Source organism: Gobio gobio (genome assembly GCF_949357685.1).
Source record: "Gobio gobio genome assembly, chromosome: 13".
Classification (NCBI taxonomy): Eukaryota; Metazoa; Chordata; class Actinopteri; order Cypriniformes; family Gobionidae; genus Gobio; species Gobio gobio.
In genome coordinates, this window is record NC_137106.1 from 40,061,906 (window position 1) to 40,206,084 (window position 144,179).

General features: G+C 40.9%; 5 protein-coding genes across 9 annotated transcripts; 4 read left to right on the forward strand and 1 right to left on the reverse strand.

Annotated features, from left to right (window-relative positions):
* Positions 1–6,832: 6,832 nt before the first annotated feature.
* On the forward strand, positions 6,833–26,535 carry gckr (glucokinase (hexokinase 4) regulator; the record flags this gene model as incomplete). The annotated part of the gene is made up of 19 exons (XM_079832774.1): positions 6,833–6,960; positions 7,130–7,309; positions 7,429–7,497; positions 10,830–10,898; positions 11,062–11,135; positions 11,218–11,284; positions 13,829–13,882; positions 16,364–16,458; positions 16,569–16,674; positions 16,814–16,932; positions 17,524–17,622; positions 17,791–17,888; positions 18,004–18,077; positions 18,329–18,425; positions 18,558–18,640; positions 20,392–20,472; positions 20,572–20,715; positions 21,802–21,936; positions 26,392–26,535. Exons 1-19 carry the CDS (start codon positions 6,940–6,942, stop codon positions 26,533–26,535), a joined length of 1,809 nt encoding a protein of 602 aa, XP_079688900.1. The 5' UTR covers positions 6,833–6,939.
* A 1,192-nt stretch (positions 26,536–27,727) lies between these two features.
* Positions 27,728–45,478, forward strand: LOC307136147 (tyrosine-protein kinase Src42A). 2 transcript variants are annotated; one of them, XM_079832932.1, is made up of 9 exons: positions 27,728–28,105; positions 30,820–30,941; positions 31,173–31,339; positions 31,431–31,590; positions 34,605–34,760; positions 34,907–34,962; positions 36,672–36,819; positions 36,902–37,033; positions 44,378–45,478. In XM_079832932.1, exons 1-9 carry the CDS (start codon positions 27,822–27,824, stop codon positions 44,569–44,571), a joined length of 1,419 nt encoding a protein of 472 aa, XP_079689058.1. In that variant the 5' UTR covers positions 27,728–27,821; the 3' UTR covers positions 44,572–45,478. The 2 variants fall into 2 exon arrangements, with proteins under 2 accessions (XP_079689058.1, XP_079689057.1); XM_079832931.1 differs by having other exon boundaries at positions 27,774–28,105; positions 31,125–31,339.
* A 1,682-nt stretch (positions 45,479–47,160) lies between these two features.
* rp1l1a (rp1 like 1a) lies at positions 47,161–67,723 on the reverse strand. 4 transcript variants are annotated; one of them, XM_079832879.1, is made up of 4 exons: positions 67,628–67,723; positions 58,801–59,458; positions 56,820–56,997; positions 47,161–56,531 (listed from the first exon to the last, which is right to left on the reverse strand). In XM_079832879.1, exons 2-4 carry the CDS (start codon positions 59,434–59,436, stop codon positions 49,711–49,713), a joined length of 7,635 nt encoding a protein of 2,544 aa, XP_079689005.1. In that variant the 5' UTR covers positions 59,437–59,458; positions 67,628–67,723; the 3' UTR covers positions 47,161–49,710. The 4 variants fall into 4 exon arrangements, with proteins under 4 accessions (XP_079689005.1, XP_079689003.1, XP_079689006.1 ...); XM_079832877.1 differs by lacking the exon at positions 67,628–67,723 and adding an exon at positions 66,298–66,474; XM_079832880.1 differs by lacking the exon at positions 67,628–67,723 and adding an exon at positions 66,298–66,461 and having other exon boundaries at positions 59,292–59,458.
* Positions 67,421–77,777, forward strand: cUnh8orf74 (chromosome Un C8orf74 homolog). Its single transcript, XM_079832881.1, has 4 exons — positions 67,421–67,517; positions 67,798–67,987; positions 69,067–69,464; positions 77,400–77,777. Exons 1-4 carry the CDS (start codon positions 67,473–67,475, stop codon positions 77,586–77,588), a joined length of 822 nt encoding a protein of 273 aa, XP_079689007.1. The 5' UTR covers positions 67,421–67,472; the 3' UTR covers positions 77,589–77,777.
* A 37,376-nt stretch (positions 77,778–115,153) lies between these two features.
* On the forward strand, positions 115,154–138,992 carry xkr6a (XK, Kell blood group complex subunit-related family, member 6a; the record flags this gene model as incomplete). Its single annotated transcript, XM_079833363.1, has 3 exons — positions 115,154–115,740; positions 135,384–135,580; positions 138,025–138,992. 3 exons carry the CDS (start codon positions 115,154–115,156, stop codon positions 138,990–138,992), a joined length of 1,752 nt encoding a protein of 583 aa, XP_079689489.1.
* Between the last annotated feature and the right edge of the window lie 5,187 nt (positions 138,993–144,179).

Here is a 144,179-nt window from a genome sequence, read left to right on the forward strand (position 1 = left end):
GCAGGGAGGTCAGTCACTGCTGTTTCTGCAAGACCCACTCAGTGTGACTATTGGATAACGCTGGGAAAGCGTGCCCGTCTCGGGAGATGGTACGCTGCGGAGCCACGTCCTTCGTAGAAGGCTAGGTGGCAGAATACACATAAGGACTAACCTGGCAGGGTAGTGCAACATATGGCAGTCTCTGGGGTGGTTCCAGCCTGGTCCCAGGGGGGAAGAACACGCCCAGAGACGACAGAGCGGGCTCTGTCAAGGGAAAGACACGGGGCTAGCCGAGAAGGGCAGCTGGTACCGTGGAAGAATACACATATGGGGTAGCCGTGAGGGGACCGCTACATATGGAACCCAGCCTACACACACGTTTCACAAGCATACGGGTGCAGGCCTGGCGTCAGACGGCCGCAACGTCTGGCACCGCAGGGGTGACGGAGGAGCTCGACAGGGTTAGCCGTTTCCGGGGAACACAACTGGAGAAAATAGACGCACGTATCCGGCCCAGAGGGCGGGAGTGGCGTTGCAAGCCGACACTTAGAACGGGCACTTAGCGCTACTGGCCACTGGGGGCGAGGATGCGGGAAGATACCGGCTCTACACGGAGGCTATAGAATCTAGCGAACGTGTTAGGTGTCGCCCAGCCCGCAGCTCTACATATATCTGTCAGCGAGGCGCCTTGAGCCAGCGCCCAGGAAGAAGCAACACTCCTTGTTGAGTGTGCTCGCAACCCGAACGGGCAAGGCACGTCTTGGGACTGGTAAGCCAAGACGATAGCATCCACTATCCAGTGGGCTAACCTCTGCTTGGAGACAGCCTTTCCCTTCTGCTGGCCTCCGTAACAGACAAAGAGTTGCTCTGAGGTCCGAAAGCTTTGAGTCCGGTCGACGTAAGCGCGAAGAGCGCGGACGGGACATAAAGCCTGGGCTGGGTCTGCCTCCTCCGAGGGCAGCGCTTGCAGGTTCACTACCTGGTCCCGGAAGGGAGTGGTAGGAACCTTGGGCACGTATCCAGGCCGGGGTCTCAGGACAACGTGAGAGTTGGCCGGCCCGAATTCTAGGCACGATTCGTTGACCGAAAGTGCATGCAGGTCCCCTACCCTCTTGATGGAGGCCAATGCCGTCAGAAGCACTGTCTTCATTGACAGGATTTTAAGCTCCACAGACTGCAAAGGCTCAAAGGGAGGGCTCTGAAGTGCTCTGAGCACTAGAGCTAAGTCCCAAGAGGGTAACGAGTTTGGACGAGGAGGATTTAGCCTCCTCGCACCTCTGAGGAACCTGACGATTAAGTCGTGCTTTCCTATGTACTTACCTTCGACTGCGTCGTGATACGCCGCTATTGCTGCGACGTACACTTTGAGGGTGGAGGGAGACAGCCTTCGCTCCAGCCCATCTTGCAGGAAAGAAAGCACGACACTAACCGAACACCTTCGGGGGTCTTCCCGGTGGGAAGAGCACCATTCAACGAACAGGTTCCACTTCAAAGCGTAGAGGCGCCTCGTAGAGGGGGCTCTAGCAGAAGAGATGGTGTCCACCACTGCCTGTGGTAGACCACCTAGAACCTCCGCGTCCCGTCCAGGGACCAGACATGGAGTTTCCAGAGGTCTGGACGCGGGTGCCATAGAGTGCCCCGTCCCTGAGAAAGAAGGTCCCTCCTCAGGGGGATCGGCCAAGGAGGGGCTGTCGCGAGGAGAGTTAGTTCTGGGAACCAGGTCCGGTTGGGCCAGTAGGGCGCAACTAACAAGACCTGCTCCTCGTCCTCCCTGACCTTGCACAGGGTCTGTGCAAGAAGGCTCACTGGGGGAAACGCATATTTGCGCAGGTCCCGGGGCCAGCTGTGCGCCAGTGCATCCGTGCCGAGGGTGCCCCCGGACAGGGAATAGTACCACTGGCAATGGGTCGAGTCCGGAGAGGCAAACAGGTCTACCTGTGCGGCTCCGAAGAGGTCCCATATCAGCTGGACCGCCTGGGGATGGAGTCGCCACTCCCCCGGAGGTGTCGACTGGCGAGAGAGCTCGTCGGCTGTCTGGTTCAGCGCACCTGGGATGTGAATGGCACGAAGCGACCTCAGATGCTTCTGACTCCAAAGGAGGAGGTGGCGGGCGAGTTGGAACATGCAACGGGAGCGTAGACCACCCTGACGGTTGATGTACGCAACGGCCGCAGTGCTGTCCGTACGGACCAGTACATGCTTGCCACGTAGCGGCCCCTTGAGGCGGCGCAGTGCCAAGTGTACCGCTAACAACTCGAGGCAATTGATATGCCAATGCAATTGAGGTCCCGTCCACAGACCTGAAACTGCATGCCCGTTGTACGTGGCCCCCTAGCCCATGGAGGAGGCATCCGTGAAGAGCACAGCATGCCTGGACACTTGTTCTAAGGGCACCCCGGCCCGGAGAAACGAAGCGTCGGACCATGGGCTGAAAGTTTGGCGGCAGTAAGGAGTCACGGGGACCCGGTACTGGCCGCTCTGCCACGCCCACCTCGGGACTCGGCCATGGAGCCAGTGTTGAAGCGGTCTCATATGAAGCAATCCGAGCGGCGTAACCGCGGCTGCAGATGCCATATGCCCCAGGAGCCTCTGAAAAAATTTCAGTGGGACCGCTGTCCTGTTCTTGAACGAATTCAAGCAGTTCAACACCGACCGGACCCGCTCTTCCGTGAGGCGCGCAGTCTGGCTGACCGAATCCAGCTCCATACCGAGATAAGAGATCCTCTGCGTGGGACAGAGTTTGCTCTTCTCTCGGTTGACCCGAAGGCCCAACAGGCTGAGGTGACTGAGCACCATGTCCCTGTGTTCGCACAACTGCTCCCGAGACTGGGCGAGTATGAGCCAGTCGTCGAGATAGTTGAGGATACGAACGCCGCGTTCTCTGAGCGGAACAATGGCTGCCTCTGCGACTTTCGTGAAGACGCGAGGCGACAGGGACAGCCCAAAGGGCAGGACTTTGTACTGATATGCCTTCCCCTCGAACGCAAAACGTAGGAACGTCTGTGTCGAGGAAGGATAGAGACATGAAAGTACGCATCCTTCAGGTCGATCGCTGCGAACCAATCTTGGGGACGGATGCATTCGAAGATGCGTTTCTGCGTTAGCATCCGGAACGGGAGCTTGTGCAGGGCCCGATTCAGGATACGCAGGTCCAAGATTGGCCGTAACCCACCCCCTTTCTTGGGTACAATGAAGTAGGGGCTGTAGAACCCCGCCTTCATATCGGCTGGAGGAACCGGCTCGACCGCGTCCTTCGCCAGTAGGACATCGATCTCTGACCGCAAGACCTGAGCATCGCTGCTTCGCACGGAGGTGAAGAGGATGCCCTTGTACTTGGGAGGCCGGTGAGCGAACTGAATCGCGTAGCCGAGTCTGTTGGTACGGATGAGCCAGCGAGACGGCCTGGGGGCCGAAGCCCAGAGACCGCACAAGCGGGACCAACGGCACCACAGACGTACCCGGGGTGGGGCAGCGAGGCGGAATAGACAGACCCGACTCGGGAGGCCCGGAGGCGGCCCGGAGTGTTGTCTGAGTGTTCCAGGGTGGGGCAGAGTGTGGGTGAGAAGGCCCGGGGGCGTTCTCGGTGCCCACACTGCTGCCCCCTGGCGAAGGGAGGGGAGGAAAGAAGTGACAAGGCCCGGGGGCGTCGCACACTGCCAACCTGGCCCTCTTGGGGCCCAGGGAGAGAGGAAACTGCTCTGAAAATGTGGGTACCGCTGGACTCCGGAGAGCCAGCGGCAGAGTATTGACACCAGTCAGGGCCCCCGGTCCTCCTCCGGGGGGGTGAGGGAGGGGTGCGGACACCAACTCCCTCGGAGCAGCTCCTGTTCTCCCTGGGCTGCCCATCTCAGGGCCGCTTGCCCTTACGCTTGCTTGTAGACTAGCAAGCCCTGAGTGGGTTGGGCGCCTCCCTTACGTCCGACACCCTGCCTCCCAGATGGAGGCTGCTGCCTGGGTTTCGCAGGGGCAGAGGTGGACGCAGGGGGGGCGCCCTCGGCGACAAGCAGGCAGAGGTGCTGCGAATTAGGATTTTTTTTTTTTTTTTTAAACCACCTCTGTCTGCTTCTAGGCCATCGAGAACTGCTGGGCAAAGTACTCGACGGCGTCGCCGAAGAGGCCAGCCTGACAGACAGGGGCGTTAAGGAACCGAACTTAGTCGGACTCACGCATATCTGCCAGGTTTAGCCCCAGGTTCCTGGACCACTAGTGTGGACATCGCCTGACCCAGGGAGCGTGCAGTGACTTCCGTCGCCCAGAGAGCGAGGTCCACCACCGCACGCAGTTCCTGCATAACCCCTGGGTCGGGACTACCCTCGTACATGCAGGACAGAGGGTAGTGAGAGAGGGAAAAATTTATACAGATTTTGGCCCTTTTGGTGTTCCATATTTTGACACCAAATAGTTCCATACTGCTCATTTTTCCAATGCCCATCCGGGAAAAAAGGCACGGGGGTAGGCAAGGCGATTTAAGCGTTGCACTACGCCTCAGCCACCCGGGAAAGCATGGCTGCCAACTCTGAATCTGATTCAGCAAAAGCACACACCATTATAGTGGGAAACTCAGCATCATCATTTCCAGTGCATAACAGCCCTCTCTCCGATGCAGCAATTGACATCTGTCCTCTGCCAGAGCCACAAATGAAACATTAGGTCTCCTTGTTTTAAAAGGACCAGCAATCCCATCTGTAAGCTACCAGCAGGCATGTGAAACAGTGAACGTGGCCGTCAAACTCGACGGCACACGGTGCGCTGAACGCTCAAGCCCTATGAAAAGGCAAGACGAACACCGCACCGACGTGGTCATGTTCTCATGAGAGAACATGAACCACCCACGAACAAAGTCTCGGCATGCTCATGATGCGATAGAGGAGTGGGGGCCCGAAGAGATGTACCCGGCGGGGATGCCCCACTGTAATCCTCAGGTCCACCAAAGCTTATTAACTAAAGTAGTCCTTTTCTGATGCACCAGAAAAGAAACTAGATCAGGGAATAAGGAAAGGGACTCAACCCCATTTGAGGTTTCATAGTCTGGACCGCGCATCTAGAGAGTGCCGAGTGACGCGCTGGGTTGCCGTGGCAACCCCCGCTGTCAGCCGGCGCTCGACGGCACACGGCGCGCTGAACGCTCGAGCCCTTACGAGAAAGGTGAGACGAACAACGCGCCGACGTGACCATGCTCTCCTGAGAGAGCATGGATCACCCACGAACGCAATCACACATGTTTATATGTGAGAGAGATCGTGGCCGTCAAATGAGGACAGGAAACAACCGCATCCAGAAACACACGGTTTGAATGACATCTTGAAAAAGACGCAGGGTCAAACCGTGTTGCTCTTTTAGAAAAGGAAAACCGCTCTTTCAGTGCTGAAGCACTCAGGGAGATGACCGCGGCTCACGCAGTTCAGATAGTGCAAGCCTGCGTGAGCACTCAGAAATGGAAACGCCCAGCCAACCAACAAAACCAGCTCTTTATCTCCTCTGAAGCGGCCACCCGCTGAAAAGCGCCGTCACACCCGCACTGGAACAGCAATCCTTCTCACGAGACTCGAATAACACTCTTCGTAGACACAGCAATGACGCTGTTCGGCTCCGAAAAAAAAGGCAATGATCAAGCATTCCACTTCCTTATTTATACCCGCGCTGCGGGGCGGTGCGTGGAATGCGTGGATCGCATGCCAATCTCCATTGGCTCGTTTTTAATACACTCGAAGTAGATTGGTCTCTGAGATCAGATCCCAATTCGTCGGTCAGTTCCGACGTACGTCGAACGTGACCGACTGAAAGGGAACCACAGTAATTTGTCAAATCTCTGATTTTGTGTTTGACAGAAAAAGGGCACACAGTAGGTTAAAATAATATAAATAATAGAATATAATTATTAGAATATAATATAACAATACAAGTTATTATTTAAGACAATCTGTATATATCTCTATATTTGTGAATTAAATAATAGAATAGTCTAAATATTATATTAAGAATAGCCTACACAACCAAAAATGTGAATAAAATTCTAAGAATAGATAAAAGATGATTCAATAAATTGAATACACAGATCAGGCATAACATTATGACCACTGATTATCTGACAGGTGAAGTGATAACACTGATTATCTCTTCATCACGGCACCTGTTAGTGGGTGGGAAATATTAGGCAGCAAGTGAACATTATGTCCTCAAAGTTGATGTGTTAGAAACAGGAAAAATGGGCAAGCGTAAGAATTTGAGCAAGTTTGACAAGGGCCAAATTGTGATGGCTAGACGACTGGGTCAGAGCATCTCCAAAACTGCAGCTCTTGTGGGGTGTTCCCGGTCTGCAGTGGTCCAAGGAATGAACAGTGGTGAACTGGCGACAGGATCATGGGCAGCCAAGACTAATTGATGCACGTGGGGAGCAAAGGCTGGCCCGTGTGAACCGATCAAACAGACGAGCTACTGTGCTGAACAAACAAGTCTGATCCATGGAGGTCCTAAAGGATCTGCTGCTAACATCTTGGTGCCAGATACCACAGCACACCTTCAGGGGTCTAGTGGAGTCCATGCATCGACAGGTCAGCGCTGTTTTGGCAGCAAAAGGGGGACAAACACAATATTAGGTCATAATGTTATGCCTGATCGATGTATACTAGAATATAATATAATATAACAAAATAGAAAACTGCCTTGACTACATGATCATTATATGCAGTAATCAAATACAGTTGAAATATATATATATATATATATATATATATATATATATATATATATATAAATTATGGTGTGTGTCAATGTCTTTCTTTTAGAGGGGAAGTATTTTTTACAGCTGCTGAGGCAAAGTTCATTTGGTGAACTTTGTTATGCTCACTTTGTTCTTGGTTAGGGCTTTTCCTCTCAAGCACACACTGCATTGAATTTCATGCTTTTTCACTGTGCATTGCACTAATTATAGCTGAAACGCTGGAGTCTTAATACCATCTGATGAACATGGATCACTTGAAGGTGAGTGAAGACTGAACACTTTTAACTGCCTGTGCTTTCATTTCAAATGTCCTTTAGCTAGTATAATAGACCAACAAATCTTCTTCCCTTGTAAACTTAAATGTAATTAAAGGAGCTCTTCTTGAGTGATGCTGGTAATCTTAAGTGCTCAGTTTTCTGTCTAACACAGCAGTCGTGTTACGAGCTCTCTCTACCCGTGACGGAGAAATGCAACCCCATCAGCAGAGATATTGATAGAGCGCACAGCAAACAGATGGTGCAAATACTGAAACGATGCGACGCTGAGATTTTTGAGAAAAAAATAAATCATGATCCATTTGATCAGGTTTGGCCTATTGGAACAGGATATGTGAGGAATAATTTTGTTTTCTTAAGTCTTTCTTTATTAAAAGTATTTCTAAATACTTTCTTTATTACACTCCTAACAAAAGTTTTCCATGCAATGTTGACCTGTGCATTTTGTTATAGAGACTGTATAGTTCATCTATCATCCAAACGATGGTGGATGTTGCAAAGAGGGTTGAAATGATTCTGAGGGTCAGTAATATATACTTTAAGTCCTTTAAGTTTCATTTTAAGTATATTTTAAAATGAAAATAGTATTGATATATTTATATAATATGCCATGCGAAAGTATTCATACCCCTTTTGTTGTGTTGCTGCCTTATGTTAAACTGCTTTACCTACTTTTTTTCTAATCAAACTACACTCTATACACCATAATGAACAGATTTGTGGTACCTTCGATACCTTTTATTAAAAAGTGAAATAATTCTATTGCCTAAGTATTCATACTGGCGGCAGTGGCTCAGTGGTTCGTGTAGGTTGTCTACAAACCGGAAGGTTGGTGGTTTAATCCCCGGTTCCACCTGACCAAGTGTTGAGGTGTCCATGAGCAAGACACCTAACCCCAGCTGCTCTCGACGAGCTGGATGGCGCCATGGCTGACACCACCATCGGTGTATAAATTGGTGAATGTGAGGCAATATGTGAAGCGCTTTGGATGGCCATGGGTCTGTTGAAAGCTCTATATAAAAATACAGTCCATACCCTTTTCGGGGACACTAGATTGCTGGAAGAGGTGTAAGTGAGGCCAGCAGGGGTTGCTCACCTTGTGGTCTGTGTGGGTCCTAACACCCCAGTATAGTGATGGGGACACTGTCAAAGAGCACCATGTTTCGAATGAGATGTTAAACCGAGGTCCTGACTCTCTTTGGTCATTAAAAATCCCAGGGGTCTGGTCATCCCAGGGGCCTGGTCAGGGGCCATCAATGGTGCGTACGCACAGATCTGTGCGTAGTGAATGCATAAGAACAGTTTCACGCAAAGTGTGGGATTTACCAACTTGTACTTATACATAGAAATGTGTGTAAATATAAGCACACCTCTGAGCATGCTTACGAAGATAATCTAGTGGTAGAATAGTGATACACATAAAAAAGCACTTAAGAGTGTTACAGTGCATTAAGCAATCTAAGCAATCTACATATGTCCTGTATTTCCTTTAATTATAAAACACTAAATTTATATATATATATATATATATATATATATATATATATATATATATATATATATATATATATATATATATATATATATATTAATTTTAAACACAATGCGTAATTGGTGTCAACCCCTATAAAAGACAGCTGTGACAAATGTTGGATGCAATTATTTCCTTGGACCCATCCTACATCCAGTTCCCTTACCAAAATCCTCAACAAGCTGAAATAAAATGGGGCTTTCAAGCTATCGCCAGATTCCCAAACATTATTGGAGCCATAGACTGCACCCACATCGCCAGAAAAGCGCCATCAACCAACAAATTCAATGATGTAAATTGAAAAGGGTTTCATTCTGTTAATATGCAAATCATTTGTGATGCAAATTTGTTGTTGTTAAACGTTGTTGCGCGACTCATTCTTTGTTTGTGAAGTTCCTCTTCTTTGCCATAATTGTGGTGAGGAAAAAACACAATCACATGATTTTTTAAAGGGTGGTTCATCGGAGGCGTTTCCGAATGCTAATGACCGTGAACGCGAACGAGCATGGTACTTACGCACACGTGGGATTTATCAACAATGATTGCTTACTCATGTGCGTAAGAACTGTGTGCGCACATTTGATAAATACAGATTTTCTTGTACTTAGGCACATTCTAAATTTCAGTCGTAGGACGAAATATAGAACCTTTTCTACGCACTGTTGATAAATGATGGCCTTGGATGTCCTTCGGAAAAAGAGTAGGGGTGTAACCCCGGCATCCTGGCCAATTTTGCCCATTGGCCTCTGTCCATCAATGCCTCCTAATCGTCCTTATATACTGATTGGCTTCATCACTCTGTCTCCTCTCCACCAATCAGCTTGTGTGGTGGGCGTTCTGGCGCAATATGGCTGCCGTCACATCACCCAGGTGGATGCTGCACATTTGTGGTGGTTGAGGAGATTCCCCCCTTCTAAAATGTAAAGCGCTTTGAGTACCCAGAAAAGCACTATATAAATGTAAGAAATTACTAGTATTAGTAGAAATTTAGCTGTATCATCTTTGAGATGTTACTACACTTCGAGTGGAGTTAACCTGTGGCAAATTCAATCGAATGGGTTTAGTAAGGTATGATTTGGAAAGGCACACACCTCTCAATAAAGGGTCTAACAGCTGAAAATGCATATCAGATCTAAAACCAAGCCATGAGGTCAAAAGAACTGCCTGCAGAGCTCAGAGAGAGGATTGTGTGAAAACACAGACCTGGGGAGAACTACAAAAAAATAAATCTGCTGTAGGTTCACTAGAAGCATGTAGCCTCCTTAATGGAAGAAGTTTGGAACAACCAGAACTCTTCCTAGAGCTGAGCAAATCGATTGATTGCAAACTGAGCAATCGATGGAGAAGGGCCTTGGTGAGTGGTGAGTACAGAAGGACAAACATCATTACAACACTCTACCGATCTGGGCTTTATGGCAGAATGGCCGGACTCAAGCCTCTCATCAGTGAAGACATGAAAACCCACTTTGAATTTGCAAATATGTACCTAAAGGTTTCAAGCTTCATGTATGGAGGAAACCAGGCACTGCTCATTACCTGCACAATACCATCCCAACAGTAAAGCAGCATCATGCTGTGGGGTGTTTTGCAAAAGCAGGGACTGGGGGACTCATCGGGATAGAAGGAAAGCTCAACACAGCAAACTATAGAGATACCCGTAAGGATAACTTGGCCCAGAGCATTCAGAACCTCGGACTGGGTAGAAGGTTAGCCTTCCAACAGGACAATGACCCTAAGTACACAGCTAAGACAATGCAGGAGTGGCTTATGGGCAACTGTGTGAATGTCCTTGAGTGGCCTAGCCAGAGTCTGGGCTTGAACCCAATCGAAAATCTCTGGAGAAACCTGAAAATGTCTGTCGACCGATGGCCCCCATCCAACCTGACAGAGCTTGAGAGGATCTGAGGAGAAGAATGGCAGAAAATAACCAAATGCAGATGTGCAAAGCTTGTCGCATCATACCCAAAAGACTTGAGGCTGGAAAGGTGCTTTAAATAAGTACTGAGTTAAGGGTACTAATACTTGTGCAATGCACTTGTTTCAGTATTTCCTTTTTAATAAATCTGCAAAATTGTCACAAATGTTTTTTAGTTTTTTTGCTTTGTCATTATGCTATATGGAGTGTATTGATGTTAAAAAAAGCATTTTAACATAAGGCAGCAACAACAAAATATGAAAAATGAAGTGGTACGAATACTTTGGCAAGGCACTGTATATAGTTAACATTTTATTGTAATTTTAATTATTTAATTTATTCTTTTAATTAATTTCAGATACGTCCTTTAAAAAATGTTAAAACATCATAACTGATTTGTCTTTGCAGGACCCAGAGGAGAGTTTGATAGTTTTAAGTGGTTGTGGAACATCAGGCCGTATTGCATTTCTTTTGGTGGTATAGAGTTTAAGAAATATTATTGATTTAAAGAATTATAATAAATAAAAACAAAAAATGTAAAAATAAGGAAATAAAATTAGAAACCTATCTGACATTTTCCTCACTGTTAAATTTCTTCTTTATATTTGCCATATTCAGTTTCTATTTTCTATCACCTCAGACGTCCTTTAATGAGATGTTGAACGCCCAAAGACAGAAACAGATCTGTTCGTACATCATAGCTGGAGGTGACAGGTGAATAAACAGTCTGTCTGTTTGATGCATAAGATGAGACTCCATTGTGACACTGCAGTATTTCAGGACTTTGTTTTTAAAGGGCCCTGCTGACATCACAGGAGGCTCCAGAGGACGACCCGGTGCTCGGAGCTCGCATGCTGGACAAGGTGAACACAAGAGCAGAGAGGGAAGACAAACAATGCAATGCAGCTTTACCACAGTAATAAATCAGTTTCCCCAATATAGGCTATTCTTTCACATTTTCAGAAGAACATGTAAGCAGCACCTCATCGCAATGCCAGAGTGTCCTGGGCGGTTGCCAGGCTGTTGTTATGTGATTACCAAGTGTTCAAAATGGTTGTTAATGTCGCTTTGGTGCATTTCTCAGATAAGAAATGAAATTCTCTAAACTACTTGTTCAACCTTCAAATCATTTGTCACTTGTACACATCATAAAAGCAGTTTTTCATTCTTTTGAACAAAGTTGTGATTGCTTTGGTACATTCATGCAATTGATTATGTACAATTGTCTGCAGTTTCCTACATTATCAGTTGCTAATGTCTTGTTGCTCAAAATGTTTTCTGTGCAATAGTCTTACCCCTCAAAACATCTAGTTATTAAATCATCGAATAAGTCATTAAATGCAAAATGGTTGATCGAGTTGTCATAAACAAGCATATTTTCTACACATTTCTATAGACTTTTTGTAAATGTGTTACGAATCGATTAATTGTGCATGTAAATCTTGACTTTCACTAATGGGGCCCTATCTTGCACCCAGCGCAATTGACTTTGTAGACCGACGCATGTGTCATTCCTATTTTGCACCCACGCAAAGCGCGCTTTTCCCTCCACAGAAGCACGTCGCTAAACTAGTGAATGAACTTGCGCTCCCTGGGCGGTTCAGCGCAAAAAAGGAGGCGTGTTCCGGCGCAAACAATCCCTGGTGCTATTTTGCTGTTCCATTAAACAATTGCGCCACTGACCAGAAAAAACCTAGTCTAAAGTCAGTGGCGCGTTGCGCGTTGTTCATTATGCTATTTTAAGGACGCATGCTTGACCATAATGTATAGCGTGCACAACGTGCATACACTTTGCTCATGTAACCTACACAGATGCAACAGTTATTTTTGCAAATCATAAATTGTTACACTAAAAAAATATTAACACATGACATGACGGAAATCATTGTGGTGTGCCACGAAGATGTGAAAAAATAGGCATAAATCTAGCTTACAAATGATTCAGGCTAATTGTAATAATTAAGGATAAGACCTGTTTGCCCAATAGTGGCAAGACATATATGTAGCCTATATAAGGACATCTGACAAATTGGTTTGTCCGTCAAGAACCAGGAAAAAAAATCGACTGAAAAACTGAAAAAACTGAAAGACTGAAAAAAAAAAAGACTGTGAAATCACCTTTACCATAATGTACAACATTACAACTTCACTTCTCTGTCTTTCACTGCTCTTACAAGAACATCAGTCTCCTCGGCTGTGAACCGCTCCTGGCGTGCGCCTGGTAAATACGCCATAATAATAGCAATCCATAATGGAACTTGCGCACCTGCTTTTAAAGGGAATGTTGGATGACGCTCGGATTGGTTTATTCACGTTACGCCCAAACCACACCTATGAATAATGAAGCTACTTCAGACCAACCCATTTTAGATTTGCGCCGGGCGCAAGAGCCATTTATCCCGCCGGGAAAATAGCAACAGCGCCGAGACCCGCCCACAAAGTTACTTGCGCTTCGCGCTTTGAAACTTGCGTTTCAGATCGTTAAAATAGGGCCCATGAAGTTTAATGTATATCAACCAATGAGAAACCAGTTCTCTGAAATAGCTCAAAGCTGCATCTCCTCACCTTCTTAGAGACCCTCTAACAGTACTCTCATCCCTGATGATGAGAGCGGTCCAAAGTTCAAGATGATTTACCAAAGTTTGTGGTAATTTGGGATAATTTCACTCAATGCTATCAGGCAATGGTTTGTGACCCAATATAGGATGCAGATGGAATTCCTCCCACCTTATTCTCCATTCCTTAACTCAATTGAGGAGTTCTTCTCAGAATGGAGGTGGAAGGTCTACGATCGCCAGCCACATGACCCTGCTGGCTGTCATGGATGTAGTCTGTGAGGACATCATAGATGCCTGCAGAGGTTGGATAAGACATTCCAAAATATTTTTTTCCATGTTTTTCTCCTGTAAACTAACAGAGTGCACTGATATATTGACAACATGACTAAGCATTTTGACTATCTTGTTTGTTCATTGACATAAATACTTACTTTTGAGAGATTAACTAAAGATTTTGAGTAAGTTACAGGCTTTTGCAGGTAATCCATTGTGTAGTGCTGTTTGTGCGAACTGTTTTGAAAAATGCACATACTTCATTGCAAATATTAAGGATGATTCGAGAAATGCACCAAAGCGACTGAGAAAAACTGTAACTGTTATACACTGGGTGTTGCTTATAGGCTCAAGTCAAAACTGCTCAACCCAAGTCCCGCCTTCAATATAAGTTTTTATTTTTTGTTCATCATCATCTTTTAGTTGAAAATCAAGTCTAATCGATTAGAAAAGTAAGTGAGGTACATTACTTTTAGATATGAAATAATTTATATTTGAATGATGATATTAATAGTGATCCTTGCCTTTAAAATACTTAACTCTTCTCAATTTCCTGTTTTCTTTTCCCACTAACAGGTTTGTGCAGGAAAGAAGCATGTGCTGTTCATTGGAATATCCTGTGGCATGTCGGTATGATGTCTGCTTTTTCAAATCACATTCCATTTAGTAGTAAAAGACAATAGTCATGACAACACCAAGAGCGATAACTAATGAGAACAATAAGTACACTACAATAATAGAACAATGTGTAATGAGAACAACATAGTTCTAAACGTCCACACCCCAACAAAGATAATAACGGAACAAAGAAACAACATATTTGACATTTTTCATAACGTTTTTTTCCAACTAATGAACAATAAAAACAATGACAGCCAATCAGAATCCATACTGTTTTAAAGAACTCGAGCATTTAAAGCAGAAGACGGCAAAACAGCAGCCTGGAAATATCCCGTTCCCTTTCTGACGGTCACTTTTGACATTGTGTTAAAATACCGACATCAGGGGTCGCCCTTGAGAGCCCCAAACATCTCTGACGTATTCAGAAAAGGGGCCTGTCTATTCTCTAACTGAACAAAATAATTGTATTACTATGAAAATAAAAACAACGGAGGGGGCGGTGCCGCGGTGGGCAAGTGATAACCAGTAGCCGTGGCTTTGGGAGTGGCCTCGTTGAGCAGCGAAGCAAGTGCATTCTGGGAGTTGTTGTCTTTCATCCACGAGACAAACATACATGTTCTGTCTTTTCTCAGTCTAGAAGGCACCAAATTAAAAATTAATTTCACATTTCTACTACATAAATGAATCCAGTTTAAATACACATTCATCTTCCCAGCACTGAAGTAGGCACCCACCCAGGTGCAGTGGAGTGCTTTCCACCTCAGTACGAGGAGAGAATGCTCCTGTCCTTCAGGCACCGTAAAAAAAATGTTTTTTGTGTCTGAAACAGCTTCTTGAACAAGAAAAAATATGGGGACTATTGGTTGATCTCATGTGAGTGACATGTTCCACCCTTGAGCCAATGAACACGTCATTATAAAAGAGAAGAGATTATGCTGCAAGAGGGAGGGACATATATTTTAATTAAAGGGCACTTTAAAGATTAAAGTCTTTGGTCTTAAAGTGACAGCAGCCTAATATTCCTGCTGCTATCTGTGTAATTAAAGTTAATTTAAAGAATTAAATTCACTCGCTGTTCTTGACCGAATAACTTTTGCAACTATATTTGTAATGTATATTTTATTTATAAAGTGCAGTGCTATTTTACATGATACCGTTTATGTACCCTCTTCTATACTAGACCTACCTGAAAATCTTAAAACACTTAATTTCATTTGTATCTTTGTTCATTTGTATTTATTTGTGCTATTGCTAATTTGTTTATTTGCTCTTATTTAATTATGTTAAATACGAGTGTTTTCTTGTCTTTAATAAAATGCTTAAAATTTATATTGGGCTAGTTGTTTTGGTGGAATTTTTGTTTAAAACTATAGGCAAATGCGGGTTGGTTCCTTAGCCTTTTGATTCTTGTTTGACGAAATCTACTTTTTTTTTTTACCTTTATAAAAAAAGGAATTTATAAGAATTTGAATTGATAAGCAGAATCGGAATCGTTAAAATTAAAATGATACCCAACCCTACATACACCGATCAGGCATAACATTATGACCACTGACAGGTGAAGTGAATAACACTGATTATCTCTTCATCACGGCACCTGTTGGGTGGGATATTTTAGGCAGCAAGTGAACATTTTGTCCTGAAAGTTGATGTGTTAGAAACAGGAAAAATGGGCAAGCATAAGGATTTTAGCAAGTTTTACAAGGGCCAAATTGTGATGGCTAGATGACTAGATCAGAGCTACACAGTTCATCGCAGTTTGTTGCGTATGGGACAGCATAGCCGCAGACCAGTCAGGGTGCCCATGCTGGCCCCTGGTGCTGGTCTGATGAATCACATTTTCTTTTACATCACGTGGATGGCCGGGTATGTGTGCGTTGCTTACCTGGAGAACACATGGCACCAGGATGCACAATGGGAAGAAGGCAAGCCGGCGAAGGCAGTGTGATGCTTTGGGCCATGTCTACTGGGAAACCTTGGGTCCTGCCATCCATGTGGATGTTACTTTGACACGTACCACCTACATAAGCATTGTTACAGACCATGTACACCCTTTCATGGAAACGCTATTCCCTGGTGGCTGTGGTCTCTTTCAGCAGGATAATGTGCTCTGCCACAAAGCGAAAATGGTTCGGGAATGGTTTGAGGTGTTGACTTGGCCTCCAAATTCCCCAGATCGCAGTTCAATCGAGCATTTGTGGGATGTGCTGAACAAACAAGTCTGATCCATGGAGGTCCCACCTCGCAACTTACAGGACTTAAATGAGCTGCTGCTAACATCTTGTTGCTGATACCATAGCACACCTTCAGGGGTCTAGTGTAGTCCATGCCTCAATGGGTCAGAGCTGCTTTGGCAGCAAAAGCGGGACCAACAAAATATTAGGAAGGTGATCATAATGTTCTGCCTGATCGGTGTATAATGCATGCTCATATCAAAGCCCCCTGCAAGTAACCTGTGAGCGTGCTTCATGATGTTGTTTTGTTTCAAAGGCACCATTTGTTGCTGGGCAACTGGATTTTTGTCTAAACCGCTTAGACATCTTCACCCCAGTGCTTGTGGGATTCAATCCCATACATATGGCGAGGTAAGGATAATGCAGACAAAACTAAATGCCTTTCTGTTTATTACAAACAAATAATTCACAGTTTTTTATCGATAACAACAACAGATTGCTTACACTTGCCATCCTGACAGGAGTGAGCAAATGCAGGCCTGTTCATTTCATTTTAAAGATGTTGCAGAAAGGATGGATGCAGAGCAGAGACATAAAAAAGCATTCGTGCTAAATCCTGTATTGGGGGTATGAGAAATTGCATTGACATAATTATTGAAATGAACAAATAAACATTAATAAACATCAATGTTTTTACTGCTGTTTAAGGAGCGTCTGCCCGTTATAAGCAGTTGCTGTAGTTGAAGAACCTTTTGTCTCTCCTTAGGCTGAGGCCATCAGTGGATCATCCAGGATGAAAGGAGGCAGTGCAACTAAAATCATTCTGGAAACTGTTCTTCTGGCCGGACATGAAGCTGCCTTTAGAGACAAGATGATGACACCTGAGTATGTTTTCAATTTAAGTTGTTATATATATATATATATATATATATATATATATATATATATATATATATATATATATATATATATATATATATATATATATATATATATATATATATATATATATATATATATATATATATATATATATATATATATATATATTAGGGCTGTCAAAAGATTAATCGCGATTAATCGCATCCAAAATAAAAGTTTGTGTTTACATAATATATGTGTGTGTACTCTGTTAATTATTATTTATATATAAATACACACACAAGCATGTATATATTTAAGAAAAAAATATTATTTTTATATATAAAACATTTATATTTATATATATTAGAGATTATATAAATGTATATACATGCAAATCTTTCTTAAATATATACATGAATGTGTGTGTATTTAGATATAAATAATAATTAACAGAGTATACACACATATATTATGTAAACACAAACTTTTGTTTTGGATGCGATTAATCGCGATTAATCTTTTGACAGCCCTATATATATATATATATATATATCATAAAATATATTAAACTTCTCTCATGAGTAATTTACCATAATGAATTGTGTCATTCAGATGTATGTCTGCCTGGATCACAGCGAGTGAGATGGTTTATGAAACTACTTACTCACACAGTGATGAACTTGCAGCACTTATTCACAGAGCAGGAGAGAGGTACAACCAACATTTCATTGCTTCCTAACGCATAAACCTTGGAGTTTTCCCATTCACATGAATAGGCTGAACTTCAGGTAGTAAAAAGTGGAGAATTTATCTTAATAATGAAGGTTTCATCATAATTAAAGGCTGACTTATGATTGATTTCTGTAAATGTTTCAACAGCCTTCAGTTGAAAGGTCACGTGTACTATCTTGGATGGAAAACTCTTGGCATTATAGGAATAACTGATGCCAGTGAATGTATCCCAACATATGGGGCAGGTGCTGTACAGTCATTTTATTATATGATACGTTAGTTCAATTTGTTAATTTGACAAATGGGTAAATTAATAACAGTGCAAGGATACTTTTGAACCCAGAACATTTTTTTTTTCAGATTTTGGGGACATCAGAGGTTTCATCAGCAATGGTTTCAGCGAAATGAAAAACAAAGGAGATCTGTCATCTTTGGTGAGCTCAAAGCAATTGATTTAACAACTTAAAGGCATAGATTGTACCAAAAATTACATTTTGTTATAATTTACAAATTCTCATGTCGTTTCAAACCTGTATGCATTTTTGTATGTATACGCAAAACTACTGTATCCCTTTAAATGTGAAACAACTGCAGTAATCGAACACTGTGGTAATATACAGTATTTATCTGAATATTCATTCTAATATTTATTCACAACTATTAAAATAAAAACAACTATTTTTAGGGGCCAGAATTCATAATTGGTCACAAGGATTTTGTGAACACCATCTTACCTAGCCTGAGTCCAAATGACATGATCTTATTTCTGTTTACAGTGAATGGTGAGAAAACATAAATCTATTATGATTTAAATGCATTTGACAATATGGTCACATTGGAATATGAGCAGTGCCTTGAATATGCTTTAAATATATTTTTAATCTCTCTCTCTCTCTCTCTCTCTCTTTCTCGAGATGACCTACATGAGGTGACGGCGCTGGCCAATCAACTGAGGCAAAAGACATCTAATTTGCATGTGATTGCTCATGACCTTGAGAAATTCACCCTTCCTGTGAGTAAAATGAGTAATCAGGAGTTTTGCCTGTAGCAAAAACTCTTACTTCTTAATATAATTCCCTTCCATGTCTTACAAATGCATAAGGCTGTTTATGTAATCAGATAATTTTTTTTGCATGGGCATTGCATTTTATTCTTGAGTGCAAATAACTATCCGAAGAACAAAGGTTGGAATAAATATATATAGAATAGTAATATTATGCAAGTGACATATCAGTAGGATTTCAATACAAGCTAATTTTAGTTTATCAAAGAAAGTGTTTGTTTGTTATATTTCTCATATCTTTATAGATAACTGGCATCAATCTCAGACAGTTTGCAAGGTCTACTTGGGTAAATGGAAAAAATATTATTATATAACTAGTATTAATCTCAGACAGAGTTTGTTATGTAGTTTGCCAGGTCTTTTTAAGTAAATGGAAAACTTATTGAAGTGGTTGTTCCATTACATTTACATTTAATCATTAAGCAGACGCTTTTATCCCAAGCGATTTACAAATGAGGAGAAGAGCAATAATCTAGTACAGTAATCTAGTAGAATAGAATAGAATAGAATAGAATAGAATAGAATAGTTAAGTGATAGTCTTTATTGGTCAGGTGCTGCTGGAAATGATGTGTCTTAAGATGTTTTTTTTTAAATGGCTACAGACTCGGCTGCTCGAATTGAGATAAGCAGGTTGTTCCACCTGGTGGGAACGGTCCAGGAAAAAGGTCTGTGAGAGTGATTTCATGCCTTTTTGGGATGGCACCACGAGGCATTGTTCACTTGCAGAATGCAAGCTTCTGGAGAGTGCGTAAGTGCTCTGATAGGAAGGGTCTAATCTTCCTAATGTTGTATAACGCAAATCTGCAGGACCGGGCTGTTGCAGTAATGTAGTCAGTGAAGTTTAACTGATCATCAATCACAACTCCAAGGTTCCGAGCTGTCCTGGACGGAGTTATGGTTGATGAACCTAGCTGAATGGAGAAATTTTGATGAAGTGCTGGGTTGGTTGACACCACAAGCAGTTCTGTCTTTCCAAGATTGAGTTGAAGGTGATGCTCCTTCATCCAGCCAGAAATTTCTGTCAGGCAGGCTGCAATACGAGCACCAACTGTAGGATAATCTGGTTGAAATGAGAAGTAGAGTTGAGTGTCATCAGCATAGCAGTGATAGGAAAAGCCATGTTTCTGAATGACAGATCCTAATAATGACATGTAGATGGAGAAGAGAAGTGGTCCAAGCACTGAGCCCTGTCGTCTGTAATTGTTCCACAATATTAAGCAAGTCACAGTTCTCATGCAATACGAGGAGGAAGAAAGATCTTTCTGGCGATGAAAAGCATGAAATGGTGTTACAATGTTTTTGTAATGAAGTATGTTGATATGGGAAGAAGGAGCTGGGAACCGACGAACATTTAAAAAACTTTAATCAAATAAACAAAAACACACCCTCACGGACGACTGCCACGCACACACATAACAAAACGTAAAGAAAACAACTTAAAGTCCAGGCCTGGTCCTCTCTCGTCCTTCACTGTCGTTGCTCCTCCTTTTATGCGTCCGAGCTCTTCTGTGAGACACGAGACCGGTGCAGTGAGCAGCTGGCTCTCATTATCACTCACCACCAGCCTCGCCCCATTCTCACGGTCCCTCTGCCTCGCTGCTTGCCACAGTCTTGCAAAAGGTATTAAAACAACTAATATTTTGTGAAAACTATATTTATACCTGTCTATACTGTATTGTTTTAGGAAAGAGTTTGCAACATGTTTGAATCAGTCCTGAACATCACATGGCCGGTTTCTTCAAAGAATGAGAACTCAGTTGTAATGGTAAGTAATATTTAGTTGTCATATTTATATTATAATACCAAGATTTACAAGTTTAATAAAGTTAAGAAATTCATGCCTTCTTTTATTCAACAGAGACAGCACTGGGAGCTTTCAACCAAATTGTGTCTTAATGCGATCAGCACAGGAGCTCATGTACTGAAGGGAAAAGTCTACATGAATTACATGATAGATCTCAGAGTAACTAACAGCAAGTTGTACAGGAGAGCCATAAACATCTTACAGGTATTAGTAATGAATTGTCTGTACTGATCTCTTAAAGGATCAGTTCACTTCAAAATGAAAATTTCTTGATATTTTAATCACCCCCATCTAATCCATGATGTTCATGTCTTTCTTTCTTCAGCCGAAAAGAAAATACATTCCAGGATTTTTCTCCACACCATTGACTTCCATGACAACCAAAATGTTGAAGGTCCAAATCAATGCAGTTTCAAAGGGCTTCAGAGGCTCTGTGTGATCCCAGATGAGGAATAGGGTCTTATCTAGCAAAACTAAAAATAAAAAAATATTATAATTTTTAACCTAAATTGCTCATCTTACACTGCTCTGCGGCTCGCCAGTCACGTCAAAAACGTCACACTAGACGTAGGCGGAAGTAACGCCCCAAGCGAACGTGCAAGGACTAATACAAACGCCCTTTACCAAAAAACACTCCATCTTCAACTTCAAAATTGTCTGACATCATTGTTTTACCCTTTTTTTTTGCCAAAGGGCGTTTGTATTAGTCTTCGCATGTGCGCTTTGTAAACACAAGGCAGTACTTCTGCCTACGTCTAGTGTTCGACGTGATTGCGCACGCCGTGACTGGCGAGCCGCAGAGCAGCGCAAGATGAGCAATTTAGGTTAAAAAGTATAATAATTTTAATTTTTTCTTGAAAGTGACCAATCGTTTCGCTAGATAAGACCCTATTCCTCGTCTGGGATCGCGGAGAGCCTCTGAAGCCCTTCGAAGCCCTTTGAAACTGCATGGACCTTCAACATTTTGGTTGTCATGTAAGTCAATGGAGTGGAGAAAAATCCTGGAATGTTTTCCTCCAAAAAAACGTAATTTCTTTTCAACTGAAGAAAGACTTGGATGAGATGGGGGTGAGTGCCATTGAATGCCATGCCCTAGCTAGCAACTATTGAAAGTACTTTGGCAGCACCATGACTTTGTAACAAATAATTTTGCATAGGCAAACACCAATCATATTTTCTTCAGATCTTATATCTGTCTAATTTTAGCTTTCAGTTTTGAAAAGTAATTGAGCTGGAACCCCTGTGTGTGCTTTCTGTATGGTCGATTCAATTTTATGCCATCACTGTCAGTGGTTCACAGGCAGCTCCACAACAGAGTGTGAAAGTGCTCTACTGAGAGCCATCTACAGTACAGATGATCTGACTGAAGACATGACATCAGCAGATGTCCGCGCACACACAGATGCTGCTAACAGACGGGAGCGAGTAAGAACTGGTTTATTTATCTTGAACATCTGTGGAGGCAGACTTAAGTTTTAAAGATTAAAAAAAATGACCAGGTTACATAGCCTAAGAGTTGCTTTTAAAGTGCCCCTATTATGGTTTTTCCAAATATTCCCTTTCATGCAGTGTGTAATACAGCTGTTTAAAATAATAAAGTTGTAAACCACCTAAATGAGGCATCTGTAATTCGTCGGCTCTACGTCACAAGATAAGACATTTTCATAATGCCGCCTATGTTTTACATTATCCACTTGCAAACAACTTGACCCGCTCTCAAAAACGTCAAATCTCGTACTTCAAAGCGGGATTCACAAAACGCTTGCTCTTGAAAGATGGGTCAGTACCCAGTTTATTTGGACCAGCTTGCTCCTCAGAATCACAACCTGTAAGTATGAATAATTATTTATGTATATATATTTTCTCAACTGACCAGAACACAACTCTGACAGTATAAATATAAACATAGAAAGCTGTCACAGGTGTCCGACACTCAAATGATGATTTCTTCAGTCATTTCATTGGCCTTGGAGAAACTACATACAATTTACATTTAGTCATTTTTTACATTTAGTCATTTAGCAGACGCTTTTATCCAAAGCGACTTACAAATGAGAGCCATAGAAGCAACTACAACAGTCAGAGGCTACAGTATGCAAGTGCTGTAACAAGTCTCAGTTAATCTAACACAGAACACACAGGATTTTTTTTTTTTTTTTTTTTTTTTTTTTTTTTTTTTTTTTAAATAAATTAGACAGACAGAAAAATGAATAGAATGTTAAGTGCTATTCTTGATTGGTCAGGTGCTGCTGGAAGAGATGCGTCTTTAGATGTTTTTTGAAAATGGCTACAGACTCGGCTGCTCGAATTGAGATCGGCAGGTCATTCCACCAGGTGGGGGCAGTCCAGGAAAAGGTCCGTGACAGTGATTTCATGCCTCTCTGGTATGGCACCACAAGGCGTCGTTCACTGGTAGAACGCAAACTCCTGGAGGGTGTGTATGTCTGAACAAGCGAGTTAAGGTAAATTGGTGCAGAGCCAGTGGTTGCTTTGAAGGCGAGTACCAGTGCCTTGAATTTGATGCGAGCGGCTATTGGTAGCCAGTGGAGCCTGATGAAGAGAGGCGTGACGTGCGCTCTCTTCGGCTCGTTAAAGATCACCCTCGCCGCTGCATTCTGGATCAGTTGCAAGGGTTTGATAGTGCATGCCGGAAGGCATGAACACAATTGTCACGCTCATAAACAAGAGAAACTGGTGCGAGGACTCAAGTGCAGATAAATTAAGATTTTATGCCGGAAGGCATGAACACAATTGTCACGCTCATAAACAAGAGAAACTGGTGCGAGGACTCAAGTGCAGATAAATTAAGATTTATTAACAAAATAAAACAAACACAAAACAAAACCCACAATGGGGCAAAACACATAATCAGAAAACACATATAAACTCAAAACATACCAATGCGGGGAAAACAGGAATCACGGGGAAACAGGAGACGTAGACAATACAACGTACCGACAAAGACTGTGAACACATGGGAACTATATAAAGGGGAAGAAATCAAGAGGGAACAGGTGGGAGAAATCAAACACTAAACAGATAACAAGGGGGAGGGGACAGACCAGGGAGGGACAGGGGAAACAAAAAGTTCAGGCGGCCAGGGCGAGCCACAGAGTTCAGGCGGCGCGGGCCGAGGCAGGAGCCTGGGTGGCATGTCCGGCACAGCAGCGACCACCAGAACATGATCCACCACCGGAACTGGGACCACCGGAACACGATCCACCACCGGAACTGGGACCACCGGAACACGATCCACCACCGGGACTGGGACCACCGGAACACGATCCACCGGAGCTAGGACCACCGGAACACGATCCCCGGAGCAGGGACAACGATCCCCCGGACCTGGGACCACCAGAACACGATCCACCAGAACCGGGACCACCGGAACATGATCCACCGGAGCTGGGACCACCAGAACACGATCCACCGGAGCTGGGACCACCAGAACACGATCCACCGGAGCTGGGACCACCAGAACACAATCCACCGGAACTGGGACCAGGATCCACCGGAGCTGGGACCACCGGAACACAATCCACCGGAGCTGGGACCACCAGAACACGATCCACCGGAATGGAGTCCAACGGAACTGGGACCACCGGAACACGATCCACCACCGGAACTGGGACCACCGGAACACGATCCACCGCCGGAACTGGGACAACAGGAACAGGGACCACCGGAACGGAGTCCACTGGAACTGGGACCACCGGAACAGGGACCACCGGAACAGGGACCACCGAGACCACCTCCGGAGCTTTGGAGAAAGCCCTGTGCTCCTCCCAAGCATGCAGGACTGCCACCACGAAACATCCCATCACAGCCCTCCAGGCCGTGTCCGGACTCGGGACCGCCGGAGCAGGGACCGCCGGAACAGGGTCCACTGGAACAGGGTCCACCGGAACTGTCGTGGAGGGAACCTTTCACCTCCTCCTCCGTTTCAGAATAGGGATCACCGGAACTGGGTCCATCGGAACAGGGACCACTGGAGCAGGGACCACCGGAACGGGGTCCACCAGAGCGGAGACCATCCGAGCAGGGACCACCAGAGCAGGGAACATCTCCCTGGCAGCTCTCTCCTGCTGACGAGCGATACCCTCCACCATCCTCTCAAAAGTACCTCCATCATAAACACTCATGAGCAGCCAGTCCATGGGCTCATCTAGTGAATAATTAAAAAGGTCTTTGAGAGCCGAGTCACTGAGTTTAAGTCCCTTGGCCGTCTTCAGGAATCTCCCGGCAAACCTCCTGATCTCCATCCCCTCCTGTCGGAGTAGTTGGAGGACTCTGAACCTCAGCATCCTCTCATACTGAGGACATGTGGTAAACGGTTCCGGGATCGAATTCTCTCTCTGCTGAGTCCTTGACATGGTCGGCACGTTCTGTCACGCTCAAACAAGTGAAACTGGTGCGAGGACTGAAGTGCAGATAAATTAAGATTTATTAACAAAATAAAACATAAACACAAAACAAAACCCACAATGGGGCAAAACACATAATCAGAAAACACATATAAACTCAAAACATACCAATGCGAGGAAAATAGGAATCACAGGGAAACAGGAGACATAAGCCGCGTTTCCACCGCAGGAACTTTCCCCAGGAACTAGGAACTTTGGGGTGGTACTCGGTGTGTTTCGACCGCAGGAACCAGGGTATAAATGAAGTTCCGGGTAAATATTTCCCCCTCCAAACGGCCCTGCTCTCGGGGTAGTACTTTTTCAAAGTTCGGGAACTTTCGGGGGTGGGATTTGGGCGCTGAACATGCTGATTGGTTGAACTCACGTCGCATTTTATTTCAACCGGCAGCTTTAAAAGTCTTTTGCGAGGTTCGTTCGTTCTGCGTTCAGTAAATATCAGTCTGCTCTTTCTGTCCGATGGCGCGCGTTCGCTCAGCAATCGCACGGTCAATGTCTGTAATAGCTGATAATAACATACGTTGTCTAATTTTAGATCTAGCTTTACGAGCTTTCAGAATACTCTTTAGTATCAGTGCTCGTTACCGCCGTTTTGTTAATTACCTCTTTATTAAAACCAATACATAACTACCAAAAGCAGCGCTGCTTGCATCTCCTCGTTATTGTTGCAGACAGTATCGCGCAAAAATTATTACTGTCCGTCGGTGACAGGGAGAAGCAGCCGCGCGCAGTCCTACATCACCGGACTAATTTGCCTAATCTTCCCGGTACTTTAGACCGCAGTGGAAACGCAGACAGTAGCAGATCTGGGGGGAAAAAAGTTCCTGTAAAAAAAGTTCCTGGTACAAATTGTTCCGGGTAATTTCGGTGGAAACGCGGCTATAGACAATACAACGTGCCGACAAAGACTGTGAACACATGGGAACTATATAAAGGGGAAGAAATCAGGAGGGAACAGGTGGGAGAAATCAAACACTAAACAGATAACAAGGGGGAGGGATCAGACAGGGACACGAGAATACAAAACACCACATGTGCTACACGAGACAGGACAGGCATGTGACAACAATACAGTAAGGGGGTGATTACAAACAACCAATAATACATAACATATTGACATTGAGTGATTAGTACTGTAAGAAAAATGGAACAGAAGGGTGTAGTTTCTGTGCCACTAGAGTCACCATACAGAATTGCAAAAAATTTGAAAAATTGTTTTCGAACAGGTTTCCCAAATACTGTTCCCAGAGAAACAAATAACCGCACCCCAAATGCAAACCACAGGTTGAGTAGAGCAGTGGTTTGATGGCACCACATTGATTACACTTTTGCTCTGCTTAATTACAGTTGCCTCTGCATATTAAATGATAGGAGAAAGTCAATTATTATAAAGTTTAATGAGGCATTGTTTATCAAAGGCAGATTTAACTGTTAAACCTGATATGTTCTGCCCTGGTAGGTGGTCCCGACTGCACTGGTGATGATCCAGAGTGGCTGCACTCATGCTGAAGCACAGCGTCATTTGGATTGTCATCCTGTGATTCGAGATGCAGTGAGCACCTGCCTCAACTCCTCAAAAACAAGAGCACTGAACACACAATAAAATGATTCATACTTAAATGATGTATATTTTCATTTATACTTTGCAAGTGTACAAATTTAATAATAAATCAAAATAATCAAATAAATAATCAAATAAATTAAGATTACCAATCGAAAAACAAGAGCACTGCAGACTTAACACAGAATAAAATACAATGAAGGGACATTTTTTCAGACCATTTTTGGGGAGCTTCCCATACCCACATACAGTGGTCTAAATACAAAATGTTGGTGTCATTTTACAGGAAACCCATTGAAGTTACATAAACCACTGCTAAAGGTGATAAACATGTAGGTATATGTTTTCTGAGCTATATTAACCCACCCTCCCCTCCCCCCAAAAAAGACAAACAAAGTAGGCGCTTTTTGAATTTTTTGTTATAAATTCATTTTTGAAAGTGTATACCTCAAGCCCTGTGTGCTCTAGCACCCTGCAGACAGTTTTTGGCAGATTCCACTAAATTCCAGAAAAAGGTAATATTCCTCCCTTCCAAAATTCTTTTTTTTCCAATATTTGCTGCAATCTTGTGGAAACAGCCAAAACTAAATGTCTGCACACAGGGCCTGAGTTACACACTTTCAAAAATGAATTTATAACCAAAAAAATCAAAAAGCGCCTCTTTTTTGGGGGGTTTATTACAGCTCAGAAAACATATACTTAAATGTGTATCACGTTTAGCAGTGTTTTATGTAACTTCAAAGGGTTTCCTATAAATCTACACCACAATTTTGTATTTAGACCACTGTATGTGGGTATGGGAAGCTTTTCAATTTGGGTAGGCCAAATCCAGGTGAAAATGGTCCCAGAGTAATTTAGTGTAAATAACAAAGTGATGCATATCTCCAGAAAGTAGACATTCTAAGCTTTCAAATGGTTCCTTGCCTTGTTGGCAAGCTTTCAAAGAGCTCCTCCACAGACATTTAAAATTTAAAGTATATACTTGATGACACTGTCATTCCGGACCCTGATCAGGGTCCATGGAGTTTGATATGTGTTTCAGGTTGCTTGGCGTCTCTGTGTAACTCAAGTATCTACAACACCTTGTTATAAATGAAAAGCTATGCGTGCAAGCTATGGCCTTTTGTTATTGCTTAAGTAAACCCAACTGGATGACATCAGGGAAATTCTGATCATTTTTTCACCAAATAGTTCCTTGCCCTACTAACCGTAACCAATAGGAACTTGTCTGGCTACAGTGTGTTGGTAGTATAGTGAGCTAGTCATGCCATTGTACCATCATTCTGCACAAATGCACACGGCATGAGCAGATATGACTGGTGGTGAACATGGGGAATTCTGCAATCACCTGTAACCGCTGTTGCCCAACAAAGAAGGGACAGCCGTCAATCAACCGTAAAAGGGTCAAGTCAATCCACGACTATCCCTCACGCACAATATGGGATCTAAATCTGAAGAAAGGAGATGTTCTGGAAGTGATGGGAGAGACAGAGTACTGGTTGTACGTGAAGAGACGCACAGCTAAGGAAGACCAATCTAAAGGCTTTGTGGAGGAAAAGGGATATGTGCCTAAAGGCTTCGTCAAACCACTGGATAGCGTCGAGGCAGAGTTGTAAGTCCTTGAGTTATACGTTTGATCATTTGAGCTTGTGTGAATGAATAATATATAGAGTTACGCTTTGTGTTTTGAAACCTTGCCCTAAATGAAACTGGAATCACGTCTTTCCAGTTTCACAAGTTCTGGTGAAATAGTTACAGTGCTGTCACTGTTCAGTTTGTGTTTTTCTCATGAGAATGATCAGATAGGGTTTTGGAAATTACTGATAGAAAGCTAAGATATGGGCTATCAGGATGAATCTCATGAAAACGGTCATGAGAATAAGAAAAAAAAAAAGATTAAAAAAATTAAATAAATGAAAAATCCATTAAAAAATATATTTTTGTAACATTATTTTCATTTCAAATAAACACATCCCTGTGTTTAAAACAAATCTAATTTCCCCAACCTTTACAGACACCATTATTAAAAAAATTAAAAATCAGCATAAATATTACTGTGAACTAAACTTAAAAGTATACTTTGCAGATCTACAAATTTAATAATAAATAAAATGCAATAAATAGTACATTTAAATTGTATTTATGTGTAATTGTATAGACCTATACTTTTGCCTCAAGAAACTCCTAGTTTACTGCTTATTAAAGGGGGGGTGGGGGGAAGGGGGGGGGGTGGTTGACACTCAGTTTCAGTCAATCTCATGTCAATCTTGAGTGCCTATAGAGTAGTATTGCATCCTTCATATCTCCGAAAAGTCTTTAGTTTTATTATATTTATAAAAGAAAGATACGCTGTACCGAGGCCCTGTCCACACGAACACTGGTATTTTCAAAACCGCAGCTTTTTCTACGCGGTTTGGCTGTTCGTCCACACGCAAACGCAGTATCCGGTTACTGAAACCGGACTTTTTTGAAAACTCTGGCCAGGGTGAAGTTTTTTAGAAACTCCGGTTACAGCGTTGTCGTGTAGACGGTGAAACCGGAGATTTCGGCTTGTTAAGTCGAAATGTGCGCCGTTATCGCTTTTGTGTATACATGAGTGGAGTCTATGCAATGGCGGACGTAACTTTTAATAACTCTGCTAACAGCGCTTATTACATATATACAGATACATGCGCAGTTATCTCATTGTATTGCAGTTCAGAGGCGCCAGAATACAATAATACAACATAAGGCAAGTGTGTGAAGCTTCAGTCCACTTGAGCCCTACCCCTGTGTGTACAGTTACCTGTCACTGATTCCAAAGTAAACTTGTAGAAGGGTTTCACTGAGCCCATGGCATCCCTCAGTGCATCGGTGCCGTGGATGGGACCCATGTGGAAATCAAGCAGCCAATCATAGCGCGGTTTTGCGTTTTCATGCGTTAACCAATCAGGAGCTTGCTCTAGTAGTGACAACAATGAGGAGAAAATCTGTATATTAATATCTGGTTCAGACAATATGATTATCACTGTGATAACATTAAATGACATGAAACACAACCCAGTCTCTTTTTGTTAAATGCAAGTTTATGTATGATCAATAATACAAAAGTATAAGTAATGTATAACAAGCTATACATGAAATAAAGCAAACAATGCAGTCAAACATTCAAAGTCAGAGCTAGTTGGCTAACGTTACAACTGCAACGTACAGTTATAGCCTAAAAATATAAAGTAATGAAACTTATCTTTGCCCTCAGCCTAAACGATTTGCCAGGGAACAAATTATAGATCCATGAGACCAAAGATCGGCCGTTACAAGACGAATTATAGCTCGACACACACCACAGAGACATCAGAGCCAGCGGCAGACGGCAGAAGGACTGGCCGAGGAAAGGTTGCCCTCGCCGGCTTTGAAGAGCGCTGAGCGCCGCTGTCCGCTGGAGCTCACAACTCCGAAAACGGCAGATAAAATGTTCAAATAGGCACTCTTTATATAAATAAATAAATTTGCGTCTTTTGTGCAGTGAGCGAATTTCACACGCGATTCGTGCGAGTAAACTCAAAATGTACACGCGTCCACCAGAGTTTTCCAACCAAAAACACACATCTTTGTTGACATTGTTGATTTCGTGACATCCTATGACTGCAGCGCAGCCAGCTTCCCTAAAGTCGAGCACAGCGATATAATGGGCGTGCATTTGCTCTCTCGCTCTAGTCGCGCGCGCGCGCGCCCTACCGGGAGAAGAGCACGTACTTAAGGCCCATAGACATCATGGCCCGTACAAGGACATTCCGCCCCATCTGACGTCACATATACCCATACTCGAAAAAAACTTTCCTAAACTTATGAGAAACCGGAAGTATTTTTGGCACAGAAATACTCAATCAAACGTCCAACTTTTTTTTTTTTTTTTTAACTTTGCCCATGTTTAGCCTGGGAATCCAAGTCTTTAACAGTGTAAAAATCTCAGTATGCCCCCCCCCCCCCCCCCCCCCCCCCCCCTTAATAGTAAGGTAGTTTTTGTAGCATTTCAGTTTAGGTATTGAGTAGGATTAATGGATGTAGAATAAGGTCATGCAGAATAAGTCATCAATACAGTTGTGCTTTATAAGTACTAATAAACAGCAAATATCTTAGTAATATGCATGTTAATGAGCAACTAGTTAATAGCAAGTATTGAACCCTAAAATAAAGTGTTACCGATTTTTTTTTCTTTGAGATTCATCCATTATATTGTTTACTTTATTTTTCAGTTAATCTGTGGTACAATGTTGTTACACCAAATACTACATTGGACACAAATAAAAATGGACATAATAAAAACTAGTATCGATTGATTTTCAGATGGTATTTTGAGAATGTTAAAATGCGTATAGAGGCCAGGAGATGTCTGCTGAGACCCCAGAATTATGAGGGTGCGTTTCTCATCTGGAAGTGTCATGAGAATAATCAATACTACTTATCAGGTACATGTGATTCACACACACGTTACGTCTCAAGCCTACTGATTTCATTTATATACTATTTCTATACATATTTCATTAATATATTATATATTATATATACATATATATATTATGCTCTTTTGCACTCTTAACTAAATTGAAAAGAGATAAATGAATTAAACCAGTATCAATCTTGACTTTCAGAGCAGCTGAATAACATTTTCTATAAAACTGTAATGATTTCTTTTAAAGTGAGGAATGGACCTCATGCACGACATTACAGGATCAAACAGAGAGAAACTGACAAACAGTTTTTCCTTGTTCATCATACAACTTTCCAGACCTTGCGTGAGCTGATACAGTTTTACTCTGAAAATGAAGGCGGACTCTGTGCAAAGCTTTATGAACCCTGTGTGAAGGTCAGTGAAGATTTTGAACCTACAGATTATTGAAAGCAGGGCAGCATCCTGTGATTAATTTGACTTTGCAATCTGTTCATTACTCTTCTAGCTAGACCAGCCAACTCCTCTTACTCTGTCATTTGACACCAAATGGGAGGTAGAGAGAAGTTCACTCACCAAACTAAAGAAGCTCGGCAGTGGGGAGTTTGCAGAGGTGTGGCAGGGGCGCTGGAACCATACAACAGATGTGGCCATCAAAGAGTTCAAAGGTAATCAATAAATAGGTTAATTCAGTGGTTCTCAACTGGTTTTACTTCAGGTCCCATTATTTTACGTTGAATATTGAGTGGTGACCCAACAGTTCTTATCATACAAAAGAAAACTAAGTGCACAACTTGGTTAGACATAAACTTAAAATTCTATTGTGACAAGCAGGGCGAGCTAGAGTCATGTGCGAACGGCACGAGGCCGGTGGCGTGATTGCAAATGAGCGTCACCTGCGCGTCACACCCTCGTATCTCTCACGGATGAGCTCGGATGCATAAAAGGAGGAGCGACGACAGTGAAGGATGAGAAAAGTGCAGGCCTGGCCCTCGCCCACCCTGCTTGTCACATTTATATTTTTTTTACCCTTTCAATAATCTGTGAGATGGTGGTCCAGTGGGTTAAACCATGGAACTGATATGCAGAAGGTTGTGTCCTTGAGCAAGGCACTTTACTCCATGTTGCTCCAGGGGGATTGTCCCTGTAATAAGGGCACTGTAAGTCGCTTTGGATAAACGCGTTTGCCAAATGCATACATATAAATATAATATATAAATATAAATCTGCTTAAAGGGATAGTTCACCCAAAAATGAAAATTAGCCCATAATTTACTCACCCTCAAGTCATCCTAGGTGTATATGACGTTCTTCTTTTAGACGAATAAAATCTGAGTTATATTACAAAAGTCCAGGCTAATCCAAGCTTTAGAATTGGATTAATAGTTGCTCTGTTTTTGAAGTCCATAAAAAGTACATCTGCCCATCAAAAACATGCTCCACGCAGCTCTGGGGTGTCAATAAAGGCCTTCTGAAGCGAATCGATGCGTTTGTGTAAGAAAAATATCAATATTTACGGACAAATTGTTGAAAGTTCCCCTGCCGATCGAAAGACTAATGCGACCAGGTAGGCTCGTCATGACGTCACGTACGCATCTTGAGTTTCACTTTCAACATTCAACACTTTTCCACAGAAGTCGGTCGGCCGAAAGTTTATTTGAAAAAGTTTTAAATATGGATATTTTTCTTACACAAACGCATCGATTCGCTTCAGAAGGCCTTTATTAACACCCCGGAGCCACGTGGAGCACGTTATTTGACAGACAGATGCACTTTTTATGGACTTCAAAAACAGAGCAACTATTAATCCAATTCTAAAGCTTGGATTAACCTGGACTTTTGTAATATAACTTCGTAATATTTTATTCGTCTGAAAGAAGAATGTCATATACACCTAGGATGACTTGAGGGTGAGTAAATTATGGGCTAATTTTCATTATTGGGTGAACTATCCCTTTAAGCATTCATTTTGAGGTTGTGAGCCACCGTTTGAGAACCACTGACTCGTTCAACTCAAGCCAGGTTTGTGCATTTTCAGAAATATATGCACATACACAGATGAGCCAAAACATTGCGTCTACCTGCCTAATATGCTGTTGGTCTTCCGCGTGCTGCCAAAACAGCATCGTCCCACCGGGGCATGGAATCTACAAGAGCCCTGAAGATGTCCTGTGGTATCTGGCACCAAGACGTTAGCAGAAATCCTGTAGGTTGCAAAGTCGAGCTGTCGGGGATCAGACTTGTTGGTCCAGCACATCCTACAGATGCTCAATTGAATTGAGATCTGGTGAATCTGAAGGCCAGGACAACAACTTGAACTCTTCATCAGGTTCCTCAAACCATTCCTGAACAATGTGTGCAGTGTGGCATTATCCTGCTAAAAGAGGCCACTTCCACCAGGGAACACCATGTCATGAAGGGGTGTACCTGGCCTGCAACAATGTTTAGGTAGGTGGCACCACGTGTCAAATTTTTTCCATATGAATGGCCGGACCCATGGTTTCCCAGCAGAACATTGCCCAGAGCATCACACTCCCTCCATCGGCTTGTCATCGTCCCACACTGCATCCTGGTGCCATCACTTCCCCAGGTACATTGTGCACACATACATGGCCCTCCACATGATGTAAAAAAAAAAAAAAAAAGTGACTCATCGGATCAGGCACCCATCTTCCACTGGTCCAAGGTCCAGTTCTGACGCTCAAATATCCATTGTAGGCATTCTCGACAGTGAACTTGGTCATAAGGCACTCTAATTTGTCTGCGGCTACACAGCAGAAGAGTGCGATGCACTGTGTGTTGTGACATTCCCCCCATAACCATCTTTAAAATTGTGTGTGACTTGTGCCACAGTAGACCTTTTGTTGGCTCAGAATGGATGGGATAGCCTTCCTTGCACTCGTGTATCGATGAGGCTCAAGCCCCGTTCACACTGCCAGCGACACGCAGCGACAGAGCGACACGATCCCATTAATTTCAATGGAGCGCTGGTGACTTCTGGTGACACGAGCGAGCAGTGACCGTTGGCGACAGAATGTGGGCGTGTTAAGCGACGCGAGACATGCGACAAAAGTTCAGAAATTTCAACTTCATGCAAATGAGAAGTGATTTTCGCGAGCAACAACCAATAGGAGTGAAGTCAGTGGAGTGCACGTGATCCGTCTGCTGTACTGCTACTGCGGTGTCGTGTAAAGATGGAGGAGGGTGATCTGCTAATGACGTTTACAGGCACCCCGCAGTGGGAACGCCCACTAGCGACATGAATCTCTGGCGCTGGCGACATACAGTGACAAAATCGCTGGCGGTGTGAACGGGGCTTTAGGCGCCCAACACCCTGTAGCCGGTTTGTGGTTGTCCCTCCTTGGACACTGTTGGGAAATTCTCACCACTACTGACAGGGAGAAACCCACTAGACTTGCCGTTTCAGAGATACTCTGACCCAGTCGTCTTGCCATAACAATTTGGCCCTTGTCCAAGTCGCTTAGATCTTTATTCCTGCAACACATTGATTACGAGAACTGTTTGTTTCCCAGATCTACCCAGATCTTAATATGTGGCCTTGTTAGGAGATTATCAACTTCAGCTGTTTTGGCTCATCAGTGTATATAAAAAGCACAGCTCAAATTATTTTAATTGGTTTGTTTTGTGATGCAATTTTTGTCTGTATTTTTTTTACTTGCAGTTGTCAATTATCCATATATCAAAACAGAGATTGACATCATGAAAGAGCTTCACCATGAGCGTTTGCTGAGGCTCTATGCTGTGTGTACCACAAGTGAACCCGTCTGTTTAGTGACAGAGCTCATGAAAAATGGCTCTTTAAAGACATTTCTCATCAGTAAGTGAACTAATATTAACTCGTATGCAGATAATAAACACCACAGATACCTTTATCTTAATCTTTATCTTAACTGTCACATTGCTTTTAAAGAAAAAATCAATACAACTGAAGAGATATAAACATACGCTTTTATCTTTCCCCAGGCCACAAAGAGAAACAAGATATAGAGTTTTCGCTCATGATGGATTTTGCTGTCCAGGTAACTTGATTTCTTTGAGAGTAATTCAGTTGTCTGGACTGTATCAAATATCAAAAATCATTTGGCTTGGCTTAGCTTAATATGAAACTGATTTATTTCTGAATGAAACAGGAGAATCAATGGTGGGAAATGTAGGACAGGATTTTATTGATTTTATCGATTAGAATGGTGAAAAGTAACTTAAGTTACGTAATCAGATTACTTTTTCAAAAAAGTAACACAAGTTACTTTTTCAAATTTATTTGACTGACAGCTCTCTTGTCCACATGTTTAGAGGAATCGTGAGTAAGTGTGTGTGTGTGTGTGTGTGTGTGTGTGTGTGTGTAAACATGAGGGTTATTGTAATTCTATACTAAATGTGAGCATGCATTTACTCATCTCACTTGCACAAAAAATATTCAGTATTCCTCAAAATTGAATAAAATCAGTCAAATGAAAGACCAGAATACTATGCAAACCTCCAATAATTAAATTTTAAATAAAACAAATATTTTTTATGCATTTAACCTGACTTTATTGACCAATGTCTTGTGGCTGACCTTCGATGATTCAGTTAAACCATGAGAAAATATGACTTTTTTGTTTTTATTGGTGAAGAAAGTTTTAAACCTTTTTCTCCAGTGTCCTATTCTTCCATTATCCAGAATGGATGCACAGCTGAAAGGTTTGTTTGAGCTGCGCCCTCTACTGTACACATGTGAATTTGCAATTTTCTTAAAAAGTAACTGAGTAATGCAATATTGTAATGCATTACTTTCCAAAGTAACTTTCCCCAACACTGCATATAACCAATATATATCAATATAGTCTTTCTAAGCAGTTCATGAACTTGTTGCGCCGTTGGTTTATGCGGCTCGACACAGCAACATTGATATTTTTATTAGGGGGAGAGTGTTCATTATTATTTTTGCAATTCCGTTCAGTTCTGCTGTCATGCAGGATCAGCTGCTCCTCATTATTCACAGTGATGTTTCTTCATTTTCTCGCTCCTCTGTCTTCCAACCCATGACCCGAAAATCAATCATCATGAAGGACATGTCTCTAAATGCACTCATGTCAGTGAGAAAAGAGGAAAGAGGAAGCCCTCATACATTAACCCACACATACATTAAACACTCATTCACATCTGGCACAAGGACAGCAGTGCATCTTGCTTTATTAAGGCTGATTTAAGCACATCGAGATAATACAGCAGCGCTGTATTTCATCTTTTTTCCATCAGGGATCTTTTTAGTTGATGCTAAACTAAGGCTGTATCTACAGTATGTCTTGAAGAGCGATTCGAGAGCTTCTCAAACAAGAAAAGGCGTTGGGCAGGACTTGATTTTGTCCATGGAGAATTGGATTGTGGTTTGCTATTGGTCAATCTCATGCTAGTGACAGGTTTCCCCACCCTCGCACCAACACATCACAGAAGAGAAGAGGGAGGGAAAATTATTTTGATTAAAGATTACAAGGGCACGTGAAAGAAAATAATGATGAGCATGAATATTTATTATAAATACTGCAATGCTTTCAATTATTTTGACATTGACAAGCACTGTAAAGCCCCCTAAAAGTTTTACTTTAAGTCAAATATTTGGCAAGTATAAGAATTTAGGGGGAACAGTTCAGCTATTTCTAATTATTGGGGCAGTCTTGTCCCCCTCAATGTCTATGGTGATTAAGGCCCTGTGTAAACCAATTCTTTATTTTGTTGAATCTCTCAGATTACAGAAGGAATGATTTACATTGAGAACAAAATAGTTCACAGGGATCTGAGAGCTGAGAACATTCTGCTTACCGATATGCAAAATTGCAAAATAGCAGATTTTGGACTCGCTCAAGTTAATCTACCAGGAAACAGGATTTCATCAGGTGAGATATTTGATATGTACGTTTCATGCAAACAAATGATAAGACAAACAAAATGTATACGACAGTTCTCATGTACCTGCAGATGCTAGGGTCCCTGTGAAATGGATGGCCCCCGAGATATTTGATAACCAGGAGTACACAAGCAAGAGTGACGTCTGGTCTTTCGGCATCCTTTTAACTGAAATCGTCACGTATGGAGATGACCCATACCCTGGTAAACATGCTTATTTCGTAATATTCTCTGCAAATGGTTAAAGTCCCCCTGTAGTCAATAATTGTATCCCTTAAAACTCATCTTAGATCTCCAAAATGACATAAAAAAAGAATTTCCTGTGAAAAACATTCTTTGTTCCTTAAAATAGCTTAATTGTAAGTCTATATCCTTGGTACATTTATTATACGTAGATTCATGAATATAAAAAATTAGCCCAGCCCACACTCACTCGAGCTCAGAAATAGAGGGTATGCATGTGGTGTCACTTTTGGCCGGAGTCCCTGCGGTTACGCCCACTGAGTGGCAAAAAGTGGCAGCATTGGTTTTCATTGTGAATGCCGTGAAAAACACATCTAAAATGGGAAAGAGCTTTGATTAGATTTGTTAGATTGACTGAATAAATAGATTTGACAAGAAATCTGAGGTATATTTTTGCAGACTGCAGCTACAGAAATGAGAAGCAAATGGATCCAGGCCCGGTTCTATGGGGGTGCTAGAGGGTGCTAAGCACCCTTAAATGCAAGCAAAAGCACCCTCAGTTGATACTGTAATAATATTGGCGAAACAGATTTGGCAGATTTGCTAATTTGTGTCTGAGCTCTGGAGAGCGTCAAATGCATTTATTTACAGCGTGTTCTTGAAGCGGTGAGTAATGTAGCCAATCACAGATAGATGTTGCTCTCTCGAACACGATCAGAATCTCACCGCTCAAAACGGCAGTTTTTATTCAGTGCTGAGTTAATGCAGGCTTGCGAAACCTCTCATTAATAAACAAAGTCAAGACAAGATGTAAGAGACTTATTGTTGATAACTTCATTTTTATAACGGAACTTTGTGAGATCGCGATGAACTGACAAAGCAACAGCATTTTAGTGATCGTAGCGATCTTGGCTCTCTTTCGAGGCTACAGTCTATAACATTCATTGAATAAAACTATTGTTGCTAAGAGGACTGACGGCCAATTGGATGCTGCAAAGTTTCGGAATTGACATCTAAAAATAAATGCCACTCTGCACGAGACAGAAATATCCTCCTGTCCCAGAACAGAGGTTTTGCCTCTGTAGGACAGATTATAATTATATTTGAGCAAATTTCTAACAAAGGTCTGGATATTCTTATGAAATATAAGACATTCTATGTCTATGTGTAAATTATTATTACACGTCTTTTTACATTACATATTGTCCCCAAAAACTTTATTATGCAAATTAGATACAGTGTAAAGATGCATTGCCTAGAATGGGAATGGCATTTGTGGTCATGTTTACACACATATTGCATAAAGTAAAATGGTATATCAAATGATTCTGTATCTTTCATTAAAAAAAAATTATTGGTGAATGAAAAAAAAATCCCATTGTGTGTATATTCATGTATTTAAATTTTCTCAATAAATGGGTTCTGGTGTCCTACAGAGCAGAGGATATAGCGTATAACATAGGAATAAAAAAATAAATTAAAAAAAAACACACATATATATATATATATATATATATATATATATATATATATATATATATATATATATATATATATATATATATATATATATATATATATATATATATATATATATATATATATATATATATATATATTAGATTAGATTAGATTCAACTTTATTGTCATTACACAAGTACAAGTACAAGGCAACGAAATGCAGTTTAGGTCTAACCAGAAGTGCAATAGCAGCAAGTGCAGGATATACAACGTTTGCATAAGTGCAGGACATGGATATGTACTGAATATATATAAATATATCTACAAATAGAGAGATGGTTATTACTATAAACAGAATTTACAGGTGAATATGTACAGTGAATAATATACAGATGGTTACTACTATAAACAGAATTTACAGGTGGATATGTACTATGAATATAATATAATATACAGATGGCTATTACTATAAACAGAATTTTACAGATAGAGGTATACAATGAAATGTTAGGCTAAAATGAGGAATATGGCAGTGGATTAAGGTAGTGCAATAAATGATGGACAGAAGCTATCCGAAAAAAAAGTGTAAAAGTGCAGTGGAAGTGATTGCATATTACAGTTAGAAGTACGGTGCAAAATACAAATGTAAACAGTTGGTACTGTAAATAACAGTCGGCAGTGCAAATTAGCATAATCCAGTTACGGTATGGTAGTGCAAAATGCATAAGTAAACAGTTGTTACTGTAATAAACAGTCGGTAGTGCAAATAACAAAGTGAAGGTGGATGTGAGGTAGGAGAGTTATCAGTATATGAGGGGAGTGGATCAACGGGGGTTTGAGTTCAGTAAGGAGACAGCTCTGGGGAAAAAACTGTTCTTTAGTCTGCTGGTCCTGGTCCGGTGGATCCTGAAACGCCTGCCGGAGGGCAGGAGAGAAAACAGTCTGTGGGCTGGGTGAGAGGAGTCCTTGAGGATGCTGCGAGCTCGATGCAGACAGCGTTTCCTCTGGATGTGCTCGATGGCAGGTAGTGGAGTCCCTGTGATGCGCTGGGCAGTTTTCACCACCCGCTGCAGTGCCTTGCGCTCCGCAACAGAGCAGCTCCCATACCGCACTGCCACACAGTTGGTCAGAATGCTTTCTATTGCGCAGCGATAGAAGTTCACCAGGATAGCTGCGGAGAGCTGATTCTTCCTCAGTGTCCTCAGGAGGAAGAGGCGCTGGTGAGCCTTCTTGACCAGGCTGGAGGTGTTGGTTGTCCACGACATGTCCGCCGAGATGTGGATCCCCAGGAACTTGAAACTGGAGACACGTTCAACAGCCATTCCATTGATGTGGATGGTGTCGTGTGTGCCTCTTGACTCCTTCCTGAAGTCCACGATGAGCTCCTTCGTTTTGGTGGTGTTGAGGAGCAGGTTATTTTCGGTGCACCATGTGGCCAGGTGCTGGATCTCCTCCCTATAGGCAGTCTCATCGTTGTTGCTGATGAGACCAATCACCGTAGTGTCGTCCGCAAACTTGACGATAGAATTAGATCCATACACAGGCTTGCAGTCGGCGGTGAAGAGGGAGTAGAGAAACGGGCTTAGCACACAGCCCTGTGGTACACCAGTGTTAAGAGTGATCGATGTGGAGCAGGTGAATCCTGAACGAACATTCTGGGGTCTGTCAGTTAGGAAGTCCAAAATCCAGTTGCACATCGAGGTATTGATGCCCAGGTCTCCAAGTTTGGCTATTAACTTGGTTGGGATGACAGTGTTGAATGCTGAGCTGAAGTCAACAAACAGCATGCGTGCGTAAGTGTTCTTATTGTCCAGGTGAGTGAGCACAGAGTGCAGTGCCATGGAAACGGCATCCTCTGTGCTCCTATTGCTGCGGTAGGCAAACTGGTGTGAGTCCAATGTGGATGGTAGAGAGTCTTTTAGGTGTTCCAGGACCAGCCGCTCAAAGCACTTCATGACGATGGGTGTGAGTGCTACAGGGCGCTAGTCATTAGGGCACCTCGGGTTAGAGTGTTTTGGCACTGGCACAATGGAAGTGCGTTTAAAGCATGAAGGTACAGCTGCTTGGGCAAGAGGCAGGTTGAAAATGTCTGTAAAAACCTCAGCGAGCTGCTCCGCACATGCCCTGAGAACACGACCAGGGATGTTGTCTGGTCCAGCAGCCTTGTGCGTGCTGATCCGGCTCAGTGACTTGCAGACATCTGTGGTGGAGAGTGTGATTGGTGGGTCAGCTGAGGGTTTGAGCTTGGTGGCAGTTTCTCTGTTGTCTCTTTCAAAGCGAGCATAAAAGTGATTTAGCTCGTTCAGGAAGTTGACATCAGTGGCTGCGGGGGTGGAGTGGGGGGGTTTGTAGTCACTGATGGCCTGGATGCCCTGCCACATGCGTCAAGGGTCAGAGTTGGAAAAGTGACCCTCTATCTTTAGCTTGTAGCAGTGCTTGGCCTTTTTGATGCCCCTCTTCAGGTTTGCTCTGGATGTACTGTAGGCTTGTGCATCTCCTGATCTTAAGGCAGTATTGCATGACTTCAGCAGGAGTCGCACTTCCCTGTTCATCCATGGCTTCTGATTTGGGTATGTGGTGATCTGTTTCTGGGTTGTAACACTGTCAATGGTGGTATTGATATGATCCAATACAGAGGAGGTGTAGAAGTCAATGTCCGTGTGAGCGCCACTGGTGGCTTGAAAAGCAAACACACTCCAGTCTGTGTGTAGAAACCTTTCCTGGAGTGTGGAATCAACCCTCGCAGGCCACACCTTGATGGTCTTCACTGATGGCTTCACACGATTGATGAGGGGTGCATATTTGGGGATGAGGAACAAAGAAAGGTGATCTGACTGTCCCAGGTGGGGGAAGGGTGTCGCAACGTAAGCGCCAGCCATGTTTGTGTAAACATGGTCTAAGGTTTTGTTTCCTCTGGTGTGGCAGGAAACATGCTGGTGAAACTTGGGTAGCACTGACTTTAAGTTTGAATTATTAAAGTCACCTGCAACAATAAAAGCAGCTTCCGGGTGATCAGTCTGTTGTTTACTGATGGCTGCATGAAGTTCTTTCATAGCAAGCTTGGCATCAGCATCCGGGGGAATATAGGCTGCAGTTATAATGGTGGAAGTGAACTCCCGCGGTAGATAAAACGGTCTACATTTAACCATGAGAAACTCGAGGTTAGCTGAACAATGACTCCCAACAATAGCAGAGTTTGTGCACCAGGCTTTGTTAATGTAAATGCACAATCCACCACCTCTAGTCTTACCGGAGCCATCTAATGTTCTATCCGCCCGGACCGTGTGGCATAGCTCAATAGCGGTGTCCGGTATTCCGCCGTTTAGCCAGGTTTCCGTGAAGATTAGGACGTTACAGTTCAAAAGTTTCTTGCTGTGTGTCATGCTGAGTCGAATCTCCTCCATTTTGTTCACTAGCGACCGTACATTGGCAAGGAAAATACTGGGTAAAGAGAGCCGATGTGGGGTTAGCCTTAGCTTAGCTCTCAGACCTCCGCATAGCCTCGGGTGTCCTAGCGATCTCAGGAAGGAGTCGAAGATTGTCCATAAAACTGTCGGAAATTCGCAAACCAATATCCAAAATCTCACCATGGGTGTACGATGTTAAGGCACAACTATTCTGAACGAACAGACCCGAGATGAGCAGGAAAAATACCGCAAAATTGCAGAATCTGGAGAGACCCAGAGCCTCGCGAACTACTCGCGCCGCCATCTTGGATCATATATATATAAATGTGTTTTTTATGCTCCAAACAATGTAATGACCAAAAAAAATTCTAAATTCACAAAACCTTTTTTTCTGGTTTTCAGGAAGATGACATTTTAAAACACTAGTAACGCATTAAATTAATGTAAAGGCAGACTAATAGATTAATAGAATATTTTTGAAATTCCAATTATTGGTAAAAGTGATGACTTGTAAATAAATAATCATACATTTCTCACTGTACACTGCTATGGTGAAGTTGTTGCTTAGCCTATCTGCACTTTACTAGAGCACCCCCAGTAATTTAGCACCCTCAGTGAACTGATTCTGTAACCGGGCCTGAATGGATCACTGAAATTTACAGAAACAACTAGTGATGGAGGTCTACTGTTGCTGTAGTGACAAACAATTGGTTGTTTGTCCTGTGGATATTTTGAAAAAAGGTTTGCTTCACTTCATACATTCAGTTTAACAGCTGTGTCCCTGAACTACACACACATACGCTTAAATAATGTTCTGAAGTATGAATTGCTGGTCAAACGCAATTGCAAAACGTTCTGAATCCACTTGTGATCTCAGCGATTTCTCAGTTGGTAAAACAAACAGACATTATCTAGAGAACAACCAGCACTGTTTTTCAGTTGTTTTCCTCTGAACATGCGCTAAATGGATGTCTGACTGTTTCGTTGCTTTTTGGAATTGTCAGATTTAAAACCTCTAGAGATAGTAGGCTTTACTCGTTCTGCGGCACCGGGTGCTCTCACTGATGGTCGGAAAGGTGCGTAATAGTTACTTTTTAGTGTTAAATAAAAAACCCTTTGTGCGTACCCTCAGATGAAATCCTGTAGGTGTCCATGCTTTCTCCATACATGCAAAAAACTTCTCAGATAATATATTGTTTGACCAATTCAGAGGCAGCCAAAATGAGAATTTGAAATGGACTTAATAAAGTTCTCTCTATGAATATGTTGCACTGACATATTGGCTGTTTTGCCACTCAGTCCCGGCTGAGGGGGCGTGTTCCGGCGGGAAAGTGGCGTTAATGCATACCCTCTATACAGTCGGCCAACTTATAAATGCTAAATGCTGCACAATGGTGCCCTTTACAAAGTTGGACACATAACGGTAATTAATATGATTATCCTTTTGCTGGACTACATTATTAAACAGCTAATAATGTGTTACTAATGTTACACAAACCATGTTCCCTTTTGACATCATCTCAGTCTGCCTTCAGTATCAATCAGTATCCTTAGAAACGCTTTGAACAACTCAGAATGTCAGTGGAGATTTATCATATCAACAGAAAAATATACCTGGTGGCTCTTGAGACTCAGTCCACTGCTTCAGAGAATAGTTAATGATATGCTAAAGTCCACCCTTACGAAAATGAACCATGGTTTTACTCCAAATAAAACCAAAAAAAAACAAAGGTTATTATAGTTAAACCATGGCAACCACAAATTAACCATGGCTTTGCTACTCTAAACATAGTTTAGCCATGTTATTTGTGGTAAAACTGTGCTTATATAAATGGAAATCAATTAGCCAAAAAAACATGGTTACTACACTTTTACCATGGTTAATTTTCGTAAGGGCACATGGTGACGTGGTTGGTTACAAGCTAGTTTGAGACGTCAGAAACACCAGCAATTTCGAACTGCATCTTTGGTTCACTGCAGTTTTAAAGAGAAAATACTCAACAATGGTGTTGACTTATGAATTTGCACATGGTTTGTCTTAAAGCATATTAAAAAAAACCACCTAGACATACTAGGCTATAAACAACATTAAAAACTTGATTTTCACCAAAGGGGGTCTTTAAAAAAAAAGAACAAAAATCTTGGTTAGGTGAACATTAGGGAAAACATTACGGAATTGTTACATTTTATCATTTTGCAAACATTACGGGAACGTAACTTTTGAATGTTCTCTGAAAGTTCTGAAACCAGTAATAACGTCCAACTAAAACATTTCAGAAAAGTTCAATTTGTGATGTATAAATAACATTCTTGTGCTAATGTTCTTCAAACGTTATTAAAGACCAGATAACTTTGAATGAACGTTCTATTAATGTTACTGACCGAACGTTTGTTCCTTAACATTTTGAGAGATTAGCCACATTTCTGAGAACATTCCCTGTTAGCTGGGATTGCATCTCACCCAACTCTGGTATATTTCTTCCTTCTACAATCTCAGGTCAAAACAAAATGACATGCGTTCGAGCCATTCAGAGAGGAGAGCGGATGCAGCGACCGCCTGGCTGTCCCGAAGCGCTCTATGACATTATGCTGCTGTGCTGGAGGTCAAACCCTAAAGAGAGGCCAACATTTACAGAGCTGCAGGAGAAGCTGATGGCTCTCATCCATGAGCCTGTTACTGAACTGGAGTAGACATTGTAGACACGAGAGTTGAGGAATACAGTAGCTTATATGTAATCAACAAGTATACATTCACTTACGTAATAGTTAATCGCACAAAAAAAAAAAAAAATCTACTGAAATGCATTATAAAGCAATTAAGAACATTTTAGTCCCAAATTTATATATGTACTAAAATGTTCTTAATTGTCATAAAAAAGTCACAATATTAATGGATTTTGGGGTGATGTGACATCTCGACAGGTTTCATGAGACTCATCCATATACTATACACTTCACAGGTTGATACATAAATCTCTCATGCACATGATTATGAAAGACTATTACTAGTATTGCAAATTAGTTTTACTAAAGGTGATTATGAAGTTGGTTAGTTTCCGAAAAGCTGTTTTAATATTGCTGACTGACAAATGTAGAAATGGAATGTTAGCTTTCAACATTTGGTGACAGCAGAGCCATTGCAAGTGAATGTTCGATTTTTAAACTCCTACATAAATTGTAAGAGTATGTATCTTCCATGACCTGATAAAGAACATTGTAGTGTAGTAATGTAAATCTTTAAAATGCCTGGGCTGTTGCTACTGTAAGTGCACTTTTTTAAAGACAGGTTTCCTACTTCCTTCTGAGAACATTTCAAAAGACTTTTACATTGCTAAAATGTTTTAACAGCTCTAAACACTTGTGAAATGAAAATGAAAAATGCTCAAATTCTTTGACAGATTCCTAATCATATAAGAATACACTGTGACTATAAAATAAGCTTTACAGTACATATTATTCTTTACAATGAAGTATAGTATATATATTTTTTTAACGTTCAGCATACTAGAATGATTTTTGAAGGATCATGTGACTCTGAAGACTGGAATAATGATGCTGAAAATTCAGCATTACCATCATAGTAATAAATTACATTTTTAAAATATATTAAAGGCTCAGTATGTAATTTTTTAACGCTAGGGGTCACTTATAAAAAAAATTGGTGTAGCTTGATGACGCCTTGATTTCTCGGAATCCCTTCAATAGCTGTTGGAAAAGAATCCGATGGGACTCAGCAGAAATCATATTCATGAATGAGCAACAGTATTAAAGATTTATTAATGTTACTGTAGTATGTAGTATGTAGCAGGGTGGGGCTGGTGGTGCCGGTTCGTGTCCTGGTTAAAATAGTTTGTTTCTGTGGAACATTCTTCTAAACATTTGGGATAATGTAAGAACACAAGTCATTTATTTTTCTTGAAACTGGTAGTTGTGTGGACTGTCAATGGAGTGACAGAAAGCTCTCAGATTTCATCGAAAGTATCTTCATTTGTGTTCCGAAGATGAACAAATGTCTTACAGGTTTGGAACGACATGAGGGTGAGTACTTAATGACAGAATTCAAATTTTTGGGTGAACTATTCCTTTAAACTTTTACTGTATTTTTACTGTATTTTGATCAAATCTGATCTGAAACCGAGGTGTTGGTCTGAAAACAAGGTGTGTTCAGGTGCATTGTTGGCGCATTTTGAGGCAACTGAAAACGACTGTGCCATTGACCAACAAAAACCTGGTCTAAAGTCAATGGTGCAATATTCGTTTTGTTTTTTTAAAGAGCGTGTTAGTAATATGTGCCTATAGGTGGGTGCACAACGTGAGTAGCCCTATACTCTGCTTATTACACACACAGGAAGGCGTAGCAGCACACATTTTTAAATATGAAAAATTAAAGGATTAAAATGTAAAAGATTATTATTGTGTACATAAATATAAAAATGCCTACATGTCATAATGTATAGTCCAGTGGTTCTCAAAGTGTGGTACGCGTACCACTAGTGGTATTCAGGCTCCCTCTAGTGGTACGCAGAGGAATCACTAAATTAAAGTTGCCGTAAAGTCGATTCTAAAAAAGGTTTTCTATTCTAAACACATTATAAATGTTAGAAATGTATTGCTGAAACACGTTACAAAGACTGTGAACTGTGTTGTACTAAAACGGTGGCTCGATGACGCACTGGAGCCACTGAGCCAGGCCCCTCCCCTAACACTATAACAACTAGAGCTTAACCGTTAGAGCACATTCGCATCAGTTCGCCCGTTCAATCGCGCGTTGCTCTCACTACCGTTAGTTACTACAGCCTACAGTTAGCTAGCTAGTTATGCCTTCATCATGTAAATGCATATGACCTGATTGTAAAACGTACAAAAAGCTTATCAAACAAAATCGCTGATATCAAGAAGAGGTGGATTAATTTTGTGAACAGCTACCATGATCACCAACAATACCTGCCTCTGCAGTGATCGTTTTATACCGGATAGTTTTACAAACGTTCATCGATTCGGAGACAACTGGGATACACAGATAATCCATTGCAGAATGGGGCCAAACCGACTCTCACCGACTCTCTATCTCCCACCCCGGCCTTCATCTGCCCATCCGGCCAACATTTGGTGCCATCGTTGCAGTACGTGCCACTGCACAGTTGTCTTGTGTGCTTACTGCAGCCTTCCCGCTAGTGGGCGTGGTTTAAGCGCAGACAGCGGACACGCCCCCAGCGTTTGAGAGCAGATAATGCAGCTTATTTTTTCAAGATTTTGCTTTTTTTTTTTTTTTTATCATTTAAATTTGGCCACATTCAATAACACATTTTTCTGTGGTGTGACAAACTCAGAACAAATATATTAATTTTGACTTTACAGGGACTTTAAACATACATTTATTTTAAAACAATACATTTTAATTTCATCTTTATTTGAGTAAAGTTTTTTACATTTAAGTACAGTACAGTTTTAATTTAACTTTTAGATACAACGCATTTTAATTTAATCATTATTTAATTATTTTTATTTACCTGTATGTAAGCACAGTACAGTGTTAATGTATAAACTATGTATTTACATTGAAAAAAAGTGGCTGACAACAATACATATTCCTATTAGGAATAAACTGCCTCGTTTTTGAACTGCAGAGCTGTAGCTGAATTGTTATGCCTACTACGCAACTATATTTTAATGTAGGTCATTAGGGTGGTACTTGGAGAGCCAAATATTTTCTGAGGTGGTACTTGGTATAAAAAGTTTGAGAACCACTGGTATAGTCATGGCATGTATCAGAATTAGCCTACCTTTTTGCAATAATGACAAGCAAGCAGGCGTCATTAGATGAGCAGATCGGTTTCCACGAGCAGATCGGCTTCCTCGCTAGAGAATCGTTCAGTTTTTCCGCTTGCAAATTTCGCCATGAAAATTGCGAATCCGCAATGGAGTGAGCGCAACTGGCTTTTAAGTTGTTCCAAATATTTATGAATTTCATTGTTCTGCTGAACACAAAGTAAGATATTTGGAAGAATGTTTGTAGCAGATCTTGGCAGCCATCAACTACCATAGTATTTTCCCCTCACTATGGTAGTCAATGGCTGCCGAGATCTGCTTGGTTACAAACATTCTTCCAAATATCTTACTTTGTGTTCATCAGAACAAAGATATTCAAAAAGATTTGGAACAACTTGAGCGTGACTAGATTTTCATTTTTGGGTGAACTATCCTTTTAATGTTAACCCTTCTCTGGCCTGTGGTTTCAAAACACAACACAAGGGGGCATTAAATCAGGAATGAATGGGATCAATAAACACAGTATGTGAGATTAATGGTTTCCTGTAAATTTGGTATGACAGTCTATGCACACTGCTGAATGATATACATGCTATTGACTAATAGCTGTACTAGATTAATGACTGATGCAAGTCAACCTCAATCCTCTCACCCAGCTAATGATACTCCCAATGCAATGGCAATGAGATTAAAATGACGCAAGCAACTCAAGCTGCTGAACTCAAACTCTGCAGCAAGTACTTGTGCTTAAGCGTGTGTACACACCAATATCACTTAATACATGAAGGACAAAACAGAAGAAGCATGTTTGACAATGAAGAACATCATAATAATAATTAATTAAAAAAAAACATGTTCTAGTGGTTCTTACCTGTGCAAAACTTGCCTGTTAATTGTATGCAAGGCAAAAATCTGTAAATCTGTTTTGTGGAATTATGTGTGTTTGGAGCACAAACAGTATAGGATAAATTATATATACAATATGTAGATGCAAACACTTTTAGCTACTTAAATCTGAACAAATATGACACCACCCTTTCAGGTTAAAAAACTGCCATGCGGGAAGAGAATCTTGCTGAGCAAGTCAGTTAGTTAAATTGTTGACAAGAGTGTATAGCCAGATACCTGAAGCAACACGTAATGGTGTTTGGTGACATTGGAAGGTTTGTCACTATTGTTCAAGCATTCTGTAATTGCATACTGAGCATGTTTCTGGCCTTATGGATGGAAATTTTATAATAAACCTCTAAACATGTGCAATAATAAACAATCATCACTAAATATTATACCACTGTTTAGTTTACTATGTCGACATTGCCCTGTTATGAATCCAACAAATTACATTCTCAGAATTGAGCATTTATTAAATGTTACAATACAATAGCAACATACAACAAACCTTGGTCAAGGATGCTTTTGACCACATCTGCCAAGATGTTTTACCATGTAAAATGCTGCATCAAGCACCACTTAGCAGCATAAGGAAATCTTTTGACTTCAGAAATAAATAAGTCCTTTCGAAATATACAGTCATGGTTGCTGCTGAACTGAATGTCCCTTAAATAAATTCAGGTAATAGACCATTCTTACACATCTGCAATTATATAATTTGAATGTGAACTAAATGTAATGCAATGCTAACCTTGATTGAGGTTTGGTTGAACAATGCATGTGAATAATAATACTTTTAACATTCAGCACCCTGAGAATTCAATATTTATCAGTACAATGTACATTCTGTGACTGCATGTAAGACTCCGTATATACAGTATTTCACTGCCTGTGTATATGTATAAGTCAATAAGATTCTGGTCTCTTTAACTTTTTAGCAGTTTCAATAAAATATCTTGACTACATGGAAATATACAGAATTGTCCAATATATAGTTTTGAATTCTCTTCAAAGTTTCTCTTTAGATCTTTAGATGTCTTTGAAGTCAGTGAATTAATTATCTCAAACATTAAAGTCCCATCTAAAGGAACATTAGTAATCAAAAATAAAGTGCTTTATATTAGGTTTAATCAAATTGAATATTAAAATGATTTATTGGTCACCATAACATCATTTTCCATCCTTCGTATTCTTTTGTTTATTGGCCCTGTTGCTTATTTTAGGAGACACTTGCCATTCAGGCAAGCCATTGCGCATGTCCTTTTGGTTTCCTGGTCCATTTGGCTCTTTGTATGGTGGCTGTTTAGTAATCACAACCATGGTATCTCCTTGACTTTCAACACTCTCCATGAAACTCTGAAGATCCTTCAGTTTAGCTTGTGCTGTCTGATTTGTGCAGTTCTCCACAGATCCTGGTAGAGATTCCATTGATGTTCTCGTTACTTGTTTTGCTAGTGTGCTCTCACAGACATCAACAACAGTTTCATCAGATTTATAATTCTCAAAATCTTCCTCAACAGAGCTGCATTTGTCCGTTTCATTTTCTGTGTCTCCTCTGACCTCAACCTCGATCTTTACCTTTGGCACAATGGCTTTTTCCTCAGGCCGGTCCTCGTCCTGTCCTGTGTCTGATGTCCCATCTTCCTCGGCATCGTCCTTCGCAGATCCATCTTGGTTTCCATCTGCATTCTCCTCACTGGCAGACTCTTCATTTGGTGTCTTATCTGACTCTTCACCTTCAGTAGTTTCAGGTGTATTGTCTTTATTTAACTTAGATTCACTACCATCTTCTGCAGACTTGTCTTCTGTACTCTCTTCCCCAGTCTCAGTTTCTGCTCCGTTGTCACCTGATTCGGTTTCCTCACCAGTTTCTGTCATCTCATTCTCTTTTTCTGCCTCCGCAGCTGTATCGCTGTTTTCTGCATCTCCCTCGAGGCTGTCTTTCTCATCACCATCCTCTTCTGTATCTCCCTTTTCACTTTCTTCCTCAACAAACTCTACTTCCTCTTTCCCCTCAGTGTCACCCTTTGCCACTTCTTTTGCATGCTCACCTTCTTTCTCCTCATCTTCCACATCTCCAGACTCTCTTTTGTCATCTGTTTCCTCTTTATTTGGATATCTTTTCTCAGAGTCTAAAGATACATCTTTGATATTGTTTGTGTTTACACCTTCATCTACTGCATTATGAGCACCATATGGCTCTTCTTGATCAACATCATGGCCTCTAGTATCATCATTCATATATTCTACCTCTTCATGAACCACTTCTAAGTTGTTTTCTTCTTTAGCAACTCCACAACTCAAGTTGGCTGTGTGTTGTTCTTCCGGCTTTGATTCTAGAGGTTTGGCTGGATCCTTTTTCATTTGTAAAATTTTCCGCAGATCAAATTCCTTCATAACTGGAGCAAAACTCAAAGCCTGAGCTTGCTTGACCACTCTGGACGCCATTTTCCTTTTCATGCATGCATCGCATGGGCAGTATTCATCGTCACTGCGTTGATCACTGTATTCAGTACCTGATGCAGTGTAATTTTCCTCACTCCTTGACATGGAGATGGACTTGTTCCGCATGACACGAAGACGTTTGCGTCGCTGCTCAGTCTGGACTGTTGACTCTCTCGATAGATTATTTCCCGGAGGTTTCGGACCCCTACCAACCCGACTATGGATTTTTTGCAGTTCTCGGTTAATACTCGATTGAATCCGTTTGTGTACTTCCTCTTTCAGTTCGCTGATCATTGTATCAAGCATCTCGTTGTCATCCAAATCCCACCTCACTTTGAACTCTGCCATGGCATCTGCATAATGTAACATGAATTGCTTTTCTAGCTTTTTTAATAAGCTCAGTACCCAAACGGGATCTGGGTCTTGTGAAACTCTTTTAGTAAGCGGAGCTCTTTGAACAGACGGTGGAGTTCCTGAGCTTGTATTTCCAAGAGATTTAATTGTGCAACTCTCATTCCCAGAGCTCTTATAAGAGGTTGTTAATGGTGTTTGATCTGATTCATTCTTATTCTCACTGCTTTCAACATCTTCTTCGTGTAATATGCCATTTTCTTGGTCATTATCCTGTTGTGTATTTACTGGACTCCCCTGTACTCGGTCTGCAATGTCTGGAGTTAGTGGATCTGAAAGAGCTTTGGATGGATCTAAACAGTCACATGCAGGAGCTGTAGACTTTTCCTCATTTTCTTCTTCATCTTTATCTTGCACTGAGGCCTCTCGTTCTGCAATTGGTGGTATTGTGCCTAGAGCGGTCTCTATTTTTTCTACAACGCCATTCATGCTATCTTTAACAGAGCCGGCGGAGCCGCTGCTTAAATCGACCCCAGATGAAGACCGTGGGTTAAATTCATCCTCAGCTAAGTGATTCTCCTTTGTGTTCTGCTTTTTCTGTTCATCCTCAGAGGGCTTTTGGAGCCAGAGCGACTGTAGGATAATCATGATTTCATTATATTTACGATGCTTTTCGCTTTTAGAGTCAGAGTCAATCAATCGTAAATTTGCAAGGCAATCCAACAGCCCTTGAGCCGACTGGCTTAATTTTCTTCCATAAACAGGGGAGACTTCAGGTAAACTACTGGATCTGTCTAGTTTTGGACCCAGTAAAACCTTCATGACCTGAACCGAAGAATGACACTGCTTTTGTAAACTGTCTTGTTTGGTTAATGCTTCAGGGTCGGGATCCATTTCATGAGTTTCCAATTGTGCTTTTTCACCAAAACTGTCGTTGTTCTCCTGCTGAATATGATACTCAGCTGCTTGATCCTCATAAGGTTCCTCTACCTCATTTATGCTTTCTGGTGCCTCACCTTTGTCCCTTTGAGAAGTGTCCTCAACACCTTGAGCCAGGGTCATATATTCAGTGAGTTCGAAATCCATTTCATAAACATGGCCTTCAATGGGAATGTTCCTAAGCCAGTCATTCACAACTTCATTAGGGGAAGCGTTCGGTAAGCATGACGGCATCAGTTCCTTGTTGTTGCACTCCGATAAGATGGTGACTTCCCCATGTTTGCTCCTGCTGCTTTTTTGGCTTTTATTTTCTACATTGTCAACATTTTTGCTGGAGGCAACTGACTTTGATCCTCTGCTCACTGGTCTTGCATTACCAATAATATCTCTCAACAAATCTGCTGCTGAAAGTGCCTGCGATAAAACACTGTTGCTTGAGGAATCAGGATGCTTGACTGATGTTTTTTTCTTGTTTGGCTTCTCTTGTGGTTGACTTCTACAATTTTGGGAAATATCAGATATTACAGCTGAATTCGGCCTGGATGCATCATTTTTCACAGATCTTCTGCCTGGTGTAGATGTTTTAAGAGACTTAACCATGCCCCCCAAATCGTCTCCGTTATATTTTATATTCAGTTCATTCATTTCCAAACATTGGGAAGAAGATTTAGATCTTTTATCACTCTCTCTAGTACTTTGGCCATTTTTGGACTTCATTGAATGTTCAGAGGCTTTTGATGCATGTAAACAGTCACTTGCTGGTGTATCTTTTCCAGAGGCTGTTTCACTTTGGTCATGTTTCAAGGACGTTTCAGTCATTTCTGCATGGTTGGTGTTGTTGACAGCTTCACAATCTCTCCCTTTCATAATTGTATTTTTAGCACTTCCCTGTGAAACTCTGGAGGGTGCCTTACTTCGTGAAGATGACAGTGACAAAGTGGAGGGCACTCTGATGTAGTTTTCATTTAAGTTGCTCCCCGACTTGTGGCTTTTCTTCAGTTCTGCTGACATGATGCTTTCAGTTGAGACAGGGGAGATGGCTTGAACCGGAGTCTTGCAGTTCTTGTGATGGGACTTTTTGGGTCTGTCAGAAATTGCAGAGTTCACCGACGCTTCTGTCTTTGGCCTTTCCTCAGTATCCACTCCATTTACACTCTCTATCTTATGTCCACCGTCCTCTGTGGTGGCTGACATGCCACTGACTGATTGTTCATCAAAGTCATCATCCTTGTGCTCTTCTCCTAGTCCAAGAGAAACAGATGTTGTTGATGTTGGGCTTAGAGGCTCATCAAACTTGTTGCCTGAAGACTTAATGTTATTTGTAAAAGATTTAGCTGACAGCTTTGATTTTCCTGTCAAGCTGTCTTCAGATTCTTCGTTGGCGTCCTCTTTTTGCTCCTCAGGATTTGTCTCTCTCAAATTACCACTTGCTGTGCTGTGACAATTACATTTACTGGATCTCTGGGATTGCAAGGATACATTGGAGCTTACTGACATCCCACTTGTTGCTCTGCTATCAGTCTTAATTTTATTGTCATGGTTTGATATAGGAGATGGAGACCTCTTTGTCCTATGCAAAGCAGAGGTCACAGTTAAGGCATTCTGTGTCATGTCTTTGCCATTCTCCTTTTCCTGGAATGTAGGGCTCTTTGCACCGGATTTGACGGATCTTTCAGAGCAGGCAGTAGACTTTTCTGAGGTCTGAGACATTGTGCTGGTAGCTCTCTTTGACTCACTTTTTGAAGTTGCACATTCTTCAAGTGTTACATCATATGGTACTGAGGTCACTGTGTTTTCTGAAACATTGTGGTTTGATTTGCAGGACCTACAAGACCCTTTAGACGCATTTGTTTTAACAGACATTGCACTGTGAACTCTTTCATTAGATTTAGACTCTGTAGTTGAATGCTTTGAGGATGCATTTGACTTTACAGAAGTTTTTGAGCACTTGGACAGTGAACTGCATAGTCTTTCCTCTGAGGTTACTTCAGTTTCCGGCTCACACTGAACATCAAAACTGCTGGACTTCGGAGTGGCTTTGTCTTGTAAGTCGCAACAAGATTTGACAGACCTAGTTGTTTGCTCTGATGTATGTGATGGATGTTCATAAGACTGGTTTGATTTATTAGACATGGCACTATTTGATCTCACTTCTTGAAGAAAATCTGTGTCTTGTTCACAATGATTATCTGACGTAGTATGATTTTGTGTAGCAGCACTTTCTGATTTATCACCCTGAGAATTAAGTAGCTTTGATGGCACTTCCTCTAAATCATTTGGACTACAATATCTAGGCATTTTAGCTTTCTCTAAATGTGCAGATTTTGATTTGTGGGAGGTCCTTGATGCAGCTGATAAATTTGAATGGGCAGACATTGGGCTGACAGCTCTTTCTTGTCTTTTTTCTCCAGCTTCATCTATTTTTGTCAGGACCAAGGCTGGTGTGGGCTCTCTCTCTGAAATAATAAAGTCTGAGCCGGCTGACATTGCTGATGTGGCACTTTTGTTTTTTTCTTCAACACTTTCTGCTTCATTTTGTTCATATTTCAATGATTTCCCAACAGAACACCTTTCATGAGCAGAGCAGTTGGACTTTTTGGAGATTTTTGAAGTAGAAGAGACATTTGAATTTTTAGACAGTGCGGACTCAGAGCGTTCCCGTGTGGTTTCCACTTCTAATGTATTATTAACTGGTTCAAAGTTTTCATGAACATTTGAAGTGTATGCAGCAGATTCGTTTGACTTCAACAATATGGAATCAGCTTTCTCTGGTTCGCTTCCCTCTGGATTCTCAGTCAATCTTTTATTCACTCCACAACATGAACATACAGCAGACGCGCCAGATCTTCTTGACACACCTGACGTGGCACTTAAAGATCTGTTTTCAGCGTCACCATCACATATCTCCAGAGCATCTGATGCATTAGTTCCAGGGTTGCTTGTTTGGCCTCTAGATTTACAAGATGCTTGGCTATGTCTAGAAATTGTACAAGCCCTCCCCTCAGGCCTGTGCTGGCGACCAGATGAACATGGATGGGATCCACAGTGACGTGAATGGGATCTGGAGGACACTTTTGAAACTGGAGATGTTGTACTCATCCTGTCTGGCTCTACTGGTGCTGCAAAAGTGGTTTTATACTTTTTGGGCTTCAGTGAGTGAACAACACTGCTTGATTGTTTACTTGGAGGTCTGGGGGACAAATAAGATCTTGGTGAAGTCTGGCAGCCACAACAATGAACACATTTGGGTTGATCATCACTCTCAAGATGGTCACTTTGAGACCAGTGTGATGCTCTTGAGATACTTGGAGGAAGCTCATCATAATCATCATCCTGATCTTCATTCAAAGACTCAAGCACTTTGGACGAGTTGCTGACTGCAGAAATCGGACGCTCTTCCATGACCTTAATGACCTCACAATGTGGAGTAGGAGAGATTTCAGGTTCTATATGAGAACATCTACTTTTAATGTGACTCTCACAGCCATCCTCACAAGATCTCTTGCTCTTTGACGTGATTCCCACAGATGATACTTCACTTCGATTGCAGCAATGACTTACAGCACAGTATTCTAATCTGGTGTCCCCTTCCTCCATTGTCTGCTGAAAGCATGAGGCCTTTTCCACCACATGCTCAGTGTACTCCCCACTAGAGCGAGAAATCGTGTGCGTACTATCCACCGATGACTTTTGGCATACAACTCTGTGAGATGACCCACTGGAACTGGGTGATTTGCAGGCCCCCAGGTCTTTGTGCATGGGGTTTTTCCAGATGTCATACTCTTGGCAGTGGTTGCAACAGTTCTGACAAAGTGACTCCTCAAGATGCTTCTGATGCAGCTTTGTTGCAAAGGCTTCATCAGTCTCCTCAGATGCAGAGATGGATGGGTCTGAATACTCAGTTTTAGCTTGAAGATAATCGCCTTCTTTTACAGAGCCAGAGTCATTCACTTTTGTAGATGACTTCTTGATCTCGGTGGACCACTGGAGAGTCTCATCGTTAAAAAGCCGAAAGCGAACCTTCATCTCCACAGAAAGGCTGCCGTCTTTGTTAATAAGCACTCTCTTCTCAATGTCATCATTCACTGCGACTTCTTTAATGTAAGGACAGGTGCTAACGCAACCGGACTGTCCTGGTGTCATGCATAATCCATTCTGATAGGACTTTTCTGAAGAAAGAGAGAATCTTGTAGATCTATTACTGGAGTCGGATCTTGGATGGATAATGCTTTTCTTTGTCTCCAGGCCAAAGTTAACTGTTAAAACAAAATAATTGAAAAATATATTAATAAATTAAAAATAATAACAACATATTTGAAACATGCAAATATAACGAAGCCTATTTGAAACATGCTCTTGATTCACCAGCGCTGATAATACATTAACAACATTTGAGTTGGTGGTGGATGGTTGTTCCACCTTCAGTCTATTATTAGAGGCATGTGGGTAGATGGGTTGTTAATCACTATAATGATTCACCTAAAACAAATAAATCTAAACGATCGTTAACCAGAACTGTGTACACAATAAGAGAAAATATTTACCATTCTTTTTGCTTTCATGACCTTCACTGCAGAGACTAGAGTGAGACCTTGTGCCCATTCCTGGAAGCTTTTCATCTGAGAGCTTCTTTAAACTTTCCATTAGCAGTGGTCTGAAGGGTTCTCGACCCACACAGACCAACACACTAGGACACTGCATCAGACTCTGAATACTGTCAATCTATGGAGAACAGTGAATAAACATAAGACAAAAGACATATAATGAGTCAAATCCACTTAGAGACAAATACTTAAAGGGTTAGGTCACCCAAAAATGAAAATAATGTCATTTATTATCCAGCCTCATGCCGTTCCACACCTGTAAGACCTCTGTTAATCTTCGGAACGCAAATTAAGATATTTTTGTTGAAATCCGTTGGCTCAGTGAGGCCTGCATAGCCAGCAATGACATTTCCTCTCTCAAGATCCATTAATTTACTAAAAACATATTTAAATCAGTTCATGTGAGTACAGTGGTTCAATATTAATATTATAAAGCAACAAGAATATTTTTGGTGCGCCAAAAAAACTAAATAACATCTTGTATAATGATGGCTGATTTCAAAACACTGCTTCTTGAAGCTTCGGAGCATTATGAATCAGCGTATTGAATCAGCGGTTCGGAGCACCAAAGTCACGTGATTTCAGCAGTTTGGCGGTTTGACACACGATCCGAATCATGATTCGATACGCTGATACATAATGCTCTGAAGCTTCATGAAGCAGTGTTTTGAAATCGGCCATCACTATGTAAGTTGTTATTTAGTTTTTTTGGCACACCAAAAATATCCTCGTCACTTTACAATATTAATATTGAACCACTGTACTCACATGAACTGATTTAAATATGTTTTTAGTACATTAATGGATCTTGAGAAAGGAAATGTCATGGCTGGCTATGCAGGCCTAACTGAGCCATCGGATTTCAACAAAAATATCTTAATTTGTGTTCCGAAGATTAACGAAGGTCTTACGGGTGTGGAACGGCATGAGGGTGAGTAATAAATGACATTATTTTTATTTTTGGGTGAACTAACCCTTTAATATCACTGTCTACATAGGCAGCTACCTTCTAACTTCAACATTTTAACTGAAATTTAACCATTATTAGTGACTGATCTAAAATGCTTAAACGGTTTCACTAATAGATTCGTTTTAGAATTGTGAACTCCTTAATCATCAAAACTCAAACATAATGGTTCTCTCCAATGACAATAGCAGCACATTCATGTATGTAAATATGTAAATTAACCAATTAAACACAAAATGCTGATTTTACATGGTAAGAGATAGTTCAACCAATAATGAAAACTCATTTACTCCTCTTAATATTTGTTCAAACCTGTATGACTTCCATACAACACAAAAGGGAGATTTTACTGTACATGAACATTGCATGGGGTTGTCAAACTCCAAAAAGGACAAAAATAGCATAAAATATGTTATAAAAATGTATTATTCGCTGAAACGATTGCCTTATAGTGTTTAAATAGTGCACACACGCATTCAAACATTTGGTTATGAGACACGCAAAAACCGTTGGAAACTGGTGCCATCAATACGGAAAATGTGCATGCATGAAGAAGATTTAAGAGCTATGGTGAAGGGCAAGGTTTTCTGTAAATAATGACTTTTTAATAAAATCCGTTTTATGGTTCGTTCCTCAGAACACTAGCAAACAAGTCATATGGATTTTTTATGATGCTTTTTGGTCCTTTATAGCGCCACTGGTCACTAAATATATGGAAGAACAATGTTAACATACTTTAATTTCTCCTTTTGTATTAGAAGAAGAAAAAATCATATATTTCTGGGAAGCGTTTTTGGGTAAAATATCCCTTTAAGATACATTTCGATTAGTAGCTAGAACAACGTATACAGTATATCCCAGGGCTTGCAGTTCTGTCCTGACCTGACATCTGCCTCTTAAAATACTTGACCTGGCTAATTAAAGAATGGCTGAAGAAATGAAATCCTTCCTGACCTTGCGTCCCTCCAGAGTGTAGAGTTTCTTGACATGACACTGCATGAGTTCTGAAATCTCGTCCATGAAGACGCGAAGACTTCGAGCAGTTCGTCTGCTCAGAATGATGGATCGCCTAACAGTAGGGTCATTGTTTTTCACTAGAACAATCCTTTTGGGGTGCCGATAGTGGTGCTGATGTCCCGAGGGGGGCTCCTCAGGTCGGGAGGGCTTCCGGCGAGTATTATGTGGGTGGCTGTGGTGGTGCCAAACCGCCGGCCTCTTCCCTGCAGCTTCTATGTTGATTGGCTTGACATAGCGGCGGTCAGAGCACAAGTAACAGCCTCCGTCCTCTAACTGCTCTAAATGTTTAATGCTGTGGGTGCCCCTGGGGGTCGTGATAGTACGCACACCAAAAGGCAGAGGGACCTTTTGGGAAAGGTCATCCAATAAAGCATCAAAGCATTTGAAGCTGCGTTTATGGATGGCCATCTTGACCCCTTTGAACTGACCGTCGCCACTCTTGTAGAAGGTAATTCTCTTGGCTGGGCAGGCCGCTTTCACGCTGGAGCCAAAAGACGACGCTGGAGGATGAGGAAAATGTTCATTCTGAAAATGGTTACCAACGTCGAAGGAGCCTGGGGCTGCCCTCTGCATCTCTCCTCCACGTCAATTCAATCTGTAGAGAAGAGTAAGGAAATGTAAATGACATTATCTGGAACCCATAAACTTAGAAAGAAATTGGATTAAATGGAGACCCTAGTAATGTCTCTGTTTTAGGGTTTGAGGAGAAGTTTCAACAATGTCTCAAATTGTGCAAAGATTTGCAAAGAAACCACAGTCTAATCAGAATATTTAATCTAAACTCAAACATTTCTCCCAAATCCACATTCATTTCATTGCTCTATAGTCTATATGTCAACAATGACTCAGATGTTTCTATGAACTATTCTGCCAATGATCTATTCTGAGAAACATGTGAGACAAAGTGAGAAACATAATTGAGAACTCTTCTATGAACAGAACACCAAGATTAAGCCTAACATCAAGAACGATAACTATATTAGCATCCACACCAGTGGATGATATCAGTTTACAATTTACTGTAAGTGCGCACTGCAGTTTTTATCATTGCTTTAAATGCTTGAGTTCTTTAAAGACTGGAGGATTCTGATCTGGCTGGAAAAAAATCGTTCTGAAAGTGATTCCAATTATATAATTTCTCTGTTTGCCATGGTACCATGGTATTACAGAAAACAAAGATACTGTGATAATTGAAATCCAGTCATGCCATGAGGACTTTCAACTTTTCAGTCAAAACTGTATTACACTTTTAAATGACATGTTATATAGTTCAAGCAACAACAAAACTAGGCCCCAATCCAGAGGTTAATCTCATGAACTTTGGGAAACAGTTACAGACTATTTTAAATTGCATTTAGTTCTTAGTCCTTAATAGGCACTTTAATCCAACAATTAAAGAAGTTCAAGAACATCATCTCTGAGCAAAGTTTTTGAACAAAATAATGGTATGTATTAACTGAGAGCAAAGACAGTTTTATCAGATTTATAAAACAGATTTCTATACAAGTAAAAGTGTATCTGGAGGTAGCTGAAAAAAAAATTTTTTTTTTTAAATCAGTCCAGATTGAATAAAATGACAGTCTATGTTCTAATAATATTGTAGATAATGTAGATAATATGTAGATAATTTATCTAAATTTGACCTCAAAAGCCATCACATACTGCCTCAAGCTCATGTTTTCACTGTACAATTTACTTTATCAATAATTATATATACATACATAGACATACATACATATGCACACACATACACACACACACACACACACACACACACACACACACACACACACACACAGTCTGGTGCGCTATCCTTCTGGGGACTCACCATAGGCGTAATGGTTTTTATACTGTACAAACCGTATTTTCTATCCCCTTACACTGCCCCTGCCCCTAAACCTAACCCTCACAGGAGACATTCTGCATTTTTACATTTTCATAAAAACTCATTCTAAATGATTTATAAGCTTTTGTGCCCGTGGGGACCTAACACGAGTCCCCATGAGTCTGTCTACAGTCAGGTTGAAGTCCCCACCAGGCTAGAAAAACATGTACACACACACACACACACACACACACATATATATATATATATATATATATATATATATATATACACACACACACACACACACACACACACACACACACACACACACACACACACACACACACACACACACACACACACACACACACACACACACACACACACACACACACACACACACACACACACACACACACACACACACACACACACACACACACACACACACACATAATTAAAATAGCATTAGTTCTGTAGTCCTGCTCACTATAAACATCTATAGTATATAAAATATACATATAATATGAACAATATACTTACATTTACAGAATACATCATTATATCTGATGCTAAAAAAACTGTATAAAAATGAAAAATTAAATAAAATCTGACTATACAGAGCAACGTTCCAGGAAGCATCCAAGTACACGACTGCTACAGGGACACAAGTTTAAAAGCCCTCCCACAAACGGTCTGGCCACTAATCAGGGCCTTTGGCAGCTAAGGATAGAACGAAAAGCTTCTTTAGTCATCTTGAGATTTCACTAAAGTCTAGGGGAGCGTCAGACACATGACATGACAGTGACACCAGGATTGCATAAACAGAGATGCACAGAGCTACGAGACGTCTGCTTTTTGACCCCTGATGGCAAGCTGTTTTATTCTACAAACATGTCGTTTTTAAACAATTATGCACCAGAGACTGCTGTCAAATTCACTCCAGTTCAGTTCATAACATGACACTCCTGTTGGTATATTAATATAAAACAACTACAAACAATCACAAGATACCATACTAATTGGTGAATCTCACAAACATCCATGTCACACTTGATATGATATATTTTTTATATAATTTATTGCAATGTAATAACTATGTAGAACAATTAAATTATATTAGTGCTTTCTCATATATCAGTATATATATAGTATGTATATATATATACTGATCAGGCATAACATTATTCCTAATATTGTGTTGGTCCCTCTTTTGTCGCCAAACCAGCCCTGACCCGTCTAGGCATGGATTCCACTTGACCCTTGAAGGTGTGCTGTGGTATCTGGCACCAAGATGTTAGCACCGGTTCTTTTAATTCCTGCGAGGTGGGGCCTCCATGGATCGGACTTGTTTGTTCAGCACATCCCCACAGATGCACAGAATTCAAACTACACGCGGCGCGCGAGAGAGAGTGGTTTCTGCGTGGAGCGCCGTGAAGAGATTAACAGCGTTCTCCACATGGATCATATAACGTATACATCCACGTGATATAAAAGAAAACGTGATTCATCAGACCAGGCCACCTTCTTCCATTGCTCCATGGTCCAGTTCTGATGCTCATGTGCTTTGTGCATGTTGGCGCTTTCGGTGGTGGACAGGGGTCAGCATGGGCACCCTGATGGTCTGTGGCTATGCAGACCCATACGCAACAAACTGCGATGAACTGTGTATTCTGACACCTTTCTATCAGAACCAGCATTAACTTCTTGAGTAATTTGAGCTACAGTAGCTCGTCTGTTTGATCGGACCACATGGGCCAGCCTTCGCTCCACACATGCATCAATGAGCCTTGGCCGCCATGACCCTGTAGCCAGATCACCACTGTTCATTCCTTGGACCACTTTTGATAGATACTGACCACTGCAGACCGGGATCACCCCACAAGAGCTGCAGTTTTGGAGATGCTTTGGCCCTTGTCAAAATCGCTCAAATCCTTACGCTTGTTAATGTTTCCTACTTCTAAATGTTCACTTGCTGCCTAATAACAGGTGCCATGATGAAGAGATAATCAGTGTTATTCACTTCAACTGTCAGTGGTCATAATGTTCCTGATCGTGTGTGGGTATATATATATATATATATATATATATATATATACACACCCACAGACATATATTTACAAACTTTTATGTTAGATGTGATTAAATCATGATTAATCGATTTGACAGCAATTATATAATTATATTTGTAATATTCTTTCATTATATATGAGGGTGAAATATACGCTGATATGTTCTTAACATGTTTCATGAAATTCCGATTGGACATACACATCAGGCAATTAAACTGAAATATAGTATCTGTAATGACAACATAGCAGACTAGAACTCTTCATAGAATAATTGACTACACATTGAATATTTCATGTGAACCTTCTTCATGGGTTGAAAATTAATGCTCTCAATAATATCTACCTGGTACTTAATTTAAACTGATTTGTATTCAGTTTCTTAGGACACTTTATTGAATGTAATGAATGTAAATAGTGCCTATAGTGCATGGCTGCTTATTCTCTCAGAATCCCACAGTGCCGTACTATAAGATTAACCATATAGCACTTTGAATATTTCATGCATTATTCAATTTGTAACAGGAGTAAGTGCTTTGCTAGACATTTAAAACTAGACATTTTCTGTATAAAATGACGAGGAGTGATGCTTGTTGTGCATGCTCAGGTGTTGTCAATGGTTGCCAAGACATTGCTATGCAGTTGCTAAGGTGTTCTGAGTGGTTGCTAGGGCGTTGCTAGGGTGTTCTAGGTGATTGCTTACTGGCCAAAAGTAATTTAAAAGCTACATTTTACCATAGTGTAACAGGACATAAGTGATTGTTGCTCACTCTAGCACTGCCAAAGCACAGGCTTACTGTAATCTCAGGAAAAGACAGCACATCCTCTGTACTCTAAAGTGACCTACTATTAACCACAAGCTGTAGGAACATTAATACGTTTGTTTTTACATTCCATGTTTGATTTTGACGCTGCCAATTCTTGCAATCACACACCAAGCACAAAGAACATTTAGAGCAAATTAATTACTAAACACCTCTGAGAGGTTTACATACAATGTTGACACTAATTATAAATCTCTAAAGGTTAAATTAACAGTTGAAAGTGCTACACAACATGATTGCCACAATTAGTAAGTGAGAACTTGGCAGCCTATTGGGAGAAACCTGTAATACAACACTGTCAGATTACTGAGACTCAAGCTAGAACATTTAAGACTCATGGGATATGTGTGAGAAGAGGGAGGGGGCACGAAAACAACAACCAGATCTGTTCGGGATCATTTAAATAATTAGCAAAGAACTTAAAAACTGTGTAAAATGACACTTACTTACATAACGCTTACTCAATATACCTAACAGCACTAAGAGCCTTAGATATGTCACTTTAACTTGAAAATTCTGAAATGAGAATCGTAAAAAAAAAAAACTCATATTAAGAAATAGTTTATATGATGCGACAGCTACACCCATAGCATTTGTAACCACTGACATTGACATTCAAAGCAATCAGTTCATCTACTAGAACTCAACATCATCGTGAAACCTATTATCAGCTCTCACACAAATAAATACTTCAGTCTGTAATCCATATTTACATTTTCCCATTTTAGCTTGGACCTCTTACTTCACACTGCAAAAATTACTTTCTTCCACAGTATTTTTGTCTTGTTTTCCCCCCAGTACATTTATCTAAACATCCCTAAAATCAAATTTACTTGAGATGCAAAGTCACTTTTGAGTTTTTTTTGTTTTTTTTTAATAAATCAAAATGAGTTTAAGCTTAACACAAGAACAAATATCTGCCAATGGGGTCCGAGAAATAAACTTAAAGGGATATTAATAAAATAAAGGTCATTAATAATTAATAATTATTACTCTCATGTCGTTCCAAAAAGTGAAGATATTTTAATGAAATCTGAGAGCTTTCTGTCCCTCCACTAACAGCTATGCAACTACCACTTTGATGCTTCAAAATGTTCATAAAGAGATATGAATTGAACGTTTTATATGATGAATAGATTGAGTTTAGGCTTTTGTTAACATAAATATTGATCAACGAACACAAACAGAAGCTCAACCGTACCTGCTTAACGCGTGAGAACAAACCTTTTGTTGAAGCTCAAACGTGCTGCATAACACAAGAATGAACTTCATTGGTTCTTGCGGAAGCTCAAACGTGCTGCGTAACATGAGAATGAACCTCATTGGTTCTTGTGGAAGCTCAAACGTGCTGTGTAACACAAGAATGAACCTCATTGGTTCTTGCGGAAGCTCAAATGTGCTGCATAACATGAGAATGAACCTCATTGGTTGATGCAGAAGCTCAAACGTGCTGCATAACATGAGAATGAACCTCATTGGTTCTTGTGGAAGCTCAAACGTGCTGCATAACACAAGAATGAACCTCATTGGTTCTTGCTGAAGCTCAAATGTGCTGTGTAACACAAGAATGAACCTCATTGGTTCTTGCGGAAGCTCAAATGTGCTGCGTAACATGAGAATGAACCTCATTGGTTGTTGCAGAAGCTCAAACGTGCTGCATAACACAAGAATGAACCTCATTGGTTCTTGCTGAAGCTCAAATGTGCTGTGTAACACAAGAATGAACCTCATTGGTTCTTGCGGAAGCTCAAATGTGCTGCGTAACATGAGAATGAACATCATTGGTTGTTGCAGAAGCTCAAACGTGCTGCATTACATGAGAATGAACCTCATTGGTTCTTGTGGAAGCTCAAACGTGCTGCATAACACAAGAATGAACCTCATTGGTTCTTGTGGAAGCTCAAACGTGCTGCATAACACAAGAATGAACCTCATTGTTTCTTGTGGAAGCTCAAACGTGCTGCATAACACAAGAATGAACCTCATTGGTTCTTGTGGAAGCTCAAACGCGCTGCGTAACACATGGTAATGAACCTCATTGGTTCCCAGACGTAAAGCCTGAGCCTCCGTTTACCATAACTGATGTCTGATTTGATGAAAGTTTATATGTGAATAAAAGCCTAAATTCATTCTGTTCAACATTTAAAGCGATGGAGTCTCTTCAGAAAATTCTGACTAAACGCTCAATTCATATGGATTAGTTTAAAAAAAGATATATTTATTTTTTTGAAGCGTCAAAGTGGTAGTTGCATATCTGTCAATGGAGGGACAGATATCTCTCAAATTTGAGTGAGTAAATAATTACATAATTTTCATTTTTGGTTGAACTAACCGTTTAATTTAAAGGTGACAGATATTTTTCTTGTTTTTCAGAAAACAAGACTTAATATAAGTACATTTTAAGTAAATGTATTTATTTAAGTTGATTAATTTCTCGATATTTGTACTGGAAAACAAGACAAAACTACTAAGTAAGAAATAATTTTTTTGCAGTGCAAGGCAGCATGTTCTACTAAAATCATTAAGCTAAAACAGACATTTTATTAACCAAACATAGAGCCATCTTGATTCTCTGTCCTAATTCCACACATTGGCTTTACCCTGTAGGCACAGGTTAATTCGCCTCGACTGCCAAATTCTCCGACACCAAACCTCCAAGCTCTGTCGATACTTTTAAAGTAATCCAGCTAGAAAATTCAACAGGTTTTCTTACAAAAAGCAGCGCTCCTTCCTCCGGCTCACGCAGGTGAGGATGAAACAGACACAGCGTTTGAAAGCATGGCGTTCCCTCCTGTAAAGAAAGTCACTTTCCACCCACGGCGATGAAGCACGGACATGCCACAGCTGCATTGTCTATCCACAGTCATCCATTAGGCTAATTATCACAGGCAGACCTTCATCCAGAGCGGAGGAGGAGAAGTGGGACTCCTCTGAAAGAGGATTATACTGTGTGGCCATCTGTGCCAAAGAGAATTAACTCTTAGATCTCCAAAAAACGAGCTGTTGTTCATGGTTTAGGCATAGAAATTCACAAATAAAAAACTACTGGCCTGCACTGACCAACAAAAAGTTACAGTGCACATGTTGACAATACATTATGTTTCTTAAAAACCAATATTATTATTAAAAAAAAACATTGAATATATAATGCAAATATAGCTTGCAATTAATCAAAGATTACATATATATATATATATATATATATATATATATATATATATATATATATATATATATATATATATATATATATATATATATATATATATATATATAATTCTTATCATATCAAACTATATTATGATTGATTATAATAATAATTTTACATTATGAAAATTACATATAATAAAATATTCACATAGGCCTACTGTGACAAATGTACCGAATTATTAAAATAAAACGACACGATTATCACACAAAACCATTATTGAACAATTATGATGTTGGGTTTTATAGTAGGCTATGTATAAATATCATGGAACTATGACATCAACGATAATTAATAATAACATAATATTTTATATGCCTTTATATGGGCAAAGATGTCAATTCAATTTCAATAAAAATATATCAATATTAATCAAACGTATTAAATTGAGAATATTATAACTTAAAAAATGTATTATTATTTATGATAATAATACGCAAATTATAGCCTATATATATATATATATATACAGTATAATGCAATGTTAACATCAATAGCCTATCATTATGACTTGACTGAGCACATATATTGAGTGCAGTATTATCAAATAATTAATACTAATATCACAATATTGTTATATGTCTAAAGTTTACACTAGATATAAGCTCATATGTGTTTTATTTAAACAGAACATAAGTCTTCTGGGTTTCCCTGGCAACAAACACAACAGCAGTCGTCTCATGATGGCGTCCATACACACATTACAGGAGATATCGAGGATGAAGGTAAACCTGCAGCTATTTGCCTTTGACTTTACCACATTCTCACACAAATAAACACAATTTATACTTAAAATAAACAGCGCGAGATATAAAATCGATGGCTCGCCTCTTACCTGCGTGGGCACTTGTTGATATGAGCGAGAAACACGAAGCAGATGCGCGTGATGCATCCGAAGTCATGATAACTACAGTAAATCTATCTATCATTCAATGTGAAGGACGTTTGTGCTCATTAACACACAGCACATGTCGTCTAAAACCTATCTGATATGTGTTGTTTCAGAGAGATGATGGTATTGAGCGTCTGAGGAGCTGTTTTCACTGGACAGAGTTTGATGGTGACGATAAACGACAGTATTTACATCAAGAGTTTGTGTATGAGAATGTGATGTTAGCAATTACAAGAGGACTGTCGTGGTCAACAGTTGCACAAGTGGCAAACATCACCAAAGTTCTCCTGCCAAAACTCAAAGGTGGGCCATTTAACAATGTCCCTTTTGCTAAATTGCTTTTGATTTTCAACATCTTATGTTGTTAATAGCGAATAAATATTACGCAAACACGTTTATTTATTATGTTTTCGAATTAATCATTAAGAGGATACATCTTTGCATTTACTGTAATCTGTTGTGTTCAGTTTGATGGTCACCCTAATTGTGACATTGCATCCTGGCCCTTTAAATACATATTGCCAAAGTAACAAATCGTTACATATTTCAATAAATTCAATTATTTTTGTCATTTATGCATCTCACTCTTTGTTCAGTTTTTTACTTATTTCACAAACTGATTCAGATGGTAATAGATAGATAGATAGATAGATAGATAGATAGATAGATAGATAGATAGATAGATAGATAGATAGATAGATAGATAGATAGATAGATAGATAGATAGATAGATACGACATGATTATCACACAAAACCATTATTAGAAAAATAAGATATGTTGGGTTTTATAGCCTATGTATAAATAATATGGAAATATGACATCAATGATAATTAACTAAATATTCTTAGATTTTAAATGGGTAAAAATGTAAATTCAATTTCATTAAAATATATTTATATATATTAATCAAATGTATTGCATTGTGAATATTATACCTTAAAAAATATATTATTTATGATAATAATACGCAGGTTATAGCCTAGCTAGAGTGTAATGCAATGTTAACGTCAATATAATAATGACTTGAGCAAATATTGTGTGCAGTATTATAAAATAACCAATACTAATATCACAATATTGTGTGTTCAATTTGATGATCACCTTAATTGTGACATTGCACTCTGGGCCTTTAAATACATATTGCCAAAGTAACAAATTGTTACTTATTTCAATAAATTCATTTATTTTTGTCAATTATGCATCTTGCATATCACTCGTTGTGCAGTTTTTCTCTTTGTCAGTTTTTATTCACAAAATGATTCAGATGGTAAAAGATACAATCTTAGGGAAAAAAAGAGGTTGCTTTGTTAGAGAATCTATTATCATTTGGAGTCTTTGATTAATAAAATAGATAATCTTTGCTTTTAATACTCCTATTAGATTTGAAGCCATCAGATGTCATTCGCCTCATCAAGGATCATTTATCACAGATAGAGCCTGGTCTCTCAACTGCCCATCATACTGTTCTCCTGGACTTCATTGTGAAAACATATGTTCCTCATCAGCGGCTTTATCAGGCATTTTTAAACGGTGAGACGGGTCTTAAACACATCAGCTGCGAGCTTGAGATCGAAAGCCCACCTCATCCGCAGCCCCTCTGTGAAGGTACAGACGCTGTGGAGTGGGAACGGCAGCGGACTTTGAAAGACCTGTGTTTGGCTCAATCCAGAAAAGAAGAAGAAATCAAGGAACTCAAAGAGAAGGCAGAAGCTCAGATGATGGGAACATTGCAGGCCAGTTTAAACAGTCTTCCATTTGAAGGCCGGATGAGCAAACAGGTATGAAATATCAGTTATTTACAGTATAAAGACTCAAATTTGCTGTGCTATTCTGTGTGATTAAGAGCTGGTTTCTTACTGGTCTACCCCAAAGTCTCTGTTATGTTGTCATACTGTATCTAGAAATTCAGTGTAAGTTTATGGGATTTTACACCTGCTTTTTCGTACCCACCCACTTTTTCAGCACTGTTGGTTCCAGAAGTATTTTTTCCATTAATTTCTCCCAAAGGGATTTCTTTGTTAAAGCATTATAAGCCTAGCCTGGCTCCGCCCTCCTTCGTACTTCCGCTCAATTTTCATTTCCCTTCAGTACTCCGTCTGGGACTGCTGTATAGTCTTAGGTTTTCTCCGAACAAATTTTTACCGGTCTAATCAATGAACAGAGGGAGTGGCTGAGAACAATGACGTTGATGACGTGCGCTAGTTTGAGTTGTAGTTCAGTAATGGCGGCGGAGAAAGATGCGAGCGAAGCCATTCATTCCGTTGTGGCACCGCTGCCGAATATCCAGAAGTTAAAGCCGTTTTTTTTGGAGGCCATGTGTCCCGGGAAAAGTTTGATTTTCCAGCTCGCTCCGTTAGTGGTGAGGGAGTTGGCTGAAGCCCCGGTAAGTAAATTGTTTCGCGTGCGGTCGTAAGGCATTGTCATCATTTACAGGGGCTAGTCAGTGATTTTATTGCCGTCCGTCTCCCACCACCAGCATACAATTCCCTGGCCGAATTACCTACTGCTTTTGACAAACACCAAGGTCGTGTGGTAATTTAATTGCTGTCCTGAGTTTTCAAGAATATATCACTTCAAAATTCACAGTTTATATCCTTTTTGACCATTGCAGAGCACCGTACGGTTGCGCTTCGCTGTAATTTGGATGCATTTCTAGACTTGTATTTCTTTAAATGCTGGCAAGTATTTTCAAGAGCAATATATTTCATCACGCTCAAAAAATAAAAGGAAGAAAAGGACGTAAACATTTGAATTGGGCTGTTATTTACAGCAGCATTTATTCTTATCATACCAAGCATATGATATTTTATTTACAGTATGTTACAGACCACGTGAGCAGCGCGTTCCCGAACACAAAACGTCTCGGGTTACGACTGTAACCCTTGTTCCCCGAGAAGGGAACGAGACACTGCGTCGTCGGCACACTTAGGACGCGAGCACTCTAGCACCAGGCTTCACCGGGAGATGCAGACCTTAAAATCTTATGAAGGTGTGCGGGGTGGCCCACCCGGCCGCCTCGCAAACCTCTTGAAGTGAGACACCAGAAAGGAGGGCCACCGAGGAGGCCATGCTCCTGGTGGAATGGGCCCTCATGGCCATAGGTGAAGGCAAATTGCACACCGTATAAGCGGCGGCTATAGCTTGGACAATCCAATTACTGATCGTCTGAGTCGATGCAGGCAGCCCTTTCTTGGTTGAGCCAAAGCACACCAACAACTGGTCTGACCTTCTCCACTGGGAAGACTTCTCCAGATAAATACTTAAGGCTCTGACAGGGCAGAGCAGGTGAAGTCTCCCCTCTTCTGCCGTCAGGTGGGGAGGAGGATGGAAAGCCTGAAGAACCAAAGACCGCGCCACCTGAGATGGCACCTTGGGTACATAGCCCGGTCTAGGGTGTAAGATGTCCTTAACTCCGCCAGGGGCAAACTCCAGGCAAGTCGGCGTGACAGCCAAGGCCTGGAGATCTCCCACTCTCCTGAGAGAGGTAATAGCGAGGAGAAAGGCCACCTTAAGGGTCAGGTTCTTCGGCTCAGCCGACTCCAGTGGATCGAAGGGGGCCTCAGCCAACCGCTCAAGTACCACCGCCAGGTCCCAGGTTGGGACTCTGGAGCGAGCCGCAGGCCTCATCCTCCGAGCCCCACGGAGGAACTGTACAACCAGGTGGTGCTTCCCCAAAGGTCCATCACCTAGAGGTGCTTGGAAAGCCCCAAGGGCAGCCAAGTACACCTTCAAGGTGGACCGGGTAAGACCAGCGGAGAAGCGATCTTGGAGGAACTCCAGCACTGAAGCCACTGGGCAGTTAACTGGGTCCACCTCACGCTCTCTACACCAAGTGGAGAACACATTCCACTTAAGGCTGTACAGTCTCCTGGTGGAAGGAGCCCTGGAGCTGAGTAAAGTCTCGACCACCTCTGCTGACAGGCCAGCCTCTAGGTACTGAGCCCCCTCAGGCGCCAGACCCAGAGGCTCCATAACTCCGGCCGGGGGTGAAATATTGTGCCCACTGCCTGCGAGAGCAGATCCCTCCTCAGAGGGATCCGCCATGGAGGGCCGTCTAGCAGAGCTACGATGTCCGAGAACCATACTCGAGTGGGCCACCGGGGTGCTACTAAGAGAAGGCTGATGCCCTCCCGGCGGACCCGCTCCAGAACTCCCGTGAGCAGAGCGATCGGGGGAAATGCATACAGACGCAGCCTCGGCCACGTCTGCATCATGGCGTCCAGCCCTAACGGAGCTTGATGCCTGAGAGAAAACCACAGTGGACAGTGGGATGTCTCTCGAGACGCGAACAGGTCCACTTCCACTGGGCCGAATCTCTCGCACATGGCCTCCACCACTCCCCGGGCCACAGCCCCTGCCTCGACAGGATGTCTGCTCCCTGGTTTTTGTACCCGGGGATGTACATCGCTCTGAGAGACAACAGTTTCCCCTGGGACCACAGGAGGATCTGATGCGCCAGTCTGCAAAGAGGGCGTGACCTCAAACCCCCCTGATGATTGAGATACGCGACAACTGAGGTGTTGTCTGAGCGTATCAGGACATGGTGGCCGCGGAGGTCCGGGAAAAAGCTCCTCAGAGACCACAGTCCGGACCACCCCGTTGAACTTCGGGGGAGGAGAGCCGAACTGAAGTCTGTAACCCAGCTCTACAGTCTGCAGGACCCACGTAGAAACACTCGGAAGGCATGACCATGCGGCGAGATAATCTACTAAGGGAACCAGCCTCTCGAGGGGGACAGCTCTCAGCGGTCCGGCCGTAGCTAGGAGCTAGTAGCTGGCCGAGGCGGCCCCTTTAAGGCAGCCTTCCCCGAGGAGCTGGACCGACGAGGGAGGTATTGCTGGAAAGCCGCCGACTGCTTTTTCCCCTCCTGAAACCTCTCGACGACGGTATTTACCGCACCGCCGAAATGGCCAGAAAGTGAAATCGGGGAATCCAGGAGAAAATGTTTCTCTCTCTCTCCTTCATCCCTGACAGATTTAACCAGAGATGTCTCTCCACACACACCAAACCAGCCATAGAGCGGCCGATAGCGCAGGCCGTCTCTTTGGTGATGCGGAGAGACAAGTCGGTGGCTTTCCTGAGCTCCGTGATGCCGTCCGGAGACAGACCCTCACCCTCATCGAGCTCCTTGAGGAGGTCGGCCTGGTAGGCCTGCAGTACCGCCATGGTGTGCAGAGAACTACCAACCCGCCCGGCCGCCATATAGGCCCTGCCCACCAGCGATGATGTATCGCGATATGGTTTGGTGGGCAGCACCGGGGCCTTAAGGGACGAGGCGGCCTCGGGAGAAGATAGCTCGCGAGAGCTTCCTCCACCCGAGGCAGCGTCCTATAACCCTGCTCAGCCGCCCCCAGCACATTAGCAAAATCAAGCGCTGGGGGATGGGATATTCTGGCTGAATAGGGTTTATCCCAAGATTTGCACAACTCATTGTGCAAATCCGGAAAAAACGGTAGACCCCGGCGTGGAGGTTGAGACCTGCGCCTGAAGAACCGTTCATCCAGCTTACTGGGCGGCTGGATTTCAGGTTCTTCCTGTGGCCAATCAATTCTCAGCGTGGCCACAGCGCGGGTTAAAACCTCCATTAACTCCTCTTGAGCGGGTGAGTGAAGCGATGGCTCAGGCTCCACCCCCCCCGCCTCGATGCTCAACACATCTGACTCCTCAGAGCCAGACAGCTGAAGCATCGGGTCCTCCACACGAGGCCGGAGAACATCGGAATCCTCAGACGAGGACAGGGAAAGTGCCTCAGCAGTCCCGTGTCCCGTTGAGAGATCCCTTTGCGAGCCCCACAATCTCCGACGGGGCCCAGATCCATGGGGCTCGCGGGCTTGGCCGGTCTCATCGAACACAGCCAGCCGCGAGCGCAACACCCTGAGCGGCAGCTTATCACATTCGCTACAGGTGGCTCCCTCGAGAGCCGCCTTAGCGTGCTGTACACCCAAGCATTCCACACATAATTGGTGTGTGTCCGAGCCCGTAAGGAATCGCGGACACGGGTGCACACACCTCTTAAAGTTTTGCTCGCTAGCTTTTTTACTTTTTTTTTCCTCTTACTTTTGACTGATATAAGGGACAAAACAACACCAAATAGACAGACAATGTTTCACACAGAGCGCTCCGCTGAAGAGCAAAAGCTGTTGTGTGTATGCATCAGCGTCCCTTTGTATCTTCCAGGTATGCCATCATCTACTACGTCATGACGCAGCACCAATCAGATTGGCTTGATTTCATTCATACTTCAGACGCGCAACGCTGTGGGCGTTCCCAGAGTGTTGTCACTCGACGACGCAGTGCGAGTTCCCTCAAAGGGGAACTCTCCCCTCCACCGTGAATAAATCACAATCCGAATGCACAAGGTTTTATCACTGAGGTGGCGTGCACAATCTGCACAGTTATTTTTACGGATTTCCATGTGAGAAAAAAAAGATCCAATAGTTTTAAACTTCAACAGAGTACTCAAGGAAGTAAATGCTTGTCAATGGAGAGTGGCCAGACTCTCTGTACATAACAAATGAAATGTACGAGAGTCTGGTAGGACCAGGCTATTATAAGCCATGAACCAAGCCAATCAGCTACTAAGTAGGGCCGCGTGTCCACCAAAGCGTTTTTTCACACAGCTGGCTGGCGTATTCAATTGTTTTCTCACATTTTCTCTCAAGCGCCCACAGCGAGATGTTTTCAGCAGAGCCCCTAGCGTTTTCAGCCAGCTAAAAATGCTTTGGTGGACACGCGGCTCAACATTGTTGCAAATTAGCTCAAAAGGGAAATATTGTTAATTAATGATAACTCATTATAATTCATTATAAATATTTGGTTCAGTTAATCGATTTAACTTCATGTTACTGAATTAATATTATGATAAATGAATCTGTTCGTCCAGCGAACACTGGATAGCCCATTAATTCTTCAGAAAGAATACTTTCCGTGGCCACAGAAAAATAACTCTAGCATGTCTAGCTGTGATCCTATTGTTAAATTGACATTGATTTATAAGGAGACCAGAATCAACTTGTACGAATGTGCACATAAGTTTATTTAAAGGAACACGCCGACTTTTTGGGACTTTAGCTTATTCACCGCATCCCCCAGAGTTAGATAAGTCCATACATACCATTCTCATCTCTGTGCGTGCCATAACTCTGCCATAACTAGCCGGTGAATACGGTGAATAAGCTAAAGTCCCAAAAAGTTGACGTGTTCCTTTAACTAAAACATGAACACATAACTAATCTAAACAAAAACACACTCAAGCACACATACATGGGTAGAATGGATAGTGAAAGTGAGGAGGTATGAAGCTATGAAAAGAGTCTAACTCTTAGTGATAAACACCAAAAAAGAAGAATTTATCAACATTTCAATTGATATGTTTATCAAAAGGAATAAATGTAAAGTAGACGGATTGGACGTCTCCAAAGCAGCCTGAAATGTAGTTTCCTGCTCAGTGGTGATATAAAATAGGATTGTGATCCTAAGCTGCCCTGTAACTGTTGGCACACTATTACCTTTTGAAAACCATCAAAGTAAATCTCCAAGCTATTGGCAAGCGGCTCTGATGCATAACCGCAGTAATTCCACCAGCACTGACCTAAAAAACTGAATTTGCAAACTTTGCCTTTTTATAGCACAATGTGAAATGTGAAGGCTGTAATAATTCTTACTGACAGAAGTAACAAAGGATTATTTCTGTTGCGTATTGTCCTATGGTTATCACCCTCATACTGAAGACCAATTCTTGCTTAATATCTTAAGGAGCTGCAGGCTGTCAGCAGTTACCAGATAAGAGGGATTAAAGGAACACCGCTCTGTTATTTAACCCAGTTGAGCACAACTACCTACCACTTTTTCAACAGCGTTGGTTTTTTCTATAAAAAGTAACACATGGACTAAGACTTATGGCTTCCACAGAAGCATATATCATTGCTAAACAGCCTCAGAGCTTGTGGTAGGTTTGCCTTGAAAGGTTTATACGCAACGCTTGAAAATCAATTTCTCTGTGGAGAAAAATAAATGGGATTTTTTACTTCTGAGACCCAGCACTTTTCTCTCTATTCTCTCACTGGAAAACAATGTTGTAATACGGAGAAATAGGGCCTGCCCATGCAGGGTATTTCTTGATGCGTTCTTGGTCACTTGAGAGCGTGTGCACAGGACAGGAAGTAAGTGCGCAATACTGTCTTAAAAATGCCTAAGCACTGTGCCCTGAACACACACTTAACCCATATCGAAAAACGCTTTGGAGCGTATACATATAATTGCATATCATTTGGTAGTATTGCTGCAAAAATTAGTAGGCTATGTGTACTTTGTACAATATTTGCAACTTCTTTTTATAACTTAGATTAATTAGAAACACCATTTTTAAATGGTGTCTTCTGTTACATATAGGGACTACTAAACAGACATTTCGAAGTTTATTTTAAAATGCAAATTATTGAAAATCAAAATAATGCCCTGTAAACACTTGCATTTTTGCAACACTATATGTGTGTCCCATCGGGTAATCAAATGTTTTACACACACTTGCGGTCTTCATGCTTACTTGAACTCTTGGGCAAAATACAGGAAATACATCATGCAAGTAGGCAAGTGGTCAAGTGCAAAGGCCGCAAGGGTGGGGCTGCGTCCGAAATCGCGTACTATGTGAGTAGGTACTACATTTGAATTTGAACGAACTTCGCAACCGTTACAAAAGTATGTTCTATATAGTATGAATGTAATCCGGATATACTACATCCGCCATGTTGTCATGATCATGTGACCTACCAGCATCAGTTGCGTCCCATCACCTCCATTCATAAATCGTCTCCCGTGGCCTCATGGGATAGTAAAGTGTCCATCGTATGCGCACTTCAGAATCTCGCCGGAAGTAGTAGGTCATCTGGGTACTTTTCGCCTACTGTTTTTCGAATACTATGAATATGGACATACTACTCTGTTGGCATACTTTTTTTCGCATACTATATAGTAGAGAAGTATTCGATTTCGGACGCAGCTTGGGTATTTGGACAGGCCCAATGGCCGCATCCAAAATTGCATACTTCCCTACTATATAGTAGGCGAAAAACAGTATGTAACAAAAGAATTATGTCCGAATTCACAGTACACATAAAAGAGTAGGCAAAAATTACCCGGATGACCTACTACTTCTGATGAGATTCTGAAGTGTGCATATGATGGACACTTTACTATCCCATGAGGCAATGGGAGAGGATTTGTGAATGACAGTGATGTGATGCAACTGACGCTGTAGGTCATGTGATAAGGTGTTGCCCTTATAGCGAATGTAGTATGTCAGATTACATTCATACTACACACATTCATACTATATAGAACATACTTTTTTTAGATGTATAAGTAATTAATTATTCAAAATAAGTAAGAGAGTATGCAATTTCGGACGCAGCCCCAGTCATGGTTAAATAAGTTAATATATAAGTTAAACAATAAAAGGAGTTACATTGTGATTCTACTTCCTTCATCATTACTGTGATCCCTGATGGTTACTGCTTACGAATGTGAATATTTGTCTGATGGGAAAAAAAAAAAGAGGAAACAAATGAGTTTTAGTAACTAATTACACAATGTTCCTTTATCTTCTTTTGTTGATGAGGCTTTGGTGTTTAATGAACTCATTGGGAATAAAATGAAAGATAGGATCAAAGAATTAATCACAAAAATATTTTTATTTGACTCATATTCTCCTTTAGGAGGTAGAAGAGCTGCTGCAGAGTTTTCTGCAGTCGCAAGGAGAAATTATAATGGAGTCCCTGATGAAGGAAGCCTGTCTTATCGAGAATCTGCTGCAGATGAAACTGAGGCACTTTGAAAATCATCCAGTTTTCCCTGAAAAGCACAATATGGCAACTCCTACAAAATCAAAGAAGAAGGGAATTTGAAATACAGTTATATAAAAATTCTATATTTTGAGATATTCATTAAATAAAATAAAAAATAAAGATTAATTTATGTATATGTTGTGTGTACTGTGTGTAGAGGCCACATCCATGCAGCTAATATGGTTGATTTCTACAACCCAATTCACTCATGTTTGCCAAATGGAATAATAAATGATCATATTCATGCCCACACCTATATGAGTTTCTTAAAATATGCAGTGGCCATAGAAAACCAGCGGAAGCTCTCGTTTTATCGACTGCATTTCATTAAGCGTATGAACAGTTTGGCAGTGACGTTTCACTACTCTAAAAAATTTTATGTGCAATTTCTTTAGACCAAAATCAAGCCAAGGTTGTTTTATGCTTAAAGGAAAAGTTGACACCACAATTAATATTCTGTCAATCACCTTTATGTTGTTCCCAACCTGTATGACTTTCTTCTGTAAGACACAAAGAAATTAGTTTGCACATACAATAGAAATCAATGGGCTCCAATGTTGTTTGGACACCAGCGCACTTCAAAATATCTTATTTTATGAAGAAATAAAGTCATAAAGGTTCGAAATTTATTTTTTTATACAGACATATATATTCTGGAGTTACAAATATCAAGCCTGAATAATTAAATAAAATGTTTCCACGAAAATAAAAAAATAAATGAATTCAGCTACAGGTATAAGCACCATGACGAGGTTATTTAAATAAAACTATAGGCTAATGATGCCTTTTAGAAATAGCACCATGATTAGGATTGTTGTTTTCATACTATGACATTACATTTCTCTCACACAAGCACACAACATCTCAGAAGTATACACTACCGTTCAAAAGTTTGGAGTTGGTACAATATTTATGTTTATTTCTGTTTATTTTGAAAAGTATCTTTTGCTTACCAAGACTGCATTTATTGGATCAAAAATACAGTAATTATTAAAAAGTACAATTTTAAATAACTGCTTTCTATTTTGATATTTTAAAGTGTAATTTATTCCTGTGATGCAAAGCTGAATTTCAGCATCATTCTGATATGATTTGTTATTTAAAATGAAAGTATGTATTCATTCTTAATATATATATATATATATATATATATATATATATATATATATATATATATATATATACAACAACATTTATTTATAAAGCACATTTAAACACAATGGATTGATCCAAAGTGTACAAGAATACAAAGCAGACATACAAAAGTAATTACAGGTTTTCAAACGCTAAATAATAAAAATACGATTTAAGAGTAGATTTAAAAATGTCCAATGAAGGAGCAGACCTCACATGATAGAGGAGACCATTCCAAAGCCACAAAAAAGGCCCGATCACCCTCTGATTTATAGCGACACCGAGGCACAGTTAAGAGCGAGTAGACGATCTAATTGCCCTAGCGGGACAATAAGGCACAAGAAGATCACTTATGTACCTTTGTGCCCGGCCAGACAACGCCTTATATATAAACATAAGAATTTTAAAATCAACTCTAAATTTAATGGGAAGCCAGTGAAGAGATGCTAAAATAGGGGAGATGTGGTCCATCTTTTTCGACCCAGTCAGCAGTCTAGCAGCCGCATTTTGAACAACTTGCAATTGTGATAATGAAGACTGAGGGAGACCGGAGAGTTGCAATAATCTAATCGTGATGTTACAAGAGCATGAATCACAACTTCTAAATCTTTGCTTGAAAGGAGATGCTTCAGTTGGATCAATTTCAGCAAGAGGCATCAAGTCACCCTGTTTTAACCAGGTCTCACTAACGAATAAAACGTCTCGGGTTATGACTATAACCCTTGTTCCCCGAGAAGGGGAACGAGACACTGCGTCATCGTGACGACACTTTGGGGAACGCCCCTCGCGTTAAGCGTCTGAAGAAACAGTAGAATCAGCCCAATCCGATTGGTGTTGCGTGATGACGTCGTATGTGACGGCATACCCGGAAGATACAAAGAGACGTCTGAACGAAACAGAGATAGCGTTCTTTGCGATGAAGCGAGCGCTCTGATGATTGGGTGGACACGAGACGCAGTGTCTCGTTCCCCTTCTCGGGGAACAAGGGTTATAGTCATAACCCGAGACGTTCCCCTTCGAGGGAACTCGAACTGCGTCATCGTGACGACACTTTGGGGAACGAGTACCAACTATCCCGCACCAATCATAACCACCCCAGTGTGAAGCTGGAACCAGGCACAACTAGGGGGCGAGCACTCTCGCGCCAGGCGTCTCAGGGAGATGCAGACTATAAAAACGAATGAAGGTGTGAGGAGTGGCCCACCCAGCCGCCTCGCAGATGTCTAGCATCGAGGCCCCAGAAAGGAGGGCTACCGAGGAGGCCATGCTCCTGGTAGAATGGGCCCTCACGGCTAAGGGTGAAGGCAGGTTGCGCACCCGATAAGCCATGGCTATAGCCTGGACAATCCAGTTACTAATCGTCTGTTTTGACGCAGGCAGCCCTTTCTTGGGTGAACCAAAACACACCAACAACTGGTCCGACTTTCTCCACTGAGCAGACTTCTCCAGATAAATCCTCAATGCCCGCACTGGGCAGAGGAGGTGAAGTCTGCTCTCTTCCGCCGTCACGTGAGGTGGAGGATGGAATGCCTGGAGAACCACTGACCTTGCCCTGTTAGATGGCACTTTGGGCACGTAGCCCTGGCTGGGATGCAAGATGGCTTTAACCATGCCAGGGGCAAACTCCAGGCAAGTCGGCGTGACCGCCAAGGCTTGGAGGTCCCCCACTCTCCTCAGAGAAGTGATGGCAAGGAGAAAAGCCACCTTGAAGGTCAGTATTCTCGCCTCAGCCGACTCCAGCGGCTCAAAGGGGGCCTCAGCCAGCCCTTCGAGCACCACTGCCAGGTCCCAGGTTGGGACCCTGGAATGAGCCGCAGGCCTCATCCTCCGAGCCCCACGGAGGAAACGTACAACCAGATGGTGCCTTCCCAACGTCGCATCACCTAAAGGTGCGTGGAAAGCCCCAATGGCAGCCACATACACCTTAAGTGTGGACGGGGAAAGACCGGCGGAGAAGCGGTCTTGAAGGAACTCCAGCACTGAAGCCACTGGGCAGTTAACTGGGTTCACCTGCCGCTCTCTACACCAAGTGGAAAATACATTCCACTTTAGGCTGTACAACCTCCTGGTGGATGGAGCTCTGGAACTGAGTAGGGTCTCCACGACACCTGCCGACAGGCCCTCTGCTAGGAACTGAGCCCCCTCAGGGGCCAGACCCAGAGATCCCATACCTCTGGCCGTGGGTAGAAAATCGTACCCCTGGCCTGAGACAGCAGATCCCTCCTCAGAGGGACCTGCCATGGGGGACCGTCCAGCAGGTCGATGATGTCGGAGAACCATACCCGAGTGGGCCACCGGGGTGCTACTAAGAGAAGGCTGACGCCCTCCCGGCGGACACGTTCCAGAACTCCCGGGAGCAGAGCGATCGGGGGAAAAGCGTACAGACGCAGCCTCGGCCACGTCTGAGCCATGGCATCCAGCCCCAGAGGGGCCGGATGAGTGAGGGAGAACCACAGCGGGCAGTGGGACGTCTCTCGAGACGCAAATAGATCCACTTCCACCGGGCCCAGCCGCTCGCACATAGCCTCCACCACCTCGGGGTGGAGTCGCCATTCCCCGGGCCTCAGCCCCTGCCTCGACAGGATGTCTGCTCCCTGATTTTGGTCCCCGGGAATGTACATCGCCCTGAGGGATGACAACTTCCCCTGGGACCACAGAAGGACCTGATGCGCCAGTCTGCAAAGAGGGCGCGACCTCAGGCCCCCCTGGTGGTTCAGATACGATACTGCCGACATGCTGTCGGATCGGATCAGGACATGGTGGCCGCGGAGGTCCGGGAGAAAGCTCCTCAGAGCCTTGTAGACCGCCAGCATTTCCAGGCAATTGATATGCCAGGAAGAATGCCGGGTCTCCCACAGACCCCTGGAAAAGCGGCCTTCCATGACCGCGCCCCAACCAGTGAGGGAAGCGTCTGTTGAAACGGACTTCCGGCAACACAACGCTCCCAACACCGGCCCCTGGGACAGGAACCAAGGTTTCTTCCACATGACGAGGGAACGAAGGCATCTGCGCGTTACCCTGATCATGCGAAAAGGATTCCCCCTGGGGGAAAACCCCTTGGTTCTCAGCCACCACTGGAGGGGTCTCATGTAGAGCAGACCGAACGGAATCACGTTGGCTGCTGCTGCCATGAGACCCAGCAGTCTCTGAAACTGCTTCACAGTGAGGCTGCGGCCCAGCTTCACTCTCGAGACCATCGCCAGTATGGACTCCACGCGTGCGGGGGACAGTCGTGCCCGCATCAGCGTCGAATCCCATACAACCCCCAGGAACGTAGTCCTCTGGGAGGGCGTCAACACGCTCTTCTTCGTGTTGAGTCTGAGACCCAAGCACCTTATGTGGGCTAGAACGACATCTCGATGTCGAACCGCCATATCGTACGACTGAGCCAAAATCAGCCAGTCGTCGATATAATTGAGTATGCGGATGCCCTGGAGTCTCAACGGAGCCAGTGCTGCATCCATACACTTCGTGAAGGTGCGAGGGGAGAGAGCTAGGCCGAACGGAAGAACCCGATACTGGTACGCTTCGCCCCCGAAAGCGAACCGCAGGAACTTCCTGTGAGCTGGAAGGATGGAGATATGGAAGTATGCGTCCTTCAGATCTATCGTGACGAACCAGTCCTCGAACTGGATCTGAGTCACGATGGCTGGAATTGTGAGCATCCTGAACCTGTATCTCCTCAGAGACCGGTTCAGGTGCCTGAGATCTAGAATTGGACGCAACCCCCCATCCTTCTTGGGAACTATGAAGTACCGGCTGTAGAACCCGGACTCCCTGTCTGGTGGAGGAATATTCTCTATAGCCTCCTTGACCAGCAGAGAGCGTACTTCTTGCTCCATCACCCGCACCTGCTCGGGACCGACCATAGTTCGAACCACCCCGTTGAATTTCGGGGGAGGGAAACCGAACTGCAGTCTGTAACCCCGTTCCACAGTACGCAGGGCCCACGCAGATATACCCGGAAGGCATGTCCATGCGCCGAGATAATCTACTAAGGGAACTAGCCTCTCGAGGCCAGCCTCGGGTGTTATTCGAGCCTCTACCCCAACGCCCTGAAGCGGCTGACCGGCAGGGTGTCGTCGGAGAAGAGGTCCGTGAGGCGCACGCGGCTGCTGAACTGTCGCAAGTCCTAATGGAGGCGACTGGTTCAGTGCGCGCGCAGGGAACCGATGCGGCCCGAAACGTCTTGGACGGCGGGAGCGCAGCAACGATTCCCCGAGAGTCCCAGAGTGGAAACGACCTCGATCGCTCCACCCTGTGGGGGACGACTCTCAGCGATCCTGCCGAAGCTAGGACCGCTTGGGAGCCTTCTTAGCCTGGATGACGTCCCTCAGGTCGCTCTTAGGCTGAGAAGGCTTCCTGCGAGAGCGCCGCCTCCTTTGCCAAGCTCCCTCGGGAGGGGCGCGGGAGGCGACACTCTGCCTCTGCACATCGCGGTGCGATGAGCTGGGTGAGGGTCCGGGCTGCCCACCCGGGCCTGCTCTAACTGCAGAGCCCGAGCGGCGAGGGAAGAACTTCTGGAAGGCGGCTGACTGCTTCCTCGCCTCCTGAAACCTCTCGACGACAGTATCCACTGCCCCGCCGAAGAGGCCAGAAGGCGAGATCGGAGCATCAAGGAGAAAATGTTTCTCGCTCTCCTTGATTCCCGACAGCGTCAGCCAGAGATGCCTCTCAACGCATACCATTCCAGCCATAGAGCGGCCCACAGCGCGAGCCGTCTCCTTGGTAATGCGGAGAGACAAATCCGTTGCCTTCCTGAGCTCAGTGAAATCATCCGGAGATGGTCCCTCGCCCTCATCCAGCTCTTTGAGGAGGTCGGCTTGGTATGCCTGCAGGACCGCCATGGTGTGCAGACAACCAGCAGCTCGACCTGCCGCACCAAAAGCCCTGCCGACTAACTTGGATGTGTCGCGGCAAGGTTTAGTGGGCAGCGACGGAGCCTTCAATGATGCAGCGGCCCCGGGTGAGAGGTGGCTCGCAAGCGCCTCTTCCACCTGTGGCAACGCTGCATAACCCAACTCAGCCGTCCCCAGCACATTAGCAAAATCGAGTACTGGGGGATTAGCTACACGGGCTGAGAAGGGTTTTTCCCACAATCTACACAACTCGTTATGCAGATCGGGGAAAAAAGGAAGACCCCGCCGTGGAGGTTGAACCCGACGCCTGAAAAAGCGTTCATCCAGCTTAGATGGTGGCTGGATGTCCACTATTTCTTGTGGCCAATCCAAACTCAGTTTGGCCACAGCGCGGGTTAAAACCTCCACGAGCTCCTCAACAGCGGATGCGTGGGGTGGCGAAAGCCCCACATCATCCACCTCGATCCTCAAATTGTCTGATTCCTCAGAATCAGACAGCCTGAGAACCGGATCCTCCGCCCCGCGGGAAGAAGCCGCATCGCGGGCTTCCACACGGGGCGGGAGGATATCAGAATCTTCAGAGGAGGATAGGGAGGATGCCTCAGCAGTCCCATATCCTCTTGAAAGATCCCGCTGTGAGCCCCACGATCTACGGCGCCGCGCTGCCTCAACAGACGCAGGCCCAGAACCGCGGGGCTCACGAGGCTGACCGGTCTCCTCAAAGACGGCCAGCCGCGAGCGCAGCACCCTCAGCGGCAGCAGTTCACAATCACCGCAAGCCGCCCCCTCAAGAGCGGCTTGGGCGTGCTGCACGCCGAGACACTGCACACAAAGCTGATGTGTGTCCGTGCCCGTAATGTAGCGCGGACACGGGTGCACACACAGCCTGAAACGCTCGCTCGCCATAATATATAATAATGCTTGCTTTCACGTTGTAACAACACCTTCAGACTGAACAAACAGAGCGCTCACGCTGAAGAGCAAAAAAGCTATCTCTGTTTCGTTCAGACGTCTCTTTGTTTCTTCCGGGTATGCCGTCACATACGACGTCATCACGCAACACCAATCGGATTGGGCTGATTCTACTGTTTCTTCAGACGCTTAACGCGAGGGGCGTTCCCCAAAGTGTCGTCACGATGACGCAGTTCGAGTTCCCTCGAAGGGGAACAGGGAAAGAGGGCTAACCAATCTGAGGGCTGTCCCCCCCTAAAAACCATGCTGAGTATTGTAAATAATATAACAATATATACTTAAAATAAATGTGTAAGTAGTAAAACAATACAAACGCAAACGGGACAAAAAATGCGTTTTAAGTTTAGAAACATTTTGAGTCCCCCCTCCCCCCTTGATCCACCGCGCACCTCAACTAACCATAGACCGTAAAAAACTACCATAAGTTTGGGGAGAGAACAAAGCTCTTCAGACAGCAGTTGTAAAACACCAGTAAGCTGTCAAGGCTATTTTATTCACTTTAAACATCAGATGAAGTGATTCTTTTCTCTTTAATACAGATTACGAATAATAGGCTAATGAACCCAAAATTCAAGCAACCAGCCCCCAAATTCTAAAAATTGCTGCTAATTCTAAACCGAAAGTATGCGCACGGCCGTTCTGTCAGATCTGTGTAGGGTTTTGCTCAATATGATAATAAGTGGCAGATCAGAGGGCTTGCTGCAGTTGAATATCTAAATATCTGAATATCATAGTATAAAATACTATGTGGAGGATGCAAGATAATTTAATAATTATAATATGACTGCGTGGTGAACCGTATTTAAACAACTATCGCTTTGTGTTGTTGGTCAGATAAAATGACAGAGAAAAGAAAAACGGACATTAGATCATTTTTCAGCGCACCAAAACGTGAATGTTTTTATTATTTTTTTTGTGGTAGGCTACACATATCCTTACAAGTACGATTTTGGCTGTATTATTTGTGTCCCCTTCAAAAATAGCTCTTGAGAAATGTTATGTTTATTGTCCCCCCAACTGTTAGATGAAATTTACGCCCCTGTTGAGGGTGAGTAAATCATGGGCTAATTTTCATTTTTGGGTGAACTATCCCTTTAAATAATATAAAATATGTATGATTGTAACAGTTGGTGAACCAGGAACAGACTGAAGACAAAATACAAACGTTAACTTTAACAATGACGCTCAGGAACAAACAGAAAGGCAGGGAAACAAACTCCAGCGTAACAGTGACTAGACAAAGACTGAAGGTGAGGGTGCAACTTAAGTAGTGAACAGAAACAAGATGATTAACTAGATACAGTTGGGACAAATGAACAAACAAGGGTAACCATGGGAACAAAGGAATAGAGTGCCGAAGTTATGATGTCACTTTGTAGGCCAAAACGCGGAAGTGAGTTAGCATTTTAGCCCTTCCGGTTCCCTTGCCCTTAAGTCTATGGGTTTTTTGAATGGGTTTTTGCTAAATCGCCTGAAATAAGGTCTGTGGTTAACAAAGCCTCTAAATATTTTCACGTTTTGATCTATGATATAAAACACATTAGTTAAAACCTGTTTGTGATTTTTTAAAACTTTAAACGGTGGTTGCTAACAAGTTGCTAAAAGGGACTACATCCTTTGGCGGGGACTTTAGACGTCATCGTGACAAACAGGCCATCTCTCACTAGCCCGCGTTTCAGCCTTATGAAGAACTTATGTGGCGTGAATAAATCGCGCTATTCGCACAAAGTTGGATGCTTGAACATTTGGAGTTTACTCTCTTCACATGTTTGTCTCATTGAGAAATGGATAAAATGGGCTGTGTTTACACGTCTTTTTGTGTTAAAATCTACTGTTAATGTGTGACAACGTAGTTTTAAGACTTTTTCAGTCGATAATGTAGTTGTTTAAAGCTCAAATCTGTGGTTTATTTATAAGAAGAGTGCCTATTTTAACATTTTATCTGGTGTTTTTTCGGAGTTGTGAGCTCCAGTGGGTCAGCGGCGCTCCGCGCTTGTTTACCCGGCGAGAGTAGACTTTCCTCGGCTGCCGCTGGCTCTGATGTCTCTGTGGCGTCTCCAGCTATAATTCGTCTTGTGGAGATTTAACGGCCCATATTTGCTCTCATGGATCTATAATTTGTTCCCTGGCAAATCGTTTAGGCTGAGGGCAAAGTGAAGTTTCATTACTTGTTTATTTTTAGGCTATAACTGTACGTTACCGTTGTAAGTTAGCCGACTAGCACTGCCTTTGAATGTTTGACTAAATTGTTCGCTTTATTTAATGTATAGCTTATTATACCTTTTACTTGTACTTTTGTATTATTGATCATACATACACTTGCATTTAAAGGGGTGGTAAACCACGATTTCACTATTCTAACTTTAGCTAGCGTGTAATGTTGCTGCTTGAGCATAAACAACATCTGCAAAGTTACAACGTTCAAAGTTTAAAGCAAAGGGAGATATTTGCTTTTAAAGAAATCAGTTTCTAAGAACTACAGCAAACGGCCAGTAGGCGACTACACACATTCCTCCAGGGTTGGTGACATCACCAGGCTCAATATTTACATAAACCCCTCCTCCGAGAATATTAAATAAGGGGGAGTGAGGCCATTTTGTATCGCGGCGCTGTTGTGGTATAGTAGGCTGGAGTGTTGTTGCCGCGATGCCGAGGAAACGCTGTTATATTCATCCGGATTGCAGGTCTGGGGTACTTGCTCTGTTCAGCCTTCATAGGGACGGGGGTGCGTTGCAGAGCGTTTAACATACAGCATGTTATATGCACGTGTGTTTGAGTCAGCGGGGAATCAGGCGCGCGCAGGGCTCCCTGCAGAGGAGATCTAACATCTAAGCACATCTAACAGAGGAAAACATCCACCGTCTTCGCGATTTCAATGCCAGATTTGCACAACGTCAGCTGCGTGAAAAAAACACTGCCGGTGCGTGGATGCACGACGCGCGCGCTGCACATTTCACGGAGGACAACACAAACTTCCACAAACTTCGCGAGTTCAATACAGGATATGCACAACGGCTTGTCCTGAAAGCTGGATTTACAAACAGAAGCTGTTCACGGGCCACAACCTGTAAGTCTGATTTATTTTTCATCGATGTGTTTTCCTGTAATAGGTTGTAGCAAGGAAGTAAACAGATGACAGCGCTGTTCTGCAAACCAGTCTGTTAAATGCTCATTCATACTTAACGATATCCGACGAACACCTAACGTTACAAACATTAACGTTAAAATCTCAACAGCGAACCTGGCATTAGTGTAAATGATTCTTTGATTAGAGCTTTTATGTATTGTTTATCTTCAGGCATGCTAAACATGGTTCTGCTCGATCATCTTCACTCAAATGTTCTGGGTCTGATTCGAGCTCATATGGTTTTATTGACGCCGTTGTTTCTAATACTGAACAGCCTCCGGTAAGGGGCGTGACGTTTCCGACGTGCACTGCGGTTAGCGAATCAGAACACACTGGGCCAGCAAACCAATCTGAGCCCACTGCGTATTTTTGAGGGACTGGCTTCATACAACCCGGAAAGCATCAGACCGTTTTACAAGGAGGGACAGAGCAGTGTAGAATAAAGGTCAAATATATGACAAATAAGGCAATTTTTTTTTAAACGAAGCATGAACACATGTTACAGTGCACCCCACAAACACAGCCAAGCCTTCAAAAGAATGTGTTTTACCACCCCTTTAACAAAAAGAGACTGGGTTGTGTTTCATGTCATTTAATGTTATCACAGTGATAATCATATTGTCTGAAAAAACATTAACAAAAGATAAATCTCAGAGAGGCACGCATAAACAAAATTAGTTTCTAACATTTTTGGAAAAAACGAATGGGCAATATTTCTCATGAAAAAGTGGATAAGTGTTCATACACAGCGCAGATCATAATGAGCGAGCGTGTTTTTTAAATAAAGTTTGAGGAAGCTTGATGATGACGTTGATCCGCGACCATGGTGTGCTGTAGTCCGTTTATAGCCTACCGTTAGCATTTTATATCGGGCGGCTTTATTTAAGCTTCAAAATGTATACATTTTGGATTAATTTGTAAAGATTATCTTGATAGACAAAACGTGTAAGGGTCATAACTCTTTGTTGAACACAGATCTTATTTTTTGCGATTTTCCAAAAGTCTATGGGGAAAATGCATGGCTTTTCGATCGAGGGAACCCATGCGCCGCTAACTTCCGGGTTGGCCTACAAAGTGACGTCATAACTTCGGCACTCTATAGCGGAAAACTGAACACAGGAACGAATCAAAATACAAACTGAAAGTCCAAAACACTAACAGAACAGTGACAATAATCTGGAAGATTTTTTATTTATGAAGCTGTTTAGGATATTAAGGATATAATTGAACCCTGTACATTTTTTGTTTACTTTACCAGGAAAAAACTGCAAGTACAGGCTACATATGGAAAAAAGGCAGTTTGACCTTCATTAATCTCAGTGTGCTACAGAGGCCAATTACCATACCCTTCCATTAGGTCCCAAAACCCTCAAACACATGATGGCAGATGGTGATTAGTTTACTTGAGACATTCTGGAGTCTGATCCAGTGAAGTTGAGCATCGCCTGAACCAGTTCTGGCAAACCATATTCGTGCTTCCAGCCCCAGTCACTGCGGGCACTGGCGTCATCGGAGATCATTGGCCAGCTGTCAGCTAGAAGAAATAACACAGAAACACAGATATCACACTGACCTGTGTTCAGTTTGTAAAGATAAAAAAGGGACAAAATTGTATTATCTGCTGAATGTTTTTTTTTTTTTTAAATGTCCACCAAATATCATGATACTTGTTTAAAATGGCACTATTTATGGCTATTTTACTATCCTACAATATGTTTACATGCATCCAAGGTCAAACCCTTCAGTTTTCTCATAATCCACATTTCAGCATCACCTCTTTTCTCACAGTGTCTGAAATGGTTTGATCAAGGATCCAGTCTCTCTAAACCCCTTCTTTCATTCTTTCATATTTGAATGCGGGTCAAGTTAGCGGGCAGCCAACAAGGCTGCCATTATTCAAATTTGTTACAAATCTATGTAGATCCATGCAGGAAGTAAGACTGAAATTACTGACATTTCAGTCAGACCCTTACCGTTGCCTGTCGAACTGGGTCAATCCTATATGTGACCTGCAGGTCTGGCAGGTGCCTCCTGATTTCTTGTACCAGTTCCTCTGGAGGGAAGCTCATGGCGCTGATGTTGTACGTGCGCATACCGAGTACCTCAGCAGGCACTTCCAGAACCTCCAGTGTGGCTCTCAGACAATCCTTAATGAACATCATGGGGAGTCTTGTGCTAGGACTCAGATTGCACACAAATTTGCCTGTTTTCACAGCACGTGGAAGACCTGGACAGCATAGTCTGAGAGAAGAGGCAGAATACATAGAGGTGAAGGGTTTACATGCATTAGCCTTCCAGACCAGTGTTACTAATCATATACTGTTAAACCATATATACTATAAGTCAGCATGGGACCAAATTGGGGATCGTTTTTGCTTTCTATTGTGACGTGTATCCGAGTAAAACGGCTTCTCCAACAATACAAATGTTGGGCAGGACTTGATTTTGTCATCAGAGAAGAGATGCTGCAATAGGGGAAGTTATTTTGATTAAAGATTATGAGGGTGTCAAAGTGTGTGGCTGTAATGAAGTGTGCAACGTAGGAGCATAAACAGAAAGTCTTTCATAATAAATCCAAAACCAATGCAGAAGATTACCAAGAATAAAGCATATAACACAACCACATGAATTAAAGATGACACAGAACAATGAATAGAGGAAACTGAGGACTTAAAGGATTAGTTCACTTTTAAATAAACTTTTGCTGATAATTTACTCACCCCCATGTCATCCAAGATGGCCATGTCTTTCTTTCTGCAGTCGAAAAGAAATTAAGGTTTTGGATGAAAACAGTCCAGGGTTTTTCTCCATATAATGGACTTCAGTGGGACCCAAACGGTTCAAGGTCCAAATGACAGTTTCAGTGCAGCTTCAAAGGCCAACAAGCCCCTAAATTTGGAAACGTATCGCACCAAACAATTTTCTGAAACTGGTTGCAATGGGCAGTTTTTGCTGTGGCGGTATGTGATGAAAAGAGCAATTTATTGTGTCATAACCAATAACCAATGCAGAGAAGCAAAACCGCATGAGGAGACTCTCGTCACTCTGTCTGTGTTTGCTCAAATAGTTGTAAAACGCAGGCTATGGCTACGCTCTTGATTATAGATAAAATAAGCTCTCTTTATACACGTGTGTAACTTCACACATACACAGCAGTGATACTGTAGATTAATTTTACTGACTTTGATGACTTTAAATTCCGTTCAGTCATTTCGTTCAATTAAACATGGTAGATAAAATACAAATTTGCAATGGCTAATTTCTACGAACACGTCCACATATGCAATCTTTGATCATATTCTGAATTAGGAAGTCATTATAATGCAGCCAAAGATAAATTATGACCAACGCACAGAGACAGCATTTATGCATTTAGCAGACGCTTTTATCCAAAGCGACTTACAACTTGTGGGTACAATAAGCAATTGGTCATGAAGAGTCGAGTGAGCACAACAAGTGCCTGAAATACTTAGTCCGTGTACATTTCTCAGTGTAGCCCAAGCTAGAGTAGGGAGGGAAAAGGGAAGAAAGAGGATTTTTTTTTTTATGAGGTTAAGTGCTCACGGAAGAGATGAGCTTTTAGTTGACTTTTGAATGTTGTCAATGAATCAGCGTTTCGGATGGCGGTGGGAAGATCGTTCCACCAGCTGGGAACGTTGAATGAAAATGTTTTGGAAAGGGATTTTTTGCCTCTCTGTGATGGTACCACAAGCCTTCGCTCCTTAGCTGAACGTTTGTAGAATCGAGTCAAAGTATGCAGGAGCTGAGCGCGTGGTGGATCTGTAGGCAAGCGTCAGCGCCTTAAACTTGATGCGAGCAGCGAGTGGTAGCCAGTGCAGAGCGATGAAGAGAGGTATGATGTGGGTCCTTTTGGGCTCGTTGAAGACCAGACGTGCCGCTGCATTCTGGATCATTCGAAGTGTTTGGATCGCACAAGAGGGGAGTCCAGCCAGAAGCGCATTGCAGTAGTCAAGTCTAGAAATAACCAGGGCCTGGACAAGAAGCTGTGTTGCGTGCTCTGTTAGGAACGGTCTGATCTTCCTGATGTTGTAGAGCGCAAACCTGCACGAGCGAGCTGTCTTAGCACTGTGTTCTCTGAAGGACAACTGGTCATCAAATGTAACTCCAAGATTTCTGACTGACTTTGAAGGGGAAATCAGGGATGTACTTAACTGGATGGTGAAGTCATGTTGCATAGTGGGACTGGCAGGGAAGATGAGGAACTCAGTCTTTGCCAGGTTGAGCTGTAGGCGATTTTTACTCATCCATGCAGAGATGTCAGCCAGACAGCTGGAGATTCTTACAGTTACTGTGGGGTCGTCTGGTTGGAATGAAAGGTAGAGCTGAGTGTCATCAGCATTGCAGTGGTATGAGAAGCCATGTGCCTGAATGATGGGACCCAATGAAGTAGTGTAAATGGAGAAAAGGAGAGGTCCAAGCACTGAGCCCTGATGAACCCCCGTGGTCAGTTGATGTGCTTGGGATTCTTCTCCTCTCCAGGCAACCTTGAAAGACCTACCTGTGAGATAAGACTCAAACCAATGGAGCGGAGTCCCTGTGATGCCCAGTGATGAGAGGGTGGACAGAAGAATCTGATGATTGACCGTGTCGAAGGCAGCAGATAGATCAAGGAGGACGAGGACTGATGATTTGGACTCAGTGGCAGATACATTAATTTTCCTAAGTTGATTTGTGTTTTTTTTTTTTTTTTTTACATTTTTGTTATCAATTTGTTTTGTGTAATACAGTGTCAAGTTTACAGATGCAGAAATGTGCCTAGATATTAAAAGTGTGTTATGTCATCACTGCTCATTATCACAATAAAATACAAGATTACTTGTCAAAATAAATAAATGAACTTGAAATTATTTTACTTCACATGTAGAGATTGCAGAGCGATACAGTAAATGGCCAAATAAAAATTACTTTCAATAATCTGGAAAATGGGTTAAAGGGTTAGTTTACCCCAAAATAAAATAAAAACACCTAAGAATGTAACTCACCCTCATGTTGTTCCAAAAACCTGTATTAGTTAAAATGTCGGTAAATAAACCATTTCAGTGCTTCTTCTATGTTCAACATAAGAAAGTCATATTTGGAACGTCATGGGGGTGAGTAAATGGTGATAGAATTTAGATTTTTAGGTGAACTACCTGTTTAACTACTGGTTAAGATAAATGTTAACGTGTGCCTCCTAAAAGCACAAGTGGCCCCTGCCTGGCCACCCCAGTTATTACCGTGGTCTCTAGACAACATTTAAAATCTGAACATATTTTAAAACACTAGTCATCATACACTTGCAAGCTTTGAAAATGATTAGAGAGAAAAACTGTGCATGATACACTAGACGGCTGAGGATCATTCACACACTACCAGACGTTGACGTCATTCTGAACACAACAAACTCACACAGATACATACACCTCATTGCTAGGAGACACATGACGAATGAAAACAATGTGTTCTAAAATCAGCTCAAAATATCAAACATGTTTGATCTCCTCCATCTATTTGGAATCAGTCTAAAGCTTTTTAAAATAAGTTAATACATTAAGTTTCCATCAAACACTACAAGATTTTCTATGAAATCTGTTAACTCTGACTGACCAAACCCTTTAGACTTTTGGCAACTAGCACTGACTGACTGAAAATCAGGGGGGAAATCTGCGTAGATCTATCTAGCCTGAAGTCTAGTGAACATTATCAAAACTTCTGAAAGCATTCAGTCTAGGGCTGTAACAACCAATTATTTTGGTAATTGAGGTGATAAAGATAGACCTAGTGAACAGCTTTTAAAATGGCTTAAAATAAATATATAATAACAATAAGGCAATAATAATTGTTCCCTTTCGTTCAGTCACTACGACGTACGTTAGTGACTAACGAATGGGGGTTTCGCTTAGAAGCCAATCATCTCCGAGAATTCAACAGCGCCCAATGGCAGTGCCAATGCCATGGGCATGCGGAATTTGCATGCGTAACTCCGCCCCACCTCGTGGGTATATAAGGAAGTACGCTGGCAACATCGCATTATGTTTCTGCTTTGGAGCCAAGAGTATCTCTTCACTCCTTCAAGCCTGATCTGAGTCTTCGACAAGCCTTCGAGACGAGCAGCTTTCCAGAGACGTTGGTGTTACGGCGCGTTCCAGTGATCATCATACTGCCTGCCTGCTGATCTGCGCAGTGGTCCGCTAGACAGCTGGTGTGTGGTCCCTGGGCGCTTCGCCGTTCTCTGCGAAGCTTCCTCTCACAAAAGAGCTTACACGTGACGCGTCCTTTTCAGGATGTCTCGTCCGTGTACTTCTGGGTGTGGCCGATCGTTATCTTCTTCTGATGGGCACAAACACTGTCTGGTATGTTTGGGCTTTCAGCATGCCCAGGCAGCGTTTGTGGATGAGTCATGTTCCCACTGCGGGAACATGACCATCGCGGTGTTGCGGTCAAGACTCCATAACCTTCATAATGAAGTGAGAGTCCCCTCTACCACACCCCGATCTACTGAGTCCCAGAGGCCCAGTACTTCGGCTGGTGGTCAGGGTGACCTGACGGTTACGGTGTGGAACAAAGCCCCGACGCTCATGCCTCGGGCCACATCCCCGTCTTGCACACTGCAACCCGCGAGTGTCCAGACGCAGATCGCGGGGCCAGCTCCTGCCCCCCCGCGCATCTCGTTTGGCGCTCCGGAGGAAGATGCGATGTCGGTCACCGCATCACAAGGTGGGCTCGAGTCCTCTGAGGATGATGACTCGGCTGTGTTTGCGGACACAGAGATTTGGTGCTCCCTCACCTAGCCCGTCTGGGCCTTCGGGTCAACTGGGAGAAGAGCAAACTTTGCCCCGCGCAGAGGATCTCTTTTCTCTGTATGGATATCGACTCGGTCGCCATGTGCGCGCAGCTTTCGAGCGAGCGCGCGCAGTCTCTGCTGACTTCCCTTCGTCAAATCGAGGGCAAGAGTGCGGTTCCACTGAAACTATTTCAGAGGCTCCTGGGGCATATGGCATCTGCAGCCGCGGTGACGTCGCTCAGATTGCTTCATATGAGACCGCTTCAGCACTGGCTACGCGATCGAGTCCCGAGATGGGCATGGCGGTCTGGCACGCTCCGGGTACAAGTGACTCGGGCCTGCTTACAGACTCTCACTCCGTGGTCGAACCTCAGCTTTCTACGGACCGGAGTGTCCTTAGAACGAGTTTCCAGGCATGTTGTTGTATCAACAGATGCATCATCCACGGGCTGGGGTGCCATGTGCAATGGACAAGCAGCCGCGGGCTCCTGGATAGGACCCCAGCGCCTTCTGCATGTCAATTGCCTCGAGTTACTGGCAGTACGGACTCCACCCCCAGACGGTCCAGCTAATATGGGAACGGTTCGGCGACGCACAGGTAGATCAGTTTGCCTCCCAGGACTCTTCCCATTGCTCCCTGTATTATTCCCTGACCAAGGGCACCCTTGGCACGGATGCACTGGCGCACAGCTGGCCGCCAGGGCTACGCAAGTTTGCATTTCCCCCAGTGAGCCTCCTTGCACGGGTACTGTGCAAGATCAGGGAGGACAAGGAGCAGGTCATGTTGGTCGCCCCGTATTGGCACGGCCAGACCTGGTTCCCAGAACTTCTACTCCTTGCGACAGCCCCTCCCTGGCCTATTCAGTCTGTTACGCAGTTACGCATGCAAATTCCGCATGCCCATGGCATTGGCACTGCCATTGGGCGCTGTTGAATTCTCGGAGATGATTGGCTTCTAAGCGAAACCCCCATTCGTTAGTCACTAACGTACGTCTCCGTTCCCTCCTCAGGGAACGAGGGTTACATACGTAACCGAGACGGTTACTATCAAAAGCAAGTAATCAGATGGTTTTATTTAACACCACTGTTAAAATGCATAATGTAATATATATATATATATATATATATATATATATATATATATATATATATATATATATATATATATATATATATATATATATATATATATATATATATATATATATATATATATATATATATACATTACACACTCACCTAAAGGTTTATTAGGAACACCTGTTCAATTTCTCATTAATGCAATTATCTAATCAACCAATCACATGGCAGTTGTTTCAATGCATTTAGGGGTGTGGTCCTGTTCAAGACAATCTCTTAGACTCAAAACTGAATGTCAGAATGGGAAAGAAAGGTGATTTAAGCAATTTTGAGCATGGTTGTTGGTGCCAGACGGGCCGGTCTGAGTATTTCACAATCTGCTCAGTTACTGGGATTTTCACACACAACCATTTCTAGGGTTTACAAAGAATGGTGTGAAAAGGGAAAAACATCCAGTATGCGCCAGTCCTGTGGCCGAAAATGCCTTGGGCCGACTGATTCAAGCTGGTAGAAGAGCAACTTTGACTGAAATAACCACTCGTTACAAACGAGGTATGCAGCAAAGCATTTGTGAAGCCACAACACGCACAACCTTGAGGCGGATGGGCTACAACAGCAGAAGACCCCACCGGGTACCACTCATCTCCACTACTAATAGGAAAAAGAGGCTACAATTTGCACAAGCTCAACAAAATTGGACAGTTGAAGACTGGAAAAATGTTGCCTGGTCTGATGAGTCTCGATTTCTGTTGAGACATTCAGATGGTAGAGTCAGAATTTGGCGTAAACAGAATGAGAACATGGATCCATCATGCCTTGTTACCACTTTGCAGGCTGCTGCTGGTGGTGTAATGGTGTGGGGGATGTTTTCTTGGCACACTTTAGGCCCCTTAGTGCCAATTGGGCATCGTTTAAATGCCACAGCATACCTGAGCATTGTTTCTAACCATGTCCTTCCCTTTATGACCACCATGTACACATCCTCTGATGGCTACTTCCAGCAGGATAATGCACCATGTCACAAAGCTCGAATCATTTCAAATTGGTTTCTTGAACATGACAATGAGTTCACTGTACTAAAATGGCCCCCACAGTCACCAGGTCTCAGCCCAATAGAGCATCTTTGGGATTTGGTGGAACGGGAGCTTTGTGCCCTGGATGTGCATCCCACAAATCTCCATCAACTACAAGATGCTATCCTATCAATATGGGCCAAGATTTCTAAAGAATGCTTTCAGCACCTTGTTGAATCAATGCCACGTAGAATTAAGGCAGTTCTGAAGGCGAAAGGGGGTCAAACTCAGTATTAGTATGTTGTTCCTATCCTTTAGGTGAGTGTATATATATATGGCAATAAGGGCGCCAGCGGCCTGGTGATTGTTGTTGTTACACTTTACAGCAGATCAAATCCTTCTTCAATATTGGCTTAATCTTTAAAATATGGCCACTTCTTTACAATAGAAATGCTACAGCCACTGTAATTTCTTGAACAAGAACATGTGGACATCAAAACATACAAACTTTGAGGAAGGGTTTTAAACCTTTATTTCAGACTTTATTACCGTCAGACTTTGTCGATGTAGAGCACATGCAGAGACTGAGTTTGTGTGAAGCAGCATTTACTGTGAACGAAGTTTCTCAGAGAGACGCAGGAAGAAACACGAACTTGCATATATAACCGAATTTTATCCTTTGTGATTTCACAATAGCACTCTGCTTTATTATGATTATAAATCGCTTTAATATATCGTGCAGCCTTAGAAAACGGTCTAATAATGCGGTTCATGGATTCTCATCCATGGAATCCACCACTTCCGGTTATTTTGCCCGGTTAATCGACACGGGTAAATTGCAATCGTTGATCTTTTAAAATGGAGTACTCAAATTGAATCAAGGAATCGTGACAGTTCACCCTATTTCAGTCTCATCTGAGCGGTTTGGCTAGACCCACTCCCAGCTGACCCAGACCCCCTGAAATGATAAACAGAGCGAAAATATTAAAACTCATCATCAGTCATGTGTTGCCATGGAGACTACATTTCATGCTTCAGAATGTGGTAACCAGGGAAACATGACATCTAAAGGTTTATATAACATCAATTTAGGCCTCAAATCTGTCACGCACACACACACACACACAAATCTTTTAAAAAATGAACATTGCACAATAAATGGTCTAGCCACTTGTCTCCTGCACTCATACCAGTAATGAGAACTCTGGGATGATCTGATCCAGAGGACACTGAGTGAAAACTGGCATCAGATGTGACTTGGCACGGAGAGATACTGATACTGCGAGCTACAACAGCGAGAGGCTGAAAGCCACAGACTGGAGCCAGGTGAACACGCTGGGCTGCCCCACTCACAGCTCATACACAGGACCACATCTTCTACTCACTGCCAACAAACGTAACAAAGTGTTAAATAAAGCACAGCAGAAAAAAAAGCATCACTACAACTTCTGAAAGTGACCAGCAGTGTTTTAACAAAAATTTATGTCACAAATCTAACAATATAATTTTAACATATTAAACAAACAAAAAATGCAATGCCAATATTTAAATACCAAAAACTCTTTGCTTGACTTGGTAATATATAGTTGTATCAACCTAAAACTTAACATCAACAGCATCCAGGTAAACAAAGACACCTGAACCAGGAGTATTATTTACATGAATACTCAAGACAGCCATTTTGACATAACTGTGTGTGAATTTGACAGTTTGAGTGTGTAACAAGACACGAAACAGAACTGAAGGGATCACACGCTTTCAGAGAGGAGGCTTGTGCACAAATTTTGGTGTGTGTGTCAGACAGCAGACAGCGCAAGACTTGCAATGAGTTGTTTTTCACAAGTTGTTGCATTTAATAACTATTGCAATTTAATAACTTGTTAACGTCAAGCAAGTCACATAAGTAACAGTCGTGTACCCACTACCCACTCTATTCTCTGCTGTATGCGTCGACCTAAAACGTACACTTTTCACAATTTTGAAGTAGCCTATTAAAATCATTCAGATATTATGTGCCGTTGTGATATATATATATTAGTGCTGTCAAATTAATTTATCGCGATTAATCACATCTAACAATTTTATTTACATAATATATATTATTATATTTATGTATCAATGATATGTCTCTGTGTGTGTATATACTGTATATACACACATACATATAAGATATATAAATGTAATAATATACATACACACATATATTATGTAAATAAACTAGGGCTGTCAAAAGATTCATCGCGATTAATCGCATCCAAAATAAAAGTTTGTGTTTACATAATATGTGTGTGTACTCTGTTAATTATTATTTATATATAAATACACACTCAAGCATGTATATATTTAAGAAAAAAATATTATTTTTATATATAAAACATTTATATTTATATATATTATAGATTATATAAATGTATATACAGTATATACATGCAAATATTTCTTAAATATATACATGAATGTGTGTGTATTTATATATAAATAATAATTAACAGAGTACACACACATATATTATGTAAACACAAACTTTTATTTTGGATGCGATTAATCGTGATTAATCTTTTGACAGCCCTAAAATAAACTTATGTTAGATGCAATTAATATATATATAGGCTAACTTTCATACAAGAAGTATTGCAATCTTGTATTTATCTTAGATTGTCATGTTTAAAGCATGTAGTAATTAGAGTTTAAGATTAAAAGTCTGGGTCTGGGAAAAGAGTAAAACAATAAAATACCAGATATTTAAATATTTTTAAGAAATAAATAATGAAGACATGGAAAAAGTTTCCAAGAGTGTTAATGTGACCTTCATACAAGAAAAGAAAGAAAGAAAGAAAGAAAGAAAGAAAGAAAGAAAGAAAGAAAGAAAGAAAGAAAGAAAGAAAGAAAGAAAGAAAGAAAGAAAGAAAGAAAGAAAGAAAGAAAGAAAGATAAAATCTCACCAAGTGCAACATGGGCCTGGATAAACAAGGATGGAACAACATTAATAAACCACAAATCAGATTTGTCAGGGACAAGTTTACAGTTTATGTCAAGGCTTACAACCAGGGTTAGGTGCTTCTACATCAGTTTATTCACCTATCATCATTTCCCTCTGATTTTAGGGATAACTTATGGGTAGTATTAGGTTTTAGGGGTAGGGATAAGGTTGGGATTAGGAGTAAATATTCGGACAGGAATGTTGTTCCAGGATCAAAAAAATATGTTGATCTAGGAACTTATCTTACTTGTCAAAATCAAACACCCCGGGGCTGCCACCTTCTGGCCATGGCTATAACAGCCTTACAAAAACCAAGACCAAAGTCAAATCTATTAGTTTCTTAATTTACTACAGTACCACACAGTTAGTTCATAAACGTATTGATAGCCACTTCAAAAGTCACATTATTTCCTTTCGTATAGTCTAAAAATGTGTCTTAAATAACTTGTTTAAAAGAAACATTTAAAGTACATTAAACTGAATTCAGTTGCAGGTTACCAGTGAAACTTTTGATCACAGAAATGGCAAAATGTTATATTTTTCCAGTTCACAATATACTTATACTTATTGTGTGCCCCACATCTCTGTTTCCTTACACTACTAAACTAGTGCACTTTGCAACTAAACGGGCCTGTAGCAACTTATAATGTAATAATAACTGCACATATAATGTAAAAACTGCACATAATGTAATAATTATAACATTATTATTGTATTTAAATGTTCATAATGTAAAATCTTGAGCTTATTATGTAATAACAATTTTTACATTATGATAAATGTATTACATTATAAATTCGATAAATTTTTCATTATTTTAATAGCTATTAAAACATAAAAATAGTAATATTCCATTAAAGTCAATTTTTTAAAACATATATCAAGTCTTAAACTACCTGCGAAATGCAACAGATTTAAATATTCAAGGAAAAATTATTATTAATATTGGTATTAAAAATGATTCCTTTATAGTACATTTTAAAAATGTAAATCCAGTCTTAACTTGCCTACAAAATCCACCAGATTACTGATACTGATGCTACTTCTAGTAAAACTATTTATCTCTCTGACTTGCGTCACCTCGACTTTAAACGACTTTACTATTCCACTGACGTCACCAATCCATAATCATTTTCAATCCACCTAATTTCATTCTAACATTTAAAACTCACTTTCCTGATCCAATCAATTCCTGATGGATACATTCAAATCCATACTCCAGCTCAGCATTTTCCCCCATCACTGAATCCTATTGGACTTTAAATAAGACAGTAAAATGCATTGCAAGTGGCATTTCATGTTGACTTTAAGACAAAAAGCTCTGCATGCTTCTCTATCTTAGTGTGCGTATTCTAGTTAGTTTGTACATATGCTACACTGTTGAAACTACATCTTTTAGTGTGTAACATCTCTCTGATGTGCTAAAACAGCACCATAGAGACAGAGCGACACGCGTCATAATCTGAAGACCACGCCCACCGGGGGGGGGGAAACAATCGAACGCTCTCCATTGACTTTGCATTGCGTGGGGCTGCATCCTTGTAATTTCGGACTTATTACAAAAAACTGAACAATGTATTAAAGCTGATATGTGACAAAGTGAACTGCAAACAAGCTCAACAAAACCCAGAAGCAAAAACCCAGACGTTTTTATAAGCTGTTGACCCAAAAAAACGAGCGTTTAAGGACAAAAAAGTGGATTCAGGCCATTGAGACAGAGCGCTACAGGTCATATTACACTGAGAACTACTGCGACTAGAGGGGAATGTAATCAACGACAGGAAATATCATATATAAAACGGACATTTGGATATTTGACTTAACAGTGACAAAATGTTTACTGCACACATACACATACTGAGACATACTGAGTGTCAGGATCCCCAAATTTACCCATTCTTCCTGCTGAAGCGTCACTTCTTATTGCCTGTATCCACTTTTATCTAGTTAAACGCTCGTTTTTTTTTGGGTCGACAGCTTATAAAAACGTATTTCTGTGTTTTTTTAGCTTGTTTGCTGTACACCTTGTCACATATCAGCGTTTAGACATTGTTCTGGTTTTTTGTTATAAGTCCGAAATGACAATGAGGCAGCCTCACGCAATGCAAAGTCAATGGAGAGCGTTGGATTGTTACCCCCACCCCGGTGTGGGCGTGGCCTACATACGCTCTGTCTCTATAATTCCATGTTAAACAAGAAGCCATGTTTTTTTTTTTTACATTTTAACAGTGTCAGTATTTAACACTGTTTGTCATTTAACAGTAAGTATACCATATGTACTGTAAGGGAACACTTATATTTTTATGTTTTAAAAGCTATTACAATAATGAAAATATGACATGTTTTTGGTGAGTTGATAATGTAATAATTTTCTCATAATGTAAAATTTGATTGTATTACATTTTGAGAAAATGAAGGGGAGAGGGGGGCACAAACTAAAGCTTTTTGACTTTGTTTGTGTGAATCCACTTGGGGTTCAGAGTATTTATTTTTTCCCAAATTAATTGCACACATGTCTAGTACAATTGTGTGGTTTTGTTTCATTAATACAGTGTATACTTTTTTCTTGATTTAACCCGAAAGAATGGAAGTGAAATATGACAACATGCCCCATAGGTGGGGTACATTGTAACATGTGACGGGTGCATTGTAACATGACCATATGACAGCTTAAAATGTTATCTGATATAATAAAATACAATTATTAACTTTTTTGAATAAAAATAAATAATGGCATTTTTTAATTATTAAAATTATAAAAAAAATTGAGTTTGACAACAAACACACCTCAAAACACAGCTATACAGCATATTTTAAAAAAAAAATTAAGCATTTCTGAACATTGTCTTTATTCACATTTCTCTCATGGTTTCTCAATAGAATTCATAAAAGTATAGACTATAATAGCATATTTCTAGGGGCACAACATGCCCCAACTGAAGCAACTGGGATTTAAACCTGGCTCGAATATCCTCTGCTGGTTAGATCAGCATTAAAGAACTATCTTAACAAACAGATATAAGATTACAATAATATCAGATTTTTCTTATTTTAAATAAACACAAAAAGCAGAAATGAAACATTATTGCAAGTAAGAAATTTACTTTTGCTATGGTTAAATAAATGGTCAGTGATTTTTTTCCTCTATATAGTGTTTATAAGGCAACTAGTAAATAAACTGATTTTCGTCATCCTGGCATGTGTGAAAAGTGTTAAACCATGTGTGTTACAACTAACCCTGCGTTAGGTTGTGCCCGCTCTCCCCTATTAGCTACATTATGAGCATGTTATTATAATAATAATGTAATACTTATTACATTGTGTAGTTTTTACATTATGTGCAGTTATTACATTATGAGTTGCTGTGCCTCATCACAAACTGGGAGGAGACTGACAGTCTCTATTTACCAATCAACATCTACAGCTTCTGTTGTAACAACACACAGCCGTTGAACTTGATGATAGACACATTTCACATGTATGTATCGCTTTCTGATTATTAAATTGTTACAATGTCTCCTGTCGGCGGGATGAAAGACTCCGGGTGCCCTACATTTAGCGTGTGTTGAGCGTTCCTAAATCAAGTCATTCCAGTGGCGGCTGGTCAATAGAGGGCGCTGGGGCACCGCCCCCATCAAAATTCCAGAAATATACATGTATACAAAAATGATATAAAAGTGAAATAAAAATAAAATAGTTTACTCATACGATGTGCTGGCTGTTAGTAAGAGCCTCAGCATTTAATAAAAACTGGCTTTGATGGGTTAACTATTTTATATGTTCTTCAATATGTGTCATGCAGTTTCATGCGTGAGGGACGCCGGACAAATGGATGTCTGAGTCTAAAAATATACAGGCAGCATGTGACCTGAAGCTGGTCTCTAATTGGTTCTTAAAGATCCTCCTCCGGATGCAGGTCGTTGCGTCCCTGGCGAATCAGAATTGGATGCGTGTTATTTTATCCAATCTGATTGGTTCTCGTCACCTGTCATTCAACTTTCCGTTCTTGGCCACTAAAGCGAAAGTGCGCGGGCGACACAGTCACTCCGACTCCGCCAAAAGCTTGCTAGGATTATCAGTTTCGTAGAGATGGCAGCAGTTTAACCAAATTCTTTCACAAGGCGTCCGTTGGAAGATCCCGAACCGGACCAACACGATTTACAAATCCAGCAGCAGGCCAGTGACAGGACGCAGCTGCACTCGGAGCTCCACGCGCTTGTTATGAGAAACGTAGGTGGCTGACTGGATGTGTTGTTAGCAATGCCCTTTATTGTTTCCCTGTCAAGTTTTGTGGACGGGGGTAAGAGACCTCAAATATCTGACTGAACAATGCAAACGTCATGACACTACTGAGATGACTGACTTTAATCAGAGAGTCATTGAGAAATTTGCTGGCCAGAAAGAAAGGAGAGCAAAATGTATGTTCAAGAAGTCAACATGCTAGTCTGTTGTGGCTGTTTTCTTTTGTTTTTCATTTCCTCATTCAATTATATGTGGGAAATGAATGTGTAAAAAGATAAAAGTGAAGACACTGTTTTCTCTTTTAATGCTTGAATTTAGTCAACATGCATCTTGATACTGCCCCCCCACCCTCCACCCCCCGCAGAACCCCCCCCCCCCAAAATAATTATCACCAGTCGCCATTGAGTCATTCGTATGCTGCATTTTGCGATCAAGTGATGAAACCATCGATAAGATAAACTTGAATTACTCACCTTATATACCACCGCCTTAATCCTCTAGAATAAAGGGGAAAGAAACGTGTAAGGGAACTGTATGCTCCTAAACTACATCACAGTTCTACAGGAACAGGTGTAAATGTATATCATTGAACATAGGCTACTCCTTCAAGTTCATACACCATCAGTATTGCATCAGCTACAGGTCTCGGACAGTCTCTCTCGTGGAGAGTGTCACGGTGAGCCGGTGTCTGCTGTGATTGGTCAGTCCCCTCGAGACATACCCACGTTATACTGTAAGCACTCTAAGATTACATTACCACAGTGGACCTAACACTTTTAAAGCCACACACACACACACATGCCAAATTAAAGTTGTTTTACAGAAATATTGCACATCCTTTTCACTTGCTTTTATATATCAAATATATTCATAATTATTTTAATTAGTGACATATTTTGAAAAACATATAGGCCTATTGTCAGATGATCAAACACTTGATCAAACATAATCCAAATGTTTTCCCCCCCAGAACTTTTCCAGAATAATTGTTTAGCTCCAGAACATGTGCAGCCTTTATTGGCTCTATTTATGTCAAATTATAGTTCACCCTAAAATGAAAATTCTGACAGCACTTACTCCCTCCCTCGAGATGAATGAATGCATGAATGAATGAATGGAGGTATTTACATAGCGCATTTCCTGTACTACTATACACCCAAAGTGCTTTACAATCAGGTTAGGAGTCTCTCTTTCCTCAACCTCTACCAGTGTGCAGCATCCACTTGGATGAAGGACAGCAGCCACAGAACAACGGCGCCAGTGCGCTCACACACCAGCTATAGGTGGAGAGGAGAGAGAGTGATCGAGCCAATTCGGTGCATGGGGATTATTAGGAGGCCATGATTGATAAGGGACAATGGAGGGAATGTGGCCAGGACACTGGGGTAACACCCTCTTTTACGAGAAGTGCCATATGATTTTTAATGTCCACAGAGAGTCAGGACTTTGGTTTAACGTCTCATCTGAAGGACGGTGCTTGTTACAGTATAGTGTACCCATCACTATACTGGGGCGTTAGGACCCACACAGACCACAGGGTGAGCTCCCCCTGCTGGCCTCACTAACATCTCCCATCCAGGTACTGACCAGGCTCAACCCTGCCTATAGTTTTAGTGGGCAACCAGTCTTTGGATAAAGGGTGATATGTCTGTGGCCAAATGACATCACATTTCTGAAGCACAAAACATAACATGTTGTTGTTGTTCCAAACCTGTACGAATTTCTAATTTCTGCTGAAAATAACAGTCAACAACAGACAGGACCTATATCTTTTTGATGTTAGTTTATTTGTTATGATTGTTCTGTTACATATCCTTACAATATTTTAGCCAAATATTAATTACAAATGTTAACTAGATGTGTTCATTACCTGTCTAGCGATGTGTGTTTATGCTAACATACTGTATAATAACAAAAAAATTGTCTTTTCAAATCTTCTGTCACGTGTCATTCTATTTATTGAGTTGGCTCGTGCATTTTATGTTTTGTGCTTCAGAAATGTTATGTAATTTCCGGGAAGGGAGCGTAGTGAGTATTGATGCTCCGCGGAGTGAACATTTCAGTGTACTGGAAGGATTTTGCGATTGAGACAGTTCACACTTACATCAAATTAAATAGAGTAAAGATTATGCGCATTTGGCGTCCTGTCCGGGGAGGGCTCCGGGCTCTGAATTTTTTGCCCAAACCCAGAGTATCCCCCCCGTGATAAAGATACTGCATAGTATACTATACTGCATAGTACTATGGATTGTGTTGACGTCTAATAAGAGTTTATTAAATCAAAGTGAGGAGATGGGGTGGTGGAGGGATGCTAAAAAACTGTCAATGAAAGGAGGTCTGCTGTATATATACACCTCCTATCGTTGATTAAATTGATGTTTAATAGGTTTAATTGGCTGAACATGCTCCTCCCGAAATGTGTTAATAAAACATTTCTTATAATGGCTGACTCCCTGACCAGTGCCCTGACTAGGGAGCTGATTGAGACGCACCCACTGAGTAGTCAAAATGGTGGCAGAGATTCCTTTGAGGGGAAGTACTTAGCGAAGTTCTTGAGTGTATGTCTAAAAGTTGAGCTGAACATAGGTGTGTTTGACTTCACTGCGCAGAACGAATGGTTTGCCCTTGAATCGCTCTTGCGGGACTTTGATGTCATACACTATTTAGCATGCGCAGTGCCGTTTCAAGCCAAACACACCTAAGGACTTCACCAATTGCAGATTTAGAAATAGAGCTCTTTTATTTAGAAGGCGGGACTTCATGTGCTTTGCATTTCTTTCTCCCATTCAATGTCATTTGAGTGCACCATCTTTAAATATATCAATATCTTTATATGGTGAATGTGTGTCATTTTATTTCTACATATTACAAGGGATGATGTTTATCTACCAACTGCATTTAATGAATGACTGATCATTATTTTTTCTCTCCTCAGACAGAAGACAGAAGGCAGAAGAGAGGCTTTATATAGGCTAAGTGAATCAATTCCAAGTCTTCCACAAGGACCCAATGGAAATTTCCTCTGTGTTTTTCAATTAGGGTATAGAACCTGAACATCCATTCTTATTAAAGGGTTTATTAATATAAAGTGTTGAACTCAGTATACACTCTAAAAAATGCTAGGTTAAAAATAACCCAAGTTGGGTTGAAAATGGACTAACCCAGCAATTGGGTTGTTTTAACCCAGCGATTGGGTTGTTTTAAGCAAACTTTTAACCCAACCGCGGGGTTAAAACAACCCAAATGCTAGGTTAAAACAACCCAATTGCTGGGTTAGTCCATTTTCAACCCAACTTGGGTTATTTTTAACCTAGCATTTTTTAGAGTGTACCCATGAACACAAAATGTGTGTGTCAATGTGATATGCTGGAAGCTTGTTTCCAAAGGACTTTTCCCCAAACCTACATGACATTTAGCACCCAAACAAGCTCCTGGGAATTTTAATGGGTAATATTCCTTATTCTTTTTCTGTTCTCTGTTTTGTAATAAAATGTTTTATTTAAAAATCCCAAAGGTGCTCTATTGTAAAGATGCTCCCAAAGGTGCTCTGTTGTATTGAGATGGTGATGGTGGAGATGGTTGTCTAGTGGGTTAAACCACTAAACTGACCGCAGAAGGTTGCTGGTTTGATCCCAGCAGTCGCCACCACCAGTGTGTCCTTGAGTTGCTCCAGGGGGATTGTCCCTGTAATAAGTGCCCTGTAAGTTACTTTGGATAAAAGCATCTGCCAAATATATATCTATGGTCAAGACTGACCATCTGCTAAAGTTCAAACTGAGCAACAGAATGGGGAAGAAAGGTGATTTGAGACTTTAAACACGCATTGTTGTTGGTGGTGGCAGACTAGCTGGTCTGAGTATTTCAGAAACTGTTGATGGGCTTTTCACACACAACCATCTTTAGGGTTTATAGAAAATGGTCTGAAAAATTGAAAATATCCAGTGAGTGGCAAATGAAAAGGCAAAAATGCCTTGAAGCCAGGTCAGAGAACAATGGCCAAACTAAAGAAAGGCCACAGTAACTCAAATAACCATTTGTTACAACCGAGGTCTGCAAAAGAGCACCTCTGAATGCACAATATGCCAAACCACAATAAAGATTGGAAGAATGTTGCCAGGTCTGATGAGTCAATTGATCATTCTGCTGGTGGTGTAAAGGTGTGAGGGATATTTTCTTGGCACACTTTGGACCACTTAGGACCATTTGAGCATTGTTTAAAGGCCACAGTCTACCTGAGTATTGTTGCTGAGCATGTCCATCCCTTTATGACCACAGTGGACCCATCTGCATTAAAAAAAAGGTTCTATATGGCCCTAAAATTGGTTCTTGGCTCGTAATCAAAGGGGAACCTTTTTAAGTGCTGTATAGCACCAATTTTGGTGCTTCAGTGGTTCTTCAGCGGTTCTTCAACGGTTCTTTTGCTAAGGTGCTATATAGCACCACTGACTAAGGTGCTAAGATATGGTTGTTAAGATATGGTGCTATATAGCACCAAAAGTGGTTCCTCTATGATTACGACGAAGAACCACTTTTAGTGCCATATAGAGCCTTTTTTTTTTAGAGTGTGATGGCTACTTCTAGCAGGAAAACGCACCATGACACAAAGCTCATATAATCACAAACTGGTTTCTTGAACATGACAATGAGTTTAATGTACTCAAATGGCCTCCAGTCACCAAATCTCAATCCAATAGAGCACCTTTGGGATGTGGTGGAACAAGAAATTTGCTTAATGGATGTGCAGTCGACCAATCTGCAGCAACTGTGTGATGCTTTCATGTCAATATGGACCAAAATCTCTGAGGAATGTTTCTAGCAACTTGCTAAATCTATGCCATGTAGAATTAAGACAGTTCTGAAGGCCATCCAAACTTGTTACAAGTTGTACCTAACAAAGTGTCAGGTGAATGTCTCTATAAAAACATTAAATAGCAACATCTTGAACCATATTTGTTTTGATTGATAAAATAATTCAATAAAATTCACCATCCAATTTAATATTATGAAATGTATTGTCTTGTAAATGATTTATCTGTGCACATCATTTGTATTAAAAAAATAATGAATTACTTAATCTGCAATCAATGTAAACTTTAATCTAAATAACTTCCCCTCCCTCTTGCAGTCACATCTCTTCTCCTCTGATGATGTTTTTACTGGCACGAGGGCGGGGCAACCTGTCACTCACATGAGATTGACCAATAGCAAACCACAACCATCCAGCTATCCAATTTAATCCCCATTGACAAAATCAAGTCCCGCTATCATTTGTTCTAAGCCGTTTCACACTGATATAATGTATGTCACAATAGAGAAGAAAAGACTATTGCAACTTCCATTTCATGTGGACTTTAATGATTATATATAATAAGAAGTGAAGGCCAAGTGTGGTAACCCATATTCGGAATTTGTCCTCTGCATTTAACCCATCCAAGTTAGTGTACACCCAATAGGAGTAGTAGCAGTGAACACACATACACTGCAAACCGTGGACACACACACACACCTGGAGCACTGGGCAGTCATTTTTGCTGTGGTGCCTGAGGAGCAATTGGGTGTTAGGTGCCCTGCTCTAGTCTAGGGCACCTCAATACAATAAAAAATAATTTCCAATAAGTGAAAATGCTGCTATAAAAAAAACAACAACTGATAAAATAACGGGTTAGAAATTGTCCATGTCTAAAGAATCAGTGATTACAGATGTGCCAGTCTGAGCAGTGGTCAAGTGCCCTGTGCATATTGAATCAATGGTGTCCCTTTCATGGCATGAGCATTCATGTGCAGCAGTCATGCAAGAAATATAAATTTATTGTCTGCTTCAATAGCAGCACATGAAAGCAAGCCAGAGCTCAAGGGATCTGCAGGCAATTATCTCACTTGTAGTATGCACTGCCCCTATAGTCACAACATTAGCTTTCATAAAATTGTCATGCCCTTGTGCTTTTGCGTTTAGTAGCTTTTCTATTTGGTTCAAACCCAATGCAGAGAGCTGTAAAGTCACTCTTCTGAACAGAGGAGACCGGCTGCTGGAACATATCATAGGCTTTTGGAGTCTTTTTGGAGGAATTTCTCATCTAAACTAGTTCTCTCAAAACTATGTGTTCGCATTATTTCTCTAACTCTTTTCTTTTTAACATTTGCATTTATTCCTTTGTGAAGCAATATTTTGAAAACTTGGGTGTCCATGGTGTTACATCCAAATACTATATCTCACAATGACTTGATCTCCCATTTTCAATGTGTTGAATGAATTGGAATTAGTTACAGATGCAAATTTGCATCTCTTTTTAAACCATTACTTGATCGGAACACAATGCCAGTTAAGTCATTTTACTCAAAATATATTTAACATTTCTAAAAGAAAAAATATTCACCACAACATTTAGAAATTGGAATGGATATATTGTTTTTAAGTACAAATACATGTTTGTTCTGTTTTTTTTTCTTTTGTAGTTTAATAATTCATGGATTAGAGGGTTAAATATAGTCATGCTTCACACTTTTGGGTATTTCTTCCTGTTACTGAAAATGGGGTTTCCTACTTCTCTCATTTTATCATGACAGTTTAATTAGTGAAGAGCGGTTAAGCCGCCCAGTATCTCTGTCAGATGCGGCGCAGTGTCTGTTTGAAGATTTGGACTCTCTCCATTGGGACGGAACTAAAGACGGGGGCTTTTGTCATATTCCTGTGGCAGAGGGTTTTGCTTGTGCTGTGCTAATCTAGGAAATTCCCCATGTGCTGAAAGCAACTGCAGTGGATTTATGGAGCTCACAGATTGTGTTCAAGGAGGCTGTTTTTTCTCTCTCAGTGTTCTGCTTTTAACAACCGGTTTAAATACTGCATGAGAGGAGCAATAATATAATGCTGTTTTAAATAGAACATCAATACAAATGCACAGGAACTCTAAAATATGTTGTGCAAAATATATATGCCTCTGTCTTCAAATGAGAATAAACAATAAATGATTGCTTTGTGTTTCATACTTGTTTTACTGTTTAAATTTAGCTGAAAACCCAAATAACCCAAATAACAGGTCAACATGTTCAATTAACTGTACGTTTTTTCATTTATTTATTTAAAATAGCCTAAATAAATAAATAAACACACCTTGAAAAATATGTATTGTGTCAACAATAAACTGTATAGTTTTTCCTGAAAAATAATGGTGAAAAAAAACCTTTATTTTATAATATTTAATATAAATATAATATTAAATATTAATACAATGTTAGTTAGTTAGTTAGTTAGTTAGTTAGTTAGTTAGTTAGTTAGTTAGTTAGTTAGTATAAGATCCTTAAAGGGACAGTTCACCCACAAATTTAAATTCATCCTTGTGTTGTTCCAAACCTTTATTAATTTCTTTCTTTTGATGAACACAAAAGAAGATATTTTGAACAGTTGATGGTCCCCATTGACATGTTATTATTTTTTTCTCCATACTATGGGAGTCAATGGGGCCCCTCAACTGTTTGGTGCGAATATATTCTTCAAAATATCCTCTTTTGTGTTCAGCAGAAGAAAGAAATTCATACATGTTTGGAACAACTTGAGCTTGAGTTAATGATGACAGCATTTAAATTTTTGGGCCCTTTCGTATAACAGCCCTTAATCCCGCCTTCGTGGACAATTTTGGGCACGGAGGTCTCAGGTGTGATCCCCAATTTTTTTTTAAATAAATTTTATATCACCATCTTTGATCAAATTAATTCTATCAATTTATGCCTTTTTGTGATTTGTGGGGTATTAAGGAATTTATTTAACTCTAAAAGTACCAAATATGCTTATTTTTATGTTATATTTAATATTTCTTTAACTGCAGTTGAAAAAAATCATTTCAATAAGCCCAGAGAGTCAAAACCTAAAAATGTGGTGACTTTGGTGACCTCTGGTGACATATGATGGTATAAAAATAATAAAAAGCTACAATATCAATAGCCACTAGATGGCAACAGAACTCAATGGCTGCATATAGGCTGAACTGTTTTAACAACCTTAACCTCTTAAGTTTTAGATTTTAGCACAAGTTCCAATTGTAGAATGTTTTAAAAATCATTTGTTTTGGGTGAGATTATACAAAGATGCCAAAATATGCTTACAGACAAATATGACCATGCTATAAGGAAAAGACAAAGCAGGAGACAGAGCAATCATTTATTTCTAAGAAAAAACATCAAATTTCAATAACTCAAAAAAGTACCAAACAGGTAAGAATAAACAATAAACCTAACAATAACTCAATAAAAGTAAATGGTATCAAACAGATAAAAAATAAACAATGTACAACATGTTTTGTTTGGAAGCATCAACAAATCTTGCAGTAGATCTTTATTCTGACTTTGAAGTGTGTGTGTGTATGTGTGTGTATGTGCGTGCGTGTGTGTTTTGCAGTGGCACATTTTTAAAGGTCCCATGGCATGAAATTTTCATTTTATGAGGTTTTTCAACATTAATATGAGTTCCCCTAGCCTGAATATTGTCCCCAAGTGGATAGAAATGTTGATCAGTGTAAAACCGAGTTCTGGCTGTCTTTCTCTGCCTTTGAGAAAATGACAGGCCAGACGAGCCAATCCTGAAGTCTCCTGGTTTGACGTCCAAGCAGGAACGGTTTCCTCCCTTTCCTCCGCCCAGAGAATCTGGCACGCCCATGCAAGCGCTCGAGAGATCATGGGTTGTGAACGAGTGAACGCTGGCAGTTTCTCAGTGTTTGGATGTACAAGTGAAAACATAAGTCTTTTTTCAGTTCCTTCTGATCTGTGATCAGTAATTTCTGATGTGTAGCTAATTATTTATTATTCGTGCACACACTGCGGCTTCTCTCTCTCCCGACAGAACGGTGTTTTCGTGTTTTCTATCTTGTGAGTCAGTGTTTTTGTACGTCCTCGTCGCGTCTATCGGTTCTAAAATGTGCATACAGTCATGAGTTTCTGCTCAACATCGGCAGAGTCAGATCTTTAGAGATAAACCACACACACACGCCGAAGCTCGGGCTGCACTGGCCGGTGGCCTTCAACATCCCCGACCCCCAGTACTGCATCTGGCCCACAGCGGAGGCACCAAACGCGGCGTGAGATTAAGCAGAAGGGGGTAAGCGTGAGCATATCCGGGCTAGCCAGCCTAGCCCCACAATAAACTGGATTACATTCGATTACTGCTGTTGTGTCTTTGTTTGCGCTGTGTACTCAACGCGCGTCACTGACGCTTTTATTTTATTTTTAAAATAATGCTATTATCAACACTTACTTTTAACTCGTTCATCTCGACAGCTGTAATGATACTTTGCATGTGTTACAAAGTTGGTAATAATGATGAAGACGGACTCGGCATGACTGGGACTCGTGTTTATTCAGAACTCTCAGATACAAACACAATAAACTCGCGCTGACAGACAGCGCTCTCATAACTCAGTAGTTACTATAAATAATTTTGTTAGCAATCGCTGAGCTCCATCTCTGGTACATTAGTGATGTCCGGTTCGCGAACGATCTTTCTTTTGAACCAGTTCTTTTTAGTGAACCGAATCAGTTCACCAAATCGGACTGAATCGTTCTAAACGGTTCGCGTCTCCAGTCAGCGCTGATCCATAATTTACTAAGGTTACTAACTTTCTGACATGAGTGACAGTCACTCCGACTAGAAATAGACTAATAACCTGAAGTATATGCTGTAACTACAACAGTTCAGACATGCTGAGAACTGATGTGAAGTGAACTCAGGTCCATCCGTCTCTGGCAGCAGCTCCTGCCTCTTAGACCTCGTTAAACCACGCCCCCTCCGCTCATTTAAAATGCAAAGATGTCAGCCAATCACAACAGTGGGCGTGTTTACTGAAGTCTCACAGCAGACACGCCTCTTGAAGCAGGGCATTCAGCAGTATTGAAAAAATGCCTTTTATTTCTAAATTATGACATTTTATGATGTAAAAGTCATACTAACAATATAAGTACACCTCAGGAAACATTATAAAATAATAGAAAAATGCCATGCCATGGGACCTTTAAAACAATTGCCCAGTTATTGGCTCATTTAAAGCAGCACTAGGTAGTTTATGCTCTCGGGGTCCCCCTACAGTTGGGAAACAGTATTGTCCTCTACTACTGTCGTAAACTTTTGTCATCTTACATCAGTGGATGCATCGCACGTGCATTTGTTGACATGACAACCATGATAGCCCTGAACACTGCCGGAGTTCATATGCAGGTGTTCTGCTTGCGTCGCGTGTGAAATGTCTTCATTCCAGGTACAGTGGCATATGTTTCAGCATGTCATATGAATATAATTTCATGGGTTTTATTTTTTTCAAACGCCAAATGATCGCGATGCTCACGTTTACAAGCCAGCGTCATTATAGTAGCCTAGTCTATTGGTTACCGTTTTACAGAATCTATATGATACTTCAATAAAATGTTTGAGTGCAGGTAATAACCATACATCATCAATATTATAATATCAAGCTACCATAGATGAATCTGCAAATTTGAAAAATCGATTTGCATTATAGCTTGAGGCAAGACAAATAAACAAATATCACAGACATGTTAGGTATCCCAAAATATGATTTTGTACATCTTATGTATTTACTTGCAAGAATGTAGCCCCTCCTCCTTCAGCTCACGCCAACGAGCAAACGCTGGCCCAATGTTGATCCTCGTCCTGCCTTTAATCCGATCACTTTCTCATTTCCTCTTTTTGCTTTCCTCAGACAAAACCTTTGCTTTCTAATTTTTTCTGTGCTGCTTCGGCCATGACTATAACATCCGGCAAACAAATGATAGTTGGGCTCGCACGTCCGAATTTAAGGAAGTGGGGGTGGTGGTGGAAGTGACGTATATGCCGTAAAGCAGTCGAATTTTGTAGTTCTTTTTTTTTCTCGGGTTACTACCCGAAACCCGAAGTTTAAAAGTACGATTAAAAACGATACAGACCCCGTCAGGGTATGGCAGACGTGTCATTCAACCTATTGTAAGTCGATGTATCATCCCAAGATGATAAAAAAAAAAAAATTTGCCCATATTCGTCCCGAAGGGGGTTAATGTAAAAAATATTCACAAAATCATTAAAGTGTGACACATGGACCAATACATTTGCCATTTTATATTGTCTTAAAATTATTATATATAGGCTATTTATTATATATAAAGTCACTCAAATATATAGGCTAGTCTAGTGTATTTTTGTCACTACATGATATTTCCCACTACTATTGCAAAATGGTCAAAATGGTCAAAATAAAGCATGCGTCCAGACTTTTAGCTAATAATTTATTCATGAGTCCTTTAGACAATTTTAAGTAGCATCGTCTTACACACACACACACACACACACACACACACACACACACACACACACACACACACACACACACACAGGTATCGCGGAAGTGACGTAACAGAGCACGGAAGAAGGGAGGGGGGATGAAGCGTTTCAGAGAGCAAGATGGCAGCAAAATCCGATGGCGTGGGGGTCGTTACCGGTTTCGCCCAGCTGCACAACCTGGACGAAGCGGTCGGCGACGACGATACGCTGGACAGCTCGGCCATACACATCTGCCACTGCTGCAACACGTCGTCGTGTTACTGGGGCTGCAGGAGCGCGTGTCTGCGGTCGCTGCTGGGCGACAGGGAAGCTGGAGAACGCAGGCGGCCGCAGCATCAGCACCAGCAGCAGCCGGAGGAGCGCCTGTGGCTGGACTGCCTCTGGATCGTCCTCGCGATGCTCGTCTTGTTTTCGGACGTCGGGACGGACTTGTGGCTGGCCATGGACTACTACTTCAAACGGGACTATCTGTGGTTCGGGCTTACCCTGTTCTTCGTGCTGGTGCCGTCGGTGCTGGTCCAGATTCTGAGCTTCAGGTGGTTCGTCCAGGATTACACGGGTGGTGGGCTCGGGGCCGTGCAGGGGCTCAGCAGAAAAGCCACGGCGGATCTGAGCTCGCGCATCTACGGCAGGGACAGGCGGTGTGTGATCTCAATATGGATATGGCATGCCTGTGTGCACATCCTTCAGATGGGACAAGTGTGGAGGTAAGACGCTGACGTGACGATGATAGAAAGTCCATTGAAACGCTTATAGGATGATGCACACATCCAGTTTGTGGACCAGGAGAATGTGGTGATTTATTCAGGGAACAGCCTGCTTGTTTTGATCAGATGCACAGGATGGTTTATGGTTGCTTTGGCTGATGCATGACATCACATCAATGTGCACCCTCCAGAGATGATGCACATTAAACAAACACACACCAACAGAGCTATTCTGCATGCAGATGCATTGGATGATGCCTTATATTCCCATCATCACAGAGGCAGTGCTCGGTTGAAACACAAATGTTTTTCTTTCTCTTGCTTTATGGCTCGTTCTGTGTCCTCTAACCATCTGTGTAACGATGCCAAACAGTTCATTTCAGCAGAATGACGGTCTCACTTTGGGCTTGAGAGTGTGAAATCGATAGAGCTTGTAATTAATTTACTTGAATGACCTCTGCAAGAGGAAAACAAACCTCGGTCTGGTTGGGTTGTTTTTGCTGCATCCCGCTTGGGCTTGATCTTGTAGGATGTCGCTTGTATTCAGTCTTGTCTTCAGGATGTTATAAATATTTTAGCCGTTTCAAGGTCATATTTAATGCTGATTGAGAAGCGTGTGTGTTCTGGTGAGGGGTTGCATTATCCTGATGTGTCTCATCCATGAGAGGCTCTGGAGTAAACATTGTGATTAAGCATGGGACAAGGCATCACTAAGATTTGTATTCAGGAGGGAAGGATGCTTTTTTGTGATGCTAAATAACTGTATACTGTTGTTTTTCCTGGTAAATTTTGGTATTTGAGTAAATCTCACAAATTAATATAGGAAAATATGATTTGCATAAAGAGAAACTTATTTTAGTTTTGCAGTGTGTTTATTATTTTCATGAAAAATAATCACAATTTACTCTCACATTGAACTATTGTTCTCATTGCTTTTTTTGTAAAGTTTTCGGTAACACTAGGTTTCATTAGTTAACTACATTAGTTAGCATGAACTAAGAATGAACAATACTACAACATTTGTTAATCTTTGTTCATGTTAATTTCAATGTTTACTAATACATTATATGAATCAAATGTTGTATTTTTTATCATTACTTGAACAAACAATGAACGGATGTATTTTTATTAACTAAAACATTACATTTTTTTTAATAAATACAACTTTTCAGTGTATTGCTCAATGTTAGTTCGTGTTAGTTAATACATTAATACCAATTTTTCCTACTCCATATGACAATTTTTAAGTACAGATTAAATAAATACAGTAAAATTATACTATCACAATAAATACTTATACTTATTTTGACAATGTAAAAATACAAATTTAGTGATTGTTTCTATTCTGTAATAAAATAATGAATATAAAATTATTGTGGGAGTTTTGAGGGGTGTAAATGTGCTTAATTGTTATGAATTAAGTATCACAATGTAAATAATAATAATACTAAAACTAGGCTTCAGTTTGTTATGAAATGCAAAACAGATTTTGTGCAATTAATCTAATTTGCTCGTGCTTTACTAACTGAAGTAGTTTAGTTATTTGGTAAAATGGTACAGCATGACTTTATGGTTTAACCAGTCATATAAAGCGGTACATTAATTTGAAATACCAATTTCATATATATTTGGGTAACACTTTACAATAAGGCTTCATTTGTTAACTTTAGTTATACTTCTACAGCATTTATTGATCTTAGTTAATGTTAATTTTTAACATTTACTAATACATTATTGAAATCAAAAGTTGTATTTTTTAACATTAGTTTATGCACTGCAAACTAACATGGACAATGAACCACTGTAGTCAGCGAAGATTAATAATAATCACTAACAAATGTATTTCTCATTGCTATGTTTAATATTAACTAAAGTTAACAAATGAGACCTCATTGTAAAGTGTTACTGATATTTGTATTCATTTCAGTTTTAAGGCAGGTAATGGATTAGAGAAAGATTGTAGGCTGTATGATTTTACAGACAATCCAATTGCCAGATGACAGCATTTCCAAATAATAAATGCTCTGTTATGTTCAGTATCTATAATTGCCTGTGATACAGCACTGTAACCTGTTTACTGAGTGATATGTAAGAATAGATTGTTGATGCTTTACTTCTACAGCAGGGCAACAGGAAATAGTCAGTGTCTCCAGGCCTGAATAAGACAATTAGTTGACTGTCACACCGGTTAAGATCATCTGTCAAGCTCAGGGGTGACCAGAAGCTGGCAAGCACAGGCAGAAAATGTGTTCCCCGTCGGCGGCGCTCACACTCTCTGGATGCACATATGCTTCCCTTGGCAGAGATCTAACACTGATGAGGGCTGATTGCAGTGTTAAGAGTGTAAGACCCCAGCTTGACTCGGAGTTCTCCCAGCATGAAAATCCTTTCAGCCCTTCCTTGATTTTAGTTTACAAATGCAGATCATGTCCAGTTGTTATTCTGTGACATTTGGGCTTGTAGGATCAAGGAAATTACCAAGAGGATTTTTGGACCCCGGTGACAGCATAAGACTTAATTTTTCTAATAAATTTTTTATAGAGTGTATTTAATCCGTGTGGTTTGTAATGCGTTGTCATGGTATTGCTCATACACTTAAAAATTGTGTGTTGGATTTACTTAAGTAAATTTCACAACTTACTTTTTTTAAATTAGGTTTTTTGGTGGCCATATCATAATTTGATGCTATTTCATATTGTTGTGTTGTTGATAAATGTGTGAGGGATAATGTAAAGTCATGGTAATAAATCTCGTATCAGCCTGAAGGGGGCTGTTTTGTGATTAATGACTGACATTTTTCCTAATTTATTTTGGTGTTTTCATTGAGAATTTACTTGATGACATGCTTGCTCATTTAAAGTTAGTGATTTGAACAAACCCTCAACCCTAAATATTGAATTTACGCCCAAAAATCGTCCAGCACTACAATTTTTTTTTCGTACTCAGTATTTTTGTCTTGTTTTCCAGTACAAATATGTAAACATTCTTAAATCAAGATACATTAACTTGAGAAGCAAAATTACATCTTGTTTTGTTTTGAAAGAAAGAAAGAAATAAAGAAAGAGAAAGAAATAAAGAAAGAAAGAAAGAAAGAAAGAAAGAAAGAAAGAAAGAAAGAAAGAAAGAAAGAAAGAAAGAAAGAAAGAAAGAAAGAAAGAAAGAAAGAAAGAAAGAAAGAAAGAAAGAAAGAAAGAAAGAAATCTTCCAATGGGATCAGAAAAATAAACTAAATTCAAAGGGAAAACAAGATTATTTTTCTTACCTTTTTGGCAGATTTAAAACTCAAATTTAAAAACTTAATTTTGATACATCTGAAAACAATACTTAGTCTCCTTTAGACAATAATTGTATCCTTTAAAACTAATCTTTAATCACCAAACATTTAAACATTTTTCCTGTGAGAAAAATTCTTCATGCCTTAAAATAGCTTGAATGTAGCTCTACACTCATGCTTCATTTAGTATGCAGATCCTTGAAAATGCAAATTAGCCCCGCCTCCACTCACTCACACCAGCTCAGAGATCCGCTCGCTCAACTTTTACTCAAGTTACTATAGTAAACTCTGCACAAAGGTATCGCTCTTTACAACATCGGAACCATAAAGGTAATTAATATGTTTAGCCTTTTGCTTGACTATGTTATCAAACAGCTAATAATGTGTTACACAAACCATGTTCCTCTGTCTGCCTTCTGAAAATCAGCATTCTTAGGAACTCTCTGAACATCATAGAACATCAGTGGAGAAAGACATATAGTCCATCATAACATATACATCATATACATAATTCACCCGCTAATATATTGCTAAACGTACACGATTTTTCATATAATTCGAAAAATATAGCGGGATAACCTGGCTTCTCTTGAGACTCCCCTGCTTCAGAGCAGTTAATGATATGCTAAAGACCGGCCGCACGTTGACGTGATTGGTTAAAAGGTAGTTTTACCAGCAATATAAAATCGCTTTTGAGACTGTCTTTAGTTCACTGCAGTTTTAAAGAGAAAATACTCAGCAATGGTGTTGACTTATGAATCTGCTCATGGTTTGTCTGCCTGAAAGCATAATAACAACACCACATAGACATACTATTGCCAAAAGTATTGGGACACCCCTCCAAATCAATTCTGTAGCCCCGCCCACCGATTCGCGCATGACATGTAATTGATAAATAACATAGGCCTACGTGGAGCTAAACTGGATCGATCTACCAAGCAATAAACATGCCGCATAAACTTCCTTTGGATTCCAATATTAGCAATGCATGGTTGAACTTTTTTTAATGAAGTTCCAGCTCACGTGGGGAAGACATTGCGCTTTGTTCGCTTCATTTCACCACAGATTTGTTTGTAAACAAGACACCGATCGAGACTGGATTTACAAACAGAATGAGATTTAAAATCGATGCTGTGCCTTCTGGATCCGGCAGGAATGGTGCAACACTTATGTGAGTAAAACATGTTTTTTATGTGTGATAGTATTGCATTGTTACAGATCGTTTGATATTTACTGATTATGTTTACTGATCATAACATACCACACTGTCACAGGCTGGAGTATCCTTTGTATTTGAGGTGTTGTTGGTTCATTGTCCTGCGATACGACGTTAGACTCGAACATGTATGGGCCAGGGCTAGCAAAGCCCGACGTCCCGGGGCTCTAATGTGTTTTCCAGTCGGGCTACCAAAATGTATTACCGGCCTGCCCGCCGGGCTATCTTAAATAGTGAAATAACATTCCTTTCTTGATGTGCGTCATTCACTCTCTTGACTAGTTATTTGAAGGAAAAATACAATTGTGGACGTTTAGAACATGCTGATTTGTATGCAGTGAAGTTTTGCTGATGCACGTCCGTGTGTGTGTGTGTGTGTGTTAGTTAGTGATGCGCACTTAGCGGTTATATACACCGATCGGGCGGGCCAAGTAATAAAAAGAACATTCCAAGTAATTGTGGGTGAATGAGTGGTAAATCATTGTGTTTGTTTGATAAAGACATTTTGCGAGCCCTGTGTGCGAATCATTCCGGTTGCTGTTTTTCCACGTTTTCAAAGCAATTTCCACATGTACTGACAGGGGAGCCGAAGCTCATTATATTATGCAAAACTGTTATCCAATAGCAGTGGCGTTTATTTCCAAGTCTTCAATGCGGCACGCCCATAAAAACAGAGCATTCCATGAGCTAGGCTCAAAACCAGGGTAGAAAATACCCTATTACTTATTCATTATGATGTTTTTGAAAGTAAACGCCATGTGAACATATAATTTGACCTCAGACAACAGTATAAAAAATTTAAATATCCAGTTCAAGACCCCTTTAAAAACTTGATTTTCATCACCGTGGTCTTTAAAATCTTATGTAATTTAAATGTTTTCTTCTCAAGTAAATGTATCTTGATTTAACAATGTTTACATATTTGTACTGGAAAACATAAAAATAATGAGTAAGAAAATTCAAATTATTTTGTAGTGTGCGATTTTGTTCTACATGAATTGTTCCTCAAATCATGTGGCTTGTTATTGAAAGGCGCTTAAAATAAAAATTAGACCAGAATATCACAGAGACTTGAGCAAGATATTTTCACTATGGGGGCTGTAAGAAACCACCTAAATAGGTCATTGACCTATTAAGAAAATGCTAAAATCTAATTTGCATTCTAGCATCTGTTATTAAAGCCTCTGGGCAACATCCTTATAAAAAATGGTGAGCTCTGGGTTCATGCGGTCCTGTTAAATTTACATTTATGCATTTGGCAGACGCTTTTATCCAAAGCGACTTACATTGCATTCAAGGTACACATTTTACATTTTGTATAAGCATGATCTATAAAGAACAGCACAGACCAGGAGTTGGTGTGTGGCTCTAGATGTTGGCATTGACACACTGACCTGAATTCTCTATTTGTTCAGTGCACTTTCAGTAACCCCGAGCCCCAGAGCTCACACCTTTCACCGGCCCGTTACAGGGCTTTTACTGCCTCCACTTAACCACAGCATGAGCGGCTCCTGGGACCCGTATCGCTCTCATAAGCCTCCTCCCACTCATGCAACTTTTATCTTGTTTATGTTTAGCATTTATGCAGTTGATTTATTTTGCTTTTGCTCTTTCTGTAGAATGACATGAGAAATACAACACAAGGTCTCCAATATCAGTCCCTATGTGGAAAATTGCATTGTTCACAGCAGTGTAATGTTTTCCTTGCCCTTTCCCAGTTTACATTTGCATTCATGCATTTAGCAGACGCTTTTATCCAAAGTAATTTAAACTGAGGAACATAAGTAACCCATTACGGATCAAAGCAATATTCATAGTGTACAATGGCAGGTTAGAAAGATAAAGCAGAGGTGAAATGCAAAGAAGAGGAAGATTTTTTTTTTTTAAATATGCGATTGTATTATTTGAATACGCAATAACCAAATGTATTGTAGAATCATTGGTATACTATTATAGTCATTCATTTTATTGATTGATTTAGTTGTCATTTTATTTTTATTTTTTTGTAAAAAAATGTTTTTAAATTCATTTTTATTTCAGTTTTAGTTAAACTAAACGAAAATGTTAAATGTTGCTTTGGCAACACAAATTAAGATATATATTTTTTGAAATCTGAGTGTTTTTTTTGTCCCTCCATTGACAGCTATACAACTACCATTTTGACGATTCAAAAAGTTCATTAAGCGGTTTAGCCAAAATTGACCAATGAGAACCAATGAGGTTCATTCTCGTGTGTTATGCAGCACGTTTGAGCTTCTGCAAGAACCAATGAGGTTAATTCTCGTGTGTTATGCAGCACGTTTGAGCTTCTGCAAGAACCAATGAGGTTCATTCTCGTGTGTTATGCAGCACGTTTGAGCTTCTGCAAGAACCAGTGAGGTTCATTCTCGTGTTACGCAGCAGGTTTGAGCTTCTGCAAGAACCAGTGAGGTTCATTCTCGTGTGTTATGCAGCACGTTTGAGCTTCTGCAAGAACCAATGAGGTTCATTCTCGTGTTACGCAGCACGTTTGAGCTTCTGCAAGAACCAATGAGGTTCATTCTCGTGTGTTATGCAGCACGTTTGAGCTTCTGCAAGAACCAATGAGGTTCATTCTTGTGTTACGCAGCAGGTTTGAGCTTCTGCAAGAACCAATGAGGTTCATTCTCGTGTTACGCAGTACGTTTGAGCTTCTGCTAGAACCAATGCGGTTAATTCTCATGTTACGCAGCACGTTTGAACTTCTGCAAGAACCAATGAGGTTCATTCTCGTGTGTTATGCAGCACGTTTGAGCTTCTGCAAGAACCAATGAGGTTAATTCTCGTGTGTTATGCAGCACGTTTGAGCTTCTGCAAGAACCAATGAGGTTCATTCTCGTGTGTTATGCAGCACGTTTGAGCTTCTGCAAGAACCAATGAGGTTCATTCTCGTGTGTTATGCAGCACGTTTGAGCTTCTGCAAGAACCAATGAGGTTCATTCTCGTGTGTTACGCAGCACGTTTGAGCTTCTGCAAGAACCAATGAGGTTCATTCTCGTGTTACGCAGCACGTTTGAGCTTCTGCAAGAACCAATGAGGTTCATTCTCGTGTTACGCAGCAGGTTTGAGCTTCTGCAAGAACCAATGAGGTTCATTCTCGTGTGTTATGCAGCACGTTTGAGCTTCTGCAAGAACCAATGAGGTTCATTCTCGTGTGTTATGCAGCACGTTTGAGCTTCTGCAAGAACCAATGAGGTTCATTCTCGTGTGTTATGCAGCACGTTTGAGCTTCTGCAAGAACCAATGAGGTTCATTCTCGTGTTACGCAGCACGTTTGAGCTTCTGCAAGAACCAATGAGGTTCATTCTCGTGTTACGCAGCACGTTTGAGCTTCTGCAAGAACCAATGAGGTTCATTCTCGTGTGTTATGCAGCACGTTTGAGCTTCTGCAAGAACCAATGAGGTTCATTCTCGTGTTACGCAGCAGGTTTGAGCTTCTGCAAGAACCAATGAGGTTCATTCTCGTGTTACGCAGCAGGTTTGAGCTTCTGCAAGAACCAATGAGGTTCATTCTCGTGTTACGCAGCAGGTTTGAGCTTCTGCAAGAACCAATGAGGTTCATTCTCGTGTTACGCAGCAGGTTTGAGCTTCTGCAAGAACCAATGAGGTTCATTCTCGTGTTACGCAGTACGTTTGAGCTTCTGCTAGAACCAATGAGGTTCATTCTCGTGTGTTATGCAGCACGTTTGAGCTTCTGCAAGAACCAATGAGGTTCATTCTCGTGTGTTATGCAGCACGTTTGAGCTTCTGCTAGAACCAATGCGGTTCATTCTCGTGTTACGCAGCACGTTTGAGCTTCTGCTAGAACCAATGAGGTTCATTCTCGTGTTACGCAGCAGGTTTGAGCTTCTGCAAGAACCAGTGAGGTTCATTCTCGTGTGTTATGCAGCACGTTTGAGCTTCTGCAAGAACCAATGAGGTTCATTCTCGTGTTACGCAGCACGTTTGAGCTTCTGCAAGAACCAATGAGGTTCATTCTCGTGTGTTATGCAGCACGTTTGAGCTTCTGCAAGAACCAATGAGGTTCATTCTTGTGTTACGCAGCAGGTTTGAGCTTCTGCAAGAACCAATGAGGTTCATTCTCGTGTTACGCAGTACGTTTGAGCTTCTGCTAGAACCAATGCGGTTAATTCTCATGTTACGCAGCACGTTTGAACTTCTGCAAGAACCAATGAGGTTCATTCTCGTGTGTTATGCAGCACGTTTGAGCTTCTGCAAGAACCAATGAGGTTAATTCTCGTGTGTTATGCAGCACGTTTGAGCTTCTGCAAGAACCAATGAGGTTCATTCTCGTGTGTTATGCAGCACGTTTGAGCTTCTGCAAGAACCAATGAGGTTCATTCTCGTGTGTTATGCAGCACGTTTGAGCTTCTGCAAGAACCAATGAGGTTCATTCTCGTGTGTTACGCAGCACGTTTGAGCTTCTGCAAGAACCAATGAGGTTCATTCTCGTGTTACGCAGCACGTTTGAGCTTCTGCAAGAACCAATGAGGTTCATTCTCGTGTTACGCAGCAGGTTTGAGCTTCTGCAAGAACCAATGAGGTTCATTCTCGTGTGTTATGCAGCACGTTTGAGCTTCTGCAAGAACCAATGAGGTTCATTCTCGTGTGTTATGCAGCACGTTTGAGCTTCTGCAAGAACCAATGAGGTTCATTCTCGTGTGTTATGCAGCACGTTTGAGCTTCTGCAAGAACCAATGAGGTTCATTCTCGTGTTACGCAGCACGTTTGAGCTTCTGCAAGAACCAATGAGGTTCATTCTCGTGTTACGCAGCACGTTTGAGCTTCTGCAAGAACCAATGAGGTTCATTCTCGTGTGTTATGCAGCACGTTTGAGCTTCTGCAAGAACCAATGAGGTTCATTCTCGTGTTACGCAGCAGGTTTGAGCTTCTGCAAGAACCAATGAGGTTCATTCTCGTGTTACGCAGCAGGTTTGAGCTTCTGCAAGAACCAATGAGGTTCATTCTCGTGTTACGCAGCAGGTTTGAGCTTCTGCAAGAACCAATGAGGTTCATTCTCGTGTTACGCAGTACGTTTGAGCTTCTGCTAGAACCAATGAGGTTCATTCTCGTGTGTTATGCAGCACGTTTGAGCTTCTGCAAGAACCAATGAGGTTCATTCTCGTGTGTTATGCAGCACGTTTGAGCTTCTGCTAGAACCAATGCGGTTCATTCTCGTGTTACGCAGCACGTTTGAGCTTCTGCTAGAACCAATGAGGTTCATTCTCATGTTACGCAGCACGTTTGAACTTCTGCAAGAACCAATGAGGTTCATTCTCGTGTGTTATGCAGCACGTTTGAGCTTCTGCAAGAACCAATGAGGTTCATTCTCGTGTTACACAGCACGTTTGAGCTTCTACAAGAACCATTGAGGTTTGTTCTAACACATCAAAGTACGATTGAGCTTCCATTTATGTTCAGTGATCATTGTTTATATGTGAATAAAAGCCTAAATTCAATCTGTTTATAATTTAAAGTGATCAAGTCTCTTAAGAATATTTTGACTAAACTGCTCAATACGTATGGATTAGTTTTACGATCTCTTTATGAACGATGAACTTTTTGAATCAAAGTGGTAGTTGCGTAGCTGTCAAAGGAGTGAGAGAAAGCTCTGATTTCATCAAAAAGATCTTCATTTGTGTTCTGAAGAATTAAAGTCTTACGGATTTGGAACGATATTAACTATAAGTAAACCATATTTCCCTAAAAAAAGCTGTTCCAATCTTGATCTGCCCTTTGAGTCTATTATCTGTTTTTATTCAGCAGACAGTTGTATGCAATTCATGCAGCAGGAATGAATTCAATGTAAAACTGTCAATATGCACAGGGATATTTCTTATTTAATAATGTGTTTAGCTTCTGTTTAATGAGTAGCTCTTACGTCTACTTAGCCATATAATCCTCCAGGTCGCCATTTAACCTTTCATATAACTCTGACCACTGAATTAGCCTTAACTATTGTTTCTTTTTATTGGGGAATTAGATTTATTGGACTTTCAGTAAAGAACAGAGAAGACTGAAGTCTTCTAGTTTTCAGCCTTTGCATTTATCACTGTTCAAAAGATTATAATTTTTGAATTCATTCTGCAGCTGCGACTAAAAATACCATAAATACCAGAAAATTGAAAACGGCATTTGCGGGATAGTGATTAATTTTCAAGGATTGACATTAGCTAGCATAGGCTGTTTGCTCTTTTTAAGATGGTAATTTAATGCATTTTTTAATGATATTGTGTGCAAACTGACAGAATTAAACAGGCTGTTTTTGTTTATGTTGAGACTATAATGACTTTAATAATTATTCATCAGAAAGCTGAATAAACATTTTCTTTGTGCTCTGAAAGTCATAGTCTGTTTTCATAATACATGAAACTGCTTTGTCCGATTTATGTTTTTATGTTTGTGGCTCTTTAATATGCTCAGATGTCTCAATAACTAAAAATCTTTAACATTTTCTTAGATTGTATTGTAAGTGCTCAACAGTCTGTTTAGTTGTTAAAGCGTTTAAGGAGTAAACCCTGACTAGATCCTCATAAAAGATTCTGCTGTGAAAACCTGAGGTGCGCATAAGCCTCAGTGTTAAAGTTGTGTTCAATTATTGATTGCAGGCACAATCTGTGAAAGTTTCAGGGTAAAAGCATAAAGCCTGTGAACTGAATCTATCCTCCCTGCGGGAGTTTCAGTAACAGCTGAGAGAGAGTTTACAGTGTCTCAGCAGGATCTTTCTCTTAGTCATGATGTACTTGCTAGAAATAGCACCTGAATTCTTCATCTAGGGGTCAAATGGAGGAGCAACCATAAAACATTTCTTCTAAAACAAATACTATAGCAAATTCAACCAGACATACAAATCTTAAAGATGGCATGAAATGGAAGTTGCGATTAGTCTTTTCTTCGATATTGTGATGTGTATATACTTGAAATGGCAAGAAAAAATGTTAGGGCGGGACTTGATTTTGATGGGGAATTGATAGGATGGTTGTGGCTTACTATTGGTGGATCTCATGTGAGTGACAGGTTGCCCCGGGAAATTATTTTGGTTAAAGATTAAAAGGGCATATGAATAGCAAAAACGATGTTTAACTAAGGATAAATGATTTATAATAAATATATACTGTAATATTGCATTAAAAATAATAATTGTCCATTTTGAATTTATGGAGAAATGTTCAAGGTTGAAAAATACTTTCTTGTATGCAGGCCAGTTTTAATGTGCAGAGTCAAAGTGTAAGTAGCATTCCTGTTGTTTTCTGGGATGCACCCGAGTTTAGGAAAAAAGAGCATGTAGGTTGTTTTATCCGCTGACATTTACAGTGCGCACTTGTCTCCACATGTGGAAAACTCTCTGTTGTTTGTCGCTTACATAATGGAAATTTTACTTGGAACTTTTTAAACATTTTGACTGTGACATACTAGAAGACAAATGAAATAAATATCCAACTCACAAGTGTCTTTAAATAATGTATGACATATCTTAACACAATAAATGCTCTGCTGGAATACATTTGAAATAATTTGCCAGCCCCTGTGTTGAATTATGCATGTCTCTACTGATATCTGTCACTATGCATTTGAATGTATTTGCAGTTTTGAAGTCGTCAGAGTGTTTTCTTTATATTCAGTGTTTTTCCAGCTGATATTTTATGCAATATTTGGACAACTCTGAAGGCCTAGATAATAATCCATTTACAGGGGCATTTTTGTGAGTGGATTTTACATTTCTGGGGCAGATTTGTCACTTTAGGTGGCATTTTTGCATCAGCCGAGCAGCCTTGATTTTCTGATATTCTGCTCACAGTATTTGCATTAACAGAGCTCGTTTTTGTGGCCATATTACCGTGTGATATCATTTCCTATTTTGTTGTTAATAAATGAGGGATAATGTTCAGTCTCATATCACCCTGAAGGGGGCTGTTTTGTGATTAATGACTGACTGTCATATTTTATGTGATATTAATTCATATAGCATAACTAGAATAGAGTTCTGCACATTGTTTGCCCACATGTTTTGAATTTCTAGGGCCTTTTTTACAATTCAGGCTCATTGGAAAACATTGGCAACATTTCTGCAAAAATGATATGTTGCTTTTTGCACTTTTCACGACACTTTCAAAGTGAAATGTGGATGTCCAGTAAGTGGAGCTAAAAGCACATTCAGTTTTATCTGAAACAGGTGTGAATTTGGCAATTTTGTATGTATTGCACTAGTTTGGAAATGAAATGTCTGTTGAGTGGCGCTAAAAGGTTAGTGCTCAATTGCGTTTGAAAATAACAAACCACCTACACTAAACCTAACCCATAGTGTTAACAAAAGCAAATGTGAGATAAAAACACATTTTCTGAAGCATCCATGCCGTTTCTACAAGTCTTTGAGCCTTTGAGGGAGTCTTTATTAATCGATAATCTACCCATGTAATCATAATTTGTGTGAAAAGGATTAAAGGATAAATCAATTGCTGTCAAATCGATTAATCCTATTTAACATAAAAGTTTGTGTGTATGAAATGTATATATATTTTATAGTTTTGGGATGCCTGCCTTTACATGCACATGAACTTTAATGTCATCCCATTCTTAATCCGTAGGGTTCAATATGGAGTTGGCCCACCCTTTGCAGCTATAACAGCTTCGATTCTTCTGGGAAGGCTTTCCACAAGGTGTAGGAGTGTGTTTATGGGATTTTTTTGACCATTCTTCTAGAAGTGCATTTGTGAGGTCAGGCATGATGTTGGATGAGAAGGCCTGGCTCTGCTCTATTTCATCCCAAAGGTGTTGAGGTCAGGACTCTGTGCAGGCCAGTCAAGTTCCTCCACACTAAACTCTCTCATCCATGTCTTTATGGACTTTGCTTTGTGCGCTGATGCGCAGTCATGTTGGAACAGGAAGGGGCCATCCCCAAACTGTTCCCACAAAATTGGGAGCATGAAATTGTCCAAAATGTCTTGGTATGCTTAAGCATTAATAGTTCCTTTCACTGGAACTAAGGGGTCAAGCCCAACCCCTGAAAAACAACCCTGCATCATAATCCCCTACCCTCCATCAAACTTTACACTTGGCATAATGCAGTCAGGCAAGTACCGTTCTCCTGGCAACCACCAAACTCAGACTCGTCCATTGGATTGCCAGAGAGAGAAGCGTGATTGGTCACTCCATAGAACACGTCTCCACTGCTCTAGAGTCCAGTGGTGGCGTACTTTACACCACTGCATCCGACGCTTTGCACTGTATTTGGTGATGTAAGGCTTGGATCCAGCTCCTCAGCATGCGCTGACCCCGCTCTGGGATTTTACGGGGCTGAGTTGCTGTTGTTCCCAATTGCTTCCACTTTGTTATAATACCTCTAACAGTTGACCTTAGAATATATAGTAGTGAGGAAATTTCACGAATGGACTTATTGCGCTGGTGGCAACCTATCATGGTACCACGCTTGAATTCACTGAGCTCCTGAGAGTGACCCGTTCTTTCACAAATGTTTGTAGAAGCGTCTGCATGCCTAGGTGCTTGATATTATACACATGTGGCCATGGAAGTGATTGGAACACCTGAATTCAGTGATTTGGAGGGGTGTCCCAATACTTTTGACAATATAGTGTATGTAATATAATATAATTATTATTTAAACAAACTTTTATGTTAGATGAGATTTAATAACAAGCCATCAATTTGACAGCACTAGAATAAACTGTGTTGGTGTTTTTTCTGCCACTAGTGTTTCGTTTCAGTTGGAAACTGCAGTGAATTGTATCTATAGGCACATTTTTTTGTGGAGTTTTGCTAAAATGTTTAAGTAAAGGCATATTTTTTCCCCCAATGAGCCTATGTTGCATTTTTTTTTTCCACTTTCAGAGCCCAGATTATTTTCTGACCCTGCTCATGATGTTTATTTACTCTTGTGAAGCTCTATAGCCATTGTATCATCATATCAAACTATTCATATTTATGATAAATATATGCATATGTATGCATATATTTACCTTCAGGTGTGCAATATCTAGTAGTTCACGAAACAGAGCAGACTAAAGATTTCAGACTTGGTATTCAGGTTCAGAATTAAACAGCACATCTGTCCTTCAGCTTTACAAGTTTCTAATTTATGCCTTTTTGTCTTTGGAGTCATTTTACCCATTTTCATTTGATGTCTCCTCGATCCCATAATTCTGTTGCATTTTGGTTGTTGTGTGTTCTCCCCTCACCCCATTCTCATTTCATGACTCCATTTTGTTCTGTTTGTTTTGCTTTAGTTTCCCTGATGGACTGATGATCTAGACAGAAGCAGTTTGGTTTGGGACAGGGAGGTTTACTCGCTCACATAGCGGAGGGCAAGAGAGACAGAAAGAGGCTTCCGGAACGGGTCGAGATGAGTGTAAGTCTACCTCTCTGTCTATACACTCCTCTTTTCTTTCCATCTGTTTCCGTATTATAAGAGCAACAATATGTCACAATTTTCACCGCTTCTAACAACTTCCTTTAATTCAAAAGTTGACTTTGAAAGTGAGACTAAATGAGAAATAATTATCTTTTTTTTTTTTTTATCAAGACTAATGTTCCCAATCATCTTCCCACTGTCTCTCTCCATATGTTTGTCGGGTGTTGTTATTTTTCATAGAATTCCCCAGGAAGGATTTAGCGGGAAAACTCCAGAGCTCCTCACATGAGTCTTTCATCCAAGATTCATACACCTAGATAGAGAATATAGAGCAAATCTCTGTACTTCTATTTCAAGTCTTAATCTACTCTGGAAAAGACTGTGCCAACGTGTTTATTTTCACTAATAGTTTTGTTGCCTGTATCATGGCGTCTGAGAGATTGTAGATCAATGCAGTGGAAGGTTGCATGAATTTGGAACATCTGTATTTTCTACATTCTTGAGCTGTTGCTGTGGTTTTTCTAATATTTCTTTTTTATGATGACTTCATCTTGAGCTGCGTTGTGTTTGGGATCAGCTGAAAAAAATTTGAAAGAAAGAAACTAGCTCTTTTATAAAATAAGACAAGAAAGACCCATATCAAATAAATGCTGTTCATGTTTTTTCAGGATTTTTTGATGAATAGAAAGTTCAAAAACTACTAAGCAAATGTTTCTTGAGCAGCAAATCATCATATTAGAATGATTTCTGAAGTATCATGTGACACTGAAGACTGGAGTAGATTTTAGTGCTCTGCATCACAGGAATAAACAACAATTTAAAATACATTTGATTTAGAAAACCGTTATTTTGAATTGTAATATTTAAAATTACTCTTTTCACTGCATTTTTTATTTTAATAAATGAAAAAAGCCTTTGTGAGAAGTGCAGAACACGTGTATATACATTATATATAGCTGAATAAATTGTACATATCTCTACATTGTGGTTAATATTACTTTTGTCTGTCTACTGAAGCCCGGTGTTACTAAAACATTGAATTGTATGGCACAGTACTTCATCCTATGAATTTGTGTGTCCAGATTTATCAGCTTTGTTCTGGGGGATTTTGGTGCATGCACTCCATGCTTTTAAGGCGGTATTGATTAACACAGGAAACAGCTTGGGTGACATGAAACCGAACATTACTGTAACCTGCACTCATTCCCATCCCATCCGGGTCGATATCTGTGGCACAGCTGCGTACGGTGACTCATTCAGCTGGAAATATAAAGCAAATAAAGGCCGTTCACTGAGGGACTTCCTGTGTTACTATTAGAGAGATTTGAGATATGACTCTCTCTGACACTATGAAGCCTACTGGATCACACAGAATATCCTGGTTCAGGCAGTGCCTTTTCTACTGGGTAAATATCAACATAAAGAGGGTTGTGTTTGCATACAGTCAATATTGGCCATTAATCATCATATCGCAGAAACATCCTACACGGACTGTAAATGGATGCTGTTAATATGTAAACTGTGAAATAAGTGATACACTGTGATATATCACGCCACTTGTCTGTTCTCACAGCTTTCCACAGAATATGTGAGCGCTGGAGGATTTTTATAGTTAAATAAATATAAAACCATAAAAATCTTACTTAAAATAAAGTAAACATGACTGAATTTAAATAAAACATTTTTTTATTTTTTATTAATTTTATTTCAGCTATAGTTGGCAAAGCAACACTTGATGTACTAAAATAACTAAAACGAACACTTAAATAAAAATAAAAAAATAATTTAAAATAAAAATAAAAACTAATTCAAAATATTAAAATTAACTATAATTGTATTATCTCAATGGTACTAAAATAACAATTGAGCGGTGACATTTTCTTGTCAACCGTATTTTATTGCATTTCTATATTGCTTTTCACCTGGGTGTACAAAAAAGGATTGTCATTTTGGGGGTCCTCCAGAAATCGTTTTGAGAAACGCTGATGTAATAAGTCTGCCCTTGATGGGAAACTCCTGCTGCCATGTGCTCAAGCTCATTTTATAGACATAAATAATTCACACTCACGGCCTGATGTGCTGCCAGAGTTACCGTGCCTCAGGCAGCCTGTGAAAATGATAGGCTACAATTTATTGCACATCGTTTCGAAATGAATGCGTTTCCAGTTGTTAATGGTCTATTTCCATCCATCCAAGCACCCACCAACCCATCCATCCACCTATCCACCTACCTATCCACCTATCCACCCACCCATCCACCCATCCATCCAATCACACCCATCCACCCACACACACACACACACACACACACACACACACACACACACACACACACACACACACACACACACACACACACACACACACACACACACACACACACACATGTTTGTTTTTGTGAAATGTGAGGACATTCCATAGGCGTAATGGTTTTTATACTGTACAAACCGTATTTTCTATCCCCTTACACTGCCCCTGCCCCTAAACCTAACCCTCACAGGAGACTGTGCAGTTCACTTTCTGTGAAAAAAAAACTTGTTCTGTATGATTTATAAGCATTTTGAAAAGTGAGGACATGGGTAACGTCCTCATATTTCACCCTCTTTTTGTAATACCTATGTCATACCCATGTCATTATACACATTTGTGTCCTGATATTTCACAAAAACATGCCCACACACACACACACACACACACACACACACACACACACACACACACACACACACACACACACACACACACACACACACACACACACACACACACACACACACACAGTATATACACACTGTACATACACACATACATACATGCATAGTTCATAGTTTTGAGGACAGCAGGGACCTTTAATGCTTTGTAACTGTGTCCATGGTTTCTCATGCCAAGTGCACAATTGGAAAATAGATGCTAGTTCTTGGGTGAAGCACCACATATAATGTAGATTGATTGGACCTTAACCTAATGAAATGCTAACCTACTAATGTGCATTAAAGGTATAGTTCACCCAAAAATGAAAATTCCGTCATCATTTACTCACCCTCAAGTTGTTCCAAACCTGTCTGAGTTTCTTTCTTCTGATGAACACAAAACATGATATTTTGAACAGGCGATGGGCCCCATTCAATTCCATAGTATTTGTTTTTCCCATTCTATGGAAGTCAATGGCTACCAACAACTGTTACCAATATTCTTCAAAATATTTTATTTTGTGTTCAGCAGAAGATAGAAATTCATACAGGTTTGGAACAACTTGTTGTACTCAAAAGCGTGAGTAAATGACAGAATTTTCATTTTTGGGTGAAATGTTACTTTAATACTAATGTACAATAATGGTACTTGATGTCTGAAATGGAAACCAGAGACATTTCTCACTCTGTGGATTAAAAAACAATTCACAAGTAAAAAAAATAATAATTAAAAATTATATTATTATACGTTACTATTATAAGGATCTATTAATATAGTAATTATTATGTTTGCAAGTCAAACCACAAATCACATTTTGAAAAATAGTAAATAAATAACCATTGCAAATAGCAAACAGATCAAAACAGTATTATAACGCATAACACCATAAACAATTATGCCTTTACAAAATAAATATGATAAAACCGTGTTTAACAAATTTAGTTTTTAAACTTTTTAAAACTTAAAAGGTTTTAACTTTTTAAAAACGTTTTACATTTTATATTTCTGCTTTTGGAAATGAATCTTTGCTATTTAGCCTTATTTTTTTGCGGTTTAGGCTCAAGTGTGTGCATTCTGCAAATGTAATTGTTGCAAATGTAATTGTTTAGGGGTATTATTATTTTCCATACATATCAGGATGTACAATTTCACTAACATGGTATAATTAGTTCATATATGTGTGTTTGGGAATTACTGCATTGTGACGGTTGAACTTTTGGGAACATTTAAAATTGTGTGCAATTTAGGCTGCTTATTGGTATCAGAATGTTTTGTGCATTACATTTATGTAGTCCTGTGGCTTCTGTGTAACATGGGATTGTCACGCTGAGATTGAAAAGATCCATCCGTTCAAAAAATTACAAGAACATTTTGTCCAGAGATGCATGTTTATTAGCTGGGGTGCACACATCATTTTTGGTCTGGTTCTCAAGGGAGCACCTGGAGATGCTGCTTGGCACTTACTCACACTTATGCTGCAAGCTGCCATCATCACTTTCCTCAATCTCCTTTTCTTTCGAACATGGTAGATGATGATAGGCCTGGTTCTTTCTCCCTGCTTAAGCCTGCAATTTGCTGTTTGCAACAGTCAACAGCTGGTATTGGGTCAAAAGTCTGCTGTCATCATAGACAAATTAATGTAATACATTTCTGTCAAGTTAAACCAAAGTTTTATTTTGATGGGTTGCCATGAAGACCTTTGAGTGTCTGTGTGTTTATGATTTGATGATAGTGGCTCTGGAGATGAAGTTCATCCATTCATGTCCTCATATAGTGAGCTGGCAGAGACTGAAAACACATCGAGCGCCAATGTGTGGTAAATGACGCATTCATTCACAAAGAGATCCGTATATAAATAGTCTTTTTGCAGTTTAATATTCACAGACACTAGTATATATCGCGATTTGATTTAAGTGTACTGACCCTTTTTATTAGCTATGTGACTCATAGAAAATTCAAGGAGCATTGCAGATGAGATACCAATTCATTAACCCAATAATAGTGCTGTGTTTTATAGCTTCCAGTAATCGCAGGTTCAGTATATTTTTTTGTAGTAATGTTTATAATCTTCTGAACAGGTATATCCGCACAATGTACCTGGGCATCCAGAGTCGGCGACAGAAGGAAAACAGGCGGCGCTTCTACTGGGCGATGATGTACGAGTATGCTGACGTCAACATGCTCCGTCTGCTGGAGACGTTTTTGGAGAGTGCCCCCCAACTGGTGCTACAACTCTGTATAATGATCCAGAAGAACCGGGCCGAGACGCTGCAGTGTGAGTGTGAACCATCCATTAGTGGAGTTAGTTAAATCAGCTAAAGTCAGAATGCTCAGTAAATGCTAGCTGAATAGATCTATAGAGTGCTGCAGGGTTGAGTCCTGAAACTCAGAAATGAGTTGGCATTTTTGCACTTTGGGTTTCATCATCTTGAAGTCAAAGGTCTTTTTGAATGGGTTTTTGGTTAAATGCCTGAAATAAGGTCTGTGGTTAACACAGGATCAAGATTTATTCACATTTTATTCCACAACATAAAATACATCAGTAATACCCATGGGATGATGTTTTTTCGAGCATTTACACGTCTTAAAACGGTGGTTGCTAAAAAGTGGCTAAATACGACTACAGAGGTTATCATCATCATCATCATCATCACTAATCACTTTCACAGCCTTGTATTTATACTTGCGCTCTTACAAACTATTCTACCTCATACTTTCCAACCTTAATGTTCATAAAAGCTGTGTTTATTTATCCTGATGAACAAAATGTGTAAATGTTTTGCCGGTCACAGAGCTAATTTTCTGCAAGTATCCAAAAGCCAATGGAAAAAACACTACTTTTCGTCGAGGGAACCAAGGTGATGTCAACATATGGGTTGGCCTACAAAAATTACGTCATCCCTGCAGCACTCATGCACATTTCTGTGATGTTTGAGATTTAAAATGTATGTTATTAAAGCAATAAGTCACTCGAGCCATGCCTTATGCTGATTGCATGTAAGGTATGGTCTGAAATGGCCATGAAAGATGAAAAGATGTTTCCGGGTCCAAGCCTCTACTCCATGTCAAGTGAGAATACTCTATTTATGGCACACCTTTAAGCTAAGTTTTCAAAAACTCAAGTGTACAATACAGTCTCCGGGTTCATGGTGTCCCATGCAGCAATTTATTTAACGATTCAGAGAAGATTCATCGCTGTCAACTGAGCCAGCGGAGATTTCGTGTCGAGATAAAGTTAAGGATCACGATTTGTTGGTAGTTCTACAGCAAACCATGAAGGTGATGGGACAAAGGGCCACTTTTTTGAGCAATGTTCCTTGGGCACTTTCCCATTGAGAATGGGCAACAAATTTCTATCTGGATACTTTTCGTGGGCCCCTGTATCACCTGGTTGCCAATTGACCTATCGGTAAGCACCGCCCCCCTTAGTTACTTTTACTAACTCGGACAAACAAACGGAGTTGCTATATCTTACAATGACAGCTGTCAGTGTGAAAACCTTACCCCAAGATGTTTTTGGACACAGAATGTAGCGTATATCCCGTCCGAATGATGGCCAAACTTTACTGATGGTTTATCAAGTTTATGATGTCCTTTTTCACTCCAAAAAAATCATCGTAAGAGCTGAACAAACAAAGCATAAGAAGTGCGCTACTGCATTAACGTCTCATTCACAAACTATCTCTCTCCGTTGCTCTCTCCGTTGTATTACCATTAAAATACACAGCAAATTACACAAACACTCATACAACTAACAGTAAACAAACATATACACAGACCATATGCCTTTTCGAGGGTGCAGTTAATAACTGGTAAACTTTGTATCTGCAAAACAACTCCGATAAACTGTGTGTGAGCTCTTCCTTTCACTACTTTACCCGTAGACTATAATACCCATCAAAATAGGAGTCCTCCTTAGTAGGACAGATAATGTAGACCTTAAACATATCTAAAATTAAATTAATTTACATATAACCAGTTTAATATGGAGAGGCACTGAAATGTAGACCTTCGTGTTTTTGACCTACAGTGTACATGACGTGAGAACAGTTAGTTATTACGGTTTGTATGTTAGCAGGGACTTTAACCGTAACTTAATGAGAGTATGACAAACAGAAAATCCTCTCAGGATCCCCGGAATCAGTGTTACATTACCTCAGGCACGACATTTTAGCATTTTTGTAGCATAAATACCATCAAACTGATGAGAGCTTCGGATTTTCCAATGTTTCTCTATGGCGCTGACACCTAAAGATGTCAGAGTTCCGGTCCCAGCGCAACTGATACTCAACTGATATTGGCTCATCTGCGTTCGAGGGGAGGGGCTTACCGATAGGTCAATTGACGGCAACATTGCCCAGCAAAAGTTGCCCCGTGTATCATCACCTTGAGTGAATTTTAGCGCTGTTTAGGACTTTTCACTCTTTTACTTTGTTAACCTTGGGCGATTCCTAACCCTGGGTAAAAAGGGGTGCTAAACCCGCTTCTAAACAGTCCTCTAAAAGCGAGATTTAGAATGATGGTAATCTGGGGTTAAATTAAAAAAATCAGTGCCTGCAGTGTGAAAATCCCTTGCGTTGTTTGCTTTTGGGATCTAATAGAGTGTTTGAACCTGGAAACTGTGAGGCATGACCGACTTATCATATTGCTCTTGCCCCCGTTTTACAAAGCAGTCTGGTTAAGTCCTAAAGAACGTCTCTCGTCATGAATACCTCACAGGTGTCTCCTCCGTTGCCTCCCTGCTCTCGCTGGCATGGGTCCTGGCTTCGTACCACAAGCTCTTGCGTGATTCCAGAGACGACAAAAAGAGCATGAGCTACAGGGGCGCTTTGATCCACATCTTCTGGAGGCTTTTCACAATATCCTCTCGGGTGCTCTCCTTCGCCCTCTTCGCTTCCATCTTCCACATCTACTTTGGCATCTTCGTGGTTGTGCACTGGTGCGCCATGGCGTTCTGGATTGTGCACGGAGGCACTGATTTTTGCATGTCCAAATGGGAAGAGGTGCTCTTCAACATGGTGGTGGGCATCGTCTACATCTTCTGCTGGTTCAACGTGAAGGAGGGCCGAACCCGGTACCGCATGGTGATCTACTACTTCGTGGTGCTTGCCGAAAATACGGTGCTTACTTGCCTGTGGTACACCTACCGAGACCCAATCGACACTGACTCCTATGCTGTGCCGGTGCTCTGCGGAGTTTACCTAACCTTCGCCTCAGGGGTGGTTTTCATGGGCATCTACTATGGGGTCCTTCATCCGATGGGACCTAAAATAAGGGTGCTAGCTAGCTCCTGTTGTGCCGAGCTTCTTTGGGGACTTCCGTTTCCCCCGGAGGCCGAGCCCATAGCACATACTCCTGGTCCGCAAGCGTCCCAACCCACTCCCACTCGGGCTTCCACGGGGGCCTTTGGCCAGCCGGATGATGCCACCGCAGACACCTGCCTGCCCGTGTTTCAGGTGCGCTCCCCAGAGCCCACCACTCCCTTGGGTCGTTACAGGCCCGAGGGACCTCTGATCAAGATCGACATGCCCAGGAAACGCTACCCGGCCTGGGATGCGCACTTTGTGGACAGGCGCTTGAGAAGGACGATAAACATCCTGCAGTTCATCACACCCGCGACTGCCGGGATCAGGTACAGGGACGGACCGCTGCTGTACGAGCTCCTACAGTACGAGTCGTCCCTGTGATGGCTGGCTCTCACCTCCATTTAGTTTCTCAAAATGCATGCCATTTTGGTTTCCGTATAAATGATAGAAATGTGTGTAAAAGAGGAACAGCAAGTGTAAGCATCAAGCATTGCACCTTTTCTTTTACGTGAATAGCCTCCTGAAGATGTGTATATATTTTGTATGTATATACTGTCTCTTTTTTACAATATCTGTGTCCCCATGAAGGGATGTGTGTGTATATATATATATATATATAAAATAAGACAAATATATATAAATAAGACATTATTTATATATATATAGATATGCGTCATGGTGTTTACAGCCAGCGGAAACCATTACATTGGAAAAATGGAGATCGGTTGACCACATCAACACCGCCTTGTGTTTTTAACAACTTTTATTAATCTATACTAGCTGATCTGATATTTCAGAGCTTATTTTCACACTTGCATTGATCAATATGCTCAAGTTGACGTTTATATACAGAAAGCACCTGCTATAACCGAGAATTTTCAACTTGAATAAAGGGGCGTTCACATTTGACAATGCAACAGAAAGTCTCTTATTTTCAATAAGAGCTATCGATTTTCGCCTACTATCAAACTACAGTAGAGCGATTTAGCGACCTCTAGTGAATTAATCTCAAGAATCTACTTCCTGTCAGACAAAATCCAAGTGGCATTCATTGTCTGTTTGCCTTAAAATCTGTATTTAGCTTGTTAAAGTGTCTTTATTCTTTGGTTATTAAAGAAATACCTCATTGACTCTGTATAGCACAGTTCAAATCCATTTAACCCTTTGCACAATATGACTAATATGAACCTTGCACTGAGAATCGTGTTAGATCTGTATAGTTTAGTGGGAATTGAAAATAATAATTAAAGCACATAACTCGTGTTTTTGAAGGAACAGTTTTGTACAGCGAATAGCACATTGAATTGATGATTTTTAAATTATTTGTTCATGGTTATTGGGATGTTTTTACTTTATGGCTATGTTCACACCGCAAGCCAAAATCCCTTATTCTGATTTTCAGCTCAAACTTAAAAAAAAAAAATATATATATATATATATTTATTATTCTAAATTATTATTATTTGTTTATTAATGATAATTTATTTTATTATAATTTAATATTTATTTTATTATATTAAGTTTCTAGAAATTATATATTTATTATTATTTAGGAGGTTTAGCATTGTGGCACTGACCATTTTGCCCATCTTCTCTCCCAGGATGAAAGTGTGCAATTATGACACATTTTTATTTCGATTGGTTGGCACTGTGTTCACACACATAAGCAGAACACAAATCAGATTTGACATAGATTTAGCTGCGGTGTGAGCGTAGCCCATGTCCCTGTTTTATCTCAGCAAAAATAAGCACAGAAAACCCTCGGCAAGGTGGCGTTGTGTGAACGGTCCTCTCCATTATTTCAACCTCTTTTCGAGCATTTAGACTGCATAGTGTATACGGTTACTGCTCTCATCTGTTTGTCTAGTGTCATCATCTAAAATTCCAAGTAATAAACTTGTGAGGTGCGGAAATGTGGCTGTGGTTCTCTGGGGAACCCTGGCCCACATATTTTTCCTATGTGTAACGACTTAATTGACAGTTTTTTAACATTTATTTTATTCTACGGTGCAAAAAGATGCTAAGCTAATGGCATTTGAAGTTATCTTTGCCTGAATATACCTGAGTGTATTTACACAAGTGACCGTGGCAGAGTCTCACCATAGGAGGATTTTGCGATCGTCTGAGAAGAGGATGATAATTGCCTCGACACACAGGGCTTGCTGCTGCCCGCAGCGTGAAACAAAGCCAAATCACATCCTCTACTGTAACGGTCTCTCTCTGCTATTGGTGCATCCAGCCGCCTGTCAAGGCCATCCTCCTTGCTGATTGGTGCTTATAGGGAAGCATTTATTTCTTTCTAGCTAAGCATGCATTTTTTTTTTGTGCTACATTTATTCTTTTTTTTTTTTTTGCCATGTGAAAACAGAAATGTGGAATCATTAAAAGTGCACATTAAAAGTTATTTTTTTTCACTGAAAAAAGTTTTACCCCTAAATAAATAAAACTGTACTTCTGAATAATGTTTAAAATGATGCACATGCAAAGAAACAGTACTCATATTACAAATAGCCTAGTTTAATTTTATATATAAATAACTCCATAAACATAAAATAGTAAATTTTTTATGAGGCTGAGCTATTTTAACCAATGCATTTAGGTAAAAATTGCAATTAATTTTAAAGTATATATACAATCAAAATGTGCCGTCTTTAATTGATTTTTTTCACTGAGCTTATGCATTGCAGTGCATCAAATGCCACCTTTTGAATTTATTGAATTTGACCAAAAGTTATTAGCGGTGCCCCAATTCAGAGGCTGCATTCTTCGAAGGAGGCAGACTTCAAAGTTTTGAAATTTAAATGATCCATTTATGTACATTATAAAGAGCATAAACTATCTATAAAATTGCATTTTGATAAGACATGCCAACATTTGAACAGCTTTAAAAAAAAAAACAAAAAAAAACATTTATATCATTAGATATTTGAGTATGTTGAAACCCAACAATACTACAAAAATGTAATCCGGCATTTTCCAATTGGAATTCAATTCCAATTCCAAAAAAATTCTAATTGTCCTAGGCTGCAAAAGATCCACTCATTATATCCTTCACGGCCCAAGAAAAGAAGGACTAATGTGTAAGCCGCATTCAAAGGAGCCTTCGAATTGGGACAGCCTTCGTTGCACTGACTTTGAAAGGATAAAGACTCTGAACTGGGGCGCAGCTATTATCTTAAAAGGCAGCATGATTTGTATTCAAAAGTAACATTGTATTTTGAGTTTTTTGCATTTCAATTACAAAAAATATTGTATCATAGTACATCAGCATCTGGGTTTTTTTTGTGCTGCATAGGCCAGTGAAACATAAACAAAAAAAAACTTGATGCACCTTTAACTGTGAATGGTCTCCAATGTCATGGCACTTGTTTTCCACACTAATTCATTGCAATTTTGCGTTTCCAAATAAGAGCAAACCTAAAGCAGCGCTGGCTTGGTGCACCACATACACGCACAGGAGATCACTTATGTCCTTGACTCCATTGTGCCTGCTTTGATCCCAACTACCAGATGCCATACAGGTGCATCCAGCAGGTGAAAAGGGTTCTTGCCAGGTTGGAAAAAGAGCTGGAGAATAATCACTAATTGGCGTTCTTTTCCCTAAAGTTGTCATTGGATTGCTGGAAGCTCTTTACGCTGCTTCTCTAGACTCGGCTTCCTCCCTGGTTGCTGCTAGCCCTTCCCTCACATTAACGTGTGGCTCAGGTGTATTCTGGTGCAGATATTTATGTTTTAGATTTCCCTTCAAGTATAAATCTATAGTAATAGGTCATTCTGAGGTATTTTAGGACAGTCCTCCTCCAGCGTACATTTCATGACTCTGTGTGTGTGTGTTTCTCTGCATGTTTTGCTTTGATTTCGCTCATCCACAGCACTCTGGACCACTGTTGTTTGCTGGAGAAACCTGCATCTTTTCATGGTTAGTGTGTGGGGTTTTTTTCTTTTTTTTTACTGATGGCTGCCAGATGTGCCGTATGTCCATTGGTGCATCTTCACTCATGCACATCTGTGCTGTAAATATTAGTCACCTATTGGCCTCCTCTGGATGCTAATACACTGTGATTAGTTCTCCTTCTAACCAAGCAGTGAACATTCAAATGCATTCAGCTTGTTAATGTTGAGTCCAAGGTTTAGAAACAAGCTTCCACTGCTGAGGACTGACTTTTGAAATATAACCACGCTGAAAACACCTCAAATATTACTGTTGTCCTGTTAAACAGTACCTGCAATGATACGTATGAAGTCGAACTCAATTTTTCGTTTACTCAGGCTTTTTTCTTCCTCTGACAGACTGAAATATTCATCAGCTGTCGTCAGAAAATGCAAGGGCTTCCTTGATATGGACAGAAAATGAACAGCATTCAGTTAATAATATATATGTATATTATAATGAAACATTCATTATTATACATTGTATTATTATAATTAAGCATTTGGTTAAAACCGCCATGTTCAAACTATAGCCTATGGGATTTTCACAGACATCTTAAAGATGGCATCATTGATGTCATCATTAGGATGGGATAATGTTAGAAATAGAAATGTTCATTTGCCATTATTTCATTTTTTCACCCATTTAATTTACCCTGTGGTGCCTTATCTAACCGCCAAGGCAACCAGTTCAGCAAACAACAATGCCAGTATATTTCTATTTTGTTTTCTTTCAAATGTGCCAATGCAGTAAATGGAACTGTACATAAACACATGAAACATAGCAAAACTACAGAACGATGATGTAAACATTCCAGCGCGAGCGCTTCTGGTTCTGGGGTGTGACTGCATTGGAACAGGCGGTTCACAGATGGCGGTGAAGCAATATTAGACATCGGCCTTATGAAAAAACGACAGAATAAACATATTTGTTGGTCCATTGTGAGAGACAAACGTTAGGGCTAAAGTTGATTTCTGTAAGTGATGTCCAGTACTGCTTCACCATTGTTGAGAACAATATCTTCAAGGTGCTAAAACTGAACCACATTTTGTATATTATGTTTTAAATGTATAGATTTGTTCTTGTAAAGCCTTACCTTGTACTGATCGACGTATCAGACTGTTCATCCAAAAAATTACAGAACAGAAATGACTTGTAATAATGTACAGTAGAAATACATTTTTGTTATGTACAGACAAAATGTTTTTATCTATATAGTTTTGTTTTCGTGATTCGGTGGGAACTGCTTGATGAATATGACATAGACATTACAGTGTTGCTTTTGTATAGAATGTTTCTGGTAACCCTGTAATGCTACATTAGCAGTTAGAATAGGCGTTGAAATATGTTTTTTATTGTTTGTTTGTTTTTTCTCATTGGCACTGAAATATTAGAGGATTTGTTCACCTCATGTAAGACTTTATATTGAAATGGTTTTATTAATTTGATCTTTTCTTTCTCAATTTGAAAGTGTTTCACATACATGTGTTTTACTAACATGCTATACAATGTGTAAATAATAGTGCTGTCAAATCGATTATTCGCGATTAATCGCATCTAACATAACTTTTGGTATTATCTAATTGTGTATTTAAATTTGACAGCTGATTGGTTGATTGTAATCCATTACATATCAA

What these genes read in the sequence shown, in the direction of transcription:
- LOC307136147 (XM_079832931.1), top strand. Translation starts at nt 27,822, where the DNA reads ATGGGGAATTCTGCAATCACCTGTAACCGCTGTTGCCCAACAAAGAAG. An exon ending in GGCCATCAAAGAGTTCAAAG is followed by an intron (nt 31,591 to 34,604) that starts GTAATCAATAAA and finishes TTTTACTTGCAG; the next exon opens with TTGTCAATTATCCATATATC. An exon ending in TGATGGATTTTGCTGTCCAG is followed by an intron (nt 34,963 to 36,671) that starts GTAACTTGATTT and finishes TGAATCTCTCAG; the next exon opens with ATTACAGAAGGAATGATTTA.
- rp1l1a (XM_079832879.1), bottom strand. Translation starts at nt 59,436, where the DNA reads ATGCAGAGGGCAGCCCCAGGCTCCTTCGACGTTGGTAACCATTTTCAG. An exon ending in ACACTCTGGAGGGACGCAAG is followed by an intron (nt 56,998 to 58,800) that starts GTCAGGAAGGAT and finishes TGTTCTCCATAG; the next exon opens with ATTGACAGTATTCAGAGTCT. An exon ending in TCATGAAAGCAAAAAGAATG is followed by an intron (nt 56,532 to 56,819) that starts GTAAATATTTTC and finishes TTGTTTTAACAG; the next exon opens with TTAACTTTGGCCTGGAGACA.
- cUnh8orf74 (XM_079832881.1), top strand. Translation starts at nt 67,473, where the DNA reads ATGATGGCGTCCATACACACATTACAGGAGATATCGAGGATGAAG. An exon ending in AGGAGATATCGAGGATGAAG is followed by an intron (nt 67,518 to 67,797) that starts GTAAACCTGCAG and finishes GTGTTGTTTCAG; the next exon opens with AGAGATGATGGTATTGAGCG. An exon ending in AAGGCCGGATGAGCAAACAG is followed by an intron (nt 69,465 to 77,399) that starts GTATGAAATATC and finishes ATTCTCCTTTAG; the next exon opens with GAGGTAGAAGAGCTGCTGCA.